We start from the raw sequence: 126,323 nt of genomic DNA, 5'->3' as shown, positions 1-126,323 counted from the left end.
ACAAGTCTAATGATGACCATGAATCCATTGCCGGAAAATCCTATCTGGTTCACTCATGTCTTTTAGGGAAGGGAACCGCCATCCTTACCTGGTGAGGGCCAACATGTGACTCCAGACCCACAGCAATGGGGTTGACTCTTGGGCAATCAGAGATGGGCAATAAATACTGGGCCTAGCCAGAAACACCATCATCCAGTGAATGAATTAATAATGTGGCAATTTTGTTGATGAATGCATCGTTTAAATGGCCAACTGGAACCTTTAATGAAAGAATTCCCGGGAATGTAACGTGTATCGGCTCCAGCCCTGAAGCTTATAACTTGTCGGTGGAATTTATCAGCTGAAAATTCCATTTACTAAGGATGCTGATTTTGTTTATGAGTAGAACCAGTTTTCTTCTGTACTAATCAAACTGCACCATGTTAAATATCCTTTGCAAAGGTTTTAACAATAAAACTTACACTCTGAAATGCTCTCTGACATTCAAGTCATGTACAATTCTACCCTTGCGGTTATGCAAACAAACTCGTGAAGAAACTTGAATCGTGAAATCAATATGGAGAACGGTTGCAATCCTGTGACAGATTTTATGACAGCAATCAGACAGCTCCTGCACACACGAGCGACAGAGTGCTGAAGTGGGGTCAGCAATCTAACACCTCACCAGTATCATGGACATCAAGCTGACATTAGTCATAAAATCCCCATGGTGTGGAAACAGGCCAGTCAAGTGCACACCAATCTTCCAAAGAGAATCCCATCTAGATTCCCCTATAACCCCACACTTCCCATGGCTAAACCACCTAGACTGCACTTCCCTGGACACTATAGTTAAGTTCTCGTGGCTAATCCGCCCTAACCTGTGCATCTTTGGACTGTGAGAGGAAACCAGAGCATCCGGAGGAAGCCCCATGCAGACCCGGGGAGGATGTACCAGCTCCACACAAACGGTCACCTGAGGAATACGAACCCGGGTACCTGATGCTGTAAGGCAACAGTGCTAACCACTGAGCCCGCCCTACAAGCGGTGAGATTATCAATGACCAAAATTGTCGCGTTGCCCACCGCGTTATTTTGGATGTTGGATGAGAAACGGTTTGGGAGTGCGTGAAACCAGGAAGCCACCCAACAGTAGAGGAAAGAGGGACCACAGCTGCATGTTGCTGCAGACGCGGGCGATGAGATAGTCAGGATCTGTGTCTGGTTTGTCTTGACTCTTGTTTTCTTGAGACTGTCATAATAAATAAGGTGAGATGAAAAGGGCAGCAAGGGTTTGGACTGGAGGCTATGCATGACTGCCTGTCCATGGCGGTTTCAGATGAGGTCCTGACCTGGGCACCTGACGAGGCAATACACCTCCCCTCAAACTTGTCCTGCTAATTAATCACCTTCTGCCAAGCAGTCACTCATTGGCCATCCATACTTAAATCTCAGGGCAAGCAGACCGCTCCCCATCGGAAAATTCCAGCCTCGGGCGACTGTCTACATGGAGTTTGCACCTTCTCCCCGTGGGTTTCCTCGGGGTGCTCCGGCTAGCCAGCACATCTCTAGACACTGTGAGAAATTTAGCATGGCTCAACCTGCAGGTCTTTGGACTATGGGGGGAAACCCACACAAACACAGGGAGAACATGCAAACTCCACACAGAAGGCTGGAATTGAACCCAGGTCCCTCGTGCTGTGAGGCAGCAGTGCTAACCACTGAGCCACCATGCATACACCGGACTGCAATCTAAGTGGAGTTTTGATATGGGCTCGGAACCTACAAATACTGGACAGAGGAGTGGAGAAGGTAGGGTAATTTAAGGAGTAATCATTTTAAACTTCAAAAATGAATTTTATTCATAAAAATATTTATACATAGTCACGGAAGCAGTTCAATTCTGAATATGAAACAAGCAAACATTGGAGTGTGACTCTATCCAATAAACAAAACCAAAGGCATTTCATACCTGTACAAGATTATGCTGACCCATATGTTTGAGGCACTAGGAGGGTCCGATAACTGAGTAGACCCCCATTTACCTTCAGCAGGAAGACCTCAGACAGTGCTCTTGGCAGCAGCTGCCCCAAGCTTTAGTACGTCCCTCAGTGCGTAGTCCTGGACCTTGGAATGTGCCAGTCTGCAACACCCGGTCAGGGTCACCTCCTCACTCTGGAAGACCCGACAGGTTTCGGGCAGACCAAAGGGCACCTTTCGCCAAGCTGATGGTACTCCTTGCGACTGTTTGATTAAAATTGATTCATTAAAAAGGAACCAACAGCAACAACCACAAAGCCAGGAATAAAAGCGCAGCAACTGAAATAAACAGGGCGCATAACTGGCCAATGTACACTGGGAATACCTCGGTCCAAGACGTGCAAACACACTGGGACAATTCTGCCTGGAGACAGGCCCTTACAAGACTCATGCCCAGCCAATTAGAGTCATAGGGATGTACAGCACGGAAACAGATCCTTTGGTCCAACTCATCTGCGCCAACCAGATAATCCTAAATAAATCTAGTCCCATTTGCCTGTATTTAGCCCATATCCCTCCAAACCCTTCCTATTCATATAACCATCCAGATGCCTTTTAAATGTTGCAATTGTACCAACCTCCACCACTTCCTCTGGCAGCTCATTCCATACACGCACAACCCTCTGGGTGAAAAAGCTGCCCCTTAGGTCCCTTTTAAATCTTTCCTCTCTCACCTTAAACCCATCTCTCTAGGTTTGGACTCTCCCACCTCAGGGAAAAACACCTTGTCTATTTATCCTATCCATGCCCCTCATGATTTTATAAACCTCTATAAGGTCACGCCTCAGTCTCTGATGCTCCAGGGAAAACAGCCCCAGCCTATTCAGTCTCTCCCTACAGCTCAAACCGTCCGATCCCAGCAAAACCCTTGTAAATCTTTTCTGAAACCTTTCAAGTTTCACAACATTCTTCCTAAAGCAGGGAGACCAGAAATGAACACAGTATTCCAAAACTGGCTGCAACATGAACTCCCAACTCATATACCCAATGCACTGGCCAATAATGGCATGCGTACCAAATGCCTTCTTCAACAACCAGAAATGCGCCAGAACACATTAACAAGTGTAAAAGGGCAGTTTGACACTTCCTCATAATCAAAACAACCCAAGGTATGTGGGGCACAGGCGCCTCAGTGAAACAAAAGAGTAAGGGCATATTCTGGGCCCAAAGCAGACACATCAAAGGGCTCACTGTTAGCAAGCCATTGAAAACTATGAACATCATTTACCCCTGATTGGTTCAATCCTTGTAAAATTCAAGATGGTAGCCAGGAAGATATCAGACCCCAACCCTGGCAGGGCCTGACCTTACCCTCACCGTCCAGCCAATCTAGAGGTATGTGCAGACACAGCAGCTCACTCTTCAACTGGATAGACAGACAGGCAAATAGACAGATAGACAGACAGATAGATAGATAGATATTGACAGATAGATAGATTGATAGATTGATTGATGGATAGATAAATCGAAAAATAGATAGATAGAAAAGTAGATAAATAGATATTGATTGATAGACAGAAAGATAGATAGATAGACAGAGAGAGAGGATTAGTGGTGCTGGAAGAGCACAGCAGTTCAGGCAGCATCCGAGGAGCAGTAAAATCGACGTTTCGGGCAAAAGCCCTTCATCAGAAATAAAGGCAGAGAGCCTAAAGGGTGGAGAGATAAGTGAGAGGAGGGTGGGGGTGGGGAGAGAGTAGCATAGAGTACAATGGGTGAGTGGGGGAGGTGATGAAGGTGATAGATCGGGGGCGGGAGGAGGGTGGAGTGGATAGGTGGAAAAGAAGATAGGCAGGTAGGACAAGTCATGGGGACAGTGCTGAGCTGAAAGTTTGGAACTAGGGTGAGGTAGGGGAAGGGGAAATGAGGAAGCTGTTGAAGTCCACATTGATGCCCTGGGGTTGAAGTGTTCCGAGGCGGAAGATGAGGCGTTCTTCCTCCAGGCGTCTGGTGGTGAGGGAGCGGCGGTGAAGGAGGCCCAGGACCTCCATGTCCTCGGCAGAGTGGGAGGGGGAGTTGAAATGTTGGGCCACGGGGCAGTGTGTTTGATTGGTGCGGGTATCCCAGAGATGTTCTCTAAAGTGCTCTGCTAGGAGGGGTCCAGTCTCCCCAATGTAGAGGAGACCACATCGGGAGCAACGGATACAGTAAATGATATTGGTGGATGTGCAGGTAAAACTTTGATGGATGTGGAAGGCTCCTTTAGGGCCTTGGATGGAGGTGAGGGAGGAGGTGTGGGCGCAGGTTTTGCAATTCCTGCGGTGGCAGGGGAAGGTACCAGATGGGAGGCATCCTACAACCCACCCTCCCATCCTGAGAGTGAGAGATAAAGAGGTAGAGATAGAGAGATAGATAGTTAACGATAGATAAAGATACAGATTATGAGAGACAGAGGGAATGAACCAGCAAAGAGAGAGAGTGAGAGCAAGTGAAACAACAGAACGGAGGCCATTTTCTGTCACTAAGCCACCCTTTATTTACATGTGCAGAGTACACGCACTCTGACCAGCCAGCTCAGAGACAGTCCCTAGAGTGAGGACACTGTCTGAGACTCCTGTTTATATCCCAGGGCTCCCTCATTCCAATCACTACAGAAAGGAACAGACCAAAGAATTCAACTAAATGGCGAAAGCTACACATATTGGGAAGTATTGAAGTTTCTAAAGAATCGAGTAATTACAAGTAGAGTTGTTAAAGTTAAAATTGTCAAGTTTAGTCCTTACCTTTGTTGTTGTTGAATAAAATTGCAACCTGACTGCTCGTGTGCATAGTCCTTTCCCTGAGAGACAGAGAGGCACCTGAGTAAATTCATCTCCTGGTTGAGTGAGTCCATAAGGTCCTGGGGATACCCTGAACCTAACAACAACAGACACATAAATCTCTACGCTTTTCCAAATCTGCACAGTTTGAAAAATCGGGAAAGTGCTCTTTGTGATTTATCTTTCCCAGATCCAAAGAATGAACTGCCTTTCTCTATGTTGAACTTCTTCTACTATTGTTTTGCAGTCACTTAATCTGCCAATGACCCCTTGGGTCGGCCCAAGCAGTTATTGTTCGTTCCTCGTTGTCTTTGAGGAGCTGGAAGCCAGCTGCCTCTTGAACCACTGTTGTGCTTGGGTCGTAGGTATGTCCAAAACCAATATGCTGTTAGGAAGGGAACTCCAGGACTTTGACCCCATTGATAGCGGAGGAATGGTAACACAGTATCAAGTCAGGCTGGTACGTGGCTTGGAGTGGAACCTTGTAGGTGTTGGGGTGCACATGCGTCAGCTGTCTTTGTTCCACCGAGGTCATGAGTTTCAAACTCGCTGTCAAAGAAACCTCATTAAGATCAACTGAACTGCATCTTGTAAATGGCCCACACAGCTGTGAATTGCTCACTGGTGACGAAGGAAGTTAGGGGGGAGAGGGTATTGAGGTGGATAGAGTCATACAGCACGGACACATTCCTTCAGTCCAACCAGTCCATGCCGACCATAATCCCCAAACTAAACTAGTCCCACCTGCCTGCTCCTGGCCCATGTCCCTCCAAATCCTTTCCTATTCATGTCGTTATCCAAATGTCTTTTAAAAGGTATAACTGTACCCACAATCCACCACTTCCTCGGGAAGTTCATTCCAGACATGAACGGCTCTCTGTGTAAAAAAAAAACTGATCCCTGTGGTGTCGTTTTTAAATCTCTCTCTTCTCACCTTAGAAATGTGCCCCCTAATTTTGAAATCCACCCACCCCCCAGGAAAAGACACCGACCATTCAGCCCATCTATGCCCCTCATGATTTTATAAACACCTCTAAGGTCACCCCCTCAATCTCATACATTCCAGTGAAAAAAGTCCCAGCCCTATCCACCCTCTCTTGATAACCCAAACCCTCCATTCCCAGCAATGTCCCGACAAATCTCTTCTGAGCCCTCTCTAGCTTAATAATATCCTCCCTGTAACAGGGCAACCAGAACTGGACACAGTACCCCCGAAGAGGTCACACTAACATCCTGTACAACCTCAACGTGACGTCGCAACCCCGACACTCAAAGGTCTGAGCAACAAAGGTGAGTGTGCATTTCCACGGCTGCAGTTTCCCTGCAGCTTCTTAGTTGCAATCTGTTGTAATAGTTGATTGATTTGATTTATTACTACCACATGTGCCAAGATACAGAGAAAAGTATTGATTTGCATGCTATTCAGACAAATCAAACCTGGCCTAGGCACATCAGGGTGATAGACCCCTCAACCTCCGACCCTTCAGTGAAAAAAAAATCCCAGCCTATCCAGCCTCTACTTATATCTGTTATGAGGCGAAAGTGGGTACTGCAGATGCTGGAGATCAGAGTCAAGATTAGAGTGGTACTGGAAAAGCACAGCAGGTCAGGCAGCATCCAGGGAGCAGGAAAATCGACAAACATCGATGCTGTCTGACCTGCTGTGCTTCTCCAGCACCACTTTAATCTTATATCTGTTATATCTACTTATATAAAGGTGTGCAGGTTAGGATGGGATTGGCCGTGCTAAATTGTCCCATAGTGCCCCAGGGATGTGCAGGTTAGGGTGGATTGGCCGTGCTAAATTGTCCCATAGTGCCCCAGGGATGTGCAGGTTAGGGTGGATTGGCCGTGCTAAATTGTCCCATAGTGCCCAGGGATGTGCAGGTTAGGGTTGGTTGGCCATGCTAAATTGCCCATAGTGTTCAGGGATGTGTAGGTTAGGGTGGATTGGCCGTGCTAAATTGCCCATAGTGTTAAGGGATGTGTAGGTTAGGGTGGATTGGCCGTGCTAAATTGCCCATAGTGCCCAGGGATGTGCAGGTTAGGGTGGATTGGCCATGCTAAATTGTCCCATCGTGTTCAGGGATGTGTAGGTTAGGGTGGATTGGCCATGCTAAATTGTCCCATAGTGCCCAGGGATGTGCAGGTTAGGGCGGATTGGCCGTGCTAAATTGTCCCATAGTGCCCAGGGATGTGCAGGTTAGGGTGGATTGGCCGTGCTAAATTGTCCCATAGTGCCCAGGGATGTGCAGGTTAGGGTTGGTTGGCCATGCTAAATTGCCCATAGTGTTCAGGGATGTGTAGGTTAGGGTGGATTGGCCGTGCTAAATTGCCCATAGTGTTAAGGGATGTGTAGGTTAGGGTGGATTGGCCGTGCTAAATTGCCCATAGTGCCCAGGGATGTGCAGGTTAGGGTGGATTGGCCATGCTAAATTGTCCCATCGTGTTCAGGGATGTGTAGGTTAGGGTGGATTGGCCATGCTAAATTGTCCCATAGTGCCCAGGGATGTGCAGGTTAGGGTTGGTTGGCCATGCTAAATTGCCCATAGTGTTCAGGGATGTGTAGGTTAGGGTGGATTGGCCGTGCTAAATTGCCCATAGTGTTAAGGGATGTGTAGGTTAGGGTGGATTGGCCGTGCTAAATTGCCCATAGTGTTCAGGGATGTGTAGGTTAGGTGCATTAGTCATGGGTAAATGTAGGATAGGGGAATGGGTCTGGGTGGGTTACTCTTCGGAGGGTCGGTGTGGACTTGTTGGGCCGAAGGGCCTGTTTCCACACTGTAGGGATTCTCAAATGCTCCAGTCCCGGCAACATTCTATCCTAGACAAACAGGGGTTATCATGTCATCAGTGCTTCAGGAGGCTGGTCACAGCCCACATCAACTCCAGTCTCCCAGCCTGCCCCAAACCCACCGACATAACAGGTCTGCATGGACACCATTCCCCTAGCCCGGCACTCATCCCTGGAACATCCAGACAACGAGGACACTTACGTCAGACTCCTGCTCATCCACCACAGCTCCACCTTCAAACCATCATCCCTTCCAGACTCATCTGAAAACTCTGAGACCTAGGTCTCAGCTCCACTCTCCGCAACTGGACCCTCAGCTACTTGACCCAGAGACTGCAAACAGTGAAGACAGACCACAGCACCTCCTTCACAATCACCCTCAACACTGGGGCCCCCCACAGATGCATTCTTTGCCCCCTACTGTACTCCCTGTACACCCATGACTGTGTTGCCAAACTCCAAACGAATGCTGTCTACAGGTTTGTTGACGTTACCATCGTGGTAGGATGGATATCAAACAATGATGAGTTAGAATACAGAGACAGTGGGTTTGGTGTCGTGATGCCATGATAACAATCCCTCTCCCAATTGAGACTAAAGAACCAATCAGAAAGAAGGGAGGAGAATGTGCCTCCATCTACATCAGTGGTGCTGAGGTTGACAGGGTGAAAAGCATCAAGTTCCTCGGAGTGACGATAACTGACAATCTGTCCCGGACTCCCCAAGTAGATGTGACGGTGAAGAAGGCACAACCTTCCTCAGGCAGCTCAGGAGATTTGGCGTGTCCATAACGACTCTCACCAACTTTTACAGACACTCCAACCTACGCATCCCTGAAAAGTACACTGTCCAGATGCATCACGGCTTGATATAGCAACTGCTCTGCCCAGGACTGGAAGAAACTACTGAAGGTGGTGTGCACATCCCAGACCATCATGGAAGGCAACCTTCTATCCATGGGCTCCACTTACACTTCTTGTTGCCGTGGAAAGGCTGCCAACACCATCAAAGACCACCCCCCCCCCCACCCCGGCAATGCCCTCCTACAACCTCATCCATGAGACACACACACACACCCACACACACCAACAGGTTCAAGAACAGCTTCTTCCCTGCCTTTATGAGACTGATGACTGGACCTCTCTCATTTCAAATAATGCTGGTCTTGCTAATGTTGATCTTGCCTAGCACATGCCCTTTGCGATGTAACTTATATGTCTCTGGCTAGTGCTTTTTCACTCGATGATCTGTATGTCCTTGCTTACTACGATCTGCCAATACTGCTTGCAGACAAAGCTTTTCACTGCACTTCGGTACACGTGATCAATCAAATCAAATCAAAGTAAGGATACAGAGAAGGTTGTTTTATATAGAAGGGACTGTTTAAGGAAACTTCCCAAATACTAGTGACTAATATAACATTCACCCAAACCCCCACCAACCACAACTCTATGGCCTTTGTTTCATAGTATCTAGATTTGTTAAACCAGGATGATTAAGTTAGCGAGATTAAGCAAGATCTGTTATCACCAGCTTAATCATTACTTACATTTATGGATTAATGATCAGTTCAGCCCCAAAGGCATTATGTCTCTGCTACAGTCTCTCCGTCAGTGTCACGATCTCTCCCTCAGCAACAGTCCTTCTCCTTCAGTGTCACCATCTCTGAGCTGCAACCATGGGCTTCAATGATATCCTGGAGGATGTCGGAAGTTTGGGCAAGTTCCAAATTATCCACATTTTGTTGCTGACATCCCCATCTCTGCTCCTGACCATGCACAACCTGCTCCAGAACTTCCTGGCCGCTGTTCCTGATCATCACTGCAGGATCCCTGTGGAAGTGAATGACTCGAGGTACGTCAATGACATGGGGAGGCTGCAGACGGAGGAACTTCTCCGGGTTTTCATCCCTCTGGACCGCAACCAACAGCCGGAGAAATGCCTGATGTACTCCTCACCTCAATGGCACCTTCTGGATCTCAACGGGACGCACGGAAACGTGACTGAGTACCACACGCAGAAGTGCACTGACGGGTGGACCTATGACAACTCTAAGTTCAAAGCCTCGACGGTTACAGAGGTAACGCCTGAGAATTTCTGTCTATTAAAGGTTCCAGTGACATTTATTGTGGAATGGAAGGAAAGTGTATAAATGGATGCGCATGTCCCAAAATAACCTCACACCTATGAGGTGTTTATGAGTAAAACACCCATGCATATGTGCACATCAACCCAGTGTCCTCAAAATTTCCCAAAGGGTAAAGGTGTGGCATTAAGGTGTAACGGCTCTACACTCCTCTTCATGCCCAATTCGCTAATTCCAATGGGTCAAAGCAAAGGCATCTGAACAACCCTGTTCCTGTCAGCCAAGGGCTCAGCATCATTGAGCATGGAAATAGACTCGCAGTCCAAGTGGACCCCATTTATCTCTCCACCCCTGAGGCTCCCAGCCTCATTCCTGACGAAGGGCTCTGACCCGAAACATTGGTTTTCCTGCTCCTCGGATGCTGCCTGGCCTGCTGTGCTTTTCCAGCAACACACTCTCAACTCACTCTCTCTCAGTCCAACTCATTCCATGCTGTCGAAGCTTCCCAAACCAAACTAGCCCCCATTTGCTTGCGTTAGGTCCATATCCCCTAAACCTTTCCTATCCATGTACCTGTCCAAATGTATTTTAAATGTTGTAACTGTACCAGCGTCCACCACTTCCTCCAACAGCTTGTTCCACACATGAACCACCCATTGTGTGAAAAAGTTGCCCCTCGGGCCCCTTTTAATCTTTCCACCTCTCTCACCTTAAAATTATGGCCCTCTAGTTTTGAACTCCTCCATACGAGGGAAAAGACCTTTGCTACGTTTATTAAATCGTGAGAGTATTCCAAAGGAGGCCTAACCAATTTCCTGTACAGACACAACATGGCATTTCAACTCCTATACTCAATGCACTAACCTATAAAGGCAAGCATGCGATACACCTTCTTCACTAATCTGTCTACCTGTGACTCCACTTTCAAGGAACAATGAATCTGCACCCCCCCCCCCACCCCGGACTCTTTGTTCAGCAACACTCCCCAGAACCTTACCACTAAGTGTATAAGTCTTGCTCTGATTTGCCTTCCCAAAATTGAGCACCTCAAATTTACCTAAATTAAACTCCATTCGCCACTCCTCGGCCCATCTGATCAAGGTCCTGTTGAACTCTGAGGTAACCTCCTTCACTGTCCACTACTGTGGGTCTCAAGGTCATCTTTAGTCTATGAGGGGAAAAAATGGGTCACTGGTGTTTTTCTCAACATGTAAATGTGCACATGGACAGCATGATGGCTCAGTGGACGGCGCTGCTACCTCACAGCGCCAAGGACCTGTGTTCAATTCCAGGCTTGGGTGACTGTCCGTGTGGAGTTTGCACATTCTCCCTGTCTCTGCGTGGGTTTCCTCCGGGTGCTCCAGTTTCCGCCCACAATCCAAAGATGTGCAGGTTAGGGTAGATTGGCCGTGCTAAATTGCCCAGAGTGCTCAGGGATGTGGAGGTTAGGTGCACTAGTCAGGGGCAGTAGAGGATAATTGGGGTGGGTAACTCTTTGGAGGGTTGGTGTGGACTTGTTGGGCCCAAAGGGCCTGTTTCCACATGAAGGGATTCTATGATATTGATTTTTATATTTTTGCCCTCTTTATCTGTCAGATATGACCACACAAATCAGGAACATGTATGGAGGGTTTGAGTTATAAAGAAAGGCTAGGCCTTTTTGCACTGGCGCGTAGAAGGTTGAGGGTGAACTTATAGAGATTTATAAAGTCATGAGGGGCATTAATAAGATGAATGGCAGATGTCTTTTCCCTCGGTGGAGGATTTCAAGAACTAGGGGGCACATGTTTAAGGTGAAAGGAGAAAGATTTTAAGAAGACATGTGGGGCTTTTTTTTTTACACAGAGGGTGGTGTATGTGTGGAATGAACTTCCGGAGGAAGTGGTGGATAAGGGTACAGTTACAATGTTTAAGAGATGTTCAGATAAGTTGTCATCATGTTCATCATCGTCGGCGGTCCCTCGTGGATGAGGATGACTCTCTCCCACCCTCAGGGTGAGTCCATAGATGGCTGTACATACCGAGGGGGCTACCGCAGCCTCTGTTACACTTGGGGTGTTCATGGGAAGGGGGGGTGGGGCATTGTCATGGCAGTGCACCCCCTTACGCTGTTTCTGCTCGGCTTCCGCCTTTTCCCGACAGCAAGCCTCAAGGTGCTCGACGCCTTCCCGGCTACTGCTCTCCAACTTTGGATGGTCTTGGGCCAGTGATTCCCAGGTGTCTGTGGGAATGCTGCACTTCCTCATTGAGGCCTTGAGGGTATCCCTGAAGTGCTTTCTCTGTCCACCTGGGGCTCCATTCAGTTTCAGAGCTGGGGTAGAGCACCTGCTCAGATCGTCTCGTGTCGGTCATGCAGACGACGTACCCAGCCCATCGCAGACAATCGAGATGGGGGTCAGTGCCTCGATGCTGGGGATGTTGGCCTGGTCGAGGAATCTAGGTAAGTACATGACTAGGAAAGGTTTGGAGGGATATGGGCCAGGAGCAAGCAGGTGGGACAAGTTTAGTCTGGGATTAGGGTCGGCATGGACTGATCAGACCAAATGGTTTATTTCCATGCTGTGTGACTCTATGAGTAAATCCCTTGTATCTGTTCAACAATTCAATTCTGACTGTAAACTCAAACCTGCATTCCCACCTTGACCTATAACCTTTCACACTCTTGCTTAAAAGAATCGATTTACTTCATACTTAAAAAATCTTCAAAGCCTCCACCTTCACCACCCTTTCAAGAAAAGAGCTCCACAACTCTTAGAGATAAAATATTTCAGTTAATTGTGTTTTTAATGGGCAACTCCTACTTTATTAAATTTTTGATCATTCTTTGTATGTTTACATATTCTACCCAATCTTCTGATCTGCCACCTGTGTTTGCACATTTTCTAAAGGTTTTTTAAAAAAATGTATTCATTTGTGGGATGTGCTGACTGGTGCCAGCATTTATTACCTCTGTCCCTAGTTACCCCCTTGAGAAGGTGGGGGTGAGCCGCCATCTTGAACCGCTGCAGTCCACCTGCTGTGGGTTAGACCCACAATGCCCTGGGGGAGGGAATTCCAGGATTCTGACCCAGGGACAGTGAAGGAACGGCCGGTATATTTCCAAGTCAGGAGGGTGAGTCGCTCAGAGGGGAACTTAAAGGGGGTGGGGTTCCCATGCATCTGCTGCCCTTCTTCTGGATGAAGCAATCGTGGATTTTGAAGGTGCTGTCTGAGGATCTTTGGTGAATTTGTGTGAAAATATCTTTAATCTTTCAAGTTAACCACAGACCTTAGAATTCTGCTTATTCATTGCAATGTATCAATTCCGTGCATTCTGAAAATAATTTCTGAAAGGTCAGCTACTGCATTTCCAGTGACCTGTACCTTAATATAACTTGCACTTTAGCTGGCTCCATTTTCATGCTTCAATCATGAAACTAAGTTAATAATGACCAAAAACTGTTGCAAATTGGCAGCGCCTACATGCTGTGAATGAATTTTTTTAAACTCCACTTATTTAAAGTTTAACAAATTGTCTTGGACCCACTTTATTTCTTCCTCAAACTGACTGTAAAATTCAATCATTTTATGGTCACAAATACCTCGTGATGCCTTTACTGTGAGATCATTAATTGATCTGATCTTGTTGCACATTGCAAGGTCCAGAGTAGACTGCTCCCTGGTTGGTTCCTGAACTAGCTATTCTGAGAATCTATGCTCAACAACAGCTTTATCTTAGTCAGCTCGCCCATCTGATTGTTCCAGTTGACGTGTACGTAGAACGTAGAACTACAGAGCACAGGAACAGGCCCTTCTGCCCACAAAGTTGTACTGAATATGATGCCAAACAACTTCTTCCACGCTGTTATCAGACTTCTGAATGAACCTCTCAAATTTTCAAACCTAATGTTGATCTCGCTTTTTTGCACCTTCTCTGCAGCCGTAACTTTGTGTTCCTCACTCTGCTCAACCACTCTACGTTCCTTGTATGTTACGATCTGCCTGTACTGTACGCAAAACGAAACTTTTCACTGTACTTGGATGCATGTGACAATAATAAATCAAATCGAATCAAGTTAAACTAATCCCTCCATTCCTTGTGTATTCGTGTGCTTGTCTAAAAGCCCCTCAAACACCCCTATCGTATCTGCCCCCACCACAACCTCTGGCAGTGCATTCCAGACTCCTACCACTCTCCGGGTGCGAAACTTGCCCCTCACATTTCCTTTGAACATTTCCCCTCTCACCTTAAATGCACACCCACAAGAATTGGAGCGATGTGGGGATTAAAGTCTCCCATGATTATCACTGTGCCTTTCGCGCAAGCTCTCATCATTCCCTCCTTAATGCTTCACCTTATCAGGTTACTTTGTGAATACGCACAGGCAAAGCAGATCGGTGAGGTGCAGGAGAAGTTGCTGAGGGTTTCGGTGGAGGGGGGGAGGGGGGGAAAGGGTCCTTGGGTAGGGGGGAATTCCTGGGTACGTGATGCGTCCTTAAGATATGGCCATGACTGCGACATGGAGGGACGTGTTGTGACTGGGCACACAAGGTGGGCCGCAGGTGATGCCATTTCTCCTGGGTCAGAGCCTGAGGTCGGATTCTGATGGCGTTGAGGGCTTCCTGAAAACATGTTCGACATCCACATGTAGGGTGTTTCCAACAGGTCGCTCGGTCTCGCTGGTCATTACTGAAGTGCAAGGCCATGGATAACGTAACTGTCACAGGTTTCATAATTTTGAATAACCAGTGTCTGTTTAACATCTACATGGTTCATGGTTCCTTAAAGGTGGAGTCACAGATAGACAGGGTAGTGAAGAAAGTGTTTGGCATGCTTGACTTTATTGGGCAGTGCATCGAGTATAGGAGTTGGCAAGTTATTTTTATTTGTTTGTTTTTATGGGATGTGGGTGTCTCTGGCTGGGCCCAGCATTCATTCCCCTTGTCCCTAATTGCCCCCTTGAGAAGGTGGGGGGGGGGGGGGGAGCTGCCTCCTTGAACCACTGCAGTCCACCTGCTGTGGGTTGACCCACAATGCCCTGAGGGAGGGAGTTTCAGGATCCTGACCAGTGACAGTGAAGGAACAGGGATATATTTCCAGGTCAGGACGGTGAGTGGCTCAGAGGGGAACTGCAGGGGGGTGGTGTTCCCAAGTACCTGCTGCCCTTGTCCTTCGAGATGGAAGTGATTGTGGGTTTTGGTGATTTGCTGCAGTGCGTCTTGTAGATGGTACACACTGCTGCTACTGAGCGTCGGTGGTTGAGGGAGGGGGTACTTGTCGGTTTGGTGCCGATTGAGCGGGGCTGCTTTGTCCTGGATGGTATGGAGCTTCTTGGATGTTGCTGGGGCTGTGTCCATCCACGGGCAAACAGGGAGCATTCCCTCACCCTCCTGACCTGTGCCTGGTCGATGGTGGACAGGTTTTGGGGACTCAGGAAGTGAATTACTCACTTCAATATTCTTAGCCTCTGATCTGCCTTTGCAGCCACTGTGTTTATGTGGTGAGCCCAGTTGAGTGTTTGGTCAATGATAAGCCCCAGGATGTTGATAGTAGGGAAATTAGTGACGGCAACGCCACTGAATGTGAGCGGACAGTGGTTAGATAGTCTCTTATTGGTGATGGTCATAGCCTGGTGTTTGTGTGGCGTGAATGTTACTTGCCACTTGCCAGCCCAAGTCTGGATATTGTCTAGATCTTGTAGCGGCTATATAGGACATTGGTTAGGTCACTTTGTCATGTCCTACAGGCAGGGCACAATCACTCGAGAATGCAACATGGCTGTGTGCAGTCAAGAGGAAGTTGCTCTGAGAGACCTCAACATTGATTCCTGACCTCATGAAGTCTCATGGTATCAGGTAAAACTTGCATCGGAAAATGTCCTGCTGATTTTCGCCTACCAACTCCCTTGACTGATGGATTAGTTCTGTGCCATATTGAAGACCATTTGGTGGACACACTGGGGATGGCATTATCACAGAGTACAGCCTTGTTTGGGGAATTTCAGTACTCATCACCAGGAGCAGCTCAGCAATACCATTACTTACTGAACCTGGGGTGCAGGTTCATAGCTCCTTGAAGGTGGAGTCACAGGTAGACAGAGGTAGTGAAGAAGGCGTTTACACACTCGCCTTTATTGGTCAGTGTATACACGTACCACTCTCTGCGTGAAAAAGTTGCCCCTTAGGTCACTTTTAAATCTTTCCCCTCTCATCTTACACCTATGCCCTATGGTTTTGGACTCTCCGACTCTGGGGAAAAGACCTTGGCTATTCACCCTATCCATGCCCCTTGTGATTTTACAAACCTCTATAAGGTCACCCTTCAGCCTCCGATGCTCCAGTGAAAAGCCTAGTCAGCCTCTCCCTGTAGCTCAGATCCTCAAACCCTGGTAACATCCTTGTAAATCTTTTCTGAACCCTTTCAAGTTTCACAATATCCTTCCAATAGGAGGGAGCCAGAATTGCACGCAATATTCCAAAAGTGGCCTAACCAATGTCCTGTACAGCTGCAACATGACCTCCCAACTCCTGTACTCAATACTCTGACCAATAAAGGAAAACATAACAAATGCCTTCTTCACTATCCTATCTACTTGCAACTCTACTTTCAAGGAACTATGAACCTGCACTCCAAGGTCTCTTTGTTCAGCAACACTCCCCAGGATCTTACCATTAAGTGTATAATGGTGCACTTTATAAATGCCCTACAGTGTGGAAACAGGCCATTCGGCCCAACAAGTCCACACCAACTCTCTGAAGAGCATCCCACTTCTGTCCCCATTCATCTGTATGCTCTTGAAAGAAAGTCAATGGTGTTACCCAACATCTACATTAAAACCTGATGAATAATTTATATTTCTATTCAGATACAAGGTGAGGCAGTAAAATTTTCAGAACGTCTGCTTGGTGTGCTGCACTTTCAGAGCATTCCAGAGTTGTTCGTGCTGTTAACTCCTCAATAACTGAAGGTTCCATTCTTGTCTTGACAGTGGGACCTGGTGTGCGATCAGAGGTCTCTGAGATGGATCACACAATCGATATACATGGCTGGATTGCTGGTGGGAGCCATGGTGCTGGGCAGGCTTTCTGACAAGTAAGGATGGCAGAATGGGCACTGCAAACTGTACTGCCCAGTCAGGTTGTTCAAGCTGTTAAGACCATAAGACATAGGCGCATAAATTAGGCCATTCAGCCTATCGGGTCTGCTCCACCATTCAATCATGGCTGATATGTTTCTCAACCCCATTTTCCCACTTACTCCCTGTAATCTTTGATCCCCTTGATACTCAAGAACCTATCCATCTCAGTCTTGCATATACTCAGTGACCTGGCCTCCACAGACTTCAGTGACAGTGGATTCCACAGATTCCCCACTCTCCGGCTGAAGAAGTTTCTCCTTATCTCCGTTCCAAAGGGTCTTTCCTTTACTCTAAGGCTGTGCCCTCGGCCCTTAGTCTCTCCTACCAATGGAAACATCTTCCCAACATCTACTTTGTCATTATTCTGTATGTTTCAATTAGATCTCCCCCCCCCCCAATCCTTCAAAACTCCACCAAGTATAGACCCAGAGTCCTCAAACATTCCTGACATGTTCAGCTTTTGATTCCTGGGACCATTCTCGTGAACCTCCTCTGGACACGCTTCAGGGCCAGAACATCCTTCCTGAGATATGGGGCTCCAAACTGCACACAATACTCCAAATGTGGTCTGACCAGCACCTTACAAAGCATCAGGAGCACGTCCCTGTTTTTATATTCAAGTCCTCTAAAAATAAATGCCACCATTGTATTTGCCTTCCTAACTACCGACTCAACCTGCAACTTTACCTTGAGAGAATCCTGGACTAAAACTCCCAAGTCTCTTTGCACTTCAGACTTCTCAATTTTCTCCCCATTTACAAAATAGTCCATGCCTCTATTCTTCCTACCAAAGGGCATGACCTCACACTTCCCCCACGTTGTACGCCATCTGCCACTTCTTTGCCCACTCTCCGAACCTGTCCAAATCTTTCTGCAGTCTCCCTGCCTCCTCAATGCTACCTGTCCTTCTACCTATCTGTTGGCTCAGGAATTGACTTTGTACGACTTCTGATTAGTCCTCCAGCAATGCTATCAGCAAATGGTGGTGGAAATTTCTCAGGAATCCTATCCCACATCCGGCTTGATGATCCGGCCCCTTTCGGGAAAAGAATTAGCTTTATTATGATGAGTACAGTGAAGGGTTTACAAGTCACCATTACACCATCTTAGGTACCAAGGTACAGATTCTTAAGTATAAATTATTCGGTAAGAAAAAAATATAGAAATACATAGTCCAGCAATTAATCAAAAAAATAGAGAAATATGAGTTCAGAATTGCTGTTTGTGAGTTATAGAGTCATAGAGTCCTATAGCACGGAGATAGCCCTTTGGCCCAAACTGGTCCATGCTGACCAAAATGTCTGTCCACACTCACCCCATTTTCCTGCACTTGGCCCATATCGTTCTAAACCTTTCCTATCCATGTATTTGTCCAAATGCCTTCTAAATGTTGTTAATATACCTGCTTCAACCACTTCCACTGGCAGCTGATTCCATTCTTTGAACATGGGATGCAATTAATGCCCATTAGATTCAGACATCCAGCATGTTCCACAAAGACAGTGGCCTCTGAATGTTCCATCATGCAGCTGGACTCACAGTAAGCTGCCCTGCCCCAACCAAAGAAGAGACGCCTGAATTGATTTATAAAAACGGCTCACATTTTCCCGATTTAAATTCTACCTCCAACTGGGGATAACTGCCCAATCAACGCACCTACAAAATGCTGATGGACACAAGACAACTTTGACATCAAACATGTCTACCTCAACCATCAGCACCGATAATTACAGGAATCAGCAGACTACTTCATTAATGAGAACCTCCCGGCACAGTCTGGAGGCAAGGCCCAGAGTGGAATGGAGGCAAGTCCCAGAGTGGAATGGAGGCAAGGCCCAGAGTGGAATGGAGGCAAGTCCCAGAGTGGAATGGAGGCAAGGCCCAGAGCAGAATGGAGACAAGTCACAGAGTGGGATGGAGGCAAGTCACAGAGTGGGATGGAGACAAGTCACAGAGTGGGATGGAGGCAAGTCCCAGAGTGGGATGGAGGCAAGTCACAGAGTGGGATGGAGGCAAGTCCCAGAGTGGGATGGAGGCAAGTCACAGAGTGGGATGGAGGCAAGTCCCAGAGCAGAATGGAGACAAGTTCCAGAGGGGAATGGAGACAAGTTCCAGAGCGGAATGGAGGCAAGTCCCAGAGCAAAATGGAGGTAAGTCCCAGAGCAGAATGGAGACAAGTTCCAGAGCGGAATGGAGGCAAGTTCCAGAGCAAAATGGAGGCAAGTCCCAGAGCAGAATGGAGACAAGTTCCAGAGGGGAATGGAGGCAAGTCCCAGAGTGGAATGGAGGCAAGTCCCAGAGCAGAATGGAGGCAAGGCCCAGAGCAAAATGGAGACAAGTCCCAGAGCGGAATGGAGGCAAGGTCCAGAGCAGAATGGAGACAAGTCCCAGAGCGGAATGGAGGCAATTCCCAGAGTGAAATGGAGGCGAGTCCCAGAGCGGAATGGAGGCAAGGTCCAGAGGGGAATGGAGGCAAGTCCCAGAGGGGAATGGAGGCAAGTCCCAGAGGGGAATGGAGGCAAGTCCCAGAGCAGAATGGAGACAAGTCCCAGAGCAGAATGGAGACAAGTCCCAGAGCGGAATGGAGGCAAGTCCCAGAGCAGAATGGAGGCAAGTCCCAGAGTGGAATGGAGACAAGTCCCAGAGCGGAATGGAGGCGAGTCCCAGAGCGGAATGGAGGCAAGGCCCAGAGCAAAATGGAGGCAAGGCCCAGAGCAAAATGGAGGCGAGTCCCAGAGTGGAATGAAATCTAGTCCCAGAGCGGAATGGAGGCAAGGCCCAGAGTGGAATGGAGGCAAGGCCCAGAGTGGAATGGAGGCAAGTCCCAGAGCGGAATGGAGGCAATTCCCAGAGCGGAATGTAGGCAATTCCCAGAGTGAAATGGAGGCAAGTCCCAGAGTGGAATGGAGGCAAGTCCCAGAGCAGAATGGAGGCAAGGCCCAGAGCAAAATGGAGACAAGTCCCAGAGCAGAATGGAGGCAAGGCCCAGAGCGGAATGGAGGCAAGTCCCAGAGCGGAATGGAGGCAAGTCCCAGAGTGGAATGAAGGCAAGGTCCAGAGCAGAATGGAGGCAAGGCCCAGAGCAAAATGGAGGCAAGTCCCAGAGCAGAATGGAGGCAAGTCCCAGAGTGGAATGGAGGCAAGGCCCAGAGTGGAATGGAGGCAAGGCCCAGAGTGGAATGGAGGCAAGTCCCAGAGCGGAATGGAGGCAATTCCCAGAGCGGAATGTAGGCAATTCCCAGAGTGAAATGGAGGCAAGTCCCAGAGTGGAATGGAGGCAAGTCCCAGAGCAGAATGGAGGCAAGGCCCAGAGCAAAATGGAGACAAGTCCCAGAGCAGAATGGAGGCAAGGCCCAGAGCGGAATGGAGGCAAGTCCCAGAGCGGAATGGAGGCAAGTCCCAGAGTGGAATGAAGGCAAGGTCCAGAGCAGAATGGAGGCAAGGCCCAGAGCAAAATGGAGGCAAGTCCCAGAGCAGAATGGAGGCAAGTCCCAGAGTGGAATGGAGGCAAGTCCCAGAGTGGAATGGAGGCAAGTCCCAGAGCGAAATGGAGGCGAGTCCCAGAGTGGAATGAAATCTAGTCCCAGAGCGGAATGGAGGCAAGGTCCAGAGCAGAATGGAGGCAAGGCCCAGAGCAGAATGGAGGCAAGTCCCAGAGTGGAATGGAGGCAAGTCACAGAGCGAAATGGAGGTGAGTCCCAGAGTGGAATGAAATCTAGTCCCAGAGCGGAATGGAGACAAGTTCCAGAGCGGAATGGAGGCAAGTCCCAGAGCAAAATGGAGGCAAGTCCCAGAGCAGAATGGAGACAAGTTCCAGAGCGGAATGGAGGCAAGTTCCAGAGCAAAATGGAGGCAAGTCCCAGAGCAGAATGGAGACAAGTTCCAGAGGGGAATGGAGGCAAGTCCCAGAGCGGAATGGAGGCAAGTCCCAGAGCAGAATGGAGGCAAGGCCCAGAGCAAAATGGAGACAAGTCCCAGAGCGGAATGGAGGCAAGGTCCAGAGCAGAATGGAGACAAGTCCCAGAGCGGAATGGAGGCAATTCCCAGAGTAAAATGGAGGCGAGTCCCAGAGCGGAATGGAGGCAATTCCCAGAGCAGAATGGAGGCAAGTCCCAGAGCAAAATGGAGACAAGTCCCAGAGCGGAATGGAGGCAAGGTCCAGAGCAGAATGGAGACAAGTCCCAGAGGGGAATGGAGGCAAGTCCCAGAGGGGAATGGAGGCAAGTCCCAGAGCAGAATGGAGACAAGTCCCAGAGCGGAATGGAGGCAAGTCCCAGAGCGGAATGGAGGCAAGTCCCAGAGTGGAATGGAGACAAGTCCCAGAGCGGAATGGAGGCAAGTCCCAGAGCGGAATGGAGGCAAGGCCCAGAGCAAAATGGAGGCAAGGCCCAGAGCAAAATGGAGGCGAGTCCCAGAGTGGAATGAAATCTAGTCCCAGAGCAGAATGGAGGCAAGGCCCAGAGTGGAATGGAGGCAAGGCCCAGAGTAAAATGGAGGCGAGTCCCAGAGCGGAATGGAGGCAAGTCCCAGAGCAAAATGGAGACAAGTCCCAGAGCGAAATGGAGGTGAGTCCCAGAGTGGAATGAAATCTAGTCCCAGAGCGGAATGGAGGCAAGTCCCAGAGCGGGATGGAGGCAAGTCACAGAGTGGGATGGAGGCAAGTCCCAGAGCAGAATGGAGACAAGTTCCAGAGGGGAATGGAGACAAGTTCCAGAGCGGAATGGAGGCAAGTCCCAGAGCAAAATGGAGGCAAGTCCCAGAGCAGAATGGAGACAAGTTCCAGAGCGGAATGGAGGCAAGTTCCAGAGCAAAATGGAGGCAAGTCCCAGAGCAGAATGGAGACAAGTTCCAGAGGGGAATGGAGGCAAGTCCCAGAGCGGAATGGAGGCAAGTCCCAGAGCAGAATGGAGGCAAGGCCCAGAGCAAAATGGAGACAAGTCCCAGAGCGGAATGGAGGCAAGGTCCAGAGCAGAATGGAGACAAGTCCCAGAGCGGAATGGAGGCAATTCCCAGAGTAAACTGGAGGCGAGTCCCAGAGCGGAATGGAGGCAAGTCCCAGAGCAAAATGGAGACAAGTCCCAGAGCGGAATGGAGGCAAGGTCCAGAGCGGAATGGAGGCAAGTCCCAGAGTGGAATGGAGGCAAGTCCCAGAGCAGAATGGAGACAAGTCACAGAGTGGGATGGAGGCAAGTCACAGAGTGGGATGGAGACAAGTCACAGAGTGGGATGGAGGCAAGTCCCAGAGTGGGATGGAGGCAAGTCACAGAGTGGGATGGAGGCAAGGCCCAGAGCAAAATGGAGACAAGTCCCAGAGCAGAATGGAGGCAAGTCCCAGAGCGGAATGGAGGCAAGTCCCAGAGCGGAATGGAGGCAAGTCCCAGAGTGAAATGGAGGCAAGGCCCAGAGCAAAATGGAGACAAGTCCCAGAGCAGAATGGAGGCAAGTCCCAGAGCGGAATGGAGGCAAGTCCCAGAGCGGAATGGAGGCAAGGTCCAGAGCAGAATGGAGACAAGTCCCAGAGGGGAATGGAGGCAAGTCCCAGAGGGGAATGGAGGCAAGTCCCAGAGCAGAATGGAGACAAGTCCCAGAGCGGAATGGAGGCAAGTCCCAGAGCGGAATGGAGGCAAGTCCCAGAGTGGAATGGAGGCAAGGCCCAGAGCAAAATGGAGGCAAGGCCCAGAGCAAAATGGAGGCAAGGCCCAGAGCAAAATGGAGGCGAGTCCCAGAGTGGAATGAAATCTAGTCCCAGAGCAGAATGGAGGCAAGGCCCAGAGTGGAATGGAGGCAAGTCCCAGAGCAGAATGGAGGCAAGGCCCAGAGTGGAATGGAGGCAAGTCCCAGAGTGGAATGGAGGCAAGTCCCAGAGCGAAATGGAGGCGAGTCCCAGAGTGGAATGAAATCTAGTCCCAGAGCGGAATGGAGGCAAGGTCCAGAGCAGAATGGAGGCAAGTCCCAGAGTGGAATGGAGGCAAGTCCCAGAGCAGAATGGAGGCAAGGCCCAGAGCAAAATGGAGACAAGTCCCAGAGCAGAATGGAGGCAAGGCCCAGAGCGGAATGGAGGCAAGTCCCAGAGCGGAATGGAGGCAAGTCCCAGAGTGGAATGGAGGCAAGGACCAGAGCAGAATGGAGGCAAGGCCCAGAGCAAAATGGAGGCAAGTCCCAGAGCAGAATGGAGGCAAGTCCCAGAGTGGAATGGAGGCAAGTCCCAGAGTGGAATGGAGGCAAGTCCCAGAGCGAAATGGAGGCGAGTCCCAGAGTGGAATGAAATCTAGTCCCAGAGCGGAATGGAGGGAAGGTCCAGAGCAGAATGGAGGCAAGGCCCAGAGCAGAATGGAGGCAAGTCCCAGAGTGGAATGGAGGCAAGTCCCAGAGCGGAATGGAGGCAAGTCCCGGAGTGAAATGGAGGCAAGTCCCAGAGCGGAATGGAATCAAGGCCCAGAGCAGAATGGAGGCAAGGCCCAGAGCAGAATGGAGGCAAGGCCCAGAGCAGAATGGAGGCAAGTCCCAGAGTGAAATGGAGGCAAGTCCCAGAGCGGAATGGAGGCAAGTCCCAGAGTGAAATGGAGGCAAGTCCCAGAGCAGAATGGGGGCAAGGCCCAGAGCAGAATGGAGGCAAGGCCCAGAGCAGAATGGAGGCAATTCCCAGAGTGAAATGGAGGCAAGTCCCAGAGTGAAATGGAGGCAAGTCCCAGAGCGGAATGGAGGCAAGTCCCAGAGCGGAATGGAGGCAAGGCCCAGAGCAGAATGGAGGCAAGGCCCAGAGCAGAATGGAGGCAAGGCCCAGAGCGGAATGGAGGCAAGTCCCAGAGTGGAATGGAGGCAAGTCCCAGAGTGGAATGGAATCAAGGCCCAGAGCGGAATGGAGGCAAGGCCCAGAGCAGAATGGAGGCAAGGCCCAGAGCGGAATGGAGGCAAGTCCCAGAGCGGAATGGAGGCAAGTCCCAGAGTGAAATGGAGGCAAGTCCCAGAGTGAAATGGAGGCAAGTCCCAAAGCGGAATGGAGGCAAGTCCCAGAGTGAAATGGAGGCAAGTCCCAGAGCGGAATGGAGGCAAGGCCCAGAGCAGAATGGAGGCAAGGCCCAGAGCGGAATGGAGGCAAGGCCCAGAGCAGAATGGAGGCAAGGCCCAGAGCAGAATGGAGGCAAGTCCCAGAGTGAAATGGAGGCAAGTCCCAGAGTGAAATGGAGGCAAGTCCCAGAGCGGAATGGAGGCAAGTCCCAGAGTGAAATGGAGGCAAGTCCCGGAGCGGAATGGAGGCAAGGCCCAGAGCAGAATGGAGGCAAGGCCCAGAGCAGAATGGAGGCAATTCCCAGAGTGAAATGGAGGCAAGTCCCAGAGTGAAATGGAGGCAAGTCCCAGAGCGGAATGGAGGCAAGTCCCAGAGCAGAATGGAGGCAAGGCCCAGAGCAGAATGGAGGCAAGACCCAGAGCAGAATGGAGGCAAGGCCCAGAGCAGAATGGAGGCAATTCCCAGAGTGAAATGGAGGCAAGTCCCAGAGCGGAATGGAGGCAAGGCCCTGAGTGAAATGGAGGCAAGTCCCAGAGCGGAATGGAGGCAAGTCCCAGAGCGGAATGTAGGCAAGTCCCAGAGTGAAGTAGAGACAATATGCCAGCATACACTGTATGAGGCAGTACTACAGTCAATGTTCAAGGGTGACTTGGAGATGGGATACCAGCCTCTGTAGAGTTATTTCAGGCAGGTTCCACCTTCCCCTCAGTTTTGGCGAGCTTCTTATTGGGCAGACCAGACATCTTTGGGCCCTGCCTGTCTGTGGGCTCGGACTGAGACTAGATTGAAGAATATCCCAGTTATACACTCTTTGTCTGGACTGCTTCCCAGAATGTTGAGTTGTCTTTAGATTGCTAAACAATTAAAATGATTACTCTGACCACGATTCCATTTTGAATAAGCTTATCCTTCAACGCCCCTTGAACTGGCCAATCGATGTGAATCATTCGAATTTGAATTAGCTTTCTTGTCACATATACTCACGTGAGTACAGTGAAAAGTTGCCATTTACAGGGCCATCTTAGGTACCGAGATACCCAGGTGCAGAGATTGTTAAGGAAAACTTCTGAGGGAAAAAGAATAGAAAAATAGAGAATTAGTAAGTCCAGCATGACAGCTGTTTGGATTAATTATTTTCTAATTTAATCCAAAAATTAATCCAAGTTACCCTTTATTTCCACATGAACATTGACTATAGTACTGCCTCATCCAGGGTCAGGCACCAGCATATCCCTGACACTTGATCCTTTTATCTCAGGCAGGCGTGTCGTTAAACTTGAAAAGGTTCAGAAAACATTAACAATGCAGGAAGCTTCCGCTATTTCAGGTGTATAGTTTTTGCCGGTTTATCAAGAGTGCCCAGTTTAAAACAAAGTTTGATTAGGTTACCTACAGTATGGAAACAGGCCCTTTGGCCCAACAAGTTCACACCGACCCTCCAAAGAGTAACCCATCCCCGTACATTTACCCCGACAATTTAGCACAGCCAATTCACCGGGCTTACACATCTTTGGATTGGGGGAGGAAACCCACACAGACACAGGGAGATTGTGCAAACTCCACAGAGACAGTCACCCGAGGTAGGGGGTGAACCTGGGTCCCAACTGCTGTGCGGCTGCAGTGCTAATCACTGAGCCACCATGCCACCCTGCTTTTAAGCTGTTAATTCAGTTCTGGTCTCCCTGCTATAGAAAAGATGTTTTTAAGCTTGAAAGGATTCAGGAAAGATTAACAAGGATGTTGCCAGGGTTGGAGCCACGGGAGAGGCTGAATAGGCTGGGGCTATTTTCACTGGAGAGTCAGAGGCTGACCTTATAGAAGTTTATAAAATCACGAAGGGCATGCATAAAGTGAATAGCCAATATATTTTTCCCAAGGGTGTGGGTGTCCTAAACCAGAGGACATAGGCTTAAGGTGAGAGGGTAAACATTTAAAAGGAATCTAAAGGGTAGACTTTTTCATGCATTGGATGGTGTGTGTATGGAATGAGCTGCCAGAGGAAGTGGTGGAGGCTGGTACAATGACAACATTTAAAAGGCATCTGGATGGGGACATGAATAGGAAGGGTTTGGAGGGATATGAGCCAAGTGCTGGCTGGTGGGACTAGATTGGGTTTGGATATTTGGTCGGCATGGACGAGATGGACTGAAGGGTCTATTTCTGTGCCGTACGTCTCTATGACAGCCAGCCAATAAATGAATTGACAAGCAGAAACCTCAGTCAAGGCCGTCCCTCCAGATTGGCACTAGGTCCCCATTGATGGAACTGAGTGTGTTCATGAACAAAAGACCCAAAGATGATGGACAAAGCAGAAATTGTTTCAGAAACTCAGCAGGTCTGGCAGCATCTGTGGAGAAAGAGCTGAGTTAATGTTTCGAGTCCGGTGACTCTTCATCAGAACTGGCGCTGCAAGACCTGCTGAGTTTTTCCAGCAATTCTGGTTGGTGTTAAGGAATATTGGAAACTAACTGAGATGGTTGTGGGCAATCTATGTTAAAATATCATTCACGACCCTACCTTACGAGTGGGTTTATGCCCGAAACATTGATTCTCCTGCTCCTCAGATGCTGCCTGACCTGTTGTGCTTTTCTAGTGCCACAGTTTTTGATTTATGCATGGTAATATTTAGCTCAACATTCAGGAAAACAGGTTGGTGGGGCTAGGTTGTAAGAATAAAACAGTGTTGCTGTGAGAGTTTCGAGCTGCAACACTCTGTGCCAATAGCTGTCAGTTCTGGTTCCTCAGTTATATTAAGCTGTAGATGGTACAGAAGAGATTTAACAGGATGTTGCGGAGTATGGGGGGGGTTTGAGTTATAAGGAGAGGCTGGATAGGCTGGGACTTTTTTTCACTGGAGTGTAGGAGTTTGAGCGGCGACATTATAAAAGTTTATAAAATAATGAAGGGTATAGATAGTATTAATGGTAGTTGCCTTTTCCGTAGGATGGAGGATTTCAAGACTAGGGGCACATTTTTAAGGTGACGGGATAAAGATTTTAAAAAGACACAAGGGACAAACCTTTTACACGGAGGGTGGCTTGCGTGTGGAATGAACTTCCAGAGGAAGTGGTGCTTGTGGGTACAATTACAATGTTTAAAAGACACTTGGATAGCTACATGAATAGGAAAGGGTTTGGAGGGATATGGGCCAGAAGCAGGCAGCTGGGACTAGTTTAGTTTGGGATTATGGTCAACACAGACTGGTTGGACCGAAGGGTCTGCTTCCCTGCTGAAGGACTCTATGACTCTATTTAAGTCCACGAGCGAAGGTGAGGACTGCAGATCCTGAAGATCAGAGTCGAAAAGTGTGTTGCTGGAAAAGCACAGCCAGTCAGGCAGCATCCAAGGAGCAGGAGAATCGACGTTTCGAGCATGAGCCCTTCATCGGGAATTCCTGATGAAGAGCGTATGCCCGAAACATCGACTCTCCTGCTCCCTGGATGCTGCCTGACCAGCTGCGCTTTTCCAGCAACACACTTTTCAACTCTATTTAAGCCCATGTCTCTACAAACAGAAGGCAACACACAGCAAACAGGTGAATGACTCACCAGGATCATTACATTGCACTGTTAGAACATACAACATTACAACGCAGTACAGGCCCTTCGGCCCTCGATGCTGTGCCGACCTATGAAACCGAGCTGAAGCCTACACAATTCCATTATCATCCATATGTTTATCCAATGACTGCAGTGCGTTCCACACCCCTACAAGTCTCTGAATAAAGAATCTACCTTTGACATCTGTTCTATTATCTATCAGCCCTCAGTTTAAAACTATGTCCCCTCGTGCTAGCCATCACCATCTGAGGGAAAATGCTCTCATTGATAAACCGTATATAATCCTCTCATCATATTGTATGTCTCTATTAAGTCACCTCTTAACCTTCTTCTCTAATAAAAACAGCCTCAAGTCCCTCAGCCTTTCCTCATAAGATCATCCCTCCATACCAGGCAACATCCTGGTAAATCTCCTCTGCACCCTTTCCAAAGCTTCCACATCCTTCCTATAATGCAGCGACCAGAACTTTACGCAGTACTCAAAGTGTGGCCGCACCAGAGTTTTGTGCAGTTGCCACATGACCTCACGGCTCCGAACCTCAATCCCCCTGCCAATAAAAGCTGACATAACTGTATGCCTTCTTAACAACCCTACCAACCTGGGTGTCAAGTTTCAGAGATCTTTCTGCTCATCCACACTACTAAGAATCTTACTATTAGCCCAGTGCTCTGCATCCCTGTTATTCCTTCCAAAGTGAATCACTTCACACTTTTCCACATTAAACTCCATTTGCCACCTCTCAGCCCAGCTCTGCAGCTTATCTATGCTCCTCTGTAACCTACAACATCCTTCCACACTGTCCACAACTCCATCGACTTTAGTGTCATCCAAACTTTACTAACCCATCCTTCTACACCCTCATCCAGGTCATTTATAAAAATGAAAAACAGCAGTGTCCCCAAAACAGATCCTTGCGGTACACCACTAGTAACTGAACTCCAGGATGAACATTTCCCATCAACCACCATCCTCTGTCTTCTTTGAGCTCGCCAATTTCTGATCCAAATCGCTCTATCACCTTCAAGCCCAAGCCTCTGTATTTTCTGCAACAGTCTACCGTGGGGAACCTTATCAAACATCTTACTGAAATCCATATACACCACATCAACCACTTTACCCTCATCCACCTGTTTGGTCACCTTCTCAAAGAATCTCAAAGGTTTGTGAGGCATGACCCACCCTTCACAAAACCATGTTGACTATCCTTAATCAAATTATTCCTTTCTAGATGATTATAAATACCATCTCTTATAATCCTTTCCAACACCTTACCCACAACCGGAGTAAGGCTCACTGGTCTATAATTACCAGGGCTGTCTCTACTCCCCTTCTTGAACAAGGGGACAACATTTGCTATCCTCCAGTCTTCTGGCACTATTCCTGTAGACAATGACGACATAAAGATCAAAGCCAAGTGCTCTGCAATCTACTCCCTAGCTTCCCAGAGAATCCTAGGATAAATCCCATCTGGCCCAGGGGACTTATCTATTTTCACACTTTCCAGAACTACTAACTCCTCCTCGTTAAGAACCTCAATCCTGTCTCGTCCAGTAGCCTGTTTCTCAGTATTCTCCTTGACAACATTGTCTTTTCCCTCTGTGAATACTGACAAAAAATATTCATTTTGCTCCTCTCCTATGTCTTCGAACTCCACGCACAACCTTCACATTATTGTCCTTGACAGGCCCTAATCTTACTCTGGTCATTCTTTTATTCCTGACATAGCTATAGAAGGCTTTAGGGTTTTCCTTGATCCTACCTTGCAAAATCTTCTCATGTCCTCTCCTGGCTCTTCTTAGCTCCCTCTTTAGGTCCAGCATGGCTAACTTGTAACACTCAAGCGCCCTCAGCCTTCACGCCTCATCCTTACATGAACCTCCTTCTTCCTCTTGACAAAATATTCAACTTCTTTAGTAAACACTGGTTCCCTGGCTCAACTACTTCCTCCCTGCCTGACAGGTACATACTTATAAAGGACACGCAGTAACTATCCCTGGATGCTCCACATTTCAATTGTGCCCATTCCCTGCAGTTTCCTTTCCCATCCTATGCATCCTAAATCTTGCCTAATTGCATCGTAATTGCCTATCCCCCAGCTATAATCCTTGCCCTGTGGTGTATATCTCTCCCTCTCCATTGCTAAAGTAAACTTAACCGAATTGTGGTCACTATCACCAAACTGCTCACCTATCTCCAAATCTAATACCTGTTAAACATGTAAAACGACTCTTTCCTTTCCTCTGAATTTGACCCTGTCTTTGCCATTGACAGGTTCGGCAGGCGGAGTCTCCTGCTGTGGTCCCACTTCCAGATGGCAGTGTCGGGAACCTGCGCTGCGTTCTCCTCCTCCTATCCCTTGCTCTGCTTCTGGAGGTTTCTCTGTGGAATTGCAACATCGGGGCTGATCCTCAACGCTTTCTCCCTGCGTAAGTGAAATGTGCTCCACATCGTGTCGGTGCCACATGGGCTCTCACCAGAGAACTCTCGAACGACGCCTTCAAATACACATCTATTCCCACCACCCATCCAGTAAAAGCAATAACAATACCCCCGAGGTGCTCACAGGCTTGCTGAGTACTAAAGCAGATCAAAGTTTATTTTGGACACCCTTGACTTCATTCAGCATTCTGTCTCTCTCTGTCCCTCACCAACTGTTCTCTCTGTGCAAAAGAAAGTAGGCAGCACACCAATCTTAGTATCTTCGCTCATCTAAAGCTTCTATTCAAATAGCCTTCCAACTTGGCACTGCCCTCATGACTTGTCCTACCTGTCCATCTTCCTTCCAACCTATCCGCTCCACCCTCCTCTCCGAGCTACAACCATTACCCCCCACCTCCATCTACCTATCATATTCTCAGCTACTTTCCCCCCAGCTCCACCCCCCCTCTCATTTATCGCACCACCCCCTCGGCTCACCAGCCTCATTCCTGATGAAGGGCTTAGGCCCGAGACGTCGATTCTCCTGCTCCTCAGGTGCTGCCTGACCTACTGTGCTTCTCCCGCGCCCCACTCTCGACTCTGATCTCCAGCCTCCGCAGTCCTCACTTTCTCCTAAAGTTTCCCTTCAGCCGAGCTATTAACCGCCGCATGTGATCCTGACAGTGTCAGGCCATCCTTACTTCCTGAAAGAGTCAAATCCATTTGTATGACTCGCTTGAGGGCCCTCTCGTGGTGCAGAGACAGTGTCCCTCTCCCTGGACCAAGGGTTCGAGTCCCCCCCATTCCAGAGGTGTGTCATTAGGTTGCTGAGCAGGTTAGTTATAAAAATAGGTTAACAACAAAAATATATAAAGTTGTTTGATTTGAGCGACCAGATTCAATCTCCGATGGAGAAATGATTTTCAGAACATAGCGGTGCTTTACTTCTTGTTGAATCCGGAAGATTCTATCAATGGGAGTGCACCTTCTGGTGATGTACATTGGCTTCTCATCTTTGTAGTTCACTTCCAAAGGATGTCAGTGCAAACCAAGTCTTACCCTTTGAGGATGTGTTTTTGAGGGAATGAATCATACTGTCACCTGCACTTTAGAGTGAAAAATATAGTAAAAAAAAAGTAAACTGCTGTCATTGCTGGTCATGATAAACAGACAAGGTCTTTTCCCTGGGGTGGGGGAGTCCAGAACCAAAGGGCATAGGTTTAGGGTGAAAGGGGAAAGATATAAAAGGGACCTGAGGGGCAGCTTTTTCACCCAGAGGGTGGTGCGTGTGTGGAATGAGCTGCCAGAGGAAGTGGTGGAGGCTGGTACAATGACAACATTTAAAAGGCATCTGGATGGGGACATGAATAGGAAGGGTTTGGAGGGATATGGGTCAAGTGTTGGCAAATGGGACTAGATTAGTTTAGGATATCTGGTCGGCATGGACGGGTTGGAATGAAGGGTCTGTTTCTGTGCTGTACATCTCCATGACATGATGACTATGATTCAGGCATCATTTTGGATAGTTTAGGAATAAATAAAACAAAAAGATACATTTGTTTTGCCAAGAACACAGAAGGTTGAGGAGGCAGCCTGACAGAGGTTTAGAGATTATGAATGGCATGGATAGAGTGGAAAATAGAGGTTTTTTTCCTAGGGTAGAGGGGTTAATTATCGGGTTCAAGGTATGGGGGGAGGGGATGTTTCAAAGAGATGTGCGAGGCAAGTTTTTCATACAAAGGATGGTGAATGCGTGGAATGATCTGCCAGAAGAGATGGTGGAAGCAGACACAATAGCAGCATTCAAGAAGCACCTGGGATAGGAAGGGAATAGAGGGATACGGATCCTGTAAGCAAAGACAGTTTTAGTATGGATGGGCAAAATGCGTTGGTGCAGGCTTGGAGGGCCGAAGGGCCTGTATTGTTATATAGTCATAGAGCCATACAGTACGGAAACAGACCCTTCAGTTCAACCCGTCCATGTCAAACATAATCCCAAACTACATTAGTCGCACCTGCCTGTTCCTGACGAAGGAGCAGTTCTCCGGAAGCTTGTGATTTCAAATAAACCTGCTGGACTATAACCTGGTGTCATGTGACTTCTGACAATCTCTGATGTCAAGAATGGAAGAACTTCCAATTTGTGTCCGAGCCTCCCACCTCCTTTATAGGAGCAAATGCTATGAAAATCCATTCAATCCTGACTACTCACTTCTGACACCGTGCGTGTGAAAAATACTCATTATTAACACTTCTGCTAAAAAAAAGATTAGATTGCAAGTATTGCGAGCTACAATGTATTTCTCCCGAGGTTTCCTTGAAAAGTGACTTGACGAGTGAGAAGTGTAGATATTGGCGAGTCAGAGTGGAGCGGGAAAAAGCACAGCAGGCCAAGCAGCATCAGAGGAGGAAGGGGATTTGACGTTTCAGGCTGGAACCTTTCATCCGTCCTGAAACATCGGCTCCCCTTCTCCTCTCCAATCTGATTCACGGTCTGTCAACTTCAGTAATGGCACAACCAGTGTCACAGTGGTTAGCACTGCTGCCTCCCAGCGCCAGAGACCCGGGTTCAATTCCCGCCTCAGGCGACTGACTGTGTGGAGTTTGCACGCTCCCCCCGTGTCTGCGTGGGGTTTCCTCCGGGTGCTCCGGTTTCCTCCCACAGTCCAAAGATGTGCAGGTCAGGTGAATTGGCCATGCTAAATTTCCCATAGTGTTAGGTGTAGGGGTATGGGTGGGTTGCGCTTCAGCGGGGCGGTGTGGACTTGTTGGGCCGAAGGGCCTGTTTCCACACTGTAAGTAATCTAATCTAATTAATTCAGTGCCTTGAACCCATTTTTGTCTTCCTTCTAGGGGTTGAATGGATCCCAACAAGATTTCGAACTTCTGTTGAAATGATTAGTAATTACATTTACACTACTGGTCAAATGACCCTGGCTGCTGTAGCTTACGGAATCCAACACTGGCGCTGGATTCAGTTCACAGTCTCCATACCATTTTCCATCTTCTTCTTTTATTCCTGGTAAAGTCAAAAATTATTGATCTCTTTTACGACCTGGAGAACAAATGGTCTGTCAGTACATCTTAGGGTAAGGTTAGATGGAATGGGGGAAGGGAAATGATGTGAGGGACGAGAGCGGAGAACGTTTAGAAACCAAGTACGGGGATTTTCTTAAAGTGCAAAAAGGTAGAATTCAGAATTCATGCTTTCTGGTCTTCCACCAATATTTGGAAAAGGGGGCAAGTGTGCTCAGAAATATTGAAAAGGCAAATGAATGACAAACAACATGGTGCAACAACAGGAATGGTGTGGTGGCTCACTGGTCAGCACTCCTGCCTCACATCCCCCGTAGGGACCTGGGTTCAATTCCACTCTTGGGTGACTGTCTGTGTGGAGTTTGCCCATTGTCTGTGTGGGGTGTGCTCTGGCATTTCTCCAACACTCTTAAGACATAGGAGCAGAAATTAGGCTATTCAGCCCATCACGTATGCTCCACCATTCAATCGTGGCTGATAGGATTCTCAACCCCATTCTCCCTTGACATTCAAGAACCTATCTATCTCAGTCTTAAATGTATTCAATGACCTGGCCTCCACAGCCTTCTATGCCAATGAATTAAAATTTGTGTTGGTTAGGGTGGATTGGCCATGCTGGGATGTGCAGGCTAGGTGGGTTATGAGGTGTCCTCATTCCTGATGAAGGGCTTTTGACTGAAACGTCAATTTTCCTGCTCCTCGGATGCTGCCTGACCTGCTGTGATTTTCCAGCACCACACTCTTGACTCTAATCTCCAGCATCTGCAGTCATCACTCTCGCCGAGGTGGGTTAGCCGTGGGGAACGCAGGGATAGGGAAGTGAGATGGGTCTGGGTGGGATGCTCTTCGGAGGGTCGGTGTGGACACAATGGCTGGAATGGCCTGCTTCCTCGCTGCAGGGATTCTATGATCCGAAAGAAAATAATGTGTTTGCATAGAAAACCAAGATATTAATTAGATTAGATTAGATCCCCTACAGTGTGGAAGCAGGCCCTTCAGCCCAACAAGTCCACACCGACCCTCCGAAGAGTAACTCACCCAGACCCATTCCCTATATTTACCCCTGACTAATGCACCAATCACTATGGGCAATTTAGCACGGCCAATTCACCCTAACCTGCACATCTTTGGACTCCACAATAAAGTTCAAAAAGATCTTTTCGTGGACTCAGCTCCACTTACCCGTCCACTCACCCAAACCCTTGATTCATTTACTGTTCAAAAATCTATCTATCTTCATCTTAAAAACATTTAATGAGGTTGCCTCACTGGGCAGAGAATTCCATACATTCGCAATCCTTTGGGTGAAGACATTCCTCCTCAACTCAGTCCTAAGTCTGCTCCTTCTTACTTTGAGATGCTATGTTCCCTACCTCTAGTTTCACGTGCCGGTGGAAACAACCTCCCTGCTTCTGCTTTGCTGTTCCCTTCATGTTTCTATGAGATCCCCCCCCCTCGTTCTTCGAAATTCCAATGAGTATGATCCCAGTCGACTCAATCTCTCCTCATAAGCCAATCCTCTCAATTCCAGAATCAACCTGGTGAACCTCCTCTGTGCCCCCTCCAGGGCCAGTAGATTCTTTCTCAAGTAAGGAGACCAAAGCTGTTCACAGTACTCCAGACATGGCCTCACCAGCACCCTGTAAAGCTGCAGAATGTCCTCCCTGTTTTTAAACTCCATCTCTCTGGCAATGAAGGACAGTATTCCATTTACTAGAGGAACAATTTGTTATGAAGGACCACAGGGGAGTAGGGATAATTTGACTCCATGGAGGTTAGAAAGCTTCTTTCGTTAGACAACTGTGTCATCAAAGAACAAAGGTCAGTGAAAGCTACATCCTGGACATGCAGGTCTACAAAAGACAGAGGACAACTTGATCTGTGGAGAGATATGAGACTAAGAGAAAGGAGGAACAAAAATGTTTTAATGAGAAACCTCTATAGAGGGAAGCATTGACTTGTAAATTTCAGGTCTTGTAAGTTTGAGGTCGGAGTGACCTAGTGTTTAACGTTCAGTAGCAGAAACACGTCATTTTGAAAATGTTCAAGAAATGGAAATCATAAAAAAGCAGGAGACAGGTAGAAGGGGCTAAATTCTTGAAACCAAATCATAGAAACCCCTACAGTGTCTAGGGATGTGCAGGCGGGGTGGATTAGCCAAGGGAAATGCAGGGTTATAGGGTAGAATGATGTCTCTGGGTGGAATGCTCTTCAGAGGGTTGGTTTGGACTCAGTGGGGCAAAGGGCCTGTTTCCACACCTCAGGGATTCAATGAAGTTAAGACCTAGGCAGCAGTGTTTTGGATGACCTCAAGTTTGTGTGTGATACAACTTGGGGGTCCTGCCTAGAACGAGTTAAAATAAGCAACTTTAAAGATATGATGGTGGAGGTGCCAGTGTTGGACTGGAGTGGACAAAGTCAGGAATCACATGACACCACGTGGTAGTGAGTCAGGCTTATTCGCTATCACAAGCTTTCAGAGCACTGCCCCTTCCCCTGACAAAAGGGCTGCATTCCAACAGTTTATGATTTCAAATAAATCTGTTGGACTAAAACCTGGTGTCATGTGACTTCTAACTAGAAAGACAACAGAGGTAACACAGAGAGATTCAGTGGCAGACTGGTTAAAAGCCTTGCTCATTAGAATTCAACCTCAAAACGTAAGAGGAGCTAAAAATACACTCGTGCTTTCAAGTTGAAATTCATAGTTTTATTTTTAATTGCAGTATGGTTTGTGTCTCTCAGTATAATGAAGTTTGTAGCACTCCTGAAAGCCCAGTGGGTGATGGGACAGGTATTGAACCAAGGAAGTCCTGGCTCTAATCGTCATCCTGTGTGAAATTATCCAGTCTCATCTGGGTCATGAGTAATAGTGCAACTATAATTAATCTTCATTTCCTTCAGATGGGAAGGGAAAGGATGTTTATTGCCACACTTGGTCAATTGAGCCCCACCAGAGTCATAGGGTCATAGAGATATACAGCACGGAAATAAGACCCTTTGGTCCACCTTGTCCATGCTGACCCGAAATTAATGTAGTCCTATTTGCCAGCATTTGGCACATATCCCTCTAAACCCTTACAATTCATGTAATTATCCAGATGCCTTTTAAATGTTGTCATTGTACCAGCCTCCACCGCTTCCTCTGGCCTCTCATTCCATACACGTACCACCCTCTGGGTGAAAAGGTTGCCTCTTAGGTCCTGTTTAAATCTCTCCCCTCTCACCATATACCTATGTCCTCTAGTTATGGACTCCCCTAGCCTGGTGGAAAAGACCTTGACTATACACCCTAACAATGCCCCTGCCATAGGAAAGATGTTGGTAAACCTGAAATGGTACAGAAAAGATTTACAAGGATGTTGCTGGGGTTGGAGCATTTGAGCTACAGGGAGAGGCTGAATAGGCTGGGGCTGTTTTCCCTGGAGCGTAGGAGGCTGAAGGGTGACCTTATCGAGGTTTATAAAATCATGAGGGGCACGGATAGGATGAATAGTCAGGGCTTTTTCCCTCAGTAGGGGAGTCCAAACCTAGAGGGTATAGGTTTAGGATGAGAGGGGCAAGGTTTAAAAGGGACCTCAGGAGCAATGGTTTCACACAGACGGTGGTGTGTGGACATCTGGATGGGTATATGAATTGAAAGGGTTGAGAGGGATATGGGCCATATGATGACAAATGGGACTAGATTAATTTAGGACGTCTGAAGAAGTAACAAAGAGGATTGATGAGGGCAGAGCCGTGGATGTGACCCAACTGGACTTCAGTAAGGTGTTCAATAAGGTTCCCCATAGGAGACTGGTTAGCAAGGTTGGATCTCATGGGATAGAGGGAGAACTAGCCATTTGGATATAGAACTGGCTAAAAGGTAGAAGATAGAGGGTGGTGGTGGAGGGTTGCTTTTCAGACTGGAGGCCTGTGACCAGTGGAGTGCCACAAGGATCAGTGCTGGGCCCTCTACTTTTTGTCATTTCTCTACATGATTTTGATATGAACATAGCGGGGAGATGTTAGTAAGTTTGCAGATGACCCCAAAATTAGAGGTGTAGTGGACAGCGAAGAAGGTTACCTCAGATTACAATGGGATCTTGATCAGATGGGCCACTGGGCAGAGGAGTGGCAGATGAAGTTTAATTTAGATAAATGTGAGGTGCTGCATTTTGGAAAAGCAAATCAGAACAGGACTTATACATTTAATGGTAAGGTCAGAGGGAGTGTTGCTGAACAAAGAGACCTTGGAGTGTAGGTTCATTGTTCCTTGAAAGTTAAGTCACAGGTAGATAGGATAGTGAAGCCTCCTTTATTGGTCAGCATATTGAGTATAGGAGTTGGGAGTTCATGTTGCGGCTGTTACAGGACATTGGTTAAGCCACTTTTGGAATACTACTTGCAGTTCTGGTCTCCCTCCTATCGGAAGGATGTCGTGAAACTTGAAAGAGTTCAGAAAAGATTTACAAGGATGTTGCCAGGGTTGGAGGGGTTGAGCTACAGGGAGAGGCTGAACAGGCTGGGACTGTTTTCCCTGGGGCGTCGGAGGCTGAAGTGTGACTTTATAGTGATATTTAAAATCATGAGGGGCATGGATAGGGTAAATGGACAAGGTGTTTTTTTTTCCCTGGGGTGGGGATGTCCAGAAATAGAATGCATAGGTTTAGGGTGAGAGGGGAAAGGTATAAAAGGAATCTAAGTGGCAACATTTTCACACAAAGGGTGGTGTGTGTATGGAACGAGTTACCAGAGGAAGTGGTGGAGGCTGGTGCAATTGCAGCATTTAAAAGGCATCTGGATGGGGACATGAATAGGAAGGGTTTAGAGGGATATGGGCCGAGTGCTGGCAAATGGGACTAGATTAGGTTAGGGTATCTGCTCAGCGCGGACGAGTTTAACTGAAGGGTCTGTTTCCGTGCTGTCCATCTCTGACTCTAAGTCCACACCAATCTTAAAAAAAGCATCCCACCCTGACTCATTCTATCCCTGTATTTCCCATAGTTAATCCACCTCACCTATATATCGTTGGACTGTGGAAAGAAACCAGTGTACCCAGCAGAAACCCACACAAACATGGGGAGATCATGCAAACTCCACACAGACAGTCACCAGAGGCTGGATTCAAACCTGGGTCCCTGGTGCTATGAGGTAGCAGTGCTTATGGCCAAGCCACCATACCACCCCACATTCAGTTGGTTCCAGAGGACTGAAAGTTAGGGATAAGATCATTGATTAAAGTTTGATTCTTTGGAACTGAGCAATTTTGTCAGGTCTGTATTTAGATGAAATTAACTCAGAATTGATCTAAAGTACAGTACAGTTGTTCAGCTGTGGAACTCTACAGGATATAAATGTTGCTAAAGCTCTCTTTGCAATTACATTGGAGCAAGAAAGTTCAACTCTAAATGGAATAGTTACCTATTTAACTTCTGGTGCAATCAAAGATTCACAAACCCATACGAAACATGAAGAGGAGTAAGCCATTCAGCCCCTTGAGCCTGCTCCGCCATTCAACCGGATCCGACATTCCTCACATCCACTTCCCTGTCCTTTTCCCCATAACCCTCGACTCCCCGACCGATCAAGAATCCATCTATCTCAGCCTCGAACATACACAAGGCCCACAATTCTCTGTGGCAAGGAGTTCCAAATCTCTGAGAGAGGAAACCCCTCCTTACCTCAGCCTTAAATTGTTGCCCCTCAATTCCGGGACTTTGCCCTCTGGTCCTGGACTTTCCCATCAGGGGGAACATCCTCTCAGCATTGACCCTGTCAAGCCCCTTAAGAATCCTATCCATTCCAATGAGACCGCCTCTCATTCTACTGAATGAATCAGCAATGAACCAACTCAGACCTGTCCACTTGTGCCAGGACCTTCATGACTGAAGGCATCAACTGAGGATAGAATGAAGTCTTCCTGGGATCCTCTCGTAACTGGCATTCCAATCAGTGCTCAGAAATGAAGATCATTACTCTGTCATTTGTACACACCACTGCTGAAGTAAACTTCCTAACTCCGGGAAGGTTTGGCGAAGGAGGGATAATGGAAATAAAGAAGTGTTGTTGAGTGATGAGAATGGCTCTTGCCCTGTTATTGCAGTGATGTTTAGCTATGAATTAATGTAGCTCCAGTGCTATGGTGTCCACTTATATTACCTAGGATTACTTGAGAGAATGTTTTACCGTGGAGGTAATAATCCCTAGGTATGTGTGTGTCACAAGGTGGTTGCCAGAATCTGCTCGTTGGCTCATTCTGAACGACAAGGCTGATGTCGCTCTAGAACAGCTCAGGAGGGTAGCCAAGATAAACGGCAAGGAGGCTAAAGGGAAAAACCTCACTCTCGAAGTAAGTGGTGACGTCACACACGATGTTTTACGCGGAGTACAAAAAAACTCACTACTCTTTGCAATTCTGACACATGTACAGGAACAGAGGGTGGCAGGGTGCAGAGAAGCAGCCATTCTGGCTGACAATTAAGACTTAACACACAGACCCCCGAGCTCAGGAAGCTGGGGATTGTCAGAGACTGGAGAGTAATAAGGATCAGAGAAAGAGACAAGGCAAAACAGAGAAAAACATAACTATCACCGACCATTACGAGAAGAGATCCAAACAGGAGAAAAGTGGAAAAGTTATCCAAAGTGCTTCCCTAATCATACAATCCCTACAATGTGAAATTAGGCCATTTGGCCCATTGAGTCGACACCGACCCTCCAAAGGACATCCCACAAGAGTAGCCCCATCCCCCTACTCTATCCCTGCATTTCTCATGGCCAATCCGCCCTGACCTGCACATCTCTGGGCACTATGGGACAATTTAGCACGGCCAATCCACCCTGACCTGCACATCTCTGGACACTATGGGACAATTTAGCACGGCCAATCCACCCTGACCTGCACATCCCTGGACACTATGGGACAATTTAGCATGGCCAATCTACCCTAACCTGCACACGGGGCAGCACGGTGGGTCAGTGGTTAGCACTGCTGCCTCACAGCACCAGGGTCCCAGGATCAATTCCACTTCGGGTGACTGTCTGTGTGGAGTTTGCACATTCTCCCCGTGTCTGTGTGGGTTTCCTCCCACACTCCAAAGATGTGCAGGCCAGATGAATTGGCCATGCTAAACTGCCCATAGTGCTGGGTGCATTAGCCAGAGGGAAAATTAGTCTAGGTGGGTTACTCTTCGGAGGGTCGGTGTGAACTAGTTGAGCCAAAGGGCCTGCTTCCACACTGTAGGGAATCGAATCTAATCTAATCCCTGTACTCTACGGGACAATTTAGCATGGCCAAGCCACCCTAACCTGCACATCTTTGGACTCTGGGAGGAAACCAGAGCACCCCCACCCACAGCCAGACAGACACGGGGAGAATGTGCAGACTCCACACGAGCAGTCACCTGAGGCTGGAATAGAACCTGGGTTCCTGGCGCCGAGAGGCATTTCAGGATTTTCCTAGAAATTCCAGCTATAAGACTGATATCTGTAGCACTGACAGTCTGCTCAGTCATGAGCAAAGATCAGGACAGCTTCCAGGAATTCATGTCTAAAGAAATAGTGACCATCGAATGTTCTCAATAGCTGGACAGATAAATTCAGTCTTTCCCAAGACATGGGGTGTTGGCAGACCTTGATAGTGCAGAGAGTAAATGATTTTTTATCTCAAAGAAAATTATTATTTCAGGGTGATTTGATTTGATTTGGTTTGCTTTATTTATTGCCCCGTGTATTTTGTTACAAAACACAGCGAAAAGTGTTGCACAGTGTTGCCGCTCTCCGGTGCCATCTTAAAACACAGAAAAGTAAATTGAAACATAGAATATAAAGGCGAAAAAACTAAAAGAATAGTGTCCAATTTTACAGTCCTTCTTGTTAAGGGCTCCGTCATGGGCCGTAGGCCTGCTGGCCAGGCACAAGTCCCCTTCGCCACGCCACCACTGGAACGAAGGCCGTCACTCTTCAGCACCATCTTGCATTCACCGACCCACTCATCACTGTTAGTCTTCACTGGATCTCACCAGTGCAGATGCCACCAGATACCACACCGGCCCAAATTCAGCCAGCGTCATGTGTCTGCTTTGGGCCCACCTCACTGATGTAGCAGCTGCCAATGACATCATACTGGGCCCAAACCCACCTCCGACACCGCCACCACGAGCCTGTGCCACTGGGCCTACTTGAATCCCTGCTGCTGGGCCCACTCAAATCCGCTCAGCTGGGCCTACCAGAGTCTACGCTGCTGCTCCTCCGTGATTCTGTGCAGCTGGGCTTACCGGAGTCCATGCTGCTGGGCCTACTCGAGTCCACACTGTTGGGCCTACTCGAGTCTGCATGGCTGGGCCTACTTGAGTCTGCATGGCTGGGCCTACCAGAATCCATGTTGCTGGGCCTACTTCAGTCCACACTGCTGGGCCTACCGGAGTCCATGCTGTTGGACCTACTCAAGTCCGCACTGCTGGGCCTAGTTCAGACCACACAGCTGGGCCTACTGGAGCCCCTGCTGCTGGGCCTACTCAGGTCCACGCTGCTGGGCCTATTCAAATCCACACTGCTGGATCTACCGGAGTCCATGTTTTGGGTCTACTTAAGTCTGCGCTGCTGGGCCTGCTCAAGTTCGTTATGCTGGGCCTACTCGTGTCCACACTGCTCAGTCTACTCAGGTCCACACTGCCGGGCCTACTCAAATGCGTTAATAAAGGGGCTCATGGAAATAAATTGGAAGGAGCCACTCGGTTAACATTTACTTAGAGAGTAAGCTTATTATGAATCTTGTGACAGTGGGTGCAGATGGCTGCCAATATCAGGAATATATAGATTATTGAGAATTATTTGACTGATAGCAAAGCATAGTCCCCCCTATTGTCCCAGATATTCTTTTAAACTTATTGCCTGTGTTTCTGGGTATGTTTGATGCCACATTTTGTTCTCAGAATTAACAGGGATTAACATTCTTCTCTCTTCCACACAAGCAAACCTTGGTAAGTGGCTCCTTCATTTTTATCTTAGCAAAGTAAAATTTTAATTGAAATGGGACAGCTGCAGGCTAAAAAGGAAATAAAATTATTTGTTGTGCGTGTTTAGGTCATGGATCTAACACAGGGGCGAATGCTCGAGTGAAAGTTGCCATGCTCAGCGGTAATATCGTGGTGACACTTGCATTGTGTGTGTTCTGTAGATTCTCAAATCGAGTATGAAAGACGAGCAGCTAACTGCCAAGAACAAGCACGGTGTACTGGACCTCTTCCGGACTCCTGTTATACGCAAGATAGCCTGTTGTACCATGCTTGCCTGGTAAATTATCAAAAAGTTAGATTCTTTTACGTAGAATAGCAAATTTGAACAATGGATTCTCCATTTTTTTTCTTTATTCATTTTGTGGGATGCGGGCGTCGCTGGTTGGGCCCAGCATTTATTCCCCAGTCCCAGGCTACTCCTTTGAGAAGGTGGTGGTGAGGTGCCTTCTTGAACGACTGCAGCCTGTGTGTTGTGGGTTGACCCCCCCAATGCCCTGAGGGAGGGTTTTGACCCAAGGAACGGCCAATATATTTCCAAGTCAGGATAGTGAGGGCTTGGAGGGGAACCTGCAGGGGGGTGGTGTTGCCATGTATCTGCTGCCCTCGTCCTTCCAGATGGAAGCGATCGTGGGTTGGGAAATGGTAGTGATCGTAGTCTGAGGAGCCTCGGGGGGGGGAGGGGGAGATTGCTGCAGTGCGTCTTCTAGATGGTGCACACTGCTGCTACTGAGCGTCGGAGGGTGGAGGGAGGGCGTGTTTGGGGATGTGGTGTCAATCAAATGGGGGCCTACTTTGTCCCGAATGGTGTTGAGCTTCTTGAGTGTTGTTAGAGCTGCCCCCATCTAGGGCAAGTAGAGAGTATTCTGTCAGATTCCTGACTTGTACCTTTAGGATCTGATAGGGGGCAAATGATACCAGGGGGAATAATGGAGTGGAAACTAAAGGAAGAGAAACAGTCATGTAAACACTACGCATGCTCCAAATCAATTGACTGAAATTGCAGTTCTCTTGCCCATGTACTAGAGTATATCAAACGGTGCCGATGGGTGATCCAGTTCTAAGACAAGCATGGAAGAAGGATTTGCAAGGCCTTAGTTATCAGAACTCAGAGTTGGAGCCATGGGCTTCAGAGAAGGCATTCCCATCTCCTGGACTCTTGACCTTCCCAGTCAAAGGGATTAGAAGGTTGTAGAAGAAGCATTCTTCGTTCCTGGCATCTTCTGAACTGAAAGGAATGCAGGCAGAATATTCCATGGGGGTGCGGCTGCAACTGGACGCCTACTGCTCAGACTCAAAAGAATTTTGAGCGTACGTTGCGAATCACCCTCCAACCCCATTTCCATAGTTGGGTCCATCCAACCCCACTTTAAAATTATTAGAGCATAAGAACTGGGAGCAGGAGGAAGCCTTTCAGCCCCTGGAGCCTGCTGCCCCATTCAATGGCTGATCTCATCACGGTCTTGACGGGGTGGCACAGTGGCTCAGTGGTTAGCACTGCTGCCTCAGAGCGCCAGGGACCCGGGTTCGATTCCACCCTTGGGTGACTGTCTGTGTGGAGTTTGCACATTCTCCCCGTGACTGTGTGGATTTCCTCCGGGTGCTCCTGTTTCCTCCCACAATCCAAAGCTGTGCAGGCTAAGTGAATTGGCCATGCTAAATTGTCCCGTAGTGTTCAGGGATGTTTAGGTTAATTGCATTGGTCAGGCGTAAACGTAGAGTAATAGGGCAGGGGTCTGGGTGGGTTACTCTTCGGAGGGTCAGTGTGAACTTGTTGGGCCGAAGGGTCTATTTCCACACTGGAGGGATTCTATGAACTCCATTCTCCTGCCCTGCTCCTTTTAACCCATTACTGATTAAAAACATGTCCATCTCCACCTGGAATTTATTCATATGAACCCCACAACATGCACACTCCAGGGGGGAAGAGGGGAGTGATTTCCCCAGATTCACCGCCGCCACCTTACCCCAACTTTGAAAGAAGTCATTCCTCCTCATGTCTGTTTTAAATCTTATCCTGAAGTGATGACTGCTCGTTCTGCATGAAGAAACATCCTCTCTACATCCACTTTGGAACACAGTATACACTCGAGTAAAAGTTGATCTCACGTCAAAGTCGAACCCCTATTTTTTTAGATTACTCACAGTGTGGAAACAGGCCCTTTGGCCTAACAAGTCCACACCGACCCACCGAAGCACAACCCACCCAGACCCATTCCCCTACGTTTACCCCTTCACCTAACACTATGGACAATTTAGCATGGCCAATTCACCTGACCTGCACATTTTTGGATTGTGGGAGGAACCCGACGCAGACACTGGGGAGAATGTGCAAACTCCACACAGACAGTCGCCTGAGGCGGGAATTGAACCCGGGTCTCTGGCGCTGCAAGGCAGCAGTGCTAACCACCTTGCCACCCAAAATATCTGGAATGTTCCACATATCTTGTGCAAAAGGCAACCCCAGTTCTTCATGGATAACAGACCAACATTTGTGAGTCAAGGTATTATCCTGTACTTAAGTGTTACGAAGAGGAAATGGTTTTTCTTTTGTGCTATGACGTGTTTTGTTGTACAATTTACACCAATTTGACGCAAAGGTTTAAGACGCATCAGGTCAGAGTCATTTGATAACCTCCCTTTGTGTGCAGCTTACCTTACTGTAATTCGTTGTGATTTGTTTTCTTTATTCATTTAGAGAGCAATTGGACTTCTGCCAACAATATGGTATTTTGAGCTGTAGCATGAATTTCAGCCCCTCATGTAATCGTCGACCTCATAAATTTAGCTTTAAAAATAGTGTAAACAATTCAACTTTTACATGACTATACATGGTATGTAAGGATTCTTTCGCTTCAAAAGAGAGACGTTTTGAGGCCCGTTGCTCTGAAGCTGAAATAATAATCGGAACTGAGAAGGTGCAGAAAAAAATTGGATCTCAACATTACCTGAAATAATCTCGATGAAATGACACTTCTTTTCACTGTTGTAGGTTTGCAACAGGTTTTGCCTATTACGGGTTAGCGATAGACCTGCAAGGATTCGGAGTTGATATTTACCTCATCCAGTTCATTTTTGGAGCCGTCGACGTTCCAGCGAAGTTTATTGGTTTCATTTCCATGAATCTGATCGGAAGACGGTTCACACACAGCACATCCCTTATCCTCGCGGGTTGCGTGATTGTGGCGAACATCTTCGTCCCAAAAGGTGAGGGCTTATAATTACATCTGCTGTTCTCCCCCCCCCTGCCTGGGTAAGAAAGAAATAAACTTCCATCCAGTCAAATGAACGTGAGAAATAGGAGTGGGTGTAGGCCATTTGGCCCATCGAGTCTGCTCCACCATTCAATAAAATTATGGCTGACCTGTTTATGGACTCAGCCCCACTTGCCCGGCCGCTCACCATAACCCCTAATTCTTAACTGTTCAAAAATCTCTCCAGCTTCACCTTAATAACATTCAGCGAGGTAGCCTCACTGGGCATAGGGATTGGCAAAAATAGAATCAGGGAAGTTATTTCAACTGGAACTATAACGAGAGGGCGCAGCCTCAAAATAAGGGGGAGCAGGTTTAGGACTGAGCTGAGGATGAACATCTTCATCCAGAGGGTTGGGAATCTGTGGAATTCCCTGCCCAACCCTCTGGATGAAGAAGTTCCTCCTCAACTCAATCCTAAACCTTCTTCTCTTTATTTTGAGGCTGCACCCCCTAGTTTAGATTAGATTACTTACAGTGTGGAAACAGGCCCTTCGGCCCAACAAGTCCACACCGCCCCACCGAAGCGCAACCCACCCATACCCCTACATCTACCCCTTACCTAACATTACGGGCAATTTAGCATGGCCAATTCACCCTAACCTGCACATCTTTGGACTTTGGGAGGAAACCCACGCAGACACGGGGAGAACGTGCAAACTCCACATAGTCAGTCGCCTGAGGCGGGAATTGAACCCAGGTCTCTGGCGCTGTGAGGCAGCCGTGCTAACCACTGTGCCACCGTGCCGCCCACTGAAAGTTTCAGTTTCAGTGGAAACAACTTCCCTGCTTCTATCTTCCCGATTCCCTTCATAATTTTATATGTTTCTATAAGATCACCCCCCCCCCCCACCAGTTTCTAAATTCCAGTAAGTTTTGCCCCAGCCTACTCCATCTCTCCTCATAAGCCAACCCTCTCGACTCCAGATTCAACCCAGTGAACCTCCTCTGCACCCCCTCCAGTGCCAGTGTGTCCATGAAAAGTCCATTCAGGTCTTCTGTTCCTGATCACTGTCTGTGAGCCCCCTTCCCAAACAAAAAGTCTGTAAATGTTAGGAAGATGGCAAAGATCTTGCACTTAAGCAATCCCTCTCACGTTCTATAAAAACATGTTTAAGGGAAAAAAAAACAGTACTTCAAGTGAGGCTTGAAAATGTAACCTTGAGAACACAAGGTCATACACCTTATCGAAGCTGCTAGACTGACTTAAACTGTTCACTCAAAAAAAATATATTTACTTATGAGGGCATTCGAAGGTTTGAGATCCCTGAGATTGGAGATAGAGTCATACAACATGGAAAGAGACCCTCCATTCATGTTGACTAGACATCCCGATCTTACCTAATCCCATCTGCCAGTGTTATGGACCAAACCAGACCCCCTCAAAATATTTTAAGAAGGTAGCATAGATCCTAACTTTGTCTTTTTTTAAAGGCATATGTAAAGAGTCATGTTCCAGACGCGATGTGACTGGTCAAACTCCTTGACGTTAAGCAACACACAATTCACTTAAACACTAGTCAAAACACAACCAAACTAAGAGGAATTTAGAATAACAACTCCACTGGAAACTTAACAGAATATTAGATACAGTAACTATTACTAATTAACTGATCGAATATAGTAACATCCCATAAACACTTCTTGGCAAAAAAAAACGAATTCAGACATAGTTTCTGAAGAAGTGTCAAATGACCCAAAATATTAACTCTGATTTCTCTCCACAGATCCCACCAGACCTGCTGAGCTTTTCCAGCAATTTCTGATTTTTTTTGTCACAGATTCTCATATGCAGTTCTCCGATCCAGGAGGGAAAATACATTGAGAGAAAAGTCAGAGAGTCATAGAGATGTACAGCATGAAAACAGACCCTTCGGTCTAACTCATTCATGCTGACCAGATACCCCAAACCAATCGAGTCCCACCTGCCAGCACCTGGCCCATATCCCTCCAAACCCTTCCTACCAGCCACAGTGGCACAGCGGTTAGCACTGCTGCCTCACACTGGTCAGCAAGGTTAGATCATATGGAATACAGGGAGAGCTAGCCAGTTAGATACAAAATTGGCTTGAAGATAGGAGACAGAGGGTGAAGGTGGTGGTGGAGAGTTGTTTTTTAGACTGGAGGCCCGTGACCAGTGTTGTGCTGCAAGGATCAGTGCTGGGTCCACTATTTTTCATCATTTATATAAATGATTTCGATGTGGATACAGGAGGTAATGGTTAGTCAGTTTGCAGATGACACCAACATTGGAGGTGTAGTGGACAACGAAGAAGGTTCCCTCAGAGTACAATGGCACCTTGGTCAGATGGGCCAATGGGTCGAGGGGTGACAGATGGAGGTTACTTTAGATAAATGTGAGGTACTGCATTTTTGGTTAAGAAAAACGGAGCAGGACTTATACACTTAATGGCTGACCCTGGGGAGTGTTGCTGAACAGAGAGACCTAAGGGTACAGGTGCATAGTTGTTTGAAAGTGGAGTCGCAGGTAGACAGTGTAGTGAAGAAGGTGTTGGGGACACTTGGTTTGATTGGCCAGCATTGAGAGGTCATGTTGCAGTGACCAGAACTATGCACAGTACCCTGAAAGTGCCTGCTGCATTCATGTTTACAGATAACTAGCCACACAATCAGTGGCGAATCCTTGTCAGTCAGGACCCACCTCATTATTTTCTCTGGCTGAAATCATAGAATCCCTACAGTGTGGAAACAGGCCATTAGGCCCAACAAGTCCATACCGACCCTCCAAAAAGTATCCCATCCAGACCAATTCCATTCCTTAATACTCTACATTTCCCCATGACTAATGCACCTAACCTACATGTTCCTGGGCACTATGGGACAATTTAGCACGGCCAATCCACCCTAACCTGCACATCCCTGGGCACTATGGGACAATTTAGCACGGCCAATCCACCCTAACCTGCACATCCCTGGGCACTATGGGACAATTTAGCACGGCCAATCCACCCTAATTTGCACATCTTTGGACATGTTCAGAGAGTTATCTTGAATATGGATAACATTTTGGAATCTTGTATATCCAAGAAAATATATGTTATGAAGTCTAGTTTTATCCTTTAAGTGTTTGACTCTGTTACATATCCTAAATCATAGAATCCCTACAGTGTGGAAACAGGCCATTCGGCCCAAAAGTCCACCCTCCGGAGAGTAACCCACCCAGACCCATTTCCAAATTACTCTACATTTACCCCTAATTAATGCACGTAACCTACATATCCCTGAACACTATGGGCAATTTTAGCATGGCCAATTCATCCTAACCTGCACATCTTTGGACTGTGGAAGGAAACTGGAGCACCCAGGGGAAACCTGCACAGACACGGGGAGAATGCGCAAACTCCACACAGACAGTCGCCTGAGGGTGGAATCGAACCTGGGTCCCTGGCGCTGGGAGGCAGCAGTGCTAACTGCTGAGCCACCATGTCACCCAACAGTTTGCAAGTCCCAGCTTTCTAAATTATGATTTGCAATCCTATGGCCCGGCACATTGAGTTGGATCCACAATTAGGTTCAATCTAATTACCCTGTCATTAAGACCCAGTCTGAGGCACTTGGGGCTTTTCTCATTGGAGAAAAGAAGGTTTAGGGGAGATTTGATAGAGGTGTACAAGATGATTAGGGGTTTAGATAGGGTTGACAGTGAGAACCTTTTTCCGCTAATGAAGTCAGCTGTTACTAGGGGACACAGCTTTAAATTAAGGGGTGGTAGGTATAGGACAGATGTTAGGGGTAGATTTTTTACTCAGCGGGTTGTGAGTTCATGGAATGCCCTGCCAGTAGCAGTGGTGGACTCTCCCTCTTTATGGGCATTTAAGCGGGCATTGGACAAGCATATGGAGGTTATTGGGCTAGTGTAGGTTAGGTAGGCTTCAGTCGGCGCAACATCGAGGGCCAAAGGGCCTGTACTGCGCTGTATTTTTCTATGTTCTATGTTCTATGTTCTAAGACCCAGTCCTGTCCCTTGTGATTTACTTAATATCCTGGGCATTTGTCTTGTACTGGACAGAATGACTCAACCCTGTGATTTGTATGACTGTGTTTAGTCCTGTATAATACTTTCCTGTAATGATCCAGCCTTGAGGGCTATACTGTGCTAAAATCCCAGCGCCAAATTAAACTAAAACGGGAAATTTTCAGCAGGGATTTCACTAAAATTAAGTAAATAAAAACCTTCTCCAGCTCTGCAGGATCACTATGTCTGCTCTATATCCTGAAGGCATTTAACACACTTGCCATTATCGGTCAGATCTTTGAGTACAGGGGTTGGCCCATCCCACCTACCAACAGCATCCAATCCAGACCTACGTTTCCCATGGCCAATCCACCTGACCTACCCATCTATTATAATGTGGGAGGTAACCTCACAGGCACAGGGAGAATGTGTCAACTCCATACACAGTCATCCAAGGGTGGGATTGAACTCAGGTCCCTGGCAATAGTGAAATAGCTGTGCTAACCACTGAGCCACCATGCCAGCCCAGGTAGAGTGGGCCTTTTTCACTTGAAGTGTAGGAGGTTGAGGGGTGACCTTACAGAGGTTTATAAAATAATGAGGGGTATAGATGAGGTGAATGGCAGCTGTCTTTTCCCTAGGATGATGGATTTCAAGACTAGGGGGCATACCTTTAAGGTGAGAGGGGAAAGATGTAAAAAAATACATGAGAGACAACATTCTTACACTGAGTGCAAAATTGTGTGTGTAGTATGAACTTCCAGAGGAAGTGGTGGATGTGGAGACAGTTACATTTATAAGACATTTGGATAAGGACATGAATATGAAATGTTTGGAGGGATATGGGCCAGGAGCAAGCAGGTGGGACTAGTTTAGTTTGGAATTATGGTCAGGTTGGACTGGTTGGGCCGAAGGGTCTGTTTCCATGCTGGTGTGACTCAATCCTGAAAGCAATTAATGGATACTTAGTCAGAAAAAAGCATATTTTCACCAGCGATAAAACGTTCAGGTGGAATCTCTGCGTCCACAGCCAGTTCACCACTTTATAACATGAAAGCAACCAACACACTTGTAAAGCTAACGGGCAATTTTTCATCCCCTAATGAATTTGTTCAAGATACCTAAAATGCTGACTGCTCCATCTTTCCGACAGAGTTAAATGCCTTACGCACGTCACTTGCTGCTATTGGGAAGGGGTGTCTATCTACAGCTTTCAGCTGTTGCTATCTCTATTCAGGTGAACTCTACCCTACAGTGGTCAGGTAAGTACACACGTTCCTTACTGCAACTGTTCTACTTTAACAACATCAGTATCTTTTTAAAAAAATTCATTTTGGGACACATTTGGACCACCCCAAATTGCTCTTATTTATAAGCATCATAATTACCCATTAAGGTTTCCATAGAATCCCTACAGTGTGGAAACAAGCCATAGAGCCCATACCAACCCTTCGAAGAGAATCCCACTCAGACTACCGACCCTATCCCCATAAACCTGCCTTTCCCATGGCTAATCCACCCAGTCTGCACATTCCTGGACACTATGGGGTAATTTAATATGGCCAATCCACCCTAACCTGCACATCACTGGGCACGATGGGTAATTTGGCACAGCCAATCCACCCCAACCTGCACATCCCTCGGCACTGAGGCAATTTAGCACAGCCAATCCACCCTAACCTGCACATCCCTGGGCACTATGGGACAATTTTGCACGGCCAATCCACCCTAACCTGCACATCCCTGGACACTATGGGACAATTTTGCACGGCCAATCCACCCTAACCTGCACATCCCTGGACACTATGGGACAATTTTGCACGGCCAATCCACCCTAACCTGCACATCCCTGGACACTATGGGACAATTTAGCATAGCCAATCCACCCTAGCATGCACATCTTTTGACGAAAACCAGAGCACTTGGAAAAAAACCCACGCAGACATAGGGAGAACATGCAAACTCAACAAAGGGTGGAATTGAACCCAGGTCCCTGATGCTGTGAGGCAGCAGTGCTAACCAATGAGCCACCGTGCCAGTCTGTGATAAACTGAGCCCAGTCATATCAGACATACTTCAGATAGAAATAACTCACCTCAGCTTAGCATACAGTCCCGGCCACTTTGAACAGTCTGAAAGATAAAAAGTAAAATTGCCTGAATGCTCAGTTTTTCTTTCCAGTGTGATTAAAAATGTACAAATGAATATCAATTTTTTAGTGTTTGGATTTCAAATTAGAGGCATATGGATGTCGATTTTTTTTGTGGAAGTTTTTAAAAATTGATTGTATCAATCTTGCTAGAACACCACACCAGTGTGTGTCAGAAAACAAAGGCCCCTGGAGTAGACAACAGACAATAGACAATAGGTGCAGGAGTAGGCCATTCAGCCCTTCGAGCCTGCACCGCCATTCAATATGATCATGGCTGATCATTCCCAACCAGTATCCTCTTCCTGCCTTATCTCCATAACCCTTGATTCCACTATCTTTGAGAGCTCTATCCAACTCTTTCTTAAATGAATCCAGAGACTGGGCCTCCACTGCCCTCTGGGGCAGAGCATTCCACACAGCCACCACTCTCTGGGTGAAGAAGTTTCTCCTCATCTCTGTCCTAAATGGTCTACCCCGTATTTTTAAGCTGTGTCCTCTGGTTCAGCACTCACCCATCAGCGGAAACATGTTTCCTGCCTCCAGAGTGTCCAGTCCTTTAATAATCTTATATGTCTCAATCAGATCCCCTCTCAGTCTTCTAAACTCAAGGGTATACAAGCCCAGTCGCTCCAGTCTTTCAACGTAAGGTAATCCCGCCATTCCAGGAATTGACCTCGTGAACCTACGCTGCACTCCCTCAATAGCCAGAATGTCTTTCCTCAAATTTGGAGACCAGAACTGCACACAGTACTCCAGGTGTGGTCTCACCAGGGCCCTGTACAGCTGCAGAAGCACCTCTTTGCTTCTATACTCAATCCCTCTTGTTATGAAGGCCAGCATGCTATTAGCCTTCTTCACTGCCTGCTGTACCTGCATGCTTACCTTCATTGACTGGTGTACAAGAACTTCCAGATCTCTTTGTACTGCCCCTTTACCTAAATTGATTCCATTGAGGTAGTAATCTGCCTTCCTGTTCTTGCCACCAAAGTGGATAGCCATACATTTATCCACATTAAACTGCATCTGCCATGCATCTGCCCACTCACCTAACCTGTCCAGGTCACCCTGTAATCTCCTAACATCCTCATCACATTTCACCCTGCCACCCAGCTTAGTATCATCAGCAAATTTGCTAATGTTATTACTAATGCCATCTTCTATATCATTAACATATATTGTTAAAAGCTGCGGGTCCCAGCACTGATCCCTGCGGTACCCCACTGGTCACTGCCTGCCATTCCGAAATGGAGCTGTTTATCACTACTCTTTGTTTCCTATCAGCCAACCAACTTTCAATCCAAGTTAGTACTTTGCCCCCAATACCATGCGCCCTAACTTTACTCACTAACCTCCTGTGTGGGACTTTATCAAAAGCTTTCTGAAAGTCCAGGTACACTACATCTACTGGATCTCCCTTGTCCATCTTCAGAGTTACATCCTCAAAAAATTCCAGAAGATTAGTCAAGCATGATTTCCCCTTCATAAATCCATGCTGACTCTGTCCTATCCTGTTACTACTATCCAGATGTGTCGTAAGTTCATCCTTTATAATAGACTCCAGCATCTTTCCCATCACTGAGGTCAGACTAACTGGTCTATAATTTCCTGCTTTCTCTCTCCCACCTTTCTTAAAAAGTGGTATAACATTAGCCACCCTCCAATCCTCAGGAACTGACCCCGAATCTATCCAACTCTGGAAAATAATCACCAACGCATCCACGATTTCCCGAGCCACCTCCTTCAGTACCCTGGGATGTAGACCATCAGGCCCCGGAGACTTATCAACCTTCAGACCTAACAGTCTCTCCAACACCAAATCCTGGCAAATATAAATTCCCGTAAGTTCAGGTCCTTCAGCCACTGTTACCTCAGGGAGATTGCTTGTGTCTTCCCCAGTGTACACAGATCTGAAGTACCCATTTAATTCTTCTGCCCTTTCTTTGTTCCCCATAATATATTCCCCTGTTTCTGTCTTTAAGGGCCCAATTTTAGTCCTAACCATTTTTTTGCCTTGCACATACCTAAAAAAGCTTTTACTATCTTCCTTTATATTATTGACCAGTTTACCTTCGTACCTCATTTTTTTCTCTGCGTATTTCCTTCTTAGTAATCCTCTGTTGCTCTTTAAAAGCTTCCCAGTCCTCAGTTTTCCCACTTATCTTTGCTATGTTATACTTTTTCTCTTTTAACTTTATATGTTTCTTAACTTCCCTCGTCAGCCACGGCCGCCCACACCTCCTCCTGGGATCTTTCTTCCTTTTAGGAATGAACTGATTCTGCAACTTCTGCATTATACAAAGAAATATCAGCCATTGTTCTTCCACGGTCATCCCTGCCAAGGTATTGCACCATTGAACTTTGGCCAGCTCCTCTCTCATAGCTCCATAGATCCCTTTATTCAACAGAAGTACTGTCACTTCCGACTGTACCCTCTCCCTCTAAAATTGCAGATTGAAGCTTATTGTATTATGGTCACTACTTCCCAATGGCTCCTTCACTTCGAGGTCTCTGATCAATTCTGGTTCGTTACACAATACCAGATCCAGAATTGCCTTCTCCCTGGTCGGCTCCAACACCAGCTGCTCTAAGAATCCATCTCTGAGGCACTCCACAAAGTCTCTTTCTTGAGGTCCAATACCATCCTGATTCTCCCAGTCTACCTGCATGTTAAAATCCCCCATAACAACTGTAGTAACATCTTTGCGACAGGCCAATTTCAGCTCCTGATTCAACTTACAAAGTAAGTATTAAGGACGTGTGTGTGTGCGTATCCGTCCCAAACTAGAGGGCATAAATTTAAGATTAGATTCCCTACAGTGTGGTGTTATGGACTAGGCCAGACCACTCAAAACATTCTTAAGCAGGCAGCCCTAGACCTAACTTTGCAATTTGTTTCAGTAAGTGTACACTGAAAATTACCCGCAGTAAGTTAGCTCGGTTGACTACCAGATTTTAGAACAGACAAAACATTTATTCACAAAATTACAAAATGAAACACAAAGAACCCCTACAGAACTCAACCTATCCAGCTAGACTTAATTATGCTGTTCCGAATATACATAACAGTGCCAGTAAGCAAACTCCCTTTAAAACCCAGTATGACTGGAACACATGCTTACAGGTTGAAGTTGAAAGGCAGAAAAGAGAGAGTTTCCACACAGTTTCCCTGTTGAACTTCCCAGTTCAAGACTCAACTAAAAGTGCCCATCTCAGCCTGCTGAAGAGCTGAACACTCCCCTCTCTTTATACAGGTCACTTCTAAGCATGATATCTTTGGCCTGAAGTCTCATCTGTTTACATATAAACAGAAGGCCTGTCAAAATCCTTTTCATCTCTGTACCAAACCAGACTGATCGGAGCCTGGCCTGGTTTATTACCCCTCTGAAAAAAATCAAGGACAGAGTCTCCTTGAGCCAAGGAACAGCTTTTAGAAAAAGGGTACTAGCTTTGTGACAGTGGAAACAGGCCATTTGGACCAACAAGTCCACACTGACCCTCTGGAGAGTAACTCAACCAGACCCATTTCCCTCTGACTAATGCACCTAACACTACAGGCAATTTAGTACGGCCAATTTACCTGACCTGCACATCTTTGGACTGTGGGAAGAAACCCACGCAGACATGGGGAGAATGTGCAAACTTCACACAGACAGTCACCCAAGGCTGGAATTGAACCTGGGTGCCTCGCGCTGTGAGGTAACAGTGCTAACCACTGAGCCACCATGTCATCCAAATGAGAGGAGAAAGATTTAAAGGACACCTAAGGGGCAACCTTTTCATCCAGAGTGTGGCGTGTATTTGGATAGGGTTAGGGTTAGGGTGAGGAGGTGGTGGAGGTTTGATACAACTACAACAGTTAAAAGGTATCTGTATGGATATATCAATTGGAAGGGTTTAGAGGGATATGAGCCAAGTGCTGGGAAATGGGACCAGGTTAATTCATGATACCTGGTCAACATTGATAAATTGAACAGAAAGGTCTGTTTCTGTGCTGTACATCTCAGTAGTCCTGTTCTATCATTAGAGAGAGAGACAACTCCTGGCAGTTTAACCTGAGGGTCACTACACCTTAGACAAGGGGAGGGGTTGAGAAGGACAGTCCTTCATGGTAACCTCAGCTGGTGCAGGAATTGAACCCATATTGTTGGGTATCACTGCAGTGCAAACTAGCTGAGCTAACTGAGCCCCTAGATGTGTTAACTTTGTTACAAAGAGCAGGCATAGTTTACCTCAGAGAGTGATGGGGTACTGAAGGACACCAGCTTTATCAGAAGGTTCAAATTAAGATTGTTAGCTTTCCTGACACCACAATGAATTACAGGGGCCATATTTGCATTACAATGAGATATGCCAGGCCGTTGTGCTGCCAGTACATGAGGACATGACAGCAAGGGATGTGTGTTAGACTGGAAGGTTAGTCAGAGGTGTAGCTAATATCAGGGAAGGAAATCAGAGCCAGCAGCTTCAGCGGCGGGAAAGAGGAAGTTGGAAAAACTGTTACGAGCTGAAACATTCCGTAACCATCTCCTCCCTCTCGCTGTTCTCTTGCGTATCCCGCGCAGGCAGACGGGAATGGGGCTGGTGAGCACAACGGCCCGCGTGGGGGCCATGATAGCGCCTATCGTACGGCTGAGCGGCGACTACGTCTCGTTTCTGCCCATGACCATATACGGCGGTGTCGCAATCGTTGCCGGATTAGTCATCTGTGCCCTGCCCGAGACACGCAACAACCCTTTGCCGGAGACCATCGAAGGAATCGAAAACAGGTTTGTGACGTCAGGAATTCCCACTCTTCGGAAGTGCGAATTCAAATGGGAGAATGAGCCCCAATATCCGTTAAGAAATTAGCTCCTACCCTGGGCCTTCTGCACTGAAGCTCATGAAGAGTCTCTGAATTACTGCAGCCAAGTCTTGGGAGCAGGGAGTAGATTTTTTTTTTGAGTGCACTTCTTGAGAATTTGTCCGATGCCACTTTTTGATTTTTTGGTTTTCAGGAGCACCTTTTACTTTCACTTCCTTGTTTATGAAGTGACTTATTATGTGGTAATAATGCCTATGTTATTCACAACATATGCTGACATCTAAGGCATTTGGAATCAAAGGACCTCAAATATTAACCCCTCTTTAACACCTAGAACAAAATCTAAAACCATATCGCGTAAGGAAGGCACTAATTAACTGGGAAGTACAGAATTTAGAGTCATAGAGAAGTACAGCATGGAAAAAAAGACCCTTTGGTCCAGCTCGTCCATGCCAACTAAATATCCTGAATTAATCTAGTCCCAATTGCCAGCACTTGGCCCATATCCCTCTAAACCCTTCCTATTCATGTCCCCATCCAAATGCCTTTTAACTGCTGTCATTGTACCAGCCTCCAACACTTCCTCTGGCAGCTCATTCCAAACACGCACCACCCTCTGTGTGAAAAGGTTGCCCCTCGGGTCCCTTTTATATCTTTCCCCTCTCATCATAAACCTATGCCCTCTAGTTCTAGACTCCCCCACCCCAGGGGGTGTCTATTTACCTTGTCTATTTATCCTATCCATGTCCCTCATGATTTTATAAACCTCTATAAAGTCACCCCTCAGCCTCCGACATTTCAGGGAAAATATACGAAAAGTCATGAAATCTGGATTGAGACCATCTTTGGCACGATGTTTGAGGGTCCTTTCTTATGGTTTGAGAAATCTGTTTGCCCGTGCAGAATACACAAGAGAATGGAGAGAGGGAGGTGATAGTGAGGTAAGAGCTTGGTTTAGATAGAATCCCTACAGTTTAGAAGCAGGCAATTCGACCTGTTGAGTCCACCAACCTTCCAAAGGTCATTCCACACCAACCCCGTAAACCTGTATTTCCCATGGCTACCCCACCTGGCCTGCACATTCCTGGGCACAATGGGCAATTTAGCACGGCCAATCCACCCTAACCTGCAAATCCCTGGGCACTATGGGTAATTTAGCACGGCCAATCCACCCTAACCTGCACATCCCTGGGCACTATGGGACAATTTAGCACGGCCAATCCACCCTAACCTGCACATCCCTGGGCACTATGGGACAATTTAGCACGGCCAATCCACCCGAACCTGCACATCCCTGGGCACTATGGGACAATCTAGCATGACCAATCCACCCGAACCTGCACATCCCTGGGCACTATGGGACAATTTAGCACGGCCAATCCACCCGAACCTGCACATCCCTGGGCACTATGGGATAATTTAGCACGACCAATCCACCCGAACCTGCACATCCCTTGGCACTATGGGACAATTTAGCACGGCCAATCCACCCTAACCTGCACATCCCTGGGCACTATGGGACAATTTAGCACGGCCAATCCACCCTAACCTGCACATCCCTGGGCACTATGGGACAATTTAGCACGGCCAATCCACCCTAACCTGCACATCCCTGGGCACTATGGGACAATTTAGCACGGCCAATCCACCCGAACCTCCATATCCCTGGACACTATGGGGCAATTTAGCACGGCCAATCCACCCGAACCTGCACATCCCTGGGCACTATGGGTAATTTAGCACAGCCAATCCCACCCTAACCTGCACATCCCTGGGCACTATGGGACAATTTAGCACGGCCAATCCACCCTAACCTGCACATCCCTGGGCACGATGGGTAATTTAATGTAGCCAACTCACCTAAATCTGCAACGCTTTGGACTGTGGGAGGAAACTGGAGCACCCGGAGGAAACTTACACAGACCTGGGGAGAACGTGTAAACTCCACACAGACAATTGCCCGAGGTGGGATCAAACCCTGGTCCCTGGTGCCGTGAGGCAGCAGTGCCAACCACTCAGCCACCGTGCTATGAACATGATACTTTCCTAGGCACACAGACGAAGCATAGGTGAGAAAGAAATGGAGAGAATGAAAGAAAAGTTGAACCTTTTGCAAATCATTGTTTGTGATTTTCTGACTAATTTATTTTCAGAGCAATAAAAGGTGCTGGAAAAGACAAGGACTCCAAGAGGACTGATATTTCACTCCATGAAACACACCAATCACTGATGAAACAGACTGTGTAACCAGGTGCAGCTCACTCCCAACTATCAGTCCTCCGAGCTGATAAATGCAACAGACATGTTGTAATCTATGTCCTCTTTTTCACAACAAGCACTTAATAAAGCATTTTCAACCTTCAATATTTCTAAATTGTACTTTAAACACGAGATAACTGAAGCGATAAGATAAATCTAAAAGGATGAACAACAAGCAAAAGGCAGCCTCAGTCCAATTTCATACTTGTTTTTTAAGAAATATCATTGTGTCCCACACTATCACATTGTTACCCTCAGCTTAATTGTTAAAAATGCATTTTGAATTAAACAACGCTCAACTGGGATCAATCCTTTAGATTTGATTTGATTGATTATTGTCACATGTACAGTGAAAAATTCTGTTTTGCGTGCAGTACAGACAGACCATACCATACAAAGAGCATTTGGGTGGTAGAACAGAGCAAGGAGTACAATGTTACGGTGCGCAGAGTGAGAACAACATGAGTTTAAAATTTGAGAGGGCCTGTTCATGAGGCTGATAACAGCAGGGAAGAAGCTGTTCTTGACCATGTTGGTCCGTGTGTTTGAGCTTTTGTCCCTCCTGCCTGAGGGCAGAGGGTGGGGGAGATTCTAACCGGGGTGGGAGGGGTCTCTGATGATGTTGGCTGCCTTCCCGAGGCATTGGGAAGTGTAAACGGAGTCAGTGGGTGGAAGGTTGGCTTGCATGATGGACTGGGCTGCCTTTCCAATCCCAGACTGTGCAGAATCATCTTGGTGGGGATAATGCACTTGCTCTCAGTCCCTGTCCTGTAACTGTGAAGGCAGACAGCCATCAGATAAAATGTTGCCAAATAGAGGTAAACGTTTGTCAATGATCTTTGATTGTCCATTGTATGTCTCAATGCAATGTTATTAAACTGAATTGAAACAAATATCTTGAACGGATCCATAATTTGAACACTTATGCAGTCAATTTGAATTTGTCAGGGAAGAAAGTCAGGGTTTCAGGCAGAAGCATGTATATTTGTTTAAGTTATACACATGTAAATGAGGATTAATTGCATTCACTATCCAAGTGTGCAGTACGATAAGTTAATGCTATTCTCCTGCCTGTCCTCACACCCTTGCGTTTTATTGTTATTTAAATAACTGTTCCATACGCTCTTGAATGGATAATGGATTTCAAAGGAGATGGAGCGGCAAATTCTTTCATAGAGAGTGAAAGGAGTCTGCCGAGGGTGGTGGTGGAGGCAGATACAAAGAGGGATATTTAAAGGGCTTTTAGATAAGCACATGAATATGCAAGGGATGATGGGATATGGACCAAGGGCAGGCAGAAGGGATTAGTTTAGTTTGGTGTCATGTTTGGCACAACAGTGAGGGCCGAAGGGCCTGTTTACGCTCGATATTTTAGGTTCTATGTTCTATGTATGAATGCCTCCATTGAACCCACCTCCACCACATTTGCAGGCAGTGCAAATACCTGTGTCTTTTTGTTCTCACATCGCCTTTGCTTCCTTTGCAAGTTATAGAATCACAGAACACAGAAACAGGCCCTTCAGTCCAACTCGTCCACAATGACCGCACATCCCAATCTGACCTTGTCCATTTGCCAGCATGCCCCTCCAACCCCTTCCTATTCCTGTCCCCATCCAGATGCCTTTTAAATGTTGTCATTGTACCAGCCTCCACCACTTCCTCTGGCAGCTCACTGGATACACGCATCACCCCCTGTGTGAAAACGTGGCCCCTCAAGTCCTTTTTAAATCTTGCCCCTCTCACGTTAAACCTATGTCCTCTAGTTTTGGACTCCCCTACCCTTGGAAAAAAAACCTGTGCTCTTCACCCTATCCATGCCCCTCATGATTTTATAAACATCTAGAAGTTCACCCGTCAGCCTCCAATGCTCCAAGGAAAAAGGTCGCGGCCTATTCAGCCTCTCCCTACAGCTCAAACCCTCCAATCCTGGAAACACCCTTGTGAGTCTTTTCTGCAGCCTCTCAAGTTTAACAACAAGTTACTTTTGATCTGTGCCCTCTCATTTTTATTCCATTTTCAAGCAGGAAGTTTCACCTCACCCTCTCTATCCATCCCCATGATCTTGAAAAAACATTTCAGATATTCTCCTAGACTTTTCCCTCAGTCCCAAACACTCCAATCTATCCTCAGAACTGAAGTTGCTCATTTGAGTTACAAAGGAAGGCTGGATAGGCTAGGACATTTTTCACTGGAGCGTAGGAGGTTGAGGGGTGACCTTAAGGAGGTTGAGGGGTGACCTTAAGGAGGTTGAGGGGTGACCTTAAGGAGGTTGAGGGGTGACCTTAAGGAGGTTGAGGGGTGACCTTAAGGAGGTTTATAAACTAATGATAAGGTGAACGGCAGGTGTCTTTTCCCTAAGGTGAAGGATTTCAGGACTGGGGGCAGATTTCTAAGGTGAGAGGAGCAATATTTAAGAAAGGCACGAGGAACATATCTTTTATACAGAGGGTGGGTCGCATGTGGAATGAACTGCCAGTGGAAATGATTAGATTAGATTACAGTGTGGAAACAGGCCCTTCGGCCCAACAAGTCCACACCGACCCGCCGAAGCGCAACCCACCCACACCCCTACATTTACCCCTTACCGAACACTACAGGCAATTAGCATACCTGACCTGCACATTTTTGGACTGTGGGATGAAACCGGAGCACCCGGAGGAAACCCACGCAGACACGGGGAGAACGTGCAAACTCCACACAGTCAGTCGCCTGAGGCGGGAATTGAACCCGGGTCTCAGGCGCTGTGAGGCAGCAGTGCTAACCACTGTGCCACCGTGCCACCCACGAATGATGGGTGAGGGTACAGTTACAATGTTTAAAAAACATTTCAATAAGTGCATGAATAGGGAAGGCTTAGAGGGACATGGGCCGGAAGCAGGCAGGTGGGACTAGTTTAGATTATGATTATGGTCGGCTGGGACTGACTGGACTGGACAGTCTATTTCAGTGCTATATGACTCTATGGGGACATTTGTGTAAATTTCTCCTGCATTCTGTCCAACATTCTTCCTATAGGGTGGTGCCTACAAGTGCGCACACCATCCCAGCTGAGGTCTAACAAGTGCCTTGTATTCTCATGTACGCCATGCCCCTATCAACAAAGCCCAGATACTGTCTGCTTTATTCACTGCTCTCATTACCCGTCCTGCCACCTTCAATTATCTGTGCACATGTACACCCAGCTCCCTTTGCTCCTGCACCCACTTTCGATGTGTTCTGCTTGTTATGATTTGTCTGTCCATGTGCTTCCTGCCAAATGCATCACCTCACACTTCTCTGCGCTGATCTTCACCTGCCACCTGTCTCTCCACTCCGCCAACTTGTCTGTGCCCTTTCCAAGTTCTGCACTGTCTTCGTCACACTTTACAATGCTTCTGACATTTGCATCATCCACAGCGTTTGAAATTGCCCCCTGCATGCCAACATCTAGATCATTTACACATATATCCATTTACCAGTCGATTACTCAGCCAATTATGTACCCATGTTGCACTAACCCTTTTATTTCATGAGTGCAGGATTCCCCCGACCGAGGACAAAGACTCAGGGGGCAGACAGGATACAGGCAAAGAGGGGACTTTTATTCAAGCAAAAAACAATTAGTGCAGGGAGAGGGCCAAGGGATCTTCTCCGAATCTGGCTTCAACGTGAAAACGCAATCGTTTTCTTAATCTTCAGCTCGGATCAGAAGAGAAATCAATGACACTCTCTGATTGACAGTAAAATGCAGCATTTTTATACATCTTGTGTCTCAATGATCATACAGAACATGGTTTCCTACACCCTCCCCTTCCCTTCTGTGAGACTAATCCTGTAAAACACCTGATCAATGATGGACACTCCTATGGACAGCACTAAATTCTTAGGTTTTTTTTAAATGATGTTTAACAATTATTGCAATCTCTAGGGTTTGGGATCTTTGTATGTTGCATTCCAAAGTTACTGGCTGTCCTCTTTTTGGTAATGCCTCTCACTGTTTAGGTTAGATTAGATTACTTACAGTGTGGAAACAGGCCCTTCGGCCCAACAAGTCCACACCGACCCGCCGAAGTGCAACCCACCCAGACCCATTCCCCTACATTTACCCCTTCACCTAACACTAAAGGGAATTTAGCATGGCCAATTCACCTAACCTGCACATTTTTGGACTGTGAGTGGAAACCGGAGCACTATCTCTGCATTCCATTGTCCATTGCACTGGTTATCTCTTGTCAAATTCCATTACCCCTTAAAAAATAGTTGATTCGGTTATAAAAACCTCGTAATAATAATTATTATTATTATAATTTTTATAATCATTTTTATTGTTAACATTTTTAGCTAATCAGATAACATACTCCAGGCATCTCTTTGATGTTTTGCAATTCCATTGAAATCTATCTCTGCGATTATTTAAAGAATATTTAACTAGATCTTATAAATATTGCAAATAGTTCCAAAGTGACAGCTAATTTCTGCAAGATAACCTTAGCTGCTGTTGTTTTTTAATGGCTGAACACATCCCTAAAGAAACTAGAATTAATTACTTATTGCAAGATTTTTCGAAGTGTTTGAATCACAATTGCATTTTGTCACAAATCTTGCAATTTTTTTTAATCTTCTTCATTGCTAGGTTTGCATTCTTTGGAATCTTGCCAGTCAGATAATACTTTCTTTTGGCTTGGAATAATTCCTTTCTCAAAGGTCCACAGTTTACTTTGTGTGTATATATGCTGAAGTAAGGTTTTTCACTAAGTCTGACCATTTTTGTCAATGAAGCAGGCTTTTTAAATATAGGCATGATTTGGACTGGGGTGTACAAAGTTAAAAATCACACAACACCAGGTTATAGTCCAACAGGTTTAACTGGTAGCACTAGCTTTTGGAGCGCTGCTCCTTCATCAGGTGGTTGTGGAGTACACAATTGTAAGGCACAGAATTTATAGCAAAAGTTTACAGTGTGATGTATTTGAAAATATACATTGAAAAACAGACAGACAATTAAAATATTTTTCAATGTATAATTTCAGTTGTATCACACTGTAAATTTAAATGGTTTATTCTGTATGCTTAGCCTGTCACTCCTGGTTCTGCATTCCCCTGTTATTGGGAACATCCTTCCTACATCTACCCTGTGCAGTCCTGTTAGGATTTCACAAGTTTCTATGAGATCCCTCCTCACTCTTTTGAACACCAGGAAATTCAGCAGGACCTTAAAAATTCATACCAATTTTTTTTATAGATACCTGGATGCATCAGGGCTTGGTACAGCAACTGCTCTGCCCAGGGCCGAGAGAAACCACAGAGAGCTGTGGACACAGCCCGGTCCATTACACAAACCAACTTTCCATCCATTGACTCCACGTAAACATCCAGCTGCCCTCTGGAAAAGCAGCCAACCTCATCAAAGACCCTCGGTGAAGGATAGTTTGTCCCAGACCTAAGGTTGCTGGCCTTCCAGCACAAGGAGCGATCCACAACTGAGTGTTGGAGACTGGCACATGGATGAGGTGTTGAGGGACCTCACTGAAGCTTGATTCAGCAGCTACAAAGATTAGGTGGAGAACACCGCCGGTATGGCACTTTGTTGTGAGGGTTCGCTAAGGTGCTGCGAAATACAAGGGTAAATGTAAATCTGATCCCGAGTATACACTGAATGAGTCACTCTGGCATGGCATGCACTGTATTTAACTAATTGACCTATATTATTTTGAACTGCAGTACTTTAGGGGTTGGGAGATCATCTTTCAGCTGAAAAGGGACATTGGCTCGGCCACTTTTGGAATACTGCGTTCAATTCTGGTCTTCCTGGTACAGGAAAGATGTTGTGAAAGAGGGTGGAAAAGGTTCACAAGGATGTTGCCAGGGTTGGAGCGTTTGAGCTATAGGGAGCGGCTGAATAGGCTGGGGCTACTTTCTCTGGAGCATCAGAGGCTGAGGAGTGACCTTATAGAGGCTTATAAAATCATGAGGGGCATGGAAAGGGTGAATAGTCATGGTCTTTTCTTCAGGATGGGGGAGTCCAAAACTAGAGGACATAGGTTTAAGGTGAGAGGAGAATGATTTAAAAGGGGACCTATGGGGAAACTTTTTCACACAGAAAGAGTTGAGTGTATGGAATGAGCTGCCAGAAGAAGTGCTACAGGCGCTAACTACAATTACAACAATTAAAAGGTATCTGGGTGGATATATGAATAGGAAGGGTTTAGAGGGATATCGGCCAAATGCTGGCAAATGGAACTAGATTGATTTAGGATATCTGGTCCGCATGGACATGATGGTCCAAAACGTTTGTTTCCAAGCTGTACAATTCTATGATTCTGTGCCATAACTACACTATAGTGTGATGATACCATGGCTTTAAGAGGTGCATTTTGTGCTTTTTTTATGAAGAGAGATTGAGGTAGAGGTGCCGATCAGTCCCCTTCAAAGCTCATTAGGTAAACTGCTTGTGTGGCCTTGGGATTTCTTCCCTAAGGTTGGAACAATAGACGCAGCCTGAATGGGTGGGGTCAAGCTTCCACAGAACCAGGAATTTTAATTTTAGGTTTTCAGTAGCAGGTGTTGCTGGGTTTAGAAGCCACAATACATCTCTTCCTGCGACTCACTCACTCTCACTCTCTGAGTCATGTCTTCATGATTTTTCCTCTTGCACTGGAGAATTGCATGTGAGACAATCCATTTTACCGAACCTGCCTTTGCCAAGGGTGCATTTATGGGATGTTACTGTGTTGGAACAGTTAATCCATAGTAATTATTTTGTTAAACATTTCGAAAGAATTGAAGTTAAGCCTTTCTTTTATTTTAATGTTGTCTGTATTTTAACTTTAATTTAAATATAAAGTGTGTTTTGCTAAACATCAAGTAGTTTGACCAAATTGCATCTGGAACACAACACCTTATACTAACCTTTAAAATAAGATAAAGTTAGGATCTCGGCTACCTTCAGGATATATTTTGAGGGGGTTTGGTCTGGTTCCCTTGAACATTTCATGAATAAAATATATTTTGGAAAAGATAACCTGGAAATATTTGAATTCTCTTTTATCTTGAAAGAGACCTTCAAATAGATGGTCAAGGTGATAAATCATATTGAAAAGGTTAAATTAAATCCTGCTTCAAATGAAACATGGGCATAACACAAAGGGCAGGTTCAAACTAGGAAAAAGTAACTTAAAGAATAAATTATGTCGAATGTATTTCTAGGAAATCTGTGAGAGACAGCGTCTAGTAATCATTTAACAAGCGAGTTACAGTAGTAAGGAAAACATTGGGCTTTTCTGGATGGATGAATTAAACAGGTCAAAGAGTCTTTTATTTCCATAATTATCTTGTGATTTTTCTAAACGTGAATTTAAAGTACCTTTGACCACAACATCCTGAAAGGTCTGCATTATAAGTAAGCCAATAATATGCTCTGTTGCCCTGTCCAACCAAAGATACAAAGAAAATGAGCAACCTTTCCAGTCTTGAGAGTCATGAACAATATCTCTGTCAAACTAATAGTCTCTCCACCTGCAATCCTCAGCCATGGGCTTTGCTGATAGTCTGGAGACTCCAGGAAGTGTGAAAAAATGTTGAAATCATCCATATTCTTTTGTTAAGTCATCCCAGTTTTCTTGATGTGTTCCCACACGCCGCTACTAAACTTTGAGGCTCTCATCACTGTGCAAGCAAATGCCTCAGGAATGTTTCTGATCAGGGACAATAGGATGAGGTCCGATGTATTTAGCACGGAAACAGACCCTTCGGTCCAACCAGTCCATGCCGACCATAATCCCAAACTAAACTAGTCCCACCTGCCTGCTCCTGGCCCATATTCCTCCATACCTTTCCTATCCATGCAGTCATACAAATGTCTTTCATGGGCGGCACAGTGGCTCAGTGGTTAGCACTGCTGCCTCACAGCGCCAGGGACCTGGGTTTGATTCTCGCCTTGGGCGACTCTCTGTGTGGAGTTTGCACATTCTCCCCGTGTCTGCGTGGGTTTCCTCCGGGTACTCCGGTTTCCTCCCACAGTCCAAAGATTTGCAAGTCAGGTGAATTGGCCGTGCTAAACTGCCCGTAGTGTTAGGTACATTAGTAAGGGGTAAATATAGGGTCGGGGAATGGGTCTGGGTGGGATACTCTTCAGAGGGTCGGTTTGGACTTGTTGGGCCGAAGGGCCTGTTTCCATACTGTAAGGAATCTAATCTTTTAACATTGTAATTTTAACCACATCCAACACTTCCTCTAGAAGTTCATTCCAAACGTGAGCCACTCTCTGTGTAAAAATGTTGCCCCTCACACCTTTTTAAAATTTTTATCCTGTCACCTTAAAAATATGGCCCTTAGCCTTGAAATCCCCCATCCTAGTCATTTATCTATACTCCTCAGCTTTATAAACCTCTACATAATCACCCTTCAACCTCCTACGCTCCAGTGAAAAAAGTCCTAGCCTATCCAGCCTCTCCTTATAACTCAAACCCTCCAATCCCGGTAACATCCTGGTAAATCTCTTCTGAACCCTCTCCAGCTTAATAACATGCTTCCTATAACAGGGTGACCAGAACTGGACACAGTACTCCAGTAAAGGCCTCATCAATGTCCTGTACAACCCCAACATGACGAATCGACTCCTATACTCAAAGCTCTGAGTAATGAAGGCAAGCATGCTAAACGCCTTCTTAACCACCTTGTCTACGTGACACAAACTTCAAAGAATTATGTCGCTAAACCCCTAGGTGTCTCTGATCTATAACACTACCCAAGGCCCTACTTTTAATTGTACAAGTCCTGCCCTTGTTCGTTTTACCAAAATATAATACCTTACACTTACCTAAATTAAACTCAATCTGCCACATAGGCAAAAGTGAGGACTGCAGATGCTGGAAACCAGAGTCTATATTAGAGTGGTGCTGGAAAAGCACAGGAGGTCAGGCAGCATCCGAGGAGCAGGAAAATTGACATTCCTGGCAAAAGTCCTTCATCAGGAATGTGGCTCTATCTGCCACATTGCAGCCCATTAACCCAATTGATCAAAATCTCTTTGTGATCCTAGATAACCTTCTTCGCTATCCACTATACCACCAGTCTTGGTGTCATCCACAAACTACTACCATGCCTTCTGCAATTCTCATTGAAATCATGCATATCAGTGACAAACAAAAGTGGACCCAGCACCAATCCCCTGCGGAACACCACTGGTCATAGGCCTCCAGTCTGAAAAACAGCCTGTCACCATCAGTCTCTGTCTCCTGCCATTAAGCCAATTTTGTACCCAGTTGGCAAGCTCACTTTGAATCTTATTCCATCATATTCTTAATTCATCATTTCAGATTGTCCCACACTGTGCCCACAAAAACCCACATGTTAAGTGCAAAAAATCTCTTGCTGGAACCTGCTCCAGAGGGTAGCTTCAGTCCATAGCACTGTATGTTCCGTTAACAGTTATCAGTTTAAATGACTGCACTGTCCAATAGTTATCAGTTCAATTATTAAATACGTTATGTTTCACCAGGGTAGCAGGCTGGGAATCAAGTCCCATTGTTCCCTGAGCCATCACAAAAGTTAAAGACTTATGTGTGAGATCACTTTAATTCTGTCATGGGATGTGCGTGTCAGGGTCAAGGCTAGCATTTATTCCCCATCCCTAGTTGCCCCCTTGAGAAGGTGGTGATGAGCTGCCATCTTGAACCGCTGCAGTCCATGTGCTGCGGGGAAACCACTTAGGGAGGCAGTTTCAGGATTTTGACCCAGAGATACTGAAAGAATGGCAACATATTTCCAAATCAGGATGGGGAGGGGCTCAGTGGGGAACTTGCAGGGGGTGGTGTTCCCATGTATCTGCTTCCCTTGTCCTTCTCGATGAAAGTGGTCATGGATTTGAAAGGTGGTGTCTAACGATCTTGGTGAATTTATGAAATAGAATGAGATACCATGTCTGGTCCTACAATTGGAAATCCCTCCCTAAATATTCTCTCTTCCTTTAAGACTTGCGCTACATTCTCCAACGTTTACCACCTGTTGGAGGATTATTTTCATCATGTGCTCAAGGAACAGTTCAGCTGCAGTACTGAGGAGTGACCTTATAGAGGCTTATAAAATCATGAGGGGCATGGATAGGGTGAATAGTCAAGGTCTTTTCTCCAGGGTAGGGGAGTCCAAAACTAGAGGGCATAGGTTTAAGGTTAGGGGGAAAGATTTAAACAGGGACCTCAGGGGCAACTTTTTCATGCAGAGGGTGGTGTGTGTATGGAATGAGCTGCCAGAGGAAGTGGTGGAGGCTGGTACACTGACAACATTTAAGAGGCATCTCGATGGGTATATGAATAGGAAGAGTTTGGAGGGATATGGGCCAAATCCTGGCAAATCGGACTAGATCAGATTAGGATATTTGGTCAGCATGGTTGAGTTGGACCACAGTGTCTGTTTCCCTGCTGAACAGCTCTATGACTCTAGGTGCTGAGCCATCTTCTTGACCCACTGCAGTCGGCGGCTGTTTTCATTGGAGAAAAGAAGGTTTAGGGGTGACTTGATAGAGGTGTACAAGATGATTAGGGGTTTAGATAGGGTTGACCATGAGAACCTTTTTCCACGTATGGAGTCAGCTATTACGAGGGGGCATAGCTTTAAATTAAGGGGTGGTAGGTATAGGACAGATGTTAGGGGTAGATTCTTTACTCAGCGAGTTGTGAGTTCATGGAATGCCCTGCCAGTAGCAGTGGTGGACTCTCCCTCTTTATGGGCATTTAAATGGGCATTGGATAGGCATATGGAGGATAGTGGGCTAGTGTAGGTTAGGTGGGCTTGGATCGGTGCAACATCGAGGGCCAAAGGGCCTGTACTGCGCTGTATTTTTCTATGTTCTATGTTCTATGTCACAGGCACTGCAGACAGGCAACATTATAGGAAATTTGAACTTTCAATTAATGGACAAGGATGACAAGTGATGGTGTTTTAAGACTTGTACAATAACAAATGACTAAAATCAGTATTAACTGGACACTATTTTTGTAGGTTACTTATATTTTAAATTACACGAAGGAACTTTCCTCTTGTGTCACATGGTTTTCCATCCACAAAGTAACGATCGATTCCAGCTTTCTTTCCCAGTTCCCCTTTATCACTGAGCGATAACTTTATGATTGGCCGGTTCGAGGGCTTTTGTCTCAGTTTTCAGTTTTTCTCAAGCCATTGACGGCTATGAGGTTCCTTCCGATGACTCCAACTGTATCCTGGCCAATGCCAGACTGATCTTACCACTCGCTGTACCCAGCAGAATTCAACACCACCAGGCAATCCTGTGTAGACCATCAACCCTGGCAAGATGCCATCTTGAAAAGGCCAAGCACTGTCAATAAAGAGCTGCCCTGCCTGCAGAGAGGGAAATTTGCAAATGTGAGGTTCTGCACTTTGGGAGAGGGACTTTGAGAGCAGTCCTGTCAAGGGAAAGTATACAGTTAATGGCAGGACTCTTAACAGCATTGATGTACATAGGGATCCTGGGGTCCTAGTCCATATCTCCCTGAATGTGGCCACACAAGTAGATAGATTGGTAAAGAAGGGATATGTCAAGCTTGACTTTATTGTTCGGGATATTGAGTACAAGTCATGTCACAGCTACATCAGACTTTGGTTAAGTCGCACTTTAGCCTATTGCATTCAATTCTGGTCGCCAAACTACAAAAAGAATGTGGAGGCTTTGGAGAGGGTGCAGAAAAGATTTCCCGACATGGAAATACATCGGCCATTCCTTTACCGTCACTGGGTCAAAATCGTGGAATTCCCTCCTTCACGGCATGGACTGCAACGGCTCAAGAAGACAGCTCACCCCCACCTTCTCAAGGAGCAACGAGGGATGGGCAATAAATGCTGGGCCCAGCCAGCAATGCCCACATCCCACAAATGAGTAATTTTTTTTTAAAAATGCAATGAATTAAACAGGATCATGACACAAAGGATCAATCTATAGTAAAAAGGTAACTTGAGAACAGAATTCTGTAAAATGGATTACCAGTTAGACTGGGAGAGGTGAAAATCTAATGATCATCTAACAAATAATTACAGAGGTAGCAGGAAAACAGGATTAATAAGTTAGGTTGGGACTAAACGTCTTCCCTATCAATACATCATGATCTATCTAAATGCTGGTCACAAGCTAACATTTGCCCAATAACTCGGTCAAACATTTGCATTTTGGAGTGTAAAGGTGTATCTACTGTAATCCTTTTCAGTATTACTTACTCTAGGCACAACCAAAGATACCCAGCGGGCTCAGTCACAAACAGTTTCGGTCAAATTTAACAAGCTCTCCACCTGCAATCATCAGCCGTGGCTTTTGCTGACATTCTGGAGATTGTAGGAAGTGTGGGAAAATTCCGAATCATCCACATTCTTTTGCTGGTCTACCCAATTACCTTGATGTACGCCCACATGCTACTGCAAATCTTTGTGGCTGCTGTACCCGATCATCACTGCAGGTTCCCCTCAGAAATCAATGACTTGTGGCACATTAATGTCACAGACAAGCTACGGACAGAGGAGCTTCTTCATGTCTTCATCCCTCTGGACCGGAATCAGTAGCCGGATCAGTGCCGCGTGTATTCCCCACCTCAGTGGCACCTTCTGGATCTCAACAAGACGCACGGGAACAGGACCGAGTACGAGACCCGGCTCTGAACTGATGGGTGGATGTTTGACAACTCTACATTTAAATCAACTATAGTTAGTGAGGTACATTCTATTCGCTGATGGTTTCGGGTAGGCACGGTGGCTCAGTACTTAGCACTGCTGCCTCAGCACCGGGGGCCCCACGTTTGATTCCATCCTTGGGTGCCTGTCTGTGTGGAGTTTGCACGTTCTCCCTGTGTCTGTGTGGGGTTTCCTCCGGGTGCTCCGGTTTCCTCCCACAGTGGACTGGCAATGGGAAATTGCCCACAGTGTCCAAGGATGTGAAGGCTAGGTGGGTTAGCTGGGGGAAATACAGGGTTACAGGGATAGAGTAGGAGGTTGGGTTTAGGTGGGATGTTCTTGGGAGGGTCGGTTTGGACTGAATTGCCTGCTTCCGCACTGATGATGACACTGTGTATGACATGTAACTAAAGGGAGGTTGATAAATGGACATACCTATTGATGATGCTGTCACTGCAAGAGCTAATTTGTAAGGCAGAGACGCCGAGCTGGCTACTGATGATCGTTTGAGTAAACAGCTTGGGAGGCCTTTCTTTTGAACAGCCTTAACGGGTGTGGCCATCTCTCACAGACCCGGATTTCTGAGTAGCATCAGAAGATACTGGGGTCTCAACAGATTTGGAAGCTTCAGTCAATGTCTCCTGGCTGCCGCTCTCTCTGAATTTTCTCTTGATGCTTTTTCCTCCTGGATTGAAGAACCGCATGTGAGAATCTGTGCCTGAAGTTTCCGTTTTTGTTCAGGGATGTTAGAAATGTTCAGGGATGTTACTATATAGAAAGTAAGAAAAGGTTAGGGTCTAGGCTACCTTCTTGAAATAATTTGAGGGGGTCTGGCCTGGTTCAGAACAATGTGCATTGGGATAACCTCAAATCCATGTGGAATTTTCCATTTAAATATTCAGCTGTCACTTAATTTATTGCCATCATATCTTTCTGGCCTTATCTTGTGGATTCTCTGGTTTTCTTTAAATCCCCCTCAATTCACATCACATTGTCATCCATCCATCAGATAATTCTTCCTTTATGTTCTTACCTTCAATATCCATCAGTTATTGCCAGCATAAGTTTGTACCTGGTGATTTCCAATGTCTAAACTTAGCTAGTTTACTCTCTCTAACCATTTTAAGTCAGCCTTTTTCGATTCTTGAAGCTCTTTTGATCAAATCCACTGATTTGTATTTCGGTCCCTCAAATCAATTCCGAACACCACACCCTCCACCCACGCATGCATATTTCACAAGCTGTTTAACCAAATTTCTTCAGACTCCAGAGACCATAAGAACAGGCCATTCAGCCCCTCAAGCCTGATTCAATGGTTCATCCGACATTCCTCACTTTCCTGCCCGTTCCCTGTCATCCTCGGTTTCCCTCCTGATCAGCGTTAAATACACACAAGGACTTTGCCCCCCCACCCCCCCCCCTACAGCTCTCTGGGTTCCAAACTCTCAATTCCCATCTCAGTCTTAAATTGACACCCCATCATTCTGAGACTGTGTCCTCTCTGGTCCCGAGGGGGAAACATCCTCTCAGCGTTTCCCTGTCAAGCCCCTTAATAGTCCTATATGTTTCAATAGCATCACCTCTGATTCTTCTAAACTCCAGTAAGTAGAGTCCCAAACTGTTTAACCTTTATATATAAGGCAATCCCTCCAGACTGGGAACCATCCTAGTGAAACTTCTCTGAACTGCCTCCCATGAAATGAGATCTTTCCTTAAATAAGGGGAACCTAAACAGCTCCCAGTACTCCAGACAGTGGTCTCATCAACACCATGTACCATTGCTGTAAGACTTCCTGACTCTTATACTCCAACATTCCACTAGCCCTTCTTGATTACCTGCTGCCCCTGTGTGCTAGTTTACTGTGTTTTGTGCACAGGTAACCCCAAGTCCTTCTGTGTGACAGCTTTCCGCAGTTTTTCTCCATTTGAATAATACTGCCCTCTTGTTCTCCCTTCCAAAATGAACAACTTTGCCTTTACGGCAGCATTGCCCTTAGAATGGATTTAGGTGTACACTATACCACCATCAGGACTACAGCATTCATATTACCATCAGCGCCCCCCTGCCAGTACACCTGATGATGTGTCAGCCATACAGCTTAAGATGGCACCACCACCACCAATGGCAAGGTGGCACTCTGCTGGATCTGAGCGGTCTCCTGCAGGGACAGGCAGTTGCCTTCAACAAGGCATGCTGGGACCATAATGGTAGCACTGCATAGGAGCAATAGGTCACCCATTGACAACCCTGGGAGAGACACAAAGCGAATTTAGTGAAGAGCCAAGTTTGTATTGTCATAGTCAGAGATTCTTAGAGCACGGACACAGGCCCACTGGCCCAACTCATCCATGCAGACCATGACTTAGTAGCCATCATGGAGAGATGGTTACAGGATGGTCACGACTGGAAGTTAAATATCCAGGGGTACCAGACTATTCGGAAGGACAGACAGGAAGGTAAGGGAGGTGGTGTAGCTCTGATAATCAAAGACAACATCGGGTCAGTGCTGAGAGATGGCATAGGTTCTATGGAGAATGAGGTTGAATCCACTTGGGTGGAAATTAGAAATTCTAAGGGGAAATGTCACTGATAGGTATAGTCTATCGGTCACAAAATAATCATATCACATTGGGACGGAAACAACCAATGCCTGTAAAAATGGTATGGTAAGTATCATGGGGGGATTTTAATCTACATGTAGATTGGATGAACCAGCTCAGTTAGGGTAGCCTTGAGGAGGAGTTTGTTGAGTGTACCTGTGATAGCTTTCTTGATGAGTATATAATGGAACCGAAAAAGGAGCAAGCTATCCTAGGTCTGGTCCTTTGTAGTGAGACAGGAATAATTAATGACCTCATCGTTAGGGATCCTCTTGGAAGGAGTGATCACAGTATGGCTGAATTTAGACTACAGGTAGAGAGTGTGAAGTAAAACCCAATACCAGGGTCCTGTGCTTCCTGTGCATCAGCCAATCCTCGATCCATGCTAATACTTTACCTGCAACACCATGATTCTTTATCTTATGCAGCAGCCTCTTGCCCGGCACCTTGTTGAAGGCTTTTTTGAAATCTAGTTACACCACATCTACTGAGTCCCCATTGTCCACCTTGCTCATAATGTCTTCATAAAATTACAAAAGATTAGTTAAGCGTGACCTGCCCTTCATGAACCCATGCTGCATCTGTCTACAATAGGATGAGGGAGGAGTTGGCTAAAGTAGACTGGAAACAAAGACTTTATGGTGGGACAGTTGACGAGCAGTGGAGGATTTTCAAAGCAATTTTTCAAAGTGCTCATCAAAAGTTTATTCCAGTGAAAAGGAAGGAGAGGGGAAAGATATAAAAGGGACTTAAGGGGCAACTTTTTCACGCAAAGGGTGGTGCGTGTGTGGAATGAGCTGCCAGAGAAAGTGGTGGAGGCTGGTACAGTGACAACATTTAAGAGGCATTTGGATGGGTATATGAATAGGAAGGGTTTGGAGGGATATGGGCCGGGTGCTGGCAGATGGGACTAGATTGGGTTGGGATATCTGGTCAGCATGGACAGTTTGGACTGAAGGGTCTGTTTCCGTGCTGTACATCTCTATGACTCTATGACTGTAAGAAAAGGGGTAATCTGCCAGGGGTGTCTAGGGAAATAAGGGAGGCTATCAAATTGAAAGAGAAGACACACAGTGTGGCCAAGATCAGCGGGAAACTAGAAGACTGGGAAAGCTTTAAAGGTCAACAGAAAGCCACAAAAAGAGCTATAAAGAAAAGCAAGATAGAACATGAGAAAAAACTGGCACAGAATATAAAGACAGATAGCAAAACTTTCTATAAATATATAAAATGACAAAGAGTGGCTAAAGTCCCTTAGAGAATGAGAAGGGGCATTTAGTTATGGGGTATGAGGAAATGGCTGAGGCATTGAACAGGTATTTTGTATTGGTCTTCACAGTGGAGGCACTAATAACCTGCCAGTAATTGACAAAGAGACAAAGGTAGGTGAGGACCTGGAAACAATCATTATCACAGAAGAGGGAGTGTTGGGCAAGCTTGTGGAGCTAAGGATAGACAAGTCTCCTGGCCCTGATGGAATGCACCCCAGCACACTAAAAGAGATGGCTAGAGAAATAGCAATTGCACTTGTGGCAATTTTCCAAAATTCGCTGGACTTTGGGACAGTTCCTGCAGATTGGAAAACAGCAAATGTGATGCCACTGTTTAAAAAGGGCAGTAGACAAAACATGGGGAATTATAGACTGGTTAGCTTAACTTCTGTAGTGGGGAAGATGCTTGAGTCTACTATCAAGGAAGAAATAGCAAGGCATCGAGATAGAAATTGTCACGTTGGACAGATGCAGCATGGACTCATGAAGGGCAGATCATGCTTAACTAATCTTTTGTAATTTTATGAAGACATTACAAGCATGGTTGACGTGGGGACTCAGTAGATGTGGTGTACCTGGATTTCCAAAAGGCCTTGGACAAGGTGCCGGACAAGAGGCTGTTGCATAAGATAAAGATGCATGGTGTTACAGGTAAAGTGTTAGCGTGGACAGATGACTGGTTGACGCACAGGAAGCAATCAGTAACTAGTGGTGTACCTCAGGGATCAGTGTTGGGACCAGAATTATTCACAATTTACACAGATTGTTTGGAGTTGGGGACCACGTGTAGTATGTCAAAGTTTGCAGATGGCACAAAGATGAGTGGCAGGGCAAAGTGTGCACAGGACTGTGGAACTTTGCAGAGGAACATAGATACTTTCAGTGAGTGGGCAAAGGTTTAGCAGATGGAATACATTATTAACAGATGTGAAGTCATCCATTTTGGTAGGAATAGCACTAAAAAGGACGATTACTTGAATAGTAAAAAGTTGCAGCATGCTGCAGTGCAGAGGGGTCTGGGTGTCCTTGTGCATGAATCACACAAGGTTGGTCTGGAGGTACAACAGACAATTACGGAGGCAAGTGGAATTTTGTCCTATATTGCTGAAGGGATTGAGTTTAAAGGCAGGGAGGTTATGTTGTAGCTGTACAGGGTGCTAATGAGGCCACACCTGGAGGACTGTGTACAGTTTTGTTCTCTTTACTTGAGAAAGGATGTCCTGGCACTGGAGGGGGTGCGGAGGAGGTTCACCAGGTTGATTCCAGAGTAGAGAGGGTTGACTTATGGGGAGAGACTGCGTAGACTGGGACTATGTTCATTGGAATTTGCAAGAATCAGGGGGACTCTGATAGGAACATATGAAATTATGAAGGGAATAGATAAGATAGAAGTAGAGAGGCAGATGAAGCTAGGATAAGAGGGCATAGCCTCAAGATTAGGGGGATCAGATCTAGGGCTGAATTGGGAAGGAACTTCTTCACCCAGAGGGTTGTGAATCTGTGGAATTCCTTGCCCAGTGAAGTAGCTGACGCTACTTCAGCAAATATTTTTAAAGCTAAGATAGATTTTTTTTAACACTAAAGGAATTAAGGGTTAGGGTGAGAGGGTGGGCTAAGTGGAGCTGAGGTCATGAAAGGGTCAGCCATGATCGTATTGAATGGCGGAGCAAGCTCGAGTGGCCAGACGGCCTACTCCCGCTCCTAGCTCTCACACTCTTTATGTTCCAGTATACAGTGAAAATTATTGTTTTGGGTGCTATCCTACCTTACATAATTACATCAGGGCAATGGAACAGAATGCAGTAAATAGTGTTACAGCTCCAGCGAAGGTGCAGAGAAAGAAGAATTCTCATATAGGAGAGGTCCATTCAGAAGTCTGATAACAGCGGAGAAGAAGCTGTTCATGAACCTGTTGGAACGTGCTTTCAAACATTTGTACCTTCTGCCCAACAGAAGAGAGTGGAAGAGATTCTAACCGGGGCGGGAGGGGTCTTTGATGATGTCGGCTGCCTTCCCGAGGCATTGGGAAGTGTAGATAGGGTCAGTGGAAGGAAAGGTGGTCTTTGTGATGGACTGGGCTATCTTCACAACTCTCTGTAGTTTCTTGCGGTCTCGGGCAGAGCAGTTGCCAAATCATGCATCTGGATCGATGAGATGTCCTTTGTGTGGCTTATATGCACATTGATGGAGTAATACTATCTCTCTGTTTATGATAGAAGACAGAGTATCCTCGCTTTTCAGACTGCAGGCCTATGATCAGAGATGTTCCTCAGGGAACAGTACTGAGTCCACTTTTGACTGTCATTTATATAAATGATTTGGATGAGAATATAGGAGGTATGGTTAGTAAGATTTCAGATTATACTAAGATTGGTGGTGTAGTAGATAATGAAGAAGGTTATCTAATGTTACAAAGAGATCTTAATCAACCTTGGAGTGCAGGTTCATAGCTCCTTGAAAGTGGAGTCGCAGGTAGATAGGATAGTGAAGGCGGCATTTGGTATGCTTTCCTTTATTGGTCAGAGTATTGAGTACAGGAATTGGGAGGTCATATTGCGGCTGTACAGGACATTGGTTAGGCCACTGTTGGAATATTGCGTGCAATTCTGGTCTCCTTCCTATCGGAAAGATGTTGTGAAACTTGAAAGGGTTCAGAAAAGCCTTACAAGAATGTTGCCAGGTTTGGAGGAATTGAGCTACAGGGAGAGGCTGAATAGGCTGGGACTGTTTTCCCTGGTGCGTCGGAGGCTGAGGGGTGACCTTATAGAGCTTTACAAAATTATGAGGGGCATTGATCGGGTAAAAGGCAAAGTCTTTTCCCTGGGGTTGGGGAGTCCAGAACTAGAGGGCATAGGTATAGGGTAAGAGGGGAAAAATATAAAAGAGACCTAAAGGGCAACTTTTTCACACAGAAAGTGGTACATGTATGGAATGAGCTGCCAGAGGAAGTGGTGGAGGCTGTTATAATTGCATAATTTAAGAGGCATTTGGATGGATATATGAATAGGAAGGGTTTGGAGGGATATGAGCCGGGTGCTGGCAGGTGGGACTAGATTGGGTTGGGATATCTGGTCGGCATGGACGGGTTGGACCGAAGGGTCTGTTTCCATGCTATACATCTCTATGACTCTATAATTGGGTCAATGGGCTGAGGAGTGGCAGACGGAGTTTAATTTGGATAAATGTGAGGTATTGCATTTTGGTAAAACAAACAAGGAAAGGACTTATACACTTAATGGTAGAGCCCTGTGTAGTTTTGTTGAACAGAGAGACCAAGGGGTTCAGGTACATAATTCTTTGAAATTTGTTTCACAGGTAGACAGGGTGGTTAAGAAGGCATGTGGCACACTTGTCTTTAATACTCAAACCTTTGAGTATAGAAGTTGGGACGTCATGTTGGGGTTGTACAGGACATTGGTGAGGCCTCGTCTGGAGTACTGTGCCCAGTTCTGGTCGCCCTGTTACAGGAAGGATATTATTAAACTGGAGAGGGTTCAGAAGAGATTTACCAGGATGTTGCTGGGTATGGAGGGTTTGAGATATAAAAATAGGCTGGGACATTTTTCACTGAAGGAGGTTGGGAGGTGACCTTACTGAGGTTTATAAAATCATGAGAGGAATAGAAAAGGTGAATGACAAGGTTCTTTTCCCTAGGGTAAGGGAGTTCAAAACTAGAGGGCACAGTTTTAAGGTGAGAGGAGAAAGATTTTTAAAAGACATTAGAGGCAACTTTTTTTTACACAGGGAGTGATAATGTGTGGAATGAACTGCCAGAAAAAGTGATGGATGTAGGTACAGTTACAGCGCTTAAAATACATTTGCACAAGTACATGACTATGTAAAGGTTTAGATTAGATTCGATTACTTACAGTGTGGAAACTAGCCCTTCAGCCAAACAAGTCCACACCAACCCTCCAAAGAGCAACCCACCCAGACCCATTCCCCTACACCTGACACTACGGGCAGTTTAGCATGGCCAATTCACCTAACCTGCACATCTTTGGACTGTGGGAGAAAACTGGAGCACCCAGAGGAAACGCACGCAGACACGTGGAGAATGTGCAAACTCCATATAGACAGCTGCCCGAGGCGGGAATTGAACCCAGGTCTCTGCTGCTGTGAGGCAGTAGTGCTAACCACTGTGCCACCATGCCGTTTAGAGGGGCATGGGCCAAGCACAGGCAATTAACACTCCACTCATACCAGTTGTACCTATCCTTCGATACTCTCAATTACCTGGAAATAACTTGTCATTATCGTTCCATCTATAAATTCTGTGCTTATGACCTTTCCTCCACTTCACTTGATGAAGGAGCAGCACTCCAAAGCTTCCGAACTTGAATAAACCTGTTGGACTATTACCTGGTGTCGCGTAACTTCTGAAAATGACCTGCAGGGAAGGAAACGGCCACCCTTACCTGGTCTGGCCTTACACGTGACTCCAGACCCATGTGGTTGACTCTGGGCAATTAGGGATGCTGCCTAGCCAGTGACCCCCCCTCGACCCATGAATGAATAAAGGATAAAAGATGGTCTGCAGAATATCCTCACAGGTTTGTTTCTTGGCACCCCTTCAATTTCAAGGTTCAGCACATTTGCAAAATATTCCAGTTACTGTGAATACTGTCAAATCCCTCAATAACTGTCAGTTTGATTCTTGTTTTAACAGTGGGACCTAGTGTGCAACCAGAAGTCCTTGAAACAGATGGCACAGTCTATCTACATGGCTGGTTTGATGATCGGAGCCCTAGTACTGGGGAGGCCTTCTGACATGTAACAGAAGTTCATTGAATGATACAAAGAGTTTATCTTTCAAGATTGAATCCAAGGCCACTTCTGGGGTACTGTGTCCAGTTCAGGCCACCCAGTTATAGGAAGGATATTATTGAGCTGGAGAGGGTTCAGAAGAGATTTACCAGGATGTTGCCGGGTATGGAAGGTGTGACTTCTAAAGGAAGGCTAGGTAGGCTGGATTTGGAGATGCCGGTGCTGGATTGGGGTGTACAAAGTTAAAAATCACACAATACCAGGTTATAGCCCAACAGGTTTAATTGGAAGCACACTAGCTTTCGGAGCGACGCTCCGACAATCACCTGATGAAGGAGCGACGCTCCGAAAGCTAGTGTGCTTCCAATTAAACCTGTTGGACTATAACCTGGTGTTGTGTGATTTTTAACTAGATAGGCTGGGACTTTTTTCACTGGAGCCTAGGGGTTTGAGAGGTGACTAGGTAGAAATTTATAAAATCATGAGAAGTTTACATTGAGTTAATGGTATTGTCTTTACCTCAAGATGGGGAATATCAAAGCTAGGAGGAGTGGAGAGAGATTTTAGAAAACCATAAGAGACAGATGCTTTATACAGGGGAATGAACTTCTTGAGGAAGTGGTGGATGTGGGTACAGTTACAATGTTTAAAAGAAATATTGATGGATACATGAATGGGGAAAGGTTTGGAATTTATGGACCAGGCAGGTAGGACTGGTTTACTTTGGAATTATGTTCAGCATGGACTGCTTGGACTGAAGGGTCTGTTTCCGTGCTCAAAGACTTGGAATCATATGAGAAGACGACTTCGATGTTAAGTAAAGATTAAGCTTGCTAAATGTTTACTGAAGAAAAGATTGTTCAGATTGGTTAAGATGTGTTATAACAATCGATCCTGTCTACAAATAAAACGCACGATAGAGGTCTGGGTGGTAATTGGGGGTATTAGGAATTTGGAGCTTCCCTTGGGCTCAGTGCCACAGGTCTAGGTTGTAACTGGTGCTTCAAATGCAGTCCTGGACCACATGTAGCAGTGTTTCTTTCAAATTAATTAAGTGATTTGGATGAAGGAACTTAAGCTTGTTGATGGCACAAACATAGGTCGAAGGGTCGCCAGGTTTGTGGAAAGGAGTTGGTTGTACAAGGCTATTTTTGCCCAGGTCTTTAAGTGCCTTAATGTTGAACTTTTTGCAGCACTTCTTCTGTTGTCTCCATTGCAGTGGAGATACACTTATGTTGATCCTGGCTCGGATCAGGTGACTGTCCATCCAGCAAGCGTCAACTCCTATCCCATAGCACGAGTGATTTTTAATGTCTGTCTGAACCCTCGCTCTGACGATGATATAGTTGAGGAGATGCCAGTTGCTTGGATCGCGGGTGCTGCTGGTTAGCACTGCTGCCTCCTGGCACCAGGAACCCAGGTTCAATTCCACCCTCGGACGACTGACTGTGTGGAGTTTGCACTTTCTCCCCATGTCTGCGTGGGGTTTCTCCGGGTACTCTGGTTTCCTCCCACAGTCCAAAGATGTGCAGGTTAGGGTGGAATGATCATGGGAAATTGCCCCATAATCTCCAGGGATGTGCAGGTTAGGGTGGATTGGCCGTGCTAAATTATCCCATAGTGCCCAAGGATGTGCAGGTTAGGGGGATTGGCCGTGCTAAATTGTCCCATAGTGTCCAGAGATGTGCAGGTTAGGGTGGATTGGCCGTGCTAAATTGCCCCATAGTGTCCAGGGATGTGCAGGTTAGAGTGGATTGGCCATGCTAAATTGTCCCATAGTGCCCAGGGATGTGCAGGTTAGGGTGGATTGGCTGTGCTAAATTGCCCCATAGTGTCCAGGGATGTGCAGGTTAGGGTGGATTGGCCATGCTAAATTGTCCCATAATGTCCAGGGATGTGCAGGTTAGGGTGGATTGGCTGTGCTAAATTGCCCCATAGTGCCCAGGGATGTGCAGGTTAGGGTGGATTGGCCGTGCTAAATTGTCCCATAGTGCCCAGGGATGTGCAGGTTAGGGGGATTGGCTGTGCTAAATTGTCCCATAGTGTCCAGGGATGTGCAGGTTAGGGTGGATTGGCCGTGCTAAATTGTCCCATAGTGTCCAGGGATGTGCAGGTTAGGGTGGATTGGCCATGCTAAATTGTCCCATAGTGCCCAGGGATGTGCAGGTTAGGGTGGATGGGCCGTGCTAAATTGTCGCATAGTGCCCAGGGATGTGCAGTCTAGGTGGATTCACCCTAGGAAAATGCAGGTTTACAGGAATAGGATAAGGGTGTGGGTCTGGTTGGGATGCTCTTCGGGAGTCAGTTTGGGCTGAATGGCCTGCTCCCACACTGTAGGGATTCTGTGAAACTGCACAGAAACAGTGAGATCCTCAATAAACCTCAGCAGGATTGTTGGATTTGTGAGTTCCCCCTACACCCGTCACTGATTCCTTCCCAGAAATGTCAAGGCCCTTATTTCCAAGCAAGGCCATAAAACAGATGAGTGAAGGACGTACTGCTGCTGTAATCCAACACAGTTAAACCTGTACTGCTGCTCTAACCTTGTTTCCCCTGTGTTTAATTCTACCAGGTACGGACGCAAGAGCTTCCTGCTCCAATCCAGCCTCCAGTCGGCAATCTCTGGAACGTGTGGAGCTTTTTCCTCCTCTTTCCCCTTATTCTGCTTCTGGAGGTTTCTATGTGGAATGGCGATGTCAGGGATCATACTCGACACCTATTATTTTGGTAAAAGGATTAGTATACTCTTTCTTTCCCCACAGGCTCAATGAAATCCGAGGGAAGCCTTCAGATACTGACAGGAATAGCTGTGCGCTTAACTGTTTGACGTAAAAGGTCAAGTCAAACGTAATCAAATGATTCAGTCCTATAGGAAACAACTGTAATTCTTAACGGGACTGAATAAAAGTGATTCGTATCATGGGAGCAGGTCATACAGAGTCGTAGGCACAGAGTCATACAGCACGGAAACAGACCCTTTGGTCCAACTTGTCCATGCCGACAAGATTTCCCAAACTAAACTAGTCTCATTTGCCTGTGTTTGGCCCACATCGCTCTAAACCTTTCCGATTCATATACCTGTCCAAATGTCTTTTAAATGTTGTAACTGTACCCTATAAAGTTATAGAGTTGTATGGTACAGAAACACACCCTGTGATCCAACTCATCCATGCTGACCAAGTGTCCCAAACTAAACCATTTGCCAGCATTTAGCCCATATCTCCCCAAACCTTTCCTATCCATGTCTAAATATCTTTTAAATGTTGTAACTATACCTGCATCTACTATAGAGTCATACAGATTGGAAACAGACCCTTCCATTCAACCCGTCCGTGACGATTGGATATCCTAAACCAATCTAGTCCCATTTGCCAGCATTTAACCCATATCCCTCTAAACCCTTCCTATTCATGGACCCATCCAGATGCCTTTTAAATGTTGCCATTGTACCAGCCTCTGGCAGTTCAGCAAATGGTGGTATTTGAATTCAATAATAATCTGGGATTGAGTCCAATGTTGACCATGAAACCATTGTTGGAAAAATCCATCTGGTTCACTAATATCCTTCAGGGAAGGAAATCTGCCGTCCTCACCCAGTCTGGCCTACATGTGACTCCAGACCCACAGCAATGTGGTCGACTCTCACCTTCCCTCTGAAATGGCCGAGCAAGCGATTCTATTTCATTGGCAACTAAGTCATAGAGATGGGCAGCATGGAAACAGATCTTTTAGTCCAATTCATCCATGGTATCCCAAATTAATCTAGTCCCATTTCCCAGCACTTGACCCATATCACTCTAAACCCTTCCTATTCCTGTCCCCATCCAGATGCCTTTTAAATGTTGTCATTGTACCAGCCTCCACCACTTCCTCTGGCAGCTCATTCCATACACGTACCACCCTCTGTGTGAAAAAGTTGCCCCTCAGGTCCCTTTTAAATCTTTCCCCTCTCACCCTAAACCTATGCCCCTCTAGTTCTGGACCTTGTCTATTTACCCTATCCATGCCCCTCATAATTTTGTAAACCTCTATAAGGTCACCCCTCAGCCTTCGACGCTCCAGGGAAAACGGCCCCAGCCTGTTCAGCCTCTCCCTGTAGCTCAAATCCTCCAAACGCGGCAACATCCTCGTGAGTCTTTTCTGAACCCTTTCAAGTTTCACAACATCCTTCCTACAGCAGGGAGACCGGAATTGCACAGGACGGGCAATAAATGCTGGCCAGCCAGCGGCGCCCAAGTCCCACAGGTTAATATTTTTTAAAAAACAAAAAGACAGGTGGGTATTATGGAGGTAGATTTGCAAAGGAAAATATTCAGCCAAGAAACCACTAGATAGTGATACGCACCCAGAAAATGACTGAGTATATCCAGAGACATCAGATAACCAGCAACCAGATCAAGCTCCCCTGTAATGTCTAACATAAATAGTTGTGGAAGCGTATCCACTTAGGTAACATATCAGGGGCTTTCCAATTTATCTGGCTTTATTCAGGATTAAACTTGTGCTATTCATGTACCATTGTGCCCTATTCAAACCTGAAGCCTCATGTGTATTCTATGAATATATGTGGCCTAAATCGACAGATTTCTGTCACATGCTGATCCTTTTTTTCTCTCTCCACCCCACATCCCTAACCCTTAGCTGTCGAGTGGATCCCAGGTCAAATCCGAACTCCTGTTATCACGGTTATGAATTACTTTTACACCTTTGGCCAACTAGTCCTTGCTGGCGAAGCATATGCAATTCGAGACTGGCGGTGGCTTCAATTTGTAGCACCTGTACCATTTTTCATCATCTTCCTCTACTCATGGTAAAGTCAACTCCACATAATCTCCTTCTAAAAAACTGAATCTGTAATTACCCATTTACATCCCCTGGGGTTTTACACATTGCAAGTTGAAAGACATGTTCTAAGGAAGGGTCACCAGAACCGAAACATTGACCCTGATTTCTCTCCACCGCGGCTGCCAGAGCTTTTCCGGCAATTTCTGTTTTTGTTTCTGAGTTCCATAGAGTCATTCAGTGGGGAAACCAATCCTTCGTTCAAACCAGTCCGTGCCAAACTAATCCCAAACTAAACTAGACCCACCTGCCTGCTCCTGGCCCATATCCCTCCAAACCCTTTCCTATTCATGTCCTTATCCAAATGTCTTTTAAATGTTGTAACTGTACCCGCATCCACCACTTCCTCAGGAAGTTCATTCCACAGACGAACCACTCCCTGTGTGAAAAAATTGCCCTTTGTGTCTTTTTTAAATCTTTCTCCTCTCACCTTAAAAATGCACCCCTAGTCTTGAAATCCCCCACACAAGGGAAAAGACAGCTGCCATTTACCTTATCTGTACCCCTCATGATTTTATAAACCTCTATAAGGTCACTCCTCAACCTCCTATACTCCAGTGAAAAAAGTCCTCATATTCAGCCTCTCCTCATAACTCAAACCCTCCATTCCTGACAAGATCCTGGTAAATCTCTTCTGAACCATCTCCAGCTTAATAATATCATTCCTATAACTGGGCGACCAGAACTGAACACAATACTCCAGAAGAGGCCTCACCAATGTCCTGTATGACCCCGACATCATGTCCCAACCCCTACACTCAAAGGTGTGAGCAATGAAGGCAAGCATGCTAAACGCCTTCCTAACCTCACTCACTATAGACCAGTGAGCCTGACCTCGGTGGTGGGCAAGTTGTTGGAGAGAATCCTGAGGGACAGGATGTACATGTATTTGGAAAGGCAAGGACTGATTCGGGATATTCAACATGGCTTTGTGCGTGGGAAATCATGTCTCACAAACTCGATTGAGTTTTTTGAAGAAGTAACAAAGAGGATTGATGAGGGCAGAGCGGTAGATGTGATTTGTATGGACTTCAGTAAGGCGTTCGACAAGGTTCCCCATGGGAGACTGATTAGCGAGGTTAGATCTCATGGAATACAGGGAGAACTAGCCATTTGACTACAAAACTGGCTCAAAGGTAGAAAACAGAGGGTGTTGGTGGAGGGTTGTTTTTCAGACTGGAGGCCTGTGACCAGTGGAGTGCCACAAGGATCGGTGCTGGGCCCTCTACTTTTTGTCATTTACATAAATGATTTGGATGCGAGCATAACAGGTACAGTTAGTTAAGTTTGCAGATGACATCAAAATTGGAGGTGTAGTGGACAGCGAAGAGGGTTACCTCAGATTACAACAGGATCTGGACCAGATGGGCCAATGGGCTGAGAAGTGGCAAATGGAGTTTAATTCAGATAAATGCGACGTGCTGCATTTTGGGAAAGCAAATCTTAGCAGGACTTCTACACTTAATGGTAAGGTCCTAGGGAGTGTTGCTGAACAAAGAGACCTTGGAGTGCAGGTTCATAGTTCCTTGAAAGTGGAGTCACAGGTAGATAGGATAGTGAAGAAGGCGTTTGGTATGCTTTCCTTTATTGGTCAGAGTATTGAGTACAGGAGTTGGGAAGTCATGTTGCAGCTGTACAGGACATTGGTTAGGCCACTGTTGGAATATTGCATGCAATTCTGGTCTTCTTCCTATCGGAAAAATGTTGTGAAACTTGAAAGGATTCAGAAAAGATTTACAAGGATAGTGCCAGAGTTGGAGGATCTGAGCTACAGGGAGAGGCTGAACAGGCTGGGGCTGTTTTCCCTGGAGCGTCAGAGGCTGAGTGGTGACCTTATAGAGGTTTACAAAATTATGAGGGGCATGGATAGGATAAGTAGACAAAGTCTTTTCCCTCGGGTTGGGGAGTCCAGAACTAGAGGGCATAGGTTTAGGGTGAGAGGGGAAAGATATAAAAGAGACCTAAGGGGCAACATTTTCATGCAGAGGGTGGTACGTGTATGGAATGAACTGCCAGAGGATGTGATGGAGGCTGGTACAATTGCAACATTTAAGAGGCATTTGGATGGGTATATGAATAGGAAGGGTTTGGAGGGATATGGGCTGGGTGCTGGCAGGTGGGACTAGATTGGGTTGGGATATCTGGTCGGCACGGACGGGTTGGACTGAAGGATCTGCTTCCATGCTGTACATCTCTGTGACTCTAACTATGGTGCAGACTTCAAAGAATTATGTACCTGAACCCCTAGGTCTCTCTGTTCTACAAAATGACGCAACGTCCTACCATTAATTGTATAAGTCTTGCCTTTGTTTGTTTTCCCAAAATGTAATACCTCAAATTTATCCAAATTTTCATTCTGCAACTATACAAAACACTAGTGCGGCCACACTTGGAATATTGTGTACAGTTCTGGTCGCCATATTTCGGGAAGGATGTGGAAGCTTTGGAAAAGGTGCAGAGTAGATTTACCAGGATGTTGCTGGTCTGGAGGGAAGGTCTTATGAGGAAAGGCTGAGAGACTTGAGTCTGTTCTCATTGAAAAGCAAAAGGCTAAGAGGGGATTTGATAGAGACATACAAGATGATCAGAGGATTAGATAGGGTAGACAGTGAAAGTCTTTTTCCTAGGATGATGATGTCAGCTTGTATGAGGGGGCATAACTACAAATTGAGGGGGGATAGATTTAAGATAGACATCAGAGGCAAGTTCATTACGCAGAGAGTGGTAAGGGTGTGGATGAGTCAACTCAGCCACATTAGGGAGATTTAAACAATCCTTAGATAAGCACATGGATGATGATGGGATAGTGTAGGGGAATGAGCTGAGAATAGTTCACAGGTCAGCGCAACATCGAGGGCCGAAGGGCCTGTTCTTCACTGTATTGTTCTATGTTCTATGCTTAAACATCTTCTGCCACTCTTCAGCATTCGCGTTTTGGCGTTTTTATTTTGAAAGATATAAGGTTTTAAATTTGCTGTTCCAGGTGATCGACACGAATGTTATTTTAAAAAATGATGTGAGCTTTGTCTGTCCAAAGTTCTTACCTTTAGTGGTCGCGTTTGGTCTTTCTTAATGCCAATTTCTCACATTAAACCTTTAAGGAATTAATCAAGATCACTTAAAATGCTTTCTTGAAAGAAATTATCCTCCATTTTCCCTAGAAATTTATCTGGTCAAAATCAGATTTTAACCAGTTTTTTGTTAAGGAAGGATAATTTATGTTACAATTAAAATTATTCTCTGAGTTGGGGCTATCTGCATGCAAAGGTAAACTGGCCAAAAATATAAAGGAGGATAGCAAAAGCTTTTTTAGGTATGTGAAAGGCAAAAAAATGGTTAAGACTAAAATTGGGCCCTTGAAGACAGAAACAGGGAATATATTACGGGAACAAAGAAATGGCAGAAGAATTGAATTGGTACTTCCGATCTGTGTTCACTGGGGAAGACACAAGCAATCTCCCTGAGGTAACAGTGGCTGAAGGACCTGAACTTAATGGAATTTCTATTTGCCAGGAATTTGTACTGGAGAGACTGTTAGGTCTGAAGGTTGATAAGTCCCCAGGGCCTGATGGTCTACATCCCAGGGTACTGAAGGAGGTGGCGCGAGAAATCTTGGATGCGTTGGTGATTATTTTCCAGAGTACAATAGATTCGGGATCAGTTCCTGCAGATTGGAGGGTGGCTAATGTTGTACCACTTTTTAAGAAAGGTGGGAGAGAGAAAGCAGGAAATTATAGGCCAGATAGTCTGACCTCAGTGATGGGAAAGATGCTGGAGTCTATTATAAAGGATGAAATTATGACATATCTGGATAATAGTAACAGGATAGGTCAGAGTCAGCATGGATTTATGAAGGGGAAATCTTGACTAATCTTCTGGACTTTTTGAGGATATAACTCTGAAGATGGACGAGGGAGATCCAGTAGATGTAGTGTACCTGGACTTTCAGAAAGCTTTTGATAAAGTCCCACACAGGAGGTTAGTGAGCAGAATTAGGGCGCATGGTATTGGGGGCAAAGTACTAACTTGGATTGAAAGTTGGTTGGCTGATAGGAAACAAAGAGTAGTGATAAAGAGCTCCATTTCGGAATGGCAGGCAGTGACCAGTGGGGTACCGCAGGGATCAGTGGTGGGACCGCAGCTTTTTACAATATATGTTAATGATATAGAAGATGGTATTAGTAATAACATTAGCAAATTTGCTGATGATACAAAGCTGGGTGGCAGGGTGAAATGTGAGGACGATGTTAGGAGATTACAGGTTGACCTGGACAGGTTAGATGAGTGGGCAGATGCATGGCAGATGCAGTTTAATGTGGATAAATGTATGGCTAGCCACTTTGGTGGCAAGAACAGGAAGGCAGATTACTACCTAAATGGAGTCAATTTAGGTAAAGGGGCAGTACAGAGAAATCTGGGTGTTCTTGTACACCAGTCAATGAAGGTAAGCATGCAGGTACAGCAGATAGTGAAGAAGGCTAATAGCATGCTGGCCTTCATAACAAGAGGGATTGAGTATAGAAGCAAAGAGGTTCTTCTGCAGCTGTACAGGGCCCTGGTGAGACCACACCTGGAGTACTGTGTGCAGTTCTGGTCTCCAAATTTGAGGAAAGACATTCTGGCTATTGAGGGAGTGCAGCGTAGGTTCACGAGGTCAATTCCTGGAATGGCAGGATTACCTTACGTTGAAAGACTGGAGCGACTGGGCTTGTATACCCTTGAGTTTAGAAGACTGAGAGGGGATCTGATTGAGACATATAAGATTATTAAAGCATTGGACACTCTGGAGGCAGGAAACATGTTTCCGCTGATGGGTGAGTGCCGTACCAGAGGACACAGCTTAAAAATACGGGGTAGACCATTTAGGACAGAGATGAGGAGAAACTTCTTCACCCAGAGAGTGGTGGGTGTGTGGAATGCTCTGCCCCAGAGGGCAGTGGAGGCCCAGTCTCTGGATTCATTTAAGAAAGAGTTGGATAGAGCTCTCAAGGATAGTGGAATCAAGGGTTATGGAGATAAGGCAGGAACAGGATACTGATTAAGGATGATTAGCCATGATCATATTGAATGGTGGTGCAGGCTCGAGGGGCAGAATGGCCTACTCCTGCACCTATTGAGTATTGTCTATTACCTGGACTGGTTGGTCTGCACCCCTGGATTCTGAAGGAGATAGTTGAGGAAGTTAGAACATAGAACGTTACAGCATAGTACAGGCCCTTCAGCCCTCGATGTTGCGCCAACTTGTGAAATTAATCTGATGCCCATCTAACCCGCTTAAATGCCCTTAACGTCAATGAGTCTACTACTGTTGCAGGCAGGCCATTCCACACCCCTACTATACTCTGAGGAAAGAAACTACCCCCGATATCTGTCTTAAATCTATCACCCCTCAATTTAAAGCTATGTCCCCTCTTGTTAGCCTTCACCATCCGAGGAAAAAGACTCTCAGTGTCCACCCTATCTAACCCTCTGATTATCTTATACATCTCGATTAAGCCACCTCTCAACCTTCTTCTCTACAACGAAAACAGCCTCAGTTCCCTCACCCTATCCTCGTAAAACTTTCCTTCCTTACCAGGCAACATCCTAGTAAATCTCCTCTGAAACCTTTCCAGTTGTGGAGGCATTGGTGGTGATCTTTCAAGAATCACTGGAGCCGGGGAGGGTCCCAGAGAATTGGAACATGGCAAATGTAACACTCCTGTTTAAGAAGGGAGGGAGGCAAAAGAGAAGACATTATAGGCCAGTTGGCTTGACCTTGATTGTTGGTAAGATTTTGGAGTCCATTATTAAGGATGAGATTATGGCGCAAGAAAGTACATGATAAAATAGGACTAAGTCAGCACGGCTTTGTCAAGGGGAGGCCGTGCCTGACAAATTTGTTAGAATTCTTTGAGGAGGTAACAAACAAGTTTGACAGAGAACCAGCTAACATGATCTATTTGGATTTCCAGAAGGCCTTTGGAAAGGTGCTGCACAGGACGCTGCTAAATAAGCTAAGAGGCCATGGTGTTAAGGGTAAGGTACTGGAATGGAGAGAGGATTAGCTGAATGGCAGAAGGCAGGGGTCTTTTTCAAGATGGCGGCCTAGTGGAGTTCAGCAGGGGCCCATGGCGAGACCACAACTATTCACACTCTACATTAACGATCTGGATGAAGGAACTGTGGGCATCGTTGCTAAGTTTGCAGCTGATACAAAGACAGATATAAGGGCAGGTAGTGTTGAGGAAGCAGGGAGGGTGCAGAAGGACTTGGACAGGCTAGGAGAGTGGGCAAAGAATTGGCAGATGGAATGCAATGTGGGGAATTGTGAGGTTATGCACTCTGACAGGAAGAATAGAGGTGTAGACTATTTTCTCAATGGAGAAATGCTTTCGAAATCTGAAGTACAAAAGAACCTGAGGATTCTAAAGTCTTAATGCAGGTTCAGTTGGCAGGTAGGCAGGCAAATGCAATATCAGCATTCATTTCAAGAGGGCTAGAATACAAGAGCAGAGGTGTATTGCTGAAGCTGTATAAGACTCTAGTCAGGCTGTGTTTGGAATATTGTGAGCAGTTTTGGGCCCCGTATGTAAGGGAGGGTGTGCTGGCCTTGGAGGGGGAGCCAGAAGAAGATTAGATTCCCTACAGTGCGGAAACAGGCCCTTCGCCCCAACCAGTCCACACCGACCCTCTGAAGAGTAACCCACCCAGACCCATTTCCCTCTGACTAATGCACCTAACACTATGGGCAATTTAGCATGGCCAATTCACCCAACTTGCACATCTTTGGACTGTGGGAGAAACCGGAGCACCCAGAGGAAACCCACGCAGACACGGGGAGAATGTGCAATCTCCACACAGACAGTCGCCCGAGGCTGGAATCGAACCTGGGACCCTGGTGCTGGGAGGCAGCGGTGCTAACTTCTGAGCCTGGGCATGAAGGCCTTGACACATGAGGAGCAGTTGAGGACTCTGGATCTATACTCAGTGGCATTTAGAAGAGTGAGCTGATTGAAATTTACAGAACACAGAGAGGCCTGGATAGAGTGGACATGGAGAAGATGCTTCCACCAGTAGGAGAGACTAAGATCCGAGGGAAGGGATGAGGAGGAATTTCTTCAGCCGGAGATGGGGTGTGAATCTGTGGAGCATATTGCTGCAGAGGACTGTGGAGGCCAAGTCAATGAGTATATTCAAGATAAAGATAGATGGGTTCTTGATTGATAAGGGGTTCAATGGTTACGGGGAGAAGGCAGGAGAATGGGGTTGAGAAACGCATCAGCCATGATCAAATGGCAGAACAGACTTGATGGGCTGAACGGCCTAACTCTGCTCCCATATCTTATGGCCTTAAGAGTATATCAACAGAGAAATTAACTTTAATTTACAGTAAATGGCCTCCCAAAAAAAGCTTTGCTGAATTATGCTCACATATTTACTGCTGGTGGTAATCATCAGTATTTGTGATCCCTTCACATGAAGGTGGGATGCTGGAATCTGCTCGTTGGCTAATTCTCAACGGCAAGGTTGATGCAGTTCTGAAACAGCTCAGGAGGGTGGCAAAATTGAACGGCAAAGAGGAAGAAGGAGGAACACTCACCACCGCGGTAAGTGCTGCTATTAACTCACATAAAATTGCAGGTGTAGTGGACAGCAAAGAAGGTTACCTCATAGTACACTGGGACCTTGATCAGATGGGTCATAGAGTGGCAGATTGGAGCTTAATTTAGATAAATTTGAAGTGCTGTGTTTTGTAAAGGCTAACCACAGCAGGACTTCAACACTTAATGTTAAGGTCCTGGGGAGTGTTGCTGAACAAAGAGACCTTGGGGTGCAGGTTCATAGTTCTTGAAAGCAGATTCGCAGGTAGACAAAATACTGAAGAAGGCGTTCGGTATACTCGCTTTTATTGGTCAGTGCATTAAGTATAGGAGTCGGGAGATTATGTTGCGCCTGTACAAGACGTCAGTTAGGCCACTTTTGGAACGGTGCCTTCAGTTCTGGTCTCCCTGATTATGGGAAGGATGTTTGTGAAACTTGCAAGGGGTCAGAAAAGATTTCCAAAGATGTTACCAAGGTTAAAGGATTTGAGCTATAGGGTGAGGCTGAATAGACTGGGCCTGTTTTCCCTGGAGCCTTGGAGGCTGAGGGGTGACCTCATACAGAATTATAAAATCATGAGGGGCACGGATAGGGTAAACAGCCAAGATCTTTTCCTTGGGGTGGGCAAGTCCAAAACTAGAGGGCACAGGTTTAAGGAAAGAGGGGAAAGATTTAAAAGATGATTTTGTCAGGGAGTGCTGAAATCTGTGAAGGCACTTGGCATGAGAACTTTACAAGCAATATTGGCACTTTACCACTTTGACACGCTTTCTTTGACACAATGCAATATAACGATTGGGAAGCTTCTCAAGAACCTTCCAACAAAGTGATAAATCAAGGCTCTCATAGCTAATAGGGATAACTCCAGAGTGGCACAGATGTCTTTGGAAAATGGAGGCATAATAGCAGCTGATGTGAGGAATGTTAGCGCCACGCCGGAACAGGGTTTGAATACTGATGGAAAGGCTTTACACTTTTTTCACTCTTGTTTCTTAATTCCCTCACACGGTGAGTCATTGCTGGCTTGGCCAGCATTTATTGACCATTCCAAATTGCCCACAGGGCAGTTAAGAGTCAACCATATTGCACTGGGTCAGAGTTGAGGAGAAATTTCTTCATCCAGAGAGTAGTGGATATGTGGAATGCTCTGCCCCAGAAGGCAATGGAGGCCAAGTCTCTGGATACTTTCAAGAAAGAGATGGATAGAGCTCTTAAGGATAGTGGAATCAAGGGTTATGGGGATAAGGCAGGAACAGGATACTGATTGTGGATGATCAATCATGATCATAATGAAAGGTGGTGCTGGCTCGAAGGGCCGAATGGCTGACTCCTGCTCCTATTGTCTATTCTCTAAGACTTATGCCTGGACGTTTTCCTGAGGATCCGTCCAGCTTTCCCTGAAGTTATGTTTCAGTGATACAACACCCTGGTTAGACCCTACTTGGAGTATGTGACTAGAGATACAGCCACACCATTTAGAAACCGCTTGGATAAGTATATGAATAGGGAAGTACATGAAATAGGAAGGATAGGGGCCAAACCTAGGCAGGTAGGACTGATTTAGTTTGGGAACATGATCGGCATGCTGAGTACTATACCTTAGGAAGGATATATTAGCCTGGAGTAACAACATAGGTTACAAGAATGATACCTTAACATCAGGGGTTAAATTCCTGAAGAAGGGCTGATGCCCGAAAAGTCGATTCTGCTGTTCCTTAGATGCTGCCTGACCTGCTGCACTTTTCCAGCAACACATTTTCAGCTCTGATCTCCAGCATCTGCAGTCCTCACTTTCTCCTTAAATTGTGAAAAGCAATTATACAAATCAGGCCTGTTTTCTCTCGACTTTACAAAGTTAAGGGGCTGTCTGATCGAGGTATTCAAGATAGAGCAAAGACCGGGCAGATAAAGATAAACTACATCCACTGGTTGGGATTCTGGAATCAGGGGCATAGTCTGAGAATTAGGGTCGAAGTGTTCAGGAGAGATGTTGGGAAGCACTTCTACACACAAAGAGGCTTGGAACTCTCTTCCACAAACGGATGCTAGAGCAGTTGTCAATTTAAAATCTGAGATGGATAATTTTTTGTCAAGCAAAAGTATTAAGAGAAAAGGGCCAAAGGCAGAGATATGGAGTTGGCCTGAGATCAGCCGCAATCTCACTGACTGGTGGGACAGGCTCAAGGGGCTGAATGGCCTTCCCCTGTGCCTATGTTAATCTTTCAGTTCAAACTGTGAGTTTAAATTTCTTTTAAATGTTACCTAGTCTGTCCAAATTATAGAAATGGCTCCAAACTAAAGTCAATGGGAATACGCAGAACTGATCAATTGTCAGACTTCTCAGTTCATGCAATCCCAGTTCCGAGTTACATAGACGTCCAAGGTCATCACTGCTAAATGCATGAATCAATGGATGTAGGTTTGCAGACATTTCGTCACCCTTCTAGGTAACATCTTCAGTGGGCCTCAGGCGAAGCACTGCCGATAATTCCTGCTTTCTATTTATATGTTTGGGTTTCTTTGGGTTGGTGATGTCATTTCCTATGGTGAAGTCACTTCCTGTTCTTTTTCTCAATGCCATTCTTCTAGGAATTCTCACGCATGTCTTTGTTTGGCTTGTCCTAGGATGGGTGTGTTGTCCTAGTTGAAGTGGTATCCTTCCTTATCTGTATGTGAGGATACTAGTGAGAGAGGGTCATATCATTTTGTGGCTAATTGGTGTTCGTGTGTCCTGGTGGTGAGGTTTCTGCCTGTTTCTCCAATGTAGTGTTTGTTACAGTGTTGCATGAATCAATCACAGGAGCTGAATAAGACCAAAAGACACTGGAGTAGAAATTAGGCCATTCAGCCCATCAAGTCTGCTTTGCCATTCAATCATGTCTGATCAATTTCTCAACCCCATGCTCCACATAATCCTTGATACTCAAGAACCTATCTATCTTTGTTTTAGATATACTCAATGATCTGGCCTCCACAGCCTTCTGTGGCAGTGAATTCCACAGATTCACCGCTCTCCGGCTGAAGACATTCCTGTTGTCTCTATTCTTAAAGGTCTTCCCTTTACTCTAAGGCTGTGCCCTCGGGTCCGAGTCTCTCCTACCAATGGAAACATCTCCCCAGCATCCACTCTGTCCAAGCCATTCAGTATTCTGTACAGTTCAATTAGAAGCACCCCTCATCCTTCTGAACTCCATCGAGTATAAACCCAGAGTCCTCAAACGTTCCTCATACGTTATGCTTTTCATTCCTGGGATCATTCTCGGGAGCCTCCTCTGAACACGCTCCAGTACATCCTTCCTGAGATATGGGGCCCGAAACTGCACACAATACTCCAAATGTGGTCTGACCAGAACCTTATGGAGCCTCAGAAGTACACCCCTGCTTTCTAACTACTGACTCAACCTGCAAGTTTACCTTGAGAGAATCCTGAACTCGAACTTCCAAATCTCCTTGCACTTCAGACTTTTGAATTTTCTCCCCATTTAGAAAGTAGTCCGTGCTTCTACTTACCACAGTGCGTGACCTCACACTTTCCCACGTTGTACTCCATCTGCCACTTCTTTGCCCACTCTCCTAACCTGTCCAAGTCCTTCTGCAGCCTCCCCGCCTCTTCAGTGCTGCCTGTCCCTCTACCTATCTTTATATCATCTGCAATACACCTGTAAAAGAGAGATGCTTGAGCCAATGTGATATATCATTGCTTATGTGTTCCGTAGATTCTCAGATCAAGCATGAGGAATGAACTGTCAAACACCAAGAACTCATACAGTATGTTGGACCTGTTCAGAACACCCTTCATTCACAAGACAACATGCTGTAGTCTGCTCATTTGATAGGCTAGCTGGGTATTAAATCATCAAATGAGAAAAAAGGAATGGGAATTGTTATGGACCAGGCCAGACCCCTCAAAATATTTTAAGAAAGTAGCCTAGACCCTAACTTTGTCTTACTTTTAAAGGCAAATGTGACGTACCTGTTCCAGATGCAAAACAACTGGTCAAAGTACTTGACGTTAAGCAAAACACAATTTATTTAAACATTGTAGTTAAAATGCAACCAAAGAAAGAGGAATTAAGAATAACAACTCTATTGGAAAACCTAACAGAGTAGTAGATACAGTAACCATTACAACACTCCACAAACACACCCCTTGGCAAGAAAAAGGAAAATTCAGACACAGTTTCTCGCATGCAGTTCTCCAATCCAGGAGGAAAAAAAAAACAAGAGAAAATTCAGAGAGAGTAGCAGCCAGGAGACATTCACTGAAGCTTCCAACTCTGTTGAGACCCCAATAGCTTCTGCTTAAAGCCAAACCTAAAGAAAAACTAGAAATTCTGGTCTGTGAGAGCTGGCCACATCCACTCAGGCTGTTTTTTAAAAAAAAACCCAAGGCCGGCCAAGCTGTTTACTCAAGTGGTCTTCAGTCAGAAGGTCAACAACTTTTATTCAATCTCTCTTAAAAGAACCAGGAGAAAATACCGTAAGACAGAGGAACAGAAATTAGGCCATCCGGCCCATCGAGTCTGTTCTGCTGTTCAGTCATGGCTGATAAGTTTCTCAACCCCATTCTCCCACTTTCTCCCCATAACCTTTGATCTTCACGACAATCAAAAACCTATATTCTTCTGTGTCAAATACCCTCGGTTGTAGCCCAACAGGTTTAGCTGGAGGCACTGGCTTTCGATCGCTGCTTCTTCATCAGGTAGTTGTGAAGCAGGATCATAAGACACAGAATTTATAGCAAAAGGTTACAGTGTCATGCAGCTGGAAATGATAAACCTAGATGAAGTCTTTCATCTTGTAGAATGGCGTTTCTCATTTCAATTCATTAATATGTAAATCCCAGAACTTCTTTTAAGTCACGTTCTCGAGATATCTTCAGGTTTTCTAATAAAAGGTGCCATCTCAGCTCAGGCAATGCATTAAAGGTGTGAGGTTAAAGTCTATCTCTGTCCCAATCTTAAGTCAGACTGGTTCTATTTCCAAAGTGGGATTTATAGAATGTTACATGGATTGACTGTCGGTTCTGGATTTTTTGAGCAAAATAGAACATATCTGCAAATATAATTCTGTAGAGACAAATTCACCCCACAAACTTATATGTATGTGTGTGCAGGACAGTGAGTGCATGTGAGTGAGTGCATGTGAGAGAGTGTGTGTTTGCGTGTGTGTAAGCTTGGTAAAGTATGTGCGTGAATGTGATGGGGTATATGCCTGTGTGTGCGTGGGTGTGAGTGTGGGGTGTGTATGTGCATGTGTGTGTATGAGAGTAAGCTTGTGTTTGAGAGAGGGTCTGTGTGATTGTGTGAGTATGTGAGTGTGTGTGCATGTGTGTGTGTAGTGCAGTGGGGTCACCTGTAGTGTGACATGAATCCAAGGTCCCAGTTGAGGCCATTCCCACGGGGACCGAACCTGGCTATCAGCCTCTGCTCGGCCACTTTGCGTTGTTGCTTGACCTGAAGTCCACCTTGGAGAATGGTCACCCGAAGGTCCGAGACTGAATGTCCCGGATTGTTGAAGTGTTCCCCAACTGAGAGGGAACATCCCTGTATGGTGATTGTTGTGCGGTGTCCATTCATCCGTTGTCGTAGCGTCTGCTTGGTCTCGCCAATGTACCATGTCTCTGGGCATCCTTGCCTGCAGCGTATGAGATAGACAACATTGTCTGAGTCACATGAGTATCTGCCACATACATTATGGGTGGTGCCCTCATGTGTAATGGTGGTATCCAGATCGACACTCTGATACGTCTTGCAGCGGTTACCATGACAAGGTTGTACGGTGTTGTGGTCGATGTTGTCCTAAAGGCTGGGCAGTTTGCTGCGAAAGATGATCTGCTTGAGGTTTGGCTGTTGTTTAAAGGCGAGAAGTGGAGGTGTAGGGAAGGTGCTCATCCTCATCGATAATGTGTTGCAGGCTGCAAAGAACATGGCATAGTTTTTCGGCTCCTGGGAAGTACTGGACAACGAGGAGTACCCTCTCGGTTGCAACCCATGTTTGTCTCCTGTGAAGGTCATGACGGTTTCAAGCTGTGTCATATCGGAACTGGCGGTCGATGAGCTGAGCGTCGAACCCTGTTCTTATGAGGGCATCCTTGACCACCTTCAGAACACCTGCAGCTTGTGCTGCTTCAGAACCACCCGATAAAGAAGCAGCACTCCGAAAGCTAGTGCTTCCAGATAAACCTGTTGGACTGTAACCTGGCGTTGTGGGATTTTTAACTTTGTCCACCCCAGTCCAACACTGGCTCCTCGAAACCTTAAATATACTCAATGATCTGGCCCCCACAGCCTTCTGTGGCAATGAGTTCCACAGATTCCCCACTCTCTGGCTGAAGAAGTTTCTCCTTATCTCCATTCTAAAGGGTCTTCCCTTGACTCTAAGGCTGTCCTAGTCTCCCCTGCTAATGGAAACATCACCCCAACGTCCACTCTGTCCAGACTGCACAGTATTCTGTAAGCTTCAATTAGATCCCCTCTCATCCTCTACCCTCCACTGAGTATAGAATCAGAATCCTCAAACATTCCTCGTATGTTGAGCCTTTCATTCCTGGAATCATTCTCATAGGGCCGACTGTAGACCCGCTCCAGGACCAGTACATCCTTCCTGAAATATAGGAATCGCTCTCAACATATTCGAAACGTGGTCTCACCAGAGCCCCTTAAAGCTACAGCATTGTCACAGAATACATGTCAAGAACTGAAGGTGGTTATAAGTTGACTGGTTGCCTTGATGACTAATACAGAGGTGAATAGACAAGACACAAATAGAATCCTCATTCACAGAAGCAAGTCAGACAGTAAGAGAATAATCAACAATTCCTGATGAAGGGCTTTTGCCCTAAACGTCGATTTTCCCTGCTCCTCGGATGCTGCCCGGCCTACTGTGCTTTTCCAGCACCACTCTAATCTTGGCTCTAATCTCCAGCATCTGCAGTCCTCACTTCTGCCTCGCAAGAGAACAATGACTGTTTTCTCTCCCTGAAACAGATCTACAACCAGTTTTGCATATTATGGCCTGTCAGTGGACCTGCAAGGATTTGGAGTTGATACTTATCTCGTCCAAGTTATTTTTGGGCCTGTCGATAGTCCTGCCAAGCTTGTTGGTTATGTCACTCTGAGCTACGTAGGCCGGAGGTTCACACAAAGTGCATCCCTCATCTCTGCAGAATATCTTTGTCCCAACAGGTAAGCTCTCCTAGTTATAAATTTCCCCACTTCCTACAAAGTATCCATGTCACACTTGACTGTCTGGTCCTTAATTAGTCTAGTAGTACAATAAAGCAGTTTAACAAATCAGAATTCCAGCTCTAGATTTCTGTTTCATACCAAGCAATGGGAAGGCAATGGCCTAGTGATATAATTGCTGGACTATTCATCCAGATAAATTCCTGGGGACTCAGGTTCAAATCCTCACAGATGGTAGAATTTGAATTCAATAAAAGAATCTGGAACTAAAAATCTAATGATGACTGTGAATCCATTGTCACGAAAGAGAAAACCTATCTGGTTCACTAATGTCCCTTTAGGGAAGGAAACTGCCATCCTTACCCGGTCTGGGCCTACACGTCACTCCAGACCCAAGAGGAAAGATATAAAAAAGAGTCAACATTTTCACACAGAGGGTGGTACGGGTATGGAATGAGCTGCCAGAGGAAGTGGTGGAGGCTGGTACAATTGCAACATTTAAGAGGCTTTTGGATGGGTATATGAATAGGAAAGGTTTGGAGGGATATGGGCCGGGTGCTGGCAGGTGGGACTAGATTGGGTTGGGATATCTAGTCGGCGTGGACGGGTTGGACCGAAGGGTCTGTTTCCATGCTGTACATCTCTATGACTCTATGACTCTTAACGGCCCTCTGGGCAATTCGGGATGGACAATAAATGCTGGCCCAGCTAACAATGCCCTCATCCTGTATATGGATTTTTATTTAAAAAATAGGTAGCAACAGGAGCAGCAGATTGCCTGTCCAAAGTGGTCACAATATTCCAGCACCAATAATTGGGAAGACTAGTCAGGTTTCAGCCTATCTTTGCGCAATGGCACTTACCCCTCATTCACCTGGGTATCAGGAAAAAACAAGTGACCCTTCTTTGTGTACAAGTCGTAATTGCAAAACCAGGTTCCCTGGATCCGAAACGTTAACTCTAATTTCTCTCCACAGATGCTGCCAGACCCGCTGAGCTGTTCCAGCAATTTCTGTTTGCATTTCACAATGGCAAAACTTGTGGAGGGTACAAAATTTGGAAGATTTGTATCACTCACCATGGAAGTCTATAAGCGCTTGTTGGATTTGGGAGAGCAATCGTTCTATTTTTTTAGCTGGGAACTGTTTTTGCTGTAACTGAAAGGCTTGCCATTTTGGTAACTGATTGATTGAGTTTTATAAATGCATACTAAGCCGCCACGTGAAACTTGTTGGTGCTCTGCCTCTTTTGCAGAGTTGCCAGCTTTACGAACCTCTCTTGCCGCTGTTGGGAAAGGATGTCTCGCAGCAGCTACCTCTACACAAGTGAACTTTACCCAACTGTGATTAGGTGGGTGATCCACAACTGATTCTTACAGGTTTACAACTGCACTTACAATCATCCTGAGGGATCTCTAACAACGGAATGGTGACTGAAGGTTCCCCTGGATGCTGAGCTATTCAGAACAGTTTTCATTCTGATAACAACCGATATTGGTACAGTCGTCCAAATGCAGACTTGGGGACCAGTTTGCGGAGCACCTGCGCTCTGCAAGCATTAACCAACCCGACCTTCCAGTTGCCATCCATTTTAACTACCCCCTGCCCCACCCCCACCTCTGGTGACATGTCCATCCTTAAAAATCACACAACACCAGGTTATAGTCCAACAGGTTTATTTGGAAGCACTAGCTTTCAGAGCACTGCTCCTTCATCAGGTGGTTGTGGAGTATAAGATCATAAGACACAGAATTTATAGCATATAAACCTGTTGGACTATAACCTGGTGTTGTGTGATTTTTAACTTTGTCCACCCGAGGTCCAACACCGGCATCTCCAAATCAGGTCCATCCTTGGCCTCCTCCACTGTCAGAGTGAGGCCGAATGGAAACTGGAGGACAACACTTCCTGCCATCCAGCCCAATGGCCTCAACATCGACTTCCCCAGCTTCAACATCCCTCCTGCCCCAGCCTTGTTCCATGTCTGGCCCCACCCCTCCTCCTCACCTCCCTACCTGTCCCTACTCACTTATCCACTTCACCCTTCCCAATGTCAATAACCCCCTAGAACATAGAACAATCCAGCACAGAACAGGCCCTTCGGCCCACGATGTTGTGCCGAACTTCTATCCTAGATTAAGCACCCATCCATGTACCTATCCAAATGCCGCTTAAAGGTCGCCAATGATTCTGACTCTACCACTCCCACGGGCAGCGCATTCCATGCCCCCACCACTCTCTGGGTAAAGAACCCACCCCTGACATCTCCCCTATACCTTCCACCCTTCACCTTAAATTTATGTCCCCTTGTAACACTCTGTTGTACCCGGGGAAAAAGTTTCTGACTGTCTACTCTATCTATTCCTCTGATCATCTTATAAACCTCTATCAAGTCACCCCTCATCCTTCGCCGTTCCAATGAGAAAAGGCCGAGAACTCTCAACCTATCCTCGTACGACCTATTCTCCATTCCAGGCACCATCCTGGTAAATCTTCTCTGCACCCTCTCCAAAGCGTCCACATCTTTCCTAAAGTGAGGCGACCAGAACTGCACACAGTACTCCAAATGTGGCCTAACCAAAGTCCTGTACAGCTGCAACATCACTTCACGACTCTTGAATTCAATCCCTCTGCTAATGAACGATAATACACCATAGGCCTTCTTACAAACTCTATCCACCTGAGTGGCAACTTTCAAAGATCTATGTACATAGACCCCAAGATCCCTCTGTTCCTCCACCTGACTAAGAACCCTACCATTAACCCTGTATTCTGCATTCTTATTTGCTCTTCCAAAATGGACAACCTCACACTTGGCAGGGTTGAACTCCATCTGCCACTCCTCAGCCCAGCTCTGCATCATATCTAAGTCCCTTTGCAAACGACAAATGCCCTCCTCACTGTCCACAACTCCACCTATCTTCGTATCATCTGCAAATTTACTGACCCACCCTTCGACTCCCTCATCCAAGTCATTAATAAAAATTACAAACATCCATCTAACACCATCCAATTTATCCTTGCCCCAGGCCCACCACCCTCCCTCTATATACTTCTGGGCTCCCTCCCCCAGCCCCCAGTCCTGACGAACTGCTCACTTTCCTGCTCCTCGGATGCAGTCGGAAAATATCTCACTGGGCAAATGCGGATTCTTTTCCAAAGAAGTTGGCGACGAGTCGTGGCTAAATACAAAAAAAACCGCTGGAGATCACAGAAGGGTCAGGCAGCGCCCGTGGAGAGAAACAAAGACAGAAGTTGCTGGAAGAGCTCTGCAGGTGCAGCAGCATCCATGAAGAGAAACCAGAGTTAGCGTTTCGGGTGACCTCTCACCCTTCCTCAGAACGTTAACTCTGATTTCTCTTTACCGAGGCTGCCAGACTTACTGAGCTTTACCAGCAACTTCTGTTTTTGTCCCTGATTTACAGCGTCCGCAGCTCTATCGGTTTCTATGGAGGGAGGGCGAGCTAACGTTTCGAGTCTAGATGACTCTTCATCAGACCTGATGTGAAGTGTGGAGGGGGGCAGAATTTACGCCACAGTTAGGGATGGAGGGATGTAAGAGTGCTGGGGGGAGAAAGGATGTTGATAGTTCAGATTAAGTTATCGGAATGTGAGAATGGCAGACTGGAAAAGGGGACAGACAGTCCGAATGGGGTGTGGGGGGGAGGGAGGATGTAACAAGCAAAGCCAGAAGGAATGTGCTCACAATTTGAAGGTGTTATAAAGTCCGTATTGAGTCCAGAAGACTGTAAACTGCCTAAGTCTGAGGATGAGATGTTGTTCCTCCAGTTTGCGCTGCATTGTAGCACGCTGAGGACAGACACGTGGGCATGTCAGCAGAACGCTGTGTTAAACTGACCAGCTACGGGAGGGTTGGGGGTCATGCTTGCGCATGGACCAGAGCTGTTCCGCAAAGCGTTGGCCCAGTCTGCGTGAGGTTTCTCCAATGCAGGGTAGGCCACCATTGGGTGTAGCAAATACAATCCACAAGATTGGAGGAGGTACAGATGGCTGTTTATCTAGAAAGCCTGGTTAGGCCCTTGGATGGTGAACAGGGAGGAGATGAAGGGCCAGGTGCACATTCTGCGGTTACATGGGAAGGTGCTGTGGGAAATGGTGGGGGAATGTGGATGCTCGAGGGATGGACGAGGGATGAGTCATATCATTTCTGCACTACTGCCATTGAGTAAGACCACCACCTTCAAAGGTTAAAACACTTTTTTTTTCAAAGGATCCACTCAATTTAGGAATTAACTTGAATGCACCTTCTGGCTGTATGAGGCAATGAGTCAATTCCTTGCCAGAAAACAGAAATTGCTGGAAAAGCTCAGCGGGTCTGGCAGCATCCTTGGAGAGAGAGCAGAGTTAACGTTTCAGGTCTAACTGACCCTTCCTCAGAAACTAAAAACAGCCACATGTTTCTGAGGAAGGGCCACTGGACCCAAAACGTTAACACTGATTTCTCTCCAACAGACCTGCTGAGCTGTTCCAGCGATTTCAGTTTTTGTTTCTGACTTCCAACAAGTGCCATTCTTTCAGTTTTTAGTCAATTCCTTGATTATGGATCCACACAGCGGTATCTCACTGTTCAGCAGCCAGCTTTCTCATCACTCCCAGTGACACAGTTTGAAACATTTTGAACACCTTCTCGACTCAATGAATATAGTCCACACGCTAAACTATGGGCAGTCTTGCATCAATGGTGAGGTGCAAAAACAGAAAAACGCAGGAAAAACTCAGCAGGTCAAGCAGCATCTGCAGAGAGAAAGCAGATTTAACATTAAGTTCTGAAGAAGGGAGAGGGAGAGTGTGATTGGGAGAGGGAGAGGGAGAGTGAGAGTGTGAGGGGGAGAGAGTGTGAGAAGGAGAGAGTGAGAGTGTGAGGGGAGAGAGAGAGAGGGAGAGAGTGAGAGTGTGAGGGGAGAGAGAGAGAGAGAGAGGGAGAGTGTGAGCGTGTGAGAGGGAGAGGGAAAGAGTGTGGGGGGAGAGGGAGAGAGTGTGAGAGGGAGAGGGACAGAGTGTGAGAGGGAGAGAGTGAGAGTGTGAGTGTGAGAGGGGGAGAATGTGAGTGAGGGTGAGGGGAGAGAGTGAGTGTGAGAGGGAGAGAGAATGAGGGGGAGAGGGAGAAAGTGTGAGAGGGAGAGAGTGAGAGTGTGAGTCTGAGAGGGAGAGAGTGTGAGAGAGAGAGAGTGAGAGTGTGAGTGTGAGAGGGAGACGGAGAGAATATGAGAGGAAGAGAGTGAAAGGGAGAGGGAGAGAGTGTGAGAGGGAGAGGGAGACAGTGTGAGGGGGAGAGGGTATGAGAGGGAGAGGGTGTGAGAGGGAGAGAGTGAGAGTGTGAGTGTGAGTGTGAGAGGGAGAGAGTGTGAGGGGGAGAGGGAGAAGGAGAGAGTGAGAGTGTGAGAGGGAGAGAGGGAGAGTGTGAGTGTGAGAGGGAGAGAGGGTGAGGGGGAGAGGGAGAAGGAGAGAGTGAGAGTGTGAGAGGGAGAGAGTGAGAAAGGGAGAGGGAGAGAGTGTGAGAGGGAGAGAGGGAGAGTGAGAGTGTGAGAGGGAGAGAGGGTGAGGGGGAGAGGGAGAAGGAGAGAGTGTGAGTGTGAGAGGGAGAGAGTGTGAGAGGGAGAGGGAGAGAGTGTGAGAGGGAGAGAGGGAGAGTGTGAGTGTGAGAGGGAGAGAGGGTGAGGGGGAGAGGGAGAAGGAGAGAGTGTGAGTGTGAGAGGGAGAGAGTGTGAGAGGGAGAGGGAGAGAGTGTGAGAGGGAGAGAGGGAGAGTGTGAGTGTGAGAGGGAGAGAGGGTGAGGGGGAGAGGGAGAAGGAGAGAGTGTGAGTGTGAGAGGGAGAGAGTGAGAAAGGGAGAGGGAGAGAGTGTGAGTGTGAGAGGGAGAGAGTGAGAAAGGGAGAGGGAGAGAGTGTGAGAGGGAGAGAGTGTGAGTGTGAGAGGGAGAGAGTGTGAGAGGGAGAGAGTGTGAGTGTGAGAGGGAGAGAGTGTGAGTGTGAGAGGGAGAGAGTGTGAGAGGGAGAGAGTGTGAGAGGGAGAGAGGGAGAGTGTGAGAGGGAGAGAGTGTGAGAGGGAGAGAGGGAGAGTGTGAGAGGGAGAGAGTGTGAGAGGGAGAGAGGGAGAGTGTGAGAGGGAGAGAGTGTGAGAGGGAGAGAGGGAGAGTGTGAGAGGGAGAGAGTGTGAGAGGGAGAGAGGGAGAGTGTGAGAGGGAGAGAGTGTGAGGAAGAAAGCAGAATTAACATTAAGTCCTGCAGGAGACTCCCTGAACCTAAAACATTAATTCTGCTTTCTGTCCAGAAGGTTTCTTTACCAACAATTTCTGTTTTTGTTTCTGATTCCCAGCATCCACATCTGTTTAGTTTTTACAAAAGCTCAGTAAACTATTTCTGCATTGGGACGAGGGGCCATTGCCAACAGGTTAAGGATCAAACCGGTAAGGAGTGAAACCAGGAAAGACTTCATTTATGACTCTATGTTAGGGTCCAGGTTACCTTCTTAATATATGTTGAGGGGGGTTTGGTCTAGTCCATGACACTCCCTATGTTCTATGTACCAACATACTTCACCCCATCTGCCACCTAACAACGCATTCCACCAATGGTGTTAATGAACTGCTAAAGTTCAACACTGGCCTCACAGTTTACAATTCTCCCAAGTTCGACCGTAGAATCTTACAGCACTGAGACAGGCCCTTCAGCCCAAACAGGTCCATGCCGACCAAAATGGCCGTCCACGCTAACCCCATGTCCCTGCACTTGGCACCTATCCTTCTAACCCTTTCCTATCCATGGATTTGTCCAAATGCCTTTTAAATGTTGTTAATGTACCCGCCTCAACCACTTCCTCTGGCAGCTCATTCCATCTGCGTACCCCCCTCTGGGTAAAAAAGTTGCCCCTCAGGTTCCCTTTTATTCTTTCCCCTCTCACCTCAAACTGATGCCCTCTAGTCCTCGATTCCCCGACCCTGGGAAAAAGACTGAGTGCATTCACCCTGTCCATGCCCCTCATGATCTATAAGGTTCCCCCCACCTCAGTCTCCTACGCTCTAAAGAAAAAAATCCTCACTTTCCCAACTTCTCCCTATAACTCAGACCGTTGAGTCCTGGCAACATCCTTGTAAATTTTGTCTGCACTCTTTCTAATTTAGTAACAGCCTTCCTTCTGCATCATCTGCAAACTCTCAAACTATGCCCGGCACACCAAGACCCAGACTACTTACATGCAAATCAGGGAGAACCAGGGTTCCGAATCCCTGGGAAACTCCAGCGCAAATCTTCCTCCAGCCCAGAAAGTATCCATTGATCCTTACTCTCTATTTCCTACTCCTCAGCCAAGTCCACGTTCCTTATGGCCCCTTAATATCATGGATCATAACTTTCTTCATAAGTCTGCTGTGTGGCACGCTATCATACACTTACTAGACGTACAGTACATCAACAGCATTACTCTTATCAATCCTCTCTGTCACACAGAATTATCGATTCCTTACAGTGTGGAAGCAGGCCATTCAGCCCACTGGGTCCACACTGACCCTCCAAACAGCAACCCACCCAGACCCATCCCCCCCCACCCCCATCCTATTTCTGTAATCCTACATTCCTCATGGCTAACGCATTCCTGAACACAATGGGCAACTTAGCATGGCCAGTCCACCTAACCTGCACATGGAGTCATTCAGCATGGAAACAGACCCTTCGGTCCAACTCATCCATGCTGACCCAGAGATCCTGAATTAATCTAGTGCCGTTTGCCAGCATTTGGCCCATACCCCCTTCAAACCCCTCCTATTTGGGACTCCAGCCAGATGCCTTTTAAATGTTGTAAATTGTACCAGCCTCCGCCACTTCCTCTGGCACCTCATTCCATACACGCACTACCCCCTGGCACGAAAACATTACCCCTTAGGTGCCTTTTAAATCACTTTGGACTGTGGGAGGAAACCTGTGCAGGCACAGAGAGAACGTGCAAGCTTCACAAAGACAAGGGTGGATTTGAACCCAGGTCCCTGGTACTGTGAGGCAGCAGTGCTAACCACTGAGCCAACTTGCTGTTACCTCAAAGTTTGGGAGAAGATTTTTAGCTCGGGTGCTCGTTGTTGTGGTTCTGTTCGCTGAGCTGGGAATTTGTCTTGCAAACATTTCGTCCCCTGTCTAGGTGACATCCTCAGTGCTTGGGAGCCTCCTGTGAAGCGCTTCTGTGCTGTTTCCTCCGGCATTTATAGTGGCCTGTCTCTGCCGCTTCCGGTTGTCAGTTCGAGCTGTCCGCTGTAGTGGCCGGTATATTGGGTCCAGGTCGATGTGTTTGTTGATAGAGTCTGTGGATGAGTGCTGTTACCTCTTCAAAAATAAACTCCAGTAAGTTAGTTAGATGCACTTTCTCCTTAACAAATTCATGTGACTCTGCTGAATCGATCTACATTTATCCACCTGACTATTAATTCTATCCCAATTAGAATTTGTTCCGTCACAGAAATTAACTAAAGTGACTCAAGAATACAGTTTCAAACTCTCTCAAACCTGATTTCTCAAAAAAAGATCCAGATTCTTCCTCCAAAATGAATGAATCCCTCATCTAGAAGGATCATGGAGTCATAACGTCATAGTGATGTACAGCACAGAAACAGACCCCTTGGTCCAACTTGTCCATGCCGACCAGATATCTCAAATTAATCGAGTCCCATTTCCCAGCACCCGGCCCATATCCCTCCAAACCCTTCCTATTCCTGTCCCCATCCAGATGCCTTTTAAATGTTGTCATTGTACCAGCCTCCACCACTTCCTCTGGCAGCTCATTCCATACACGTTCTACCTTCTGCATGAAAATGTTGGCCCTTAGGTCCCTTTTAAATTTTTCCCCTCTCACTCTATACCGATGCCGTCTAGTTCTGGACTCCCCCATCCCATGGAAAAGACCTTGTCTATTTACCCTACCCATGCCCCTCGTGATTTTATAAACCTCTACAAGGTCACTCCTAAGCCTCTGACGTTCCAGGGAAAAAGTGAGGACTGCAGAGGCTGGAGATCAGACTCGAAGGGTGTGGTGCTGGAAAAGCACTCAAGGATGCTGCCTGACCTGCTGTGCTTTTCCAGCACCACACTCTTCAAGTCTGATCTCCAGCATCTGCAGTCCTCACTTTTTCCAGGAGATACAGTCTCAGGTCTGTTCAGCCTCTCCCTGTAGCTCAAACCTTCCAACCCTGGCAACATCCTTGCAAATCTTTTCTGAACCCTTTCAGGTTTCACAACACCCTTCCTATAGGAGCACCTGTGTCTTCAACTATATCTATTTGAATCCAAATTCCTACAAGAATTCTGCCAAATGAGTATACAAGAAACAACTGGACATTGATTTGCTGGACTGAAATTCACATGAATTAATGTCAATATTTTGAATTTCCAAGTCATTCACATTTGAAATTTTTCTTTTTACAGACAAAGAAAGTAGGTGCAAGGGTAGGCCATTCGGCCCTTTGAGCCCACACCACCGTTCAATATGATCATGACTGATTGGGTTAGCAAATTTGCAGATGACACTAAGGTCGGTAGATTTGTGGATAGTGCTGAAGGATGTTGTAGGTTCCACAGGGACATAGATAAGCTGCAGAGCTGGGCTGCAAGGTGGGAAGTGGAGGTTAATGTGGAAGGAGCAACAGGAATGCAGAGTACTGGACTAATGGTAAGATTCTTTCTTGGTAGTGCAGCTGAGCAGAGAGATCTCGGTGTCCATGTACATAGATCCCTGAAAGTTGCCTCCCAGGTTGGTAGGGTTGTTAAGAAGGCAACGGTATGTCAGCTTTTATTGGTAGGGGGATTGAGTTTTGGAACCATGAGGACATGTGGCAGCTGTACTAAACTCTGGTGCGGCCGCGGCCGCACTTGGAGTACTGCGTACAGTTCTGATCACCGCATTATAGGGAGGATGTAGAAGCTGTGAAGGGTGCAAAGGAGATTTACTAGGATGTTGCCTGGTATGGAGGGAAGGTCTTATGAGGAAAGACTGAGGGACTTGAGGCTGCTTTCGTCAGAGAGAGGAAGGTTGAGAGGTGACTAACTGAGACATATAAGATAATCATATGGTTACATAGGATGGACAGTGACAGCCTTTTTTCTCAGATGGTGATGGCTAGCACGAGGAGACATAGCTTTACATTGAGGGATGATAGGTATAGGACAGATGTAGTTTCTTTACTCAGAGAGTAGTAGGAGTGTGAAACGCACTGTCTGCAACAGTAGTAGACTCGCCAACTTTAAGGGCATTTAAATGGTCATTGGATAAACATATGGATGATAATGGAATAGTGTAGGTTAGATGGGTTACAGATTGGTTCCACAGGTCAGCGCAACATCGAGGGCCGAAGGGCCTGTACTGTGCTGGAATGTTCTATTGTGCATTCTCAGTATCTTACTCCCACTTTCTCTCCATAGCCCTTGATTCCCCTCAGCTACAAGGGCTATGTCCAGCTTCCTCTTGAATGTATCTAACAAACTGGCCCCAATAGCTCCACATGGGAGAAGATTCCACAGGTTCACAACACCCGAGTGAACAAATTCTTCCTCATCTCAGTCCTGATGAAGGCCTTATGTCAGAAACTTTGATTCTCCTGCTTCTTGGTTCACGCGTAATGCTTTTCCAGCGCATACATTTCAACTCTGACTCTCCAGCATTTGTAGTCCTCACTTCCTCCTCATCTCAATCCAAAGTGCGTACCCCTTATTCGTAGACGGGGTGTTCTAGACTCCCCTGACATTTTCATAGAATCCCTACAGTGTGAAAACAGGCCATTCAGCCCAGCAAGTCCCTACTGACCCTCCAAAGAGCATCCCACCCAGACCCATCCCCATCTCTAATCTCTGTAACCCCACATTTCCCATGGCTAACCTACCTAACCTGCACATCCCTGGGCACTGTGGGACAATTTAGTACGGCCAATCCACCCTAACCTGCACATCCCTGGGAACTATGGGACAATTTAGCACGGCTAACCCACCCTAACCTGCACATCCCTGGACACTATGGGACAATTTAGCACGGCTAACCCACCCTAACCTGCATATCCCTGGACACTATGGGACAATTTAGCACGGCTAACCCACCCTAACCTGCACATCCCTGGACACTATGGGACAATTTAGCACGGCCAATCCACCCTAACCTGCACATCCCTGGGCACTATGGGACAATTTAGCATGGCCAATCCACCCTAACCTGCACATCCCTGGGCACTATGGGACAATTTAGCACGGCCAATCCACCCTAACCTGCACATCCCTGGGCACTATGAGACAATTTAGCACGGCCAATCCACCCTAACCTGCACATCCCTGGACACTATGGGACAATTTAACATGGAGAAAGTGAGGACTGCAGATGCTGAAGATCAGAGCTTAAAAATGTGTTGCTGGAAAAGCGCAACAGGTCAGGGAGCATCAAAGGAGCAGGAGAATCGACGTTTCAGGCATAAGCCTGAAGAAGGGCTTATGCCTGAAACATCGATTCTCCTGCTCCTTTGATGCTGCCTGACCTGCTGCGCTTTTCCAGCAACACATTTTTAAGCCACAATTTAACATGGCCAAACCACCCTAACTTGTACATTTTTGGAGTGTGCGAGGAAACCCATGCAGACACAGGGACAACATGCAAACTCCACAGAGACTGTCGCCCAAGCAAGGGATTGAACCTGGCACTGTGAGGCAGGAGAGCCGCCCTCTTGTATATATCTAATGAACCGGCCCCAACAGCTTCTGGGGGGTGAGAATGCCACAGGCTCACATCTCTCTGAGAGAAGCAATTCTTCCTCATCCCTTGTGGTCGTAGATTCGTTTGCAGAGCTGGTGTGCGTGTTTTGCAGATGTTTTGTCGCTTCACTGGGTCACATCGTCAGTGTGTCTTCAATACCGTGTTGGTGGTCTGTCCCGCCTGATATTTACGTATCTCTCCCTACAGCGTATTCATAGACTGTGACCTCTAGTTCTGGACTTCCTTGACCTTTTGTTCCTTTCCACATTCTTCTTATGCGCGAGTATGTGTGTGTCCCAATCACCGCGTTCCCTGATGTTATGGGAGGTTTCAGGGAAAATCCACCCCAGCCCCTTCGATTTTAACGGGTTGTTTCTGACTCACTCTGTTTCTTTCCACACGCAGACAGACAGCAGTGGGACTTGTGACTACGCTGGCCCGGATTGGATCCACGGTAGCACCCATTGTAAGGCTGACAGGGGATTATGTACCTTTTCTGCCGCTGGTTATATATGGTGGAATGGCAATAGTAGCAGGTGCAGCTGCCCTCTTCCTAACGGAAACACTGAACATGGCTTTACCAGACACGATTCACAAAGTGGAATGCAGGCAGGTGAGACTAGTTTAGATTAGATCCCCTACAGTGTGGAAAACAAGCCCTTCAGCCCAAGAAGTCCACACTGACCCTCCGAAGAGGAACCTACCCAGACCCATTTCCCTCTGACTAGTGCACCTAACACTATGAGGCAATTTAGCACAGCCAATTCATCCGACTTGCACGTCTTTGGACTGTGGGAGGAAACTGGAGCACCCGGAGGAAACCCACGCAGACAATGTGCAAACTTCACACAGACAGTTGCCCGAGGCTGGAATCGAACCCGGGTCCCTGGTGCTGTGAGGCAGCAGTGCTAACCAGTGAGCCACCGTGCCGCCCCAAGTTAGGGAAATGACAGCTGCCATTCACCTTATCTATGCCCCTCATGATTTTAAAAACCTCCATAAGGTCAACCCTCAACTTCTGATGCTCCAATAAAAAGCATCCCAGCCTCTCCTTATAACCCAAGCCCTCTATCATTCCTGGCAACATCCTAGTGAATCTCTTCTGAACCCTCTTCCACTCAATGATATCCTTTCAGTAACCACCTAGTTTATGATCAGCATGAGTCTATAGCAGCAGCATGCACAATCTTATTAGAAACTAGTCCATGGATCATCATAGCAATTACTAGTCTTCATTTCTCATCCAGAAAGGATCAACATGCAAAACAGGTATCGTGGGTTACACAAATTACCTTTAATTAGGCTGCTTATTCAGAAATCTTACGGACAACCAAGTACTGAAACACCGATTTAAACTTTATTGCGTGCAGCAACCAAAATGAGATACTTAAGTCAGCAAGGTAAGCCTCACAACTCCACCTGGCTATTACACGATTAATGGTGACACTTAGCTAAGATTTCACCAACATTGTCCGTCTTTGGAAGTGTCCAGGGTTCAATCCTTATACAGTGTGGTCCTTTGAGGTTCTGTACTGAATTGTTCTAGTGCTGGATTCATATACAATTTTCTGCCTTTCAGGTTTGTAGTGTGAGATTATTGATGATTCAAGAGATGCTTTCATCCCCAACACTAGTTACAGTTCTGGACACCTCAACTCTGTAATTTGCCTTCTTCTCAGAAGTAGCTCCCCTGTTCCGTGTTACATTTGGAGTTAACTGTCTATTTAAAACACAGCTATTTTCCACAGTTAATCCCCGCATTATATTTAATGGTAAGGCCCTAGGGTGGATTGCTGAACAAAGAGACCTTGGAGTTCAGGTTCATAGTTCCTTAGAGTCGTAGGTGGACAAGCTGGTGAAGAAGGTGTTTGGTATGTTTGCCTTTATTGGTCAGAGTTTTGAGTACAGGAGTTGGGTGATCATGTTGTGTATAGGACATTGGTTAGGCCACTTTTGGAATACAGCATTCAATTCTGGTCCCAGCTATAGGGAGGATGTTGTGAAACTTGAAAGGGTTCAGAAAAGATTTACAAGGATGTTGCCAGGGTTGGAGGATCTGAGCTACAGGGAGAGGTTGAATAGACTGGGGCTGTTTTTCTTGGGATGTCAGAGGCTGAGGGGTGACCTTATAGAGGTTTATAAAAATCATGAGGGGTATGGATTGATTAAATAGACAAGGTCTTTTCACTGGGATGGGGAAGTCCAGAACTAGACAGCATGGATTTAGGGTGAGAGGGGGAAAAAAATTTAAAAGGGACCTAATGTACAGCTCAGGTGAATTGGCTATGCTAAATTGCCCATAGTGTTAGGTGCACTTGTCAGAGGGAAATGGATCTGGGTGGGTTACGCTTCGGAGGGTCGGTGTGGATTGGTTGAGCCGAAGGGCCTGTTTCCACACTGTAGGGAATCTAATCTAATCTAATCTAATGGGCAACTCTTTCACACAGAGGGTGGTGTGTGTGCGTGGAATGAGCTGCCTAGGGAAGTGGTGGAGGCTGGTACAATGACAACATTTAAAAAGCACCTGGATGGGGACATGAATAGGAAGGGTTTAGACAGGCTTAGAACTGCTTTGGTGTATTCTGTCCTGATGTAAATTGTCTGCTCAGGAAAGAAGTCCAAGTTGAATCATTAAAACCGTTCAAAAAAACAGTCACGTAACCAGTACTCCTGGGAGAATCAGTTCAGTTAATTTCAGCGGTGGAAATAATTCTAATTGGGATAGAATTAATAGTCAGGTGGATAAATGTAGATCGATTCAGAAGAGTCACCATGGATTTGTTAAGGTAAAAATGCATCTAACTAACTTGCTGGAGTTTTTTTTTGAAGAGGGTAACAGCAAGGTGACTCGGTGGTTAGCACTGCTACTTCACAGTGCCAGGGACCTGGGTTCAATTCCACCCTCGGGTGACTGCTGTGTGGAGTTTGCACGCTCTCCCCATGTCTGCACAGGTTTCCTCCCATGTCCAAAGAGATTTAAAAGGGACCTAAGGGGCAACTTTTTCACACAGAGGGTGGTGTGTGTATGGAATGAGCTGCCAGAGGAAGTGGTGGAAGCTGGTATAATGACAACATTTAAAAGGCACCTGGATGGGGACAGGAATAGGAAGGGTTTGGAGGGATATGGGCCAAATGGGACTAGATTGATTTAGGATATCTGGTTAGTATGCACGAGTTGGACCGAAGGGTCTGTTTCCATACTGAATGACTCCATGTGCAGGTTAGGTGCACTGGCCATGCTAAGTTGCCTACAGTATTTAGGATTGTGCAGATTTGGTGAATTAGCCATGGGAAATACAGGGTTACAGAAATAGAATGGAGGCTGTGTGTGGGATGCTCTTTGGAGGGTCAGTCTGTGCCCGATGGGCTGAATGGCACTTTTCAATGACAGCGGTGCAAGAGATGTAGAAGAAGGTCTTTTTTCCCCCCAAAGTAGGGGAGTCCAAAACTAGAGGGCGAGGTTTAAGGTGAGAGGCGAAAGATGTACAGAGGAACCTTGATTAGCCGAATATCAATTATCCGAATATTGGATTATCCGAAGGAGATCTCGAAGTCCTGATAGAAACATTACATTAAAGACATGTTTGCAACAGTGATCGCATCTTTTGTTTACAGTGATTAAACAGGCACCATCTGCAAATGACTGACTGCCCGCCCTCTCTCACTCCCCACACTTTCCCTGGAGTTCTATGTAGGAATGCACCCTAAACACCCCCGGTCCCCAGATAATCTCTCCGACATTGTCCTCTACAGGGCAAAGGTGGAAGCTGTCAAGAAGTTGCAGTAAGAAATTCTGTGTGTGCGCGCTATTTGGAGACTTACCCCACAAAGGCAGCAATAGCAGCAGTCTGGTTGTTGGCCTCCAGTCTGGCTGCCCTGGAGGGGGGGGGGGGGTGGCGGGCGGAGGTGGCCGGGGGGAGTGGCGCATGGGGGGGGGGGGGGGTGGAGCTGGACAGGGTTGGAGAGGTCAGGCGGGGGGTGGTGTTGGACTGGTTTGGGGGAGGGGGCGTTGTTGGGGTGGGAGGGGGCGGTGTTAGGCGGGAGCAAGAGCGGGGGCAGTGTTGGACGGGGCGGGGCCGCACGCGCTGTGTGCTGCTGCAGTCTCCTGAACGGGGAGCGGACTTTAAAAACTCCAAGCCCCAGAGGAAGGGTGTTTAATCAATTAACCGAATAATCGATTGTCCGAACGAAATAGTGCCTGCCCATCTCATTCGGACAATCGAGGTTCCTCTGAAAAAGGAACTTTTTCACGCAGAGGGTGGTGCATGTATGGAATGAGCTGCCAGAGGAAGCAGTGGAGGCTGGTACAATTGCAACACTTAAAAGGCATCTGGATGGGTACATGAATAGGATGGGTTTAGAGGGACGGGGGCCAAATGCTGGCAAATTGGACTAATTTAGGATATCTGGTCAGACAAGCTGGACCGAAGGGTCTGTTTCCGTGCTGTACATCTCTATGACTCAGGAAGTTTTAATTGCCCATTTGTCAAACCATGTTACCTCCTGTCTCCCATGAAACAGTTTGTTTGGGTTGTTTCAATTCCCTCTTCCCAGGGATGGTCAATTCACATTTTAATTCCTTTATACCAGCTTCTCCTTGCCCCTTTCATCTCAAGAAATGCTTTATTCAAGAGAAAGTTATTGCTGATTCTTTCAGTCCATAAAATTATTAAAGTTTACATTGTAACATAGGGCGCCACCAATAATTATGTCTAAAAACATAAACTACTCATCAAATTTAAATACCTCAGTAACTTGATTTAGAAGGAGAGGCTGATAGGCAGGGAATTGTTTCCCCTAGAATGTAGGAGACTGAGGGGGTGACCTAGGACATAGAACATTACAGCGCAGCACAAGCCCTTCAGCCCTCAATGTTGCACCGACCTGTCAAACCGACCTGAAGCCCATCTAACCTACCCTATTCCATGTACGTCCATATGCTTGTCCAATGACTACTTAAATGTACTTAAAGTTGGCGAATCTACTAACGTTGCAGGCAAAGCATTCCATACCCTTACTACCCTGAGTAAAGAAACTCCCTCTGACATCTGTCCTATATCTATCACCCCTCAATTTAAAGCTATGCCCCCTTGTGCTCGCCGTCACCATCCTTGGAAAAAGGCTCCTCCTGTCCACCCTATCTAACCCTCTGATTATCTTATATGTCTCTATTAAGTCACTTCTCAACCTTCTTCTCTCTAATGAAAAAAGCCTCAAGTCCCTCAGCCTTTCCTTATAAGACCATCCCTCCATACCAGGCTACATCCTGGTAAATCTCCTCTGCACCCTTTCCAAAGCTTCCACATCCTTCTTATAATGCGGTGACCAGAACTATACACAATATTCCAAGTGCGGCCACACCAGAGTTTTGTACAGCTGCATCATGGTTCCTTATAGAGGTTTATAAAATCGTGAGAGGCATTGATCAGGTAGATAGCCAACAGCTTTGCCCATAGTAGGGGAGCCTAAAACTAGAGGGCATAGGTTAAGGTGAGAGGGGAGACATTCAAAAGGGTCCAGAGGGACAATTTGTTCACACAGAGGGTGGTGAGTGTCTGGAACAGGCTGCCAGAGGTAGTGGTGGAGGTGAGTACAGTTTGGTCATTTAAGAAACATTCGGACAGGTCCATGGATGGGATAGGAATGGAGGGATATGGACAAAGCGCAGGGCAAATGGGAATAGTTTAATTGTGAAAACTGGACAGTAAGAGCAAGTTGAGCCGAAAGGGCCTATTTCCATGCGATAAACCTCTATAACTCCACTAGTTCGATAAATTACTTTTGGAGTACATTTTTTCCTGTTATGTAGACAAACACAACAGTCATTTCTCCACTTGGAATGAAAGACGTTGATGCTTAATAACGTGTGTTAAGGAAGAATACTGCCCAAACTACCAGGAGAATGCAAATAATACTCTGCTCTCTTTCATCCCTGTGTAACACAATAAAGGATGCACTGTCTGGGGCGAACTAAGGAAGTTAACTAATGAAGTATCTGAACTAAAAGATGAACAATCCCACAAAGATTGGTGGTAGACCAGAAGACTGAGGAACAGGTAGAATGCAGCAAAGGATGACTAAAAATAGGGAGACATTACAATATGAGAGACAACTGGCAAGCAATATAAAAACTAACAATAAGAGCTTCTGCAAGTATATGAAAAGGAAGTGAGTGGCTCAATTAGACATCAGCCCCTTAGATGATTAATCTGTGAACTAGTCATGGAAGTAAGGACATTGCAGAGACTTTGAAGAAGCATTTTGTATCTGCCCTCATGGTAGCAGACAAAAGAAAATGACAAGAATAGTAGAAAATCAAGAGGAAAGTGGAGAGAGAAACTTAAAACAATTACTATCCCGAGGGAAAACGTACCACAGACTCTCAGGACGAGGGCTGACAAAGCCCCCTGGACACAATGGGCGAAACACTTAAGTCTTAACATAACTGGATGCAGATACAGTGACTGTATCGGGTGTAATCGTAGAAACATTTCCTAGATTTATACCAAAGTCCCAGCAGACTGAAAAACACAAATGTTACACCCGTAATTCCACAGAATCTATACAATGTGGAAACAGGCCATTCGGCCCGACAAGTCCACACTGACCCTCCAAACAGCATCCCATCCGTAACCATCCCCCTACCCTTTCCAAGTGACCCTACATTTCCCAATGGCTAATGCATCTAACCTACACATCCTTGGGCACTATGGGACAATTTAGCATGGCCAATCCCCCCTAACCTGCACATCCCTGGGCAGTATGGGACAATTTAGCACGGCCAATCCCCCCTACCTGCACATCCCTGGGCATTATGGGACAATTTAGCATGGCCAATCCACCCTAACCTGCACATCTTTGGGCTGTCAGAGGAAACCAGAGCATCCCAAGGAAACCCACGCAGATATAGGGAGAACATGCAAACTCCACACAGTCACCTGAGGGGGCTTGTGCCTTATTGGTCTGGGCAGATGATTCTCCTTTAGGATGTTGTTCATTATTGACATGCAAGAGGTTCTGGTTTCAAATTCCAGATGAGCTCTCATTTCTCACCTTTATTTTTAGGGTGGCACGGTGGTCTAGTGGCTAGCACTGCTGCCTCACAGCGCCAGGGACCTGGGCTCGATTCCAACCTTGGTTGACTGTCTGCGTGGAGTTTGCAAGTTCTTCCCATGTCTACGTGAGTTTCCTCCTACTGTCCAAACATGTGGGTGGGTTGGCCATGCTACATTGTCCCATAGTGCCCAGGGATGTGCAGGTTAGGGTGGATTGGCCGTGCTACATTGTCCCATAGTGCCCAGGGATGTGCAGGTTAGGGTGGATTGGCCGTGCTAAATTGTCCCATAGTGCCCAGGGATGTGCAGGTTAGGGTGGATTGGCCATGCTAAATTGTCCCATAGTGCCCCAGGGATGTGCAGGTTAGGGTGGATTGGCCGTGCTAAATTGTCCCATAGTGCCCAGGGATGTGTAGGTTAGGGTGGATTGGCCGTGCTAAATTGTCCCATAGTGCCCAGGGATGTGTAGGTTAGGGTGGATTGGCCGTGCTAAATTGTCCCATAGTGCCCAGGGATGTGCAGGTTAGAGTGGATTGGCCGTGCTAAATTGTCCCATAGTGCCCAGGGATGTGCAGGTTAGGGTGGATTGGCCCGTGCTAAATTGTCCCATAGTGCCCAGGGATGTGCAGGTTAGGGTGGATTGGCCGTGCTAAATTGTCCCATAGTGCCCAGGGATGTGTAGGTTAGGGTGGATTTGCCATGCTAAATTGTCCCATAGTGCCCAGGGATGTGCAGGTTAGGTGATGAAGCAGAGTAGCTGGTATTGGACTGGGGTGAACAAAGGTAGGTGACTTAGCCAAGAGAAATGCACGATCAGGGGTTGGGTTTGAGTGGGATGCTCTTCGAAGGGTTGATGCAGACTTGAAGGACCAATTGGCCTGCATCTGCACTGCAGGGATTCGGAAAAGATAGATAGCAGGAAACAACAAAGCAGCTGTTTGTCACTGGCAAAATGCATATTTAACTATTAAGTTAAGTAGTAATGGGACATTGCGATCATGATACAATAATGTGCAATCAGGACAGTTTTGTGCAAAAGGAAATTGGATGGATAAAGGGGATCAAGTGATGCAATATGTTTTGGATTTGCAAGTGGTATTCAAAACAGTGTCTCATAAACAACTACTACACTAGGCAAGAGGTCATGGTTTTTGTAGGTGCCAACACCCTAAAACCCTATATACATTGTTATGGACTAGACCAGACTAGCCCACTCAAAACATTCTTAACCAGGCAGCCCAGACCATAACTTTGCAAGTTTACAGTGAAAATTATCCGGATTAAATTGGTGAGGATGACTACCAGGTTTTAAAACAGACAAAACTTTATTCACAAAATTACACAATGAAACACAAAGAACAGAATAAAGAACACATACAGAACTCAGTCTATCCAAACTGATTTAATTATGCTGTTCCGAATATATATAACAGTCCCAATAAGCAAACCTCCTCAAAAAACAGTAAAAAAATGGAACAAATGCTTACAAGTTGAAGTTAGAAGGGCAGAAGGAGAGAGAGAGAGAGAGAGTTTCCACACAGTCCACAGTTGAACTCCTAACTCGTTCTTGACTGAACTGGTCAGCTAGAGAGATGACCACTCCCCATTCATTATACAGGTCACTTCTAAAACATGACCACTTTGGCCTGAAGTCTCACATGTTTACGTATAAACTAAAAGCCTCTCAAAATCCTTTTCATCTCTCTACCAAACTGGTGTAATCGGAGCCCAACGTGTTAACGACCCCCTCCCCTTGAAAAAAATTAAGGACACAGCATCCTTGAGAAAAGGAACAGCTTTTAGAAAAAAAGAGACCAGTTTTGTGACAATTCATTCACATATATATGGAAAAACACACACACACACATGAATACATACACACATGCATGCTTTTTGGCAGAGGGGAAAATTACAAAGACACTGCAGGGCTCTTTGTACCCAGATTCTGTGGCTGAGGTGATGATCCTTCTGCTGGTCAGCATGTTGCTTCAGTTGTTCTTCTCCAGATGCTTCCACTGATTGGTAAGATATAGAGGATCATTTCTGACAAGTCTCTGACAGCCGCTGTAGGAAAGATAAACTGGTTTACTGTCTGGTTTAAAATTAAGTTTTGACTACAGAGAACAGAGACACCGTTGCCAAGCTGGGGAAGAGCTGAACGCTTCTTTCTCTAACTTGTTTCCAACTCCAAACTGTTTGGTTATCTGAGAATCAATCACCGAGTTGTTGGCAGACAAGAGATCAAGTCATCATTAACTGGTCACTGGTCCATGGACCAGTTAAAGTCTTGAAGCCAATGAAAGCTGCAGCCATACACCTCCAATTGCCCACCAATTCAAGCTTCAATTGCTGTTTGTGCAAACAGTTACTCGTCATAGACATCAGATGACTTGTTTTTCTCAAAACTGCAGCTACTCTTTCAAATACTGGTTTTACAACAGCTCTTTTTCAATTCAGGTCAGAGTGGTGCTGATGAAGGGCTTTTGCCCGAAACGTCGATTTTCCTGCTCGGATGCTGCCTGAACTGCTGTGCTTTTCCAGCACCACTCTGATCTAGACTCTGATTTCCAGCATCTGCAGTCCTCACTTTTGCCTCTTTTTCAATCAGTCCACTACTTTTCTGAAAAAAATGTAAACTAAAAAGATACAATTCTTATGTAGCCCCTGCTGAAAAGTATGTGAGGTTTTGGATGACTGGAGACATAAGACTTTGCCCAGATGTTATGTTGCAGTGTGACGATATTTTAACAGGTGTGTTTTGACCTGGTTTCTTTTAGACAGACTGGAGGACAGATGAAGAGCAGTCTGTGAGAAGATAAACAACACGTGAGGCCTTGAGGCTTTTTTAAAAGGTGGAACAATAGAAGTAGCCTGAATGGGTGTGATCGAGCTCCTACAGATCCTGGATTTTCAGTTAACGTTTACCAGTTGTTGCTGGGGTTTCAGCAGGGTTGGAAGGCAGTGAATCACACCTGGCTGCCTCATATTTTCTCTCTCTCACTCTGAGTTCTCCCTCCGATATGTCTTTTGATGTTCTTTGCTCCTGGATTGGAAAACTGCATGTGAGACAAATTTGTTTTCTGAATTTGCCTTTTTGCCATGGGTGCATTTATGGGATGTTACCATATTGGAACAGTTAGAGTCTATTCGTAAAATAATCGATTATTCTGTTAAGTTTTCCAATAGAGTTGTTGTTCTAAGTTCCTCTTTCTTCTGTTGTATTTTAACTATAGTCGGAGTCACACAGCATGGAAACAGACCCTTCAGTCCAACCAGTCCATGCCGAACGTAACTCCAAACTAAACTAGTCCCACCTGCCTGCTCCATATCCCTCTAAACATGGGGCAGCATGGTGGCTCAGTGGTTAGCATTGCTGCCTCACAGCGCCAGGGATCCAGGTTCAATTCCAGCCTCGGGCGACTGTGTGGAGTTTGCACATTCTCCCAGTGTCTGCATGGGTTTCCTCCGGGTGCTCCGGTTGCCTCCCACAGTCCAAAGATGTGCAGGTTAGGATGGATTGGCTATGCAAAATTGTCCCATAGTGCCCAGGAATATGCAGGTTAGGGTGGATTGGCCATGCTAAATTGTCCCATAGTGCCCAGGGATGTGCAGGTTAGGGTGGATTGGCCATGCTAAATTGCTCCCTAGTGCACAGGGATGTGTAGGTTAGGGTGGATTGGCCGGGCTAAATTGTCCCATAGTGTTAGGTGCATTAGTCAGAGGGAAATGGGTCTGGGTGGATTTCTCTTCGGAGGGTTGGTGTGAACTTGTTGAGCTGTTTCCACACTGTAGGGAATCTAATCTAATTCCCTATTCATGTATTTATCTAAATGTCTTTTAAACATTATAATCAGATACATATCCACCAATTCCTTTGGAAGTTCGCTCCACACTCGAACCACCCTTTGTATAAACAACTTGTCCCTCATCTCCTTTTTAATTCTCTCCTCTCACCTTAAAAATGTGCCCCCCACATCTTGAAATTCCCCACCCTAGGGAAAAGACACCTTTTGAGTAAATTGTGTTTTGCTTAACGTCGAGCAGTTTGACCAATCGAATTGCATCTGGAACACAGCATCTGGCATTTACTTTTGAAATAAGAAAAAGTTAGGGTCTTATTTTGAGGGGTTCCGGTCTGGTCCATAACAAGAGCCTTAATCTCTTGCCTCGATGGGCACACTAACAATGTCCAAGAGAAGGAAACTAGGTAACAAGAGTGAAGTGACATATTTCTGAATCACTGTCTGTTCTGTCATGCTTTTACTTTCAGAGCAAGACAACACGTTGGAAAAGACAAAGAGTTGATGAAGGATGAGATTCCACTGCAGGAGACAAATGCATCACTGACAAATCAGACTATTTAAACCAACAAATCTAACTATCGCCCAATTCAGAGCAGCAACACAATGGGAGACCCTCTTTACTATATATCCAGCTGGACACAGAACACCATATTATGTACAACCACCTGATGAAGGAGCAGCGCTCTGAAAGCTAGTGCTTCCAAATAAACCTGTTGGACTATAACCTGGTGTTGTGTGATTTTTAACTTCGTACACCCCAGTCCAACACCAACATTTCCAAATCATCCCTTAACTGTGTTTGACTTTGTTTCAGTAGGGATTAGAATCAAAGGAAATTGGGTTGAAATCATAGACATTAATTAGGTCACTATGTGTATAATTTTACACTGCTAAAGCTACTGTGTTAGTAATAAATTACTAATTCTTTTGTTAAAACTATAAACTTTGTGTCTGGTATAAATCTGGATTTTGGTTATTCAAAAGATCTGGTTTGGAACCAGCGGGGACAATTTTGAGGGCCACTGAATGTTTTAATTTTACTGTGTTGCAAAGACAGGGACAGGGAGGCTTTGCTTTGCCTGTCTTCATGTCATAACACCAGTCATTTAGTTTAAGTCAAATGATTTCTTGGAAATGCTGTTTTGTCCCAGTGATAAGAAAGAAACAAGTCACCCTCATGGAACTGAAAACTAAAAGTCCACTTAATTTTACTTCAGACTTCAAGTTCCCAAATAATATCGTAAACCTTCATCACAATGTGGTAAGTGAAATTTCTTGCCATGAGTTCCAGAATGCAGTTGCAACAAATGACAATTAACAGAACGTACATCATAATTTTCACTGATTGCATGTTAAATAGAATAGTACCATTGTTTATTTATAGATTTCTCTGGTCTATTACAAAGGATAAGTAAAATATATTAAACTATTAATCCATCCATCTTCAATCACTCTCACTCTCAACCCAATTATCAATTAGGAATGTGGTATAATTACTACAGGATGCAGCTAACAAGTCAAAAGGACATTCTGCCAATCAAATAAATGAGTAATGTGATATATGAATTTCAATGCCAGGTCTGTAGACCATGTATCCTGCATGTCCCTGTAGCAGTTTGCGACAAGAGAAGATACTGACCATATCAAATTCTAAAAATAAATAGTTTAAATGTCATATAAAACATTTTTGTAACCTTTGATAAAGGTGTCTTTGTTGGTTCAAGAATACCATATAAAACATCTGTAAGGAAATAAAACATACTGTGTGCTTTAGTCAATAGAATAAACCTGCTAACAATGTCCTTCAGATAATTAGTTCCTCTCACACTGCAGATATAAATGCTGAAAACCACTAGCAACATGCATAACAGTGTCTAACATGAGATGTGATCCTGCAATTGGACATTTGTTGGATAATCATGAACGTGCAAGGAATTACTCTGACAACCAACTTAGGATTGTCAGTCAGGCTCTCAGTGTGATGCACCTGCATGTGTTGGAAGCTACATGTATTAATGTTGATATTCTGGAAACAGTAGTCAATGCTGTGATTGGTGTGTCATTACTGCTTTGGGGCTGCCACACACAACATTGGGAGGCAGCAGCCCTTCCTTCAGTCAGACCCCAGTGCCTTTACATGAAAAGTACACGTGCATGTGCGTTTACTCAGGCCTTGGGAAAATGACATAGGGAAAGGGCTGAACTCAAATCTCCCAAGCCGCCAATAAAAATCCAGACTAATGTCCTGATCAGTGTCTCCTTCCCCACACATGCCCGTAGTTTGCTCTTCTGGTTTGATCCTTTCTGGAGGATGCGTCTGCAGAAGCTCCCCCTCAGCATTATGTCCCGTATCAGAGCAATATGTTCTCGTCTCCATTCCTTCAGCTGGTGTGTTTGTTCACTAGGCCATCCTCTGCCAAACCCTGGTGCCCGGGTGATGCCAGGAGCCTGACTCCCCTTTCCACAGAACCAGTGAAGCCCTACAGTGAAGAAGCAGCCATCCAACTCTTGACTGACGGGGAATCATAGAATCAGTTTAGAATCAGAGAATCCCTACAGTGTGGAAACGCGCCCTTCAGCCTAACAAGTCCACAGTGACCCTCCAAAGGGTGTCTTACCCAAAACCATCCCCCTACCCTATTACTCTACATTTACCCCTGACTAATGCACCTAACATACACATCCCTGGGCACTATGGGACTATTTAGCACGGCCAATCCACCCTAACCTGCACATCCCTGGGCACTATGGGACATCTTAGCATGGCCAATCCACCCTAACCTGCACATCCCTGGGCACTATGAGACAATTTAGCACGGCCAATCCACCCTAACCTGCACATCCCTGGGCACTATGGGACTATTTAGCACGGCCAATCCACCCTAACCTGCACATCCCTGGGCACTATGGGACAATTTAGCACGGCCAATCCACCCTAACCTGCACATCCCTGGGCACTATGGGACAATTTAGCACGGCCAATCCACCCTAACCTGCACATCCCTGGGCAATATGGGACAATTTAGCACAGCCAATCCACCCTAACCTGCACATCCCTGGACACTATGGGACAATTTAGCACGGCCAATCCACCCTAACCTGCACATCCCTGGGCACTATGGGACAATTTAGCACGGCCAATCCACCCTAACCTGCACATCCCTGGGCACTATGGGACAATTTAGCACGGCCAATCCACCCTAACCTGCACATCCCTGGGCACTATGGGGACAATTTAGCACGGCCAATCCACCCTAACCTGCACATCCCTGGGCACTATGGGGACAATTTAGCACGGCCAATCCACCCTAACCTGCACATCTTTGGATTGTGGGAGGAAACCCACTCAATCACGGGGAGAATGTGCAAACTCCACCCAGACAGTCACCCAAGGGTGGGATCGAACCCGGGTCCCTGGTGTTGTGAGGCAGCATTGCTAACCACTGAGCCACTGTGTTGCCCAGGAAATCAAAAATCAAGGCATTACACCCTTCTGTTTCATCCAGTGCCCTGAACGTGGAGAGTTTCCTAATACATCTGCCCCAGCTCTTCAACACTGCTGCCTCGCAGCACCAAGGACCCAGGTGTGACTCCACCCTCAGGCGATCGTCTGTGTGGAGTTTGCACGCTCCCCCCATTGTCTGTGTGGGTTTCCTCCGAGTGCTCCAGTTTCCTCCCACAGCGCAAAAGGATATGCACTTTAGGGTGGGTTGGCAACGCTAAATTGTCCCATAGTGCCCAGGGATGTGCAGGTTAGGGTGGATTGGCCGTGCTCAATTACCCATAGTGTCCAGGGATGTGCAGGTTAGGGTGGGTTGGCCGTGCTAAATTGTCCCATAGTGTCCAAGGATGTGCAGGTTAGGGTGGATTGGCCGTGCTAAATTGCCCCATAGTGCCCAGGGATGTGTAGGTTAGGGTGGATTGGCCATGCTAAATTGCCCCATAGTGCCCAGGGATGTGCAGGTTAGGGTGGATTGGCCGTGCTAAATTGTCCCATAGTGCCCAGGGATGTGCAGGTTAGGATGGGTTAGCTATGGGAAATGCAGGGGTACAGGGTGGGTCTGGGTGGGATGCTCTTCAGAGGGTCGGTGTGGACTCAATGGGCTGAATGGCCTGCTCCCACGCTGTGCGGATTCTACGAACATTCTATTTGCAAATGATTTTTCATAAACATATTTCCTGCTGCTCTATTCAGGACTAATAACTTATTCCGAATTCTCTTCTGAAAACTTCTCCAAAAACTCTAGCGGCAAAGACGGGGTAAAGACGATCCATGCAAATTAAGAACATCTCCGGTTTAATCCTAGTCTAACTGGGACAAAAGCAAAGGTACCGCTAATGGCCTCAACTCCTTGAACTAATGAAAATACCATAATTGCGAGTTATAGGCAGGATCTCAGTCAGTCCAAAAGGCCGAAACAAAACAGCTGCTGTGGCAATCAGCGCTAGCTGCGATGGAGCTTTCCCCCTGAAAGTAAGGATGGAGATCACTTTAGGAGAAAGAGGTCCTTGCTTCAGTTATATTACATGCTTGCAGCCAAACACAGTGATAACAAGTTAGGTACTCCTTTGATGCTACAGTGAAGAGCCAGAGA

The 126,323-nt window shown here is 46.3% G+C and overlaps 1 protein-coding gene and 1 pseudogene across 1 annotated transcript; both read left to right on the top strand.

Annotated features, from left to right (window-relative positions):
• Nucleotides 1-9,221: 9,221 nt before the first annotated feature.
• LOC140457040 (solute carrier family 22 member 6-like) lies at nt 9,222-59,131 on the top strand. The gene is made up of 10 exons (XM_072550964.1): nt 9,222-9,652; nt 16,627-16,730; nt 29,618-29,772; nt 32,618-32,786; nt 39,008-39,131; nt 41,961-42,076; nt 44,789-45,003; nt 50,180-50,288; nt 55,741-55,944; nt 58,133-59,131. The coding sequence occupies exons 1-10, from the start codon at nt 9,251-9,253 to the stop codon at nt 58,224-58,226; spliced, it is 1,692 nt and encodes a 563-aa protein (XP_072407065.1). The 5' UTR covers nt 9,222-9,250; the 3' UTR covers nt 58,227-59,131.
• A 1,897-nt stretch (nt 59,132-61,028) lies between these two features.
• On the top strand, nt 61,029-117,953 carry LOC140457183 (solute carrier family 22 member 6-A-like; annotated as a pseudogene).
• Nucleotides 117,954-126,323: the final 8,370 nt, after the last annotated feature.

This window comes from Chiloscyllium punctatum, chromosome 31 (assembly GCF_047496795.1).
Source record: "Chiloscyllium punctatum isolate Juve2018m chromosome 31, sChiPun1.3, whole genome shotgun sequence".
NCBI lineage: Eukaryota > Metazoa > Chordata > Chondrichthyes > Orectolobiformes > Hemiscylliidae > Chiloscyllium > Chiloscyllium punctatum.
The sequence above is the reverse complement of the archived record's forward strand: the minus strand, read 5'-3'. Positions and strand labels throughout refer to the sequence as shown.

What these genes read in the sequence shown, in the direction of transcription:
- LOC140457040 (XM_072550964.1), top strand. Translation starts at nt 9,251, where the DNA reads ATGGGCTTCAATGATATCCTGGAGGATGTCGGAAGTTTGGGCAAGTTC. An exon ending in GAACATCTTCGTCCCAAAAG is followed by an intron (nt 45,004 to 50,179) that starts GTGAGGGCTTAT and finishes TCTTTCCGACAG; the next exon opens with AGTTAAATGCCTTACGCACG. An exon ending in ATCGAAGGAATCGAAAACAG is followed by an intron (nt 55,945 to 58,132) that starts GTTTGTGACGTC and finishes ATTTATTTTCAG; the next exon opens with AGCAATAAAAGGTGCTGGAA.